The 133,473-nt window shown below is 37.2% G+C and overlaps 8 protein-coding genes across 11 annotated transcripts; 5 read left to right on the top strand and 3 right to left on the bottom strand.

Annotated features, from left to right (window-relative positions):
• Positions 1-2,501: 2,501 nt before the first annotated feature.
• faah2b (fatty acid amide hydrolase 2b) lies at positions 2,502-12,208 on the top strand. The gene is made up of 11 exons (XM_048183915.1): positions 2,502-2,723; positions 3,991-4,073; positions 4,155-4,291; positions 5,518-5,727; positions 5,949-6,068; positions 6,629-6,764; positions 8,374-8,491; positions 8,641-8,760; positions 9,281-9,389; positions 9,558-9,746; positions 11,803-12,208. The coding sequence occupies exons 1-11, from the start codon at positions 2,520-2,522 to the stop codon at positions 11,976-11,978; spliced, it is 1,602 nt and encodes a 533-aa protein (XP_048039872.1). The 5' UTR covers positions 2,502-2,519; the 3' UTR covers positions 11,979-12,208.
• A 464-nt stretch (positions 12,209-12,672) lies between these two features.
• On the bottom strand, positions 12,673-21,510 carry nelfa (negative elongation factor complex member A). Its single transcript, XM_048183916.1, has 11 exons — positions 21,273-21,510; positions 19,172-19,343; positions 18,389-18,550; positions 18,159-18,248; positions 16,919-17,046; positions 16,640-16,709; positions 16,428-16,516; positions 16,225-16,336; positions 15,753-16,060; positions 13,617-13,716; positions 12,673-13,507 (listed from the first exon to the last, which is right to left on the bottom strand). The coding sequence occupies exons 1-11, from the start codon at positions 21,480-21,482 to the stop codon at positions 13,323-13,325; spliced, it is 1,626 nt and encodes a 541-aa protein (XP_048039873.1). The 5' UTR covers positions 21,483-21,510; the 3' UTR covers positions 12,673-13,322.
• Positions 21,511-23,429: 1,919 nt separating this feature from the next.
• On the top strand, positions 23,430-27,893 carry lg3h4orf48 (linkage group 3 C4orf48 homolog). Its single transcript, XM_048183914.1, has 4 exons — positions 23,430-23,589; positions 23,848-23,986; positions 26,128-26,216; positions 26,866-27,893. Exons 2-4 carry the CDS (start codon positions 23,863-23,865, stop codon positions 26,935-26,937), a joined length of 285 nt encoding a protein of 94 aa, XP_048039871.1. The 5' UTR covers positions 23,430-23,589; positions 23,848-23,862; the 3' UTR covers positions 26,938-27,893.
• Positions 27,894-38,956: 11,063 nt separating this feature from the next.
• On the top strand, positions 38,957-54,459 carry nat8l (N-acetyltransferase 8-like). The gene is made up of 3 exons (XM_048183912.1): positions 38,957-40,143; positions 42,338-42,502; positions 48,846-54,459. The coding sequence occupies exons 1-3, from the start codon at positions 39,828-39,830 to the stop codon at positions 49,211-49,213; spliced, it is 849 nt and encodes a 282-aa protein (XP_048039869.1). The 5' UTR covers positions 38,957-39,827; the 3' UTR covers positions 49,214-54,459.
• Positions 54,460-54,607: 148 nt separating this feature from the next.
• poln (polymerase (DNA directed) nu) lies at positions 54,608-110,152 on the bottom strand. The gene is made up of 24 exons (XM_048183903.1): positions 110,011-110,152; positions 109,621-109,714; positions 107,557-107,678; positions 105,960-106,484; positions 105,215-105,378; positions 102,545-102,657; positions 100,347-100,492; positions 100,155-100,223; positions 99,990-100,050; positions 98,645-98,709; positions 98,121-98,204; positions 97,820-97,912; positions 94,873-94,983; positions 92,096-92,161; positions 75,454-75,511; positions 72,894-72,971; positions 67,594-67,705; positions 66,235-66,317; positions 62,892-63,023; positions 58,571-58,681; positions 58,424-58,499; positions 56,505-56,572; positions 56,054-56,115; positions 54,608-55,704 (listed from the first exon to the last, which is right to left on the bottom strand). The coding sequence occupies exons 3-24, from the start codon at positions 107,644-107,646 to the stop codon at positions 55,612-55,614; spliced, it is 2,460 nt and encodes an 819-aa protein (XP_048039860.1). The 5' UTR covers positions 107,647-107,678; positions 109,621-109,714; positions 110,011-110,152; the 3' UTR covers positions 54,608-55,611.
• Positions 110,153-111,385: 1,233 nt separating this feature from the next.
• On the bottom strand, positions 111,386-117,089 carry haus3 (HAUS augmin-like complex, subunit 3). 3 transcript variants are annotated; one of them, XM_048183907.1, is made up of 5 exons: positions 116,944-117,089; positions 114,290-115,305; positions 112,957-113,411; positions 112,623-112,860; positions 111,386-111,949 (listed from the first exon to the last, which is right to left on the bottom strand). In XM_048183907.1, the coding sequence occupies exons 2-5, from the start codon at positions 115,256-115,258 to the stop codon at positions 111,734-111,736; spliced, it is 1,878 nt and encodes a 625-aa protein (XP_048039864.1). In that variant the 5' UTR covers positions 115,259-115,305; positions 116,944-117,089; the 3' UTR covers positions 111,386-111,733. The 3 variants fall into 3 exon arrangements, with proteins under 3 accessions (XP_048039864.1, XP_048039861.1, XP_048039863.1); XM_048183904.1 differs by having other exon boundaries at positions 112,575-112,860; positions 116,944-117,088; XM_048183906.1 differs by lacking the exon at positions 116,944-117,089 and adding an exon at positions 116,014-116,895 and having other exon boundaries at positions 112,575-112,860.
• A 16-nt stretch (positions 117,090-117,105) lies between these two features.
• On the top strand, positions 117,106-125,535 carry LOC125264533 (prostaglandin reductase 1-like). 2 transcript variants are annotated; one of them, XM_048183908.1, is made up of 9 exons: positions 117,106-117,268; positions 118,029-118,150; positions 118,222-118,267; positions 118,424-118,483; positions 118,924-119,091; positions 121,266-121,539; positions 121,672-121,777; positions 125,076-125,194; positions 125,309-125,535. In XM_048183908.1, exons 1-9 carry the CDS (start codon positions 117,237-117,239, stop codon positions 125,417-125,419), a joined length of 1,038 nt encoding a protein of 345 aa, XP_048039865.1. In that variant the 5' UTR covers positions 117,106-117,236; the 3' UTR covers positions 125,420-125,535. The 2 variants fall into 2 exon arrangements, with proteins under 2 accessions (XP_048039865.1, XP_048039866.1); XM_048183909.1 differs by lacking the exon at positions 117,106-117,268 and adding an exon at positions 117,707-117,853.
• A 153-nt stretch (positions 125,536-125,688) lies between these two features.
• On the top strand, positions 125,689-127,855 carry LOC125264537 (prostaglandin reductase 1-like). Its single transcript, XM_048183913.1, has 3 exons — positions 125,689-126,970; positions 127,187-127,460; positions 127,631-127,855. The coding sequence occupies exons 1-3, from the start codon at positions 126,936-126,938 to the stop codon at positions 127,733-127,735; spliced, it is 414 nt and encodes a 137-aa protein (XP_048039870.1). The 5' UTR covers positions 125,689-126,935; the 3' UTR covers positions 127,736-127,855.
• The last annotated feature ends 5,618 nt before the right edge of the window (positions 127,856-133,473 follow it).

The following is a 133,473-nucleotide window of genomic DNA, read 5'->3' as shown; positions in this document are numbered from 1 at the left end:
AAGTCTTTGACAAACATCTGGAAGATATATTATTTTAAAATATACCAGAAAACTATTACAGATATTTTTAAAATATTTTTACTAGTGGGTGCAGGAAATTATAGTTAATTTATGTAAGTGAGGGTAGAAAAATAAACTGTGACATATTATACCCAAAAATTCTTCATACAGTGAGTGGACTACCAGTAAAATTGATAAAAAATTTGGAACCAAAAAATATTCAGACACTTTGACTTTTTCTTAAGTGTTATCTGACATAATTAAGATAATTTTTTTCTGACACAGTTTAACCATTTCTGTTTTATACCATGTGTTAATAGTACTGCCTCTTTTTAACAATCATCACAAATACAAACCCGATTCCAAAAAAGTTGGGACACTGTACAAATTGTGAATAAAAAAGGAATGCAATAATTTACAAATCTCATAAACTTATATTTTATTCACAATAGAATATAGATAACGTATCAAATGTTGAAAGTGAGACATTTTGAAATGTCATGCCAAATATTGGCTCATTTTGGATTTCATGAGAGCTACACATTCCAAAAAAGTTGGGACAGGTAGCAATAAGAGGCCGAAAAGTTAAATGTACATATAAGGAACAGCTGGAGGACCAATTTGCAACTTATTAGGTCAACTGGCAACATGATTGGGTATAAAAAGAGCCTCTCAGAGTGGCAGTGTCTCTCAGAAGTCAAGATGGGCAGAGGATCACCAATTCCCCCAATGCTGTGGCGAAAAATAGTGGAGCAATATCAGAAAGGAGTTACTCAGAGAAAAATTGCAAAGAGTTTGAAGTTATCATCATCTACAGTGCATAATATCATCCAAAGATTCAAAGAATCTGGAACAATCTTTGTGCATAAGGGTCAAGGCCGGAAAACCATACTGGATGCCCGTGATCTTTGGGCCCTTAGACGGCACTGCATCACATACAAGAATACTACTGTAATGGAAAACACAACATGGGCTCAGGATAACTTCTAGAAAACATTGTCGGTGAACACAATCCACCGTGCCATTCGCCGTTGCCGGCTAAAACTCTGTAGGTCAAAAAAGAAGCCATATCTAAACATGATCCAGAAGCGCAGGCATTTTCTCTGGACCAAGGCTCATTTAAAATGGACTGTGGCAAAGTGGAAAACTGTTCTGTGGTCAGACGAATCAAAATTTGAAGTTCTTTTTGGAAAACTAGGACGCCATGTCATCCGGACTAAAGAGGACAAGGACAACCCAAGTTGTTATCAGCGCTCAGTTCAGAAGCCTGCATCTCTGATGGTATGGGGTTGCATGAGTGCGTGTGGCATGGGCAGCTTACACATCTGGAAAGGCACCATCAATGCTGAAAGGTATATCCAAGTTCTAGAACAACATATGCTCCCATCCAGACGTCGTCTCTTCCAGGGAAGACCTTGCATTTTCCAACATGACAATGCCAGACCACATACTGCATCAATTACAACATCATGGCTGCGTAGAAGAAGGATCCGGGTACTGAAATGGCCAGCCTGCAGTCCAGATCTTTCACCCATAGAAAACATTTGGCGCATCATAAAGAGGAAGATGCGACAAAGAAGACCTAAGACAGTTGAGCAACTAGAAGCCTATATTAGACAAGAATGGGACAATATTCCTATTCCTAAACTTGAGCACCTTGTCTCCTCAGTCCCCAGATGTTTGCAGACTGTTATAAAAAGAAGAGGGGATGCCACACAGTGGTAAACATGGCCTTGTCCCAACTTTTTTGAGATGTGTTGATGCCGTGAAATTTAAAATCAACTTATTTTTCCCTTAAAATGATACATTTTCTCAGTTTAAACATTTGATATGTCATCTATGTTGTATTCTGAATAAAATATCGAAATTTGAAACTTCTAAATCATTGCATTCTGTTTTTATTCACAATGTGTACAGTGTCCCAACTTTTTTGGAATCGGGTTTGTATTACAAGAATTAGGAAGGACTTTTTTGTTGTTGTTGTTTGTTTAAATATCAGTTTACAGGACAGTTCTTAATCAATGCGTCATGCTTTATGTCAGAGATGACTTTTTTGGCATAAGTTGATTTGCGTAGGTCGTCTGCCAGAAGCTAGTTATTTTAGTTTATAAAGATTTAAATATGGATATTTTTCTTATAAAAGCTTTAAAGGCCTTTATTAACCCCCTGGAGCCGTGTGGATTACTTTTATGATGGATGAATGCACTTTTTTGGACTTCAAAATCAGGAGTGCCATTCATTACCATTATAAAGCTTGGAAGAGCAAGGAAATTTTATAATATAACTCAGATTGTGTTCGTCTGAAAGAAGATTGAGCGTGAGTAAATCATGGGCTAATTTTCGTTTTTGGGTGAACTATCCCTTTAAGTGTGATGATTCCATAAGTGTTGTGCTGTATCGATATCATAGACTGTAAAAGATCGATATACTGGAGATAAATAAGGTCAAAGTTCAGCGTCTGCAGGGATAAAATGCTAGGGGTGTGGCATGTGTACGCAGCACTTTTCATCTGTTGCTGCATGATCTCTGTTCTCGCCACAATGGCTTTGACAATCGGAGAGCGCGTGCAGCACTGCCTCCTGGTCCTCGTGCCTAGGCTGTTCTTGGCTCTCTTTAGGCTGGTCTCACCCGGCTCAAAGCGACCAAAACATCTCCCTCCAATCAGAAATCCACTGCTTACTCTCTCTGCAGTGCAACTGGCTGAGAAGATTCGCAGAAGAGAGGTTTGGGCTTTCATTTGCATTAGTTCTGTCATGGCTGAGCATGAATGAAATGAATGAAAAGAAGGCTATAATAAATAACTTCACTGTGTCTTACAACTAAAAAAAAAGTATTTTATCTGAAGTTTTCTTGCTGTTTTTTAAAGCTCTGGTTCTATTATGTCAGGCAACAATGGCTGTAGTGTGCACTAAAATAGTGACAGGTCAGCACCAGTAACTTGTTGCTGTTCTAAAGGCTTAAATGAAGCAGGATTTATTGCATATATTTATAGACTACCAGACTTAAATAATCTTGAGTTATCTTGTCGACTTTATCCTAGATAAAAGTTACAAAGGGCTCTGAAGCCAAAATGTTAACAATAAATCTAGATTGTGGCTCACTGCCCTCACCCTTATGGCCTAATGCTCCTACATGTGGAGAAAATATATATTGCTCTGTGCTTTATCTAATCTGTTGCTTACTAAATAACAAGAGATATGGCTTTAAAAAAAAGTCTTAAAATTGTCCTCCTTAAAGGATTAGTTCATTTTCAAATGAAAATTACCCTAAGCTTTACTTACCCTCAAGCCATCCTAGTATATGACTTTCTTCTTTGAAAATTAGCCCAAGCTTGAGGGTGAGTAAAGCTTGGGCTAATTTTCATTTGAAAGTGAACTAATCCTTTAATGGGACTGTTCACCCAAAAAATTGTGTCATAATTTACTCACCCTCAAGTTGTTCCAAACCTGCGTGAATTTCTTTATTCTGTTGAACACAAAAGAAGATATTTTAAAGGATGTTACCGGTTAACGGTAGAAGTTACCATTACCAACATTCTTCAAATATCTTCTTTTGTCTTCATCGGAAAAAAATTCATACATGTTTGGAACAACATGAGGGTAAGTAAATGATGACAGATTTTTATTTTGGGGTGAACTATCCCCTTTAAGTGTCAGTTCACCCAAGAATGACTTTGACTTTCTTTATTGTGTTTTTGTCCATCCAATGAATGTCAGTGGGGTACAAAAGAACATTAAATCCCATTGTCTTAAAAAATAAACCCACTAAGAATTAAAAAATATATACATATTTGTGTTCCACAGAAGAAAGTCATACTGGTTTGGAACGACATATGATATATAAGGTATCAATTGAGAACATATTTAGTAAACTTACTAAAAATTATATTTAGTATCTATAGCCACTAAAAAAAAAAAAAAAAAACATTTTGGACTTCACATTGTACTTTTTGTAATACTGAACATTAAGCTCTTTGATTTGTATATTCAGGTTACTAGTGTGGAGGTTGTGCAGGCCTACATCGACAGGATACAGGAAGTAAACCCACTGCTCAATGCTTTGGTCAAAGACAGGTGAGCACTTGGTTCATTGAAGTAGTAACAACGTTTATGCATGACTGAACAGGACATTTCACTATAAATGACCACTTTCAGGTTCTCATCCGCCCTTCAGGAGGCCGCTCATGCAGATAAAATAATAGAGGAGGAGAATGGAGGAGAGGAAGTTCTGAGGAACCGATTTCCTCTGCTGGGTGTTCCACTGTCTGTCAAAGAGTCATTCGCTCTACAGGGTACACTTCCCATAATGCTCTCCGCCTTGCATCCACGCACACAGTATCACCCTGAGACAAGGTTTATTTGAGATAAAGTCTATTTTGACTGTAATTCTTGCTATTTAAATGGCTATTTGCCAACAAATTTACATGTGAACATAAAATATTGGGTTACACTTTATTTTGATAGTCCACTTTAGACACTCTACTTACTAACTTTGCAACTACATGTCAGCTAACTCATTAATTTACAACAAAGACTATAGAATAACTCAAGACGTGTCATTCGTATTGTTTTGAATGGGAGAAAGTGTAACGCGCAATATGGCGGAATAAGTCCCGCCTTCTAAATAAGAGCCAATCGCCGACTGGTAAAGTCATCGCGTCACTTCAGCGACCGGTTTCTATAGAAACAGTCAGACGCGCGCCTCAGAAGAGACGCGCATTTAGGTCTGTGCGTGCGCATTAGCTTGATCCAGCCTGAAAAATACAGTTTTTTTGTCATGATTCGAGCGTTTAGAAACTAAATTTATGAGCCGGTTGTTGTTAGATTTCATTGGTGATTTCAAATATGAAATTTAATCGTAAGGTTGGCGAACAGTTTTGGAGAATTTGATGTTTCCCCATTCAAAGAGATAGGAGCTGCATGATGCCCAGGATGCCCGAGAGGCGTTTCAAAGATGGCCGCCGAGTGAAATGACTTGTCTTATTGGGACTTGTATAGGCTGACATGTACATGCAGTAGAATGTCTGTTGGGCGACCATCAAAATAAAGTTACTTATAGTTAGAAGAATGTCTAAGTGGACTATCGAAAAAAAGTGTTATTGATTTGAATTGTTACAAACCTACCTGTATATTCTCTTAAAGCATCCGCTAATGTAGTCCATTCATTGCAAAGTACAAAACAATGGACCAGTGATGAGTACTTCAGTATGTACAATGTAGCCTACTGTTTGATGCAATTTGTTTGCAAGCTTCACAATTGGAAAAATTATTAAACAATGTCAACTAAAATCAATATTTCGGTCCATATATTTATTTATTTAAATTGGATAGCTTTGAATAATGTCGAATCACCCGGCCATTGTCACAAGAATCTGGAATGCAACTAATTTTAGTGGGCTGTAACTTGCAAACATTGCCTTTAGATTCAGTAGAGATCAGAGGCTCCTGTATTGTTCATCATTGTATAAATTAAAAGGATACTAGAAATGATTCATTTTCATGTTTTCTGCTCCCACAGGTATGCCCAATTCTGGTGGGTTGAAATCACGGGCTAGAGTACTTGCCAGTGTGGATGCTCCTTCTGTGGCTCTGTTGAAGAGAGCTGGTGCAATTCCTCTAGGTGTCACCAACACCAGTGAGCTTTGCATGTGGATGGAGTCCAGCAACCACCTCTATGGGATCACCAGTAACCCCTATGACCTCGAGAGGATGTGTGGAGGAAGCTCAGGTCTTAAGAAAAAAAAAAAAAAAAAAATCTGAATTTTTTTATAAACCTTATATATAAATATATACTCATATTAAGGGTATACAAAAATTATACTTCATTGGTCACGGTTTCATTTCCATGATTTTGCACAGATGTTCAGCTTAAATTAAAAAGTTGATAATTAGCCATAAACTACATTATTATTACAATATTATATTAAACACAGATTCTTTCTTGGGTAGGTGGAGAAGGAAGCATCATCGGTGGTGGTGCATCTGTGATAGGTATCGGCTCTGACATTGGAGGAAGTATCCGCATGCCATGTTTTTTCAATGGGATTTTTGGCCACAAACCTTCACAGGGTATGTATTTTGCTGTAAGAACCATCAGAAAAACACAATCTTTCTGTTAAACCGTTCCCCACCATTGATGGAAATTTCCGTCATTTATGAGACAATGCTTCCCTGCCATTGACAGAATTTTTCGGCTTACCGTGTTTTCAATGTTATACGGTAGGGGGCGCTATTACACAACTTCTGAAAGAATAAAGAATCTTCGGCTCAAAACACAGGCCAAAAAGAAGCAGACACAAGCGATAAAAGCATTGCTTATGCACGTTATAGTCTTGGAAAAACCGCGACTTTCTCAGCTTTGTTCAAAATGCTGCTTATTTAATGAAACTTACCCATATTCAAGTGTTGATAAAAAAAAAAAAAAAGAGTTCATGAAACTAGAATGTTGTTGTTTAAAACAGGCTCTGTTCTTTCTTTTGATATATTGCATGTTCAGAAATATTCATACAAAATATTCTGGGGGCACCGACATTTTTGAGAAAATAATAAAAAATGCTGGCAAAGAAAGAGTTAATAGGTAAAAATAGATGTATATTATCATAAAAGGAGAGGGTTTTATTTCATTTCAGATGTGGTTTCAAATGACGGTCAGTTTCCCGAAAGTTCTGGTCTCCAAAATGACTATCTGGGTTCTGGTCCAATGTGTCGCTACGCTGAAGACCTGCTCCCTCTCCTGAAGATAATGGCCGGGCCCACTGCAGACAAGTACATCTCACATAGATATACAGGTGCTGGTCATATAATTAGAATAAGTTCATTTTTTTATTGTAAATTATTTTACAAAATGAAACTTGCGTATATTCTAGATTCCCTACATGTAAAGTAAAACATTTCAAAGGTTTTTAAAAAAAAAAAAAAAAAGTTGATTAGAGCGTACAGCTAATGAAAGTCCAAAATCCAGAATCTCAAAATATTAGAATATTTACATTTGAGTTTCATTAAATGACCATCCCTACAGTATAAATTCCAGGTATCTCTTGTTCTTTGAAACCACACTAATGGGGAAGACTGCTGACTTGGCAAAGACAATCATTGACACCCTCCACAAAGAGAGTAAGTCACAGATGGTCATTACTGAATGGGGTGGCTGTTTACAGAGTGATGTATCAAAGCATATTAAATGCAAAGTTGACTAGAAGGAAGAAATTGGGTAGGCAAAGGTGCACAAGCAACAGGGATGACCACAATCTTGAGAATACTGTCAAGTAAAGCCGATTCAAACACTTGGGAGAGCTTCACAATGAGTAGAATGAAGCCGGAGTCAGCGCATCAAGAGTCACCACACTCGGACATCTTCAGGAAAAGGACTACCAAGCCACTTCTGAAACAGACACAATGTCAGAAGCATCTTACCTGGGCTAAGGAGAAAAAGAACTGGACAGTGAACAGTGGTCGAAAGTCCTCTTTTCAGATAAAAGTAAATTTTGCATTTCATGTTGAAATTATGGTCCCAGAGTCTGAAGGAAGACTGGAGAGGCACAGAATCCAAGCTGCTTGAAGTATAGTGGGAAGTTTCTGAAGTTAGTAATGATTTGGGGGGCCGTGACATCTGCTGGTGTTGGTCCATTGGGTTTTATCAAGTGCAAAGTCAATGCAGCCATCTTCCAGGAGATTTTGGAGCACTTTATGCTTCCATCTGCTGACAAGCTTTATGGAGATGCTGATTTCCTTTTCCAGCAGGACTTTAGCACCTGCTCACAGTGCAAAAACCACTTCCAAGTGGTTTGCTGACCATGATATTACTGTGCTTTATTGGCCAGCCAACATGCCTGACCTGAATCTATGGGATATTTTCAAGAGAAAGATGAGAAACAGTCGATCCAACAATATACAGATGATCTGAAGGCTCAATAGTGCCTCAGCAGTGCCACAGGCTGATCACTTCCATGCCACACTTCACTGATGCTGTAATTTGTGCTAGGAGCAAGTCATTTGCTGTAATATGTGCTGCCGACCAAGTATTGAGTGTACAAATGAACATACTTTAAAGAACTTAAACTTTTCTGTTTTGCAAATCCATTTTTTTGATTGATTTTAGGAAATATTCTAATATTTTTAGATACTGGATTTTGGACTTTCATTAGCTGTACGCTCTAATCATCAAAATAAAGAAAAAACACTTTTGAAATGTTTTACTTTACATGTAGAGAATCTAGAACATATGAAAGTTTCATTTTTAAAAATAATTTACAATAAAAAAATTGATGATATTCTAATTATATGACCAGCACCTGTAAACCAGATTAAACCAGACAGTTTTTTTTTTTTTTTTTTTTTTTACAAATTAGTACTGACAACAAGTATTATTTTCCAGGCTCTTCCTCTCAAAAGAGGTGGATCTGAAAAAGTTACGTTTTTTCACTGTAGTAGATGATGGTGGATCTCCACTGACATCTCCAGTAGACAAACAGCTCATTGAAGCTCAAAAGAGGGTGAGGAGCAAACCAAAACAACTACTACAGGGATTTGCATTCAACATACACATACATAATATAAATACTAATGTAATCAGCTGTATTGCTGAATATATGCAAAATACTGTTTTTTGCATTAAATAATTTTTGAAAATGATTTGTTGCAGGTGGCTGCACGTATAGAGGCCGATCTAGGAGTTACAGTTAAAGAAGTTAGCTTTCCTCAGCTCAAATACTCTTTTCAGATTTGGGACACATTCTTGGCTCTACCTGACAAAGATGGCAAGGTGTGTAGTGCATTAAGTTACTTAATATTCATTAATATTATCTATTTGACTGGACTGACACTATTGGATGAGAACAAAACTTGAACAGAACTGATCTGGATGATGACACCGTCTTCTGTAGAGCTGCTTTAAATGAATCGAATTGGTTTCACGATTGGCAAATTTTCGCAAGATTGACAAGATTGATGAATTTTACTCAGTGTACTGAACCAATATTGAACTTGAGCTGAATGACAGTTGTCTTTTTACAGCAAATTTACAGCAGAATTTAAATTTCGCTCAAATTGGACAAAGTTTACATCACTACATATTTTCCTTTTTATTACTGTGACGCTACTTTGAAACAGCTTCATGTATTGTATGAAGCGCTAAAATAAAGTTGACTCAAGTACTTCACAAAAGACTGTTGTTTTATGTCTACATTGTTTACTTGCTTTCAACAAATGATTGTAGCAACCACAAAAAACATGGTACATGTGGAGAATTAGAGCAAGTTTGAGTGTGTGTTTGTTTATTCCAGCCTCCACAAGCTTTTGTTGAGCAAATGGCAGATGGAGGCTCTGTGTGGCCTGTTTGGGAGCTGATAAAGAGGATGTTTGGAAGATCTGAACACACTGTGGCTGCTATTGGTAAACTCTAACACTGAACTTTATACTATAGTAGTTTGGACAAAAAAGTCATATTTTAACTGTGGTTGTTTAGGGTTGTTAGGATTGGGTCTTGTACTGTTTTTCCCCCCAAACACCTTTCAAACTAGCAACTGGGAGGAGATACATGCATTTCCCTTGTGTTTTCAGGTTTGGCTCTAATGGAGAGTTCTCACAGTTCTAAGCCATCTCAGTTCATCCTAAAGCAGAAGGAGGAACTGCAAAGAGAAATGGAGGATCTGCTGGGGACAGATGGAGTGCTGTTCTACCCGTCTCATCCTCTTCTCGCCCCCAAACACCACCACCCCCTATTTACTCCATTCAACGCTGGTTACACAGGTAACAGATGCTTAACATAAGGAATTTAAGAGGGAGATATGAGTGACTTAATCTCAAATATAATCCTTTACTAATGATTTTATTCAGTTAGCAGTCCAGATCTTTACCATTAGAACAAGAGATCTTTGTGCCTTTAGCATATATTAGTACTCAGCGTAAATAAGTACACCGCCTTTGAAAAGTAACATTAAGCAATATCTCAATGAACACAAAAACAATTTCCAAAATGTTGACAAGACTAAGTTTAATATAACATCTGTTTAACTTATAACATAAAAGGTTAATAATATAACTTAGATTATACATTTTTCAGTTTTACTCAAATTAGGGTGATGCAAAAATGAGTACACCCCACAACAAAAACTACTACATCTAATACTTTGAATGGCCTCCATGATTTTTAACGACAGCACCAAGTCTTCTAGGCATAGAATGAACAAGTTGGCGACGTGTTGCAACGTCTATCTTTTTCCATTCTTCAAGAATGACCTCTTTTAGAGACTGGATGCTGGATGGAGAGTGATGCTCAACTCGTCTCTTCAGGATTCCCCATTGGTGTTCGATTGGGTTCAGATCAGGAGCCACTGAATCACTTTCACCCTGTTCTTCTTCAGAAATCCAACAGTGGCCTTAGATGTGTGTTTAGGATCATTGTCATGTTGGAAAAGTGCACGACGACCAAGGGCACGGAGTGATGGTAGCATCTTCTCTTTCAGTATAGAGCAGTACATCTGTGAATTCATGAAGCCATCAATGAAATGCAGCTCCCAGACACCAGCAGCACTCATGCAGCCCCACATAAAGACACTGCCACCACCACGTTTCACTGTAGGCACCATGCATTTTCCTTTGTATTCCTCACCTTTGCGATGCCATACAGTTTTGAAGCCATCAGTTCCAAAAAACGTCTATCTTGGTCTCATCACTCCAGAGTATAGAGTCCCAGTAGTCTTCATCTTTGTCAGCATGGGCCCTGGCAAACTCTAGGCGGGCTTTTTTGTGCCTGGGCTTTAGGAGAGGCTTCTTTTGTGGACGACACCCATGCATGCCATTCCTCTGCAGTGTCCATGGGAAATAGTCACCCCAGTTTGGCTTTCTACTTCTTTAGATAACTGCAGTGAACTTGCATGCCGATTTTCTTCAACCCTTCTCATCAGAAGATGCTCCTGTTGAGGTGTTAACTTCCATGGACGACCTGGATGTCTCTGTGAGATGGTTGCAGTTCCATCTTTTTAAAATTTTTGTACCACTTTTGCTACAGTATTCTGACTGATAAGTAAAGCTTTGCTGATCTTCACCTTTCTGGTGTAAAGAAATGATTTTCTTTCTCAGGTCTTGTGACATTTCTCTTCCATGTGGTGCCATTGCTGACAGCATGAAATGGGAAGGGGTTTTAACACCCTTTTATAGTCAACTGTCTGCTGGACACCTGTGTAATGAATAATTAGACTCACCTGTGGTTGAATTCTTGTTAAATTAGACATTTGTAGTCTAAAATTTAGCTTTGCTCCAGAGACTTTCAGTGGGGTGTACTCATTTTTGCATCACCCTAATTTGAGTAAAACTGAAAATTTTGTTCTCTAAATTATATTATTAACCTTACTTTCATGTTATAAGTTAAACAGATGTTATATTAAACTTTGTCTTGTCAACATTTTGGAAATAGTTTTTGTGTTCATTGAGATATTGCTTAAAATGTTACTTTTCAAAGGGGTGTACTCATTTACGCTGAGCACTGTATTATTACATTTACAATGTCCACTTTTGGGCCATAGATTTGGAGCCCATTAATTATCAATAACCTTACAGTATGTGTGTTTATTAAGGCCAAGAATTACAAAAAGTTACTAAAGAGATTAAGCCATTATTAGTTGGAGGGGTCAGACAGGAACAGACTTCAATATTGAGTTTATCATCAACACAGTTACAGCAAAGCTAATCAATAACATAAGGAGTGTGTAACAGAAGTAGATGGAAACCCTTTAAATATACAGCAAAACAATATACATTAATATAACTGAAAACAGCATTCACTTATGTTTTCACCTATTTCTAGGGATCCTGAACATCCTCGGTCTGCCAGTTACCCAGTGTCCACTGGGTTTGAGTAAGGAGCGATTGCCCTTGGGCGTGCAGGTGGTGGCTGGGAAGTTACAAGACCGTCTGCCCTTGGCTGTGGCGCTCTACCTGGAGAAGACTTTCGGAGGCTGGGTCGATCCTGGAGTGGTTTGAGCACTGAAGACTCCAGAGGAAATGCTGGATCTAAGCATGGCATAGCAAAGCAAGTTTTTCAAAAATAGACAGCCTCAACAAACATTGATTTAAAGGGATAGTTAACCCAAAAATTAAATCTCTCATCATTTAATTGCACTCTTGTTGTTCCAAACCCGTGGGACTTTCTTTCTCCAGTGAAAATATTTTGAAGCACATTGGAAACCAAACAGTTTTGGTGCCTATTTGGACAATGGACAAAAAAAAAAAAAAAAAAACCCATTGAAACATTTCTCAAATCATCATTTTATCAGCTTTCTTCCACAGAAAAAAGTCATACAGGTTTGCAACCACACAAGTGTGGGTAAAATGACTAAAATTTTAATTTTTGGGTAAACCATTCCTTTAAGATAAATCAGTGGTTAGAGAGCTATGGTCTTTTTTTTTTTTTTTTTTAAATAAAACTATTTTGTAAATAGTCATTTGAGTCCTAACTGATTTCACGGTTCCACTTCAGAAACTTCGTACTGTACCAAAGCTTTCTTATTTCAGCATTGCCACCCATTATTAAAATCGGTTAAACATTTGCATCTCAGACTTCTGCATACATATATAAGTATAAAAATAACAACTAGAAAGCGGTAGGTTATTTCAGTTGTGGCTGACATAAACCAGTATCATTTACACCAAGGTTTCAGCAAATGACTCCATCAAATCTGGACACGTTTTCATTTATTTCCTCCTAAAAAAAGTTCTTAAAGTACTGAACAGAAAATAACCTGTTTTACACTGTTTATTGTTTTCATTTTTTTTTGTCCATCCAAGGAGGAACTTGAAAACATTTTTAAACATTCTCAGTGTGAAAACACAAACAGATTCTTTTGTTGTTTCACAGGTGGGACACTGTAATAGCATGTTTGTACCCTTTTAAGATCTCTTAATTATGTGTCAATCAAAGGTAGATTAAGAAACAAACTAACAAGCCCTGCTTCAATTTCGCCTCATTTCCCCTGACACTAAGAAATCTGAAATGGGCCTAAAAACGAGAGACGATACAAACATTAACAAAAAGATAAAGAAAACAGTTGTTTTGTAAGAGGGTCCCTGTCTTTGGCAACGCAGGAACAAAGATAGGACATGAGGTCAACCAAACAGGAAGTCCTTTGCAACTGTCTGAAACCAGCATCCAGAAATTCACTAGCGCATATTCCCAATACCTCAGAATTTGGCCCGTAAATATGTACATTCCAGCGCATGTACAGGATATTTGTTTTAAAGCACTCCTCAGGTGACGTCGAAGAGGGGTGTGTGAATGCATACATATGTGTCTATGTAAACGCGCTGTTTTTTTTAACCCAGTCCTCCTCAGGAGACATTGGTAATGGGTTTGTATTTCTTGAGGCGGGTCCATTGTCCAGTCGAGTAGTTCATCTCAAACACTGTGTCCACCAGCATGGTGGTGCTGCCGGTTCCGTCCGCTTTAGGCAGAACTTCTGTATGCTCACTCAGTTTGATCTGAATGATGTCACCCTGCTCTGGACAGGGGTTTTCTGTTGGGAGGATGCGACAGACGAACATTAGGTAGGTGATTTAGAACAAAGAGGAACAGTAAGACAGTCACTCGATTAACAGAAACGGATGAAAACAAATCCAGAATACCTCGTGATCCTGCCATGAAGCCCAGGATGAGGGCTTTTTCAGGCCGTGTAACTTTGTTTGCAGTCTTGAACATTTCCTGCGCAGCATACATCTGTTCTCTCTGTGGGGAACCGAACGATGCAAAATAAAAATTAAACTTCACAGACTGCACACTACCATTCAAAAGTTTGGGGTCAGTAAGGGTTTCCCCCTCCAAATGTCTCTTATTTTTTTATTTATTTATAAAGAATTTAATACTTTTATTCAGCAAGGATGATTTTTAAAAATTCATCTGCCCTCATAATTGAAAAAATGCCCTTGAGTCCATATAGTTAGCAACGCCCAACTTCCTATGATTCAATCAATTTATAAAAAAATTAAATCAAATCTCGAAATCAAACATTTTTCTCATTCCAGAAGATGTTTACTCTGATATACGCCACAATAAGGAAGATTGCAACTTCCGGTTCATGCCAACTTTAAGTAGCACAACCGTTTTCATCATTGATAATAATGTTTCTAGAGCAGAAAATCAGCATATTAGAATGATTTCTGAAGGATCATGTGACACTGAAGACTGGAGTACTGGTGCTGAAAAATAAACTTTGCCATAACAGGATTAAATGATATTTTTTAAATATCTTTAAATAGAAACCAGTAATTTTAAACAGTATTTAACAATATTACTGAATTTCTGTATTTTTGACCAAATAAATGCAGCACAAAATACTTTTAAACAATTAAACTTTAACAACATCGAGGGAGTTTGGATGGATGAATTTAGTAAGATTCTTTATAACTCCCAAACTAACAGCACTCCACACAGGCACACACAGTCAGGGCTTTTGCTGGAGGCAATGTGGAGCCTCAATGGCTAATCATTTTCATATTTTTTGGGCCTGTCCAAAAATACAACATTTTTGTCAAGAAGTAACAGAAGAGTTTGACTATTTATTCATTACATTATATCTAGGGAGAATACCAAAAATTGTTTTAGACAGGAATAAAGATACTGTATTTTTAGCAAGCAATAGGAAAGCCATAACTCATAAATATATTGTATAGAGAGACATTTATTTAGAAAAAAATGTAACAAGTGTTGGGCAAAATGTATTATGTACATACACCATTAAGGAAAGTGTGATATTGTATATGAAAGGGTTAGTTCACCCAAAAATGAAAATTCTGTCATTTATTACTCACCCTCATGCCGTTCCACACCTGTAAGACCTTCGTTAATCTTTGGAATGCAAATTAAGATATTTTAGTTGAAATCTGATGGCTCCGTGAGGCCTGCATAGGGAGTAATGACACTTCCTCTCTCAAGATCCATTAATGTACTAAAAACATATTTAAATCAGTTCATATGAGTACAGTGGTTCAATATTAATATAAAGTGACGAGAATATTTTTGGTGCGCCAAAAAAAAAAAAAAAAATGACTATATAGTGATGGCCGATTTCAAAACACTGCTTCAGGAAGCATCGAAGCACAAATGAATCAGTGTATCGAATCATGATTCAGATCGCGTGTCAAACTGCCAACGGCTGAAATCACGTGACTTTGGCGCTCTGAACAGCAGATTCAACACACTGATTAATTTATGCTTCGATGCTTCATGAAGCAGTGTTTTGAAATCGGCCACCACTTTATAAGTCATTATTTTGTTTTTTTGGTGCACCAAAAATATTCTCGTCGCTTTATAATATTAATATTGAACCACTGAACTCACATGAACTGATTTAAATATGTTTTTAATATATTTATGGATCTTGAGAGAGGAAATGTCATTGCTCCCTATGCAGGCCTCACGGAGCCATCGGATTTCAACTAAAATATCTTAATTTGTGTTCCGAAGATGAACGAAGGTCTTACGGGTGAGGAACGGCATGAGGGTGAGTAATAAATTACATTATTTTCATTTTTGGGTGAACTAACCCTTTAAGATGTTGGAAATGTACTGTGACTTGACATTGTGATACCCATGATGACCACTTGTTCCCTGTTTTCAAAAAAATACTAAAACTTCTAACAACATTACAATAATTATTTAAATCCTTCAAGTTTAATATAATAAAACTGTACCCTAGTAACATTAAAAGAAGAATAGTCCAGAAAAATATCATTATCGTATCCATGAACCAGAGAAGTTCTTACCGTAAGCGACAGGTTCTTTTTCGGTTGGGTCTGTGGGGGCGCTGGCGTGGGTGCAGGCTGGGCTGCAGTGGTGGGCGGCTGCGTGGGCATGTCAGGCTGTGCTGCTGTGGCGGCAGGAGGCGGGGCATTGTTGGTGGGCGTGCTGGTTGGCGTGGTGGGTGAAGTGGGGGCGGTGGGACTGGCAGTGCTGGCATTATACATGGGCGGCCGCTGTTTAAACTGGCCGGGTAGTGAAGCAGAAGCACTTGGGGCGGACGACTCCTCCGACTGCCGGTTTGTAGGTTCACGCCCTGAACCACCTGCATTCGCTGAATATTAACAAAAAGTGGCAAAAAAAAGGGCATTGAGAAGACTTTAAGCTCACATTTAGCTTAGTTTAGCTTGTTAATATCTGTTGTGTCTAAATCAATAGATTTTCTACTATAGCTAATTTCTTTGCATTCATCCCATCCTGATTCTGTCGATGGCTCACCTGGCTGTGTCTCTGAACTGGGAATATAAGACGAAGAAGGAACCATGCTGGGGGTTGCGGGAAGGTAACTGGTTGACGGAAGAGCACTCTCGTTGTTCAGCGCCCCAAGTTTCTGTCGTGAGGAAAGGAGAAATTGATTTTAGTTTTGTTCTGACCCACATTCAGGGAACTTATCACATAGATAATAAGATTTCCAAAACTACCTGTGTGGACACCAAGCCAGCTGCGTAGTCTGGTGTTGCGTTCTCCACAACCGCCTCTTCTTTGGCCACCTTCTCTCCAGCTTCTGTGTCTAAATAAGACCAGAAAAACAATATAACTAACAGTGGACAGCACAAAGGGGCTTAGGCTAGTCTATGAGTGGTCCATTCACAGGGGCATAGAGTATGCCACTCAATTTACTTCTTGAACTTACCCAAAGTCTTTCTTCTCCTCTTAGCTTCTCTGCCAGCTCCTACCATATCCAACTCAGATATATCCAACAACTGCAAGAAAACACACAATCACATAACCTGACAATATAGAGCATATACAGAGAGGACATCCATACTAACAAGGGAAAATTCAGTTCATGATTCAGAAATCCAGGTGTCACCTGCAAAGTTTGCTTTTAAGCATTTAATAAAGAGTAAAACCTACTAGATATACCGATGTTATGCAGTGACTTCTTAACTAGTCATTGCTAGACAGTTACCTTGACCCCCCTTTCTTTGCGCAGGGGTGTGCGGGCAGGGGCAATAGGGGTTCTGTTACTGGGAGGGCTGAACATGCTTGGGGTGGTAGGGCTCCGGAATGGTGCTTTGGGAATGCCCTTCAGCGGAGCTGAGAAAAGAAAAAAGACAAGCATTAATTATCATTATCATTCTTTTGTGTTGTTTTAAGATTTTGTAATGTTTTTTTAAAAGGTGAAAATCTGAATTTTGTGAAATATTATTACAATTTAAAATAACTTTTGTATTTTAATACATTTCAAAATTTAATTAATTCCTGTGATGGTGAATTTTCAGCATCATTACTACAGTCTTCAGTGTCACATGATCCTTCAGAAATCATTCTAATACACTGATTAAGAAATATTTCCTATTATCGTGTATATGTATATATTTATATATGTATGTATAATATGTATGTACAATGTATATATTTAATATTTTTGTGGAAACCGTGATACATTTTTATCAAGATTCTCAGCATTTGTTTGAAATAGAAATCTTGGTAACACTTTACAATAAGGGCTCATTTATTAACATTAATTAATGCATTAACTAACATAAGCGAACAATGAGCAATAATAGCATTTATTAATCTTTGTTAAATGTTAGTTAATTAAAAAACTGCATGTTCATGTTAGTTCACAGTGCATTAACTAATGTTAACAGATACAACTTTTGTTCTTAATAATGTTAGGTTAACCCTAACCCTAGTAAATGCAGAAATTAATAAATGCTGTAGAAGTATTGAGCATTCTTAGTTCATCTAAACTAATGTTAACAAATGAAACCTTTTGATCAATGTAATGCATTCTTGCTGAATAAATGTTTCTTTCAAAAAAAAAAAAAAAAATTTATGAATGACCCCTAACTTTTGAACAGTGTAAAACACTTCATCCACATTTAAAAAAAATATTACTTTTATCCAACCAGTTCCAAGACATTTTAGCTGATGAATGAAGTCAGTTCTCCTTAAGTTGATCATTTTAACTATGGACATGCTCCACTAATGTTTTACAAAAGATTTGACACACTTTGAACAGTGCATTGTTGTATCATATCAAATCCAAGCGTTGATATGATTGTCATGACAGTAATACATTTTTACCATCCAAATATGTTTGTGAGTCACTGTGTGTGTGTGTGTGTGTGTGTGTGTGTGTGTGTGTGTGTGTGTGTGTGTGTGTGTGTGTGCGTATATATATATACATATAAAAATCTTACTTGTTGTGTCAATCTTCTTTACTAGACCTCTTCCTTTTGAGTGGAATGGCACTCCTGCTGTTTTCTTTAACTGCTGGGCAGTCTCTGTGGCTTTAGAACAAATAAAATGGACAATAAAAATGACAGTCATCACACAAACATATGGTTAAACTCTTATTTTTAAATGACTTTAATGAATCCATACTGACAACATAGTTTTCCTGCCACCAAAAATTCATAAACACACTTACATTTCTGAAGCAGCTCAGCTCTGAGCGTAGCACTCTTGGGTTTCCTCTTGAGCTGGAAGTGCTTGATGGGTGGAGTGAGTGGCCCCACCAGCGTAGTCAAAGCACTCTTGTTCAGATACTGACACTCCAGAGGCAACATGGACGACGCTTCACATTCATTTACTGGGCAGAGGTGCAAACATCAACAGTAAGTCTCAGCAGATGTTTTCTTACCAAATTGCATACTTACCACATGCACTTGAAAGTAACAGGTAAGTGAGAATACTCATCACAAACTAAGAACCCCAACAAACAATCCCAGACAACCACGATAACTGTCACTGTTACTTGAATATAGAGTAATAGAGATGGTCAATGATCGATCATGAAAATAATTTTTTTAAACGTAGTTTAAATATTAATTCTATTAAAATTATTATTGGTTATAGAGGCATTTTGGGTAGCACTTCTTGGGTAGCAGTCAGTTTGCAGTCACAGAGATTTTTAATGCAAGGCAATAATATAGCACTCAAAACCTAATTTTTAACTAGACACACCGTTTTTAAAATGAGACAGTCTGTCAGACACACAAGTACGAAGACCAACAATGAGCTGTCAAACTGACCAACTGAAATATACACTCCTAATATGTAGTCAAAAGTAGTCAAGGATGGAGAAACAAGCAAGAACAAAACCCTTAATTGTGAAGGGATGGAGGAGCTTAGCAAAAACAAGAGACAAATATGAAACTGGAAATTATTTACGACCCTCTCCTAACACTCCAATCATTGATGTCAGACTGACCTTTCTCACGCAGCTCTCCAAGTATGTCCTGTACATTTGGGTTCTGCTCCTCCAGGTCCAGGTTTAGCGAGCCGGTCTCTGGAAATGATTTCAGGATATCAGCCACCATTAACACCCACGGCTCGGAGTCCACTGTGGCCAACTGAATGATCTCTGACAGAGCTTCCTTCATCTGGAATATGAGTGATAAATCAAGACAAAGAGAGAATAAAAGATTTATTTAACTCAGTTTGTCAAATGAATCTGCTACTATTGCACTGTGGTTTGCTTCATATTCTAAATAGATCATTCCACCATTGCTTACATTATTGCTACTGTAGATTTCCTTCCTGTTTAGTGCAAAACACACAAGAATAATGACAGGAATTCAGGCTAATTTAGTGAAACAATTAACTACAATACTGATGAAACACACTTGACGAACTACTATTTTTACTATTAAAGGTGCAATATGTAATATTTTCTGTCCGCTAGAGGCCTATTCAAAACAAAAGCGTAGCTTGATGACGTCAAGTTTGAGAGCGGAATCTTGGGACATGTGGTCTTCACCTCAATGGCTGGTGCAAACAAATAGGGATAGGACTCGGGAAGAAATAATGTTCATGGATGCGATTATTAATGTTACTGTAGTGTGAAGCAGAGCAGGACCGAGTGTTGTTGGAGCTGAACGAGGCCACTGGAGCGACTGCGCAACACACGCCTCACGAGCAGTGGGACTTTTATTATGACACAGTTGCCGGCGCCGCTTCCGCTTTTCCAGTCATGAGTATGAGGTAACACAGCTCTGTTTATCATATTAGATACATTTGAGTGTGTTGAAAATGACGTTATCACGTTACTCTGTGCGTTCACTCTGATTATGCTATGTTAGCTACTTGACAAAATAGAGTTTTTCTCTGAGGCATGGTAAAGCGTGATACTCGCAAAAAAAAAAAAAAAAAAAAAAAAATCAAGAAAATTCGATTTAAACAATAAGACTAAACGTGTTGAGCTATATAACAATAATTAGTTTTCTGTCTATAAATATATCAAAACAGCTGTTCCCTTTGACTATTAAAACATGTAAATATTAAAGCGTCTTTGGCGTTTCCATGGTTTCTACAAAATAAAACCGGAAACCGAGGGTAACGCGGGTATGACACAATTGACAGGCGACTCCTCACACGTCCCGGAGCCTTGGTTATAATTGCAATTTTCTCACGATTTACAAATAGTTGGAAACATTTGGGATATTGTAAGTACTCAAGTGAACAAAATATATAACACTGACTTTTTTTTTGATATTTTACTGCAAAATTATTACATATTACACATATTATATTTAGTACAACACTAAAATGGAAGTATGCTTTTTAAATGTGTCAATAAAACATATATTATTTTCAAGTTTTCTAAGCTGCATATGATTTCAGACTTTATACATTTAGTTTAATAATAAACCACTTGCATGTTATTTTGTTAAAATGACAGCAAGCGGTATGTAAATGAATGCTCGACCGTGTTTTTGAGTGAGTACAGAGACTTTCACTCACACACAAAATACCATGGTAATCAAAGTTCCCGCCAAAATATGTTACTAGTGTATTTTTATGACAGTATAGATTGTGGTTATCATCAAGTTGCCACTGGTTTACTTTACAGTACTGCCAGTGACTGAACTAACTATGGTATTTTGTCGAAAACTATGGATAACAAAGCAAATTTTAAAAGGGGGCGTTTTACTCGTCCAAACATAGAAATAAACTGCATCCTAATAACATGCCAGCAGCAGTCCCAAAGTTGTCTGCATGTTTACATACAGGAGGCTAGCAAGTTAGCTCAAGCCCAGAGGCTGAAGACAGAGAGCAGCCGGAGCTGAGCTCTGCTGGAGACTGACATGATCCAGACAGCAGCTGGAGGGTCTCATGGTGGAAGCCATGTTATTACACATGCAACACATACGTGTCAGCAACTCATGACACAATTACTACTAATAAACAACATGCCACTCCAATAAAGCACGCTACACTCGGAAGTTACGACAGTTTGTGTGTGTGTGTGTGTGTGTGTGTGTGTGCAGCAGCAGCAGCAGCAGCAGGAGGAGTGAGTCCTGCAGTCTCACCTCATCCACGGTCCTGCGCGGGAGGTGCAGCATCCCCAGCAAGAGTTTGAGCTTCACCGGAGGCGACAAACTGGAGAAACACAGCCGTATGTTGTCGATGACCGAGACCGTGAGTAGGGAAGCGATGCTCGAAGGTGTCCACAGCTCGTCTGTCGATCCAAGTTTGTTGTGGAGCCACAGGCCGGTGTCGCTCTCCCTCATCGACGCCATCTTGGAAAAAGACGAATAATGAGATCGGGCATTTTAACAGGCTACCTAAGAAAACACACACACGAGCGCACTAGGACCCGTGTGATCACAACCAGGACAAAACTTTTACAAACATTCAAAGTATTCGGTTTATATTTGATTTAATTATTATAATTGGCCGTTATTATATTCATAAAGTCAAATTTGGAAGAATTTAAAATAGATATTAAAATATATTTAGAGACAATATCCAAAAGCAAAAACTTGAAAGCAATAAAAACTATACAATTTTTTCATGTAAAATGCCTTTTTTCTCTTTTTTTCTTTCTCTTCCTCTGTTGTCTTCTCTCTTGTTTTTTGTATTACCTCTGACATGTACTCTTGTTTGAAAACCATGTTTTTTTTCTTATTAATATTCAATTAAAAAATATATATTTTTTTTACAAGTATTTATCAGTATGTTATCTGAGTTATTAGTGATTTATGCAACAGTGTTAATTTATCTCTTTGTTTTTATTTTTTTATGTTTTTGATTTGGCGCTGTGCTATTTGGCAATTATCACCTGGCATATGTTTTGTTTACAACCCGCGTTTTATATACAGCTGCTGATTAATAATAATACTACATGTTATCAATGCTAATTTGTGTGAATTTAATTCTGAAAATATTTTTTCATCTTTGCTGAACAAAGATTTGCACTTTCAATTGAACTTTATATAAGTATGCAAACAAAAATGAATGAAAAGTGAAAAGTTAGGCAATAAATATTAAAATCTGATTATTGGGAATACAGGCATAAAATATAAAGCTCACCAAAGAGTCTCAAGAGTAATATTGTCAGCAAAACCTGTTTTTTTATTAGTGAACATGCATTTATGAATGTGAAATCTAGCCTATCTATCTATCTATCTAGTAAGGTTGGAACCCATGTGACCAGCAGTAGCCAATCAGAGAGAAAAACGTTGTCTGGGCCAAAGAGTATAGAACCAAAGAGGCGACACTCTGATACTTTTTGTGTAACAGCCACTAGATGGCGCTCCGGTAGCGCGGCCGCCTTTATGGGGTGAAAACACTAACTGGACCATAGAATCCTTCACATCTTACGCACCCAAAATCGGTGAATTTCACTGCCAAATCAGAAGCGCAAAAGAACAGTTTTTTAAATTAAGTCACAAGTAAATTGTATGGCTCCTACAGTAAATGTTATGTTGTCTTATATACGTTTTATTTTAAAAGTTGTGGAATCCAAACATTCATCCATCTGATGTAACGTAGTTAGCCTATTTATTAAGTATTTCCATTTTATCCAACTTTACACATTTATTAATAGTAAATTAATAATTAATAAATTTAAGATCATCATGTTTGCAGCGAACAATATATTTTAGACCCAGTGGAGTGATAGTAATAGTATATCACTATGTCTGATTTAAAAATAGGCTATACTGTAGCTACGTTTTAATGGATCACGCTACAAACATAACGATCTTATAATTCCCACTTTTGGACACTTTTGCTTTAACGGACATTAGACAACACTGCAAAATCAAGCTGTTATATTCATATATTTATTGTCCAACATTCACAATTTTTCTGATGCATGTCCTTAATTACATATGTTGGTAATAATTCAGTGTTTAAGCCTTTTAAAGAATTTTAACCCAAACTGACAGGGTTTCTAGAGAGCGAACAGGTTTTGTGAAAAAAGTGGAAGACTTAAACACAAAGTGTGTAAAATAAACTGTTAAAAGGATTTGATGATCACTGTGATAGTATTTTATTCTGTGTTGTCATCATTCAGGTTGGATTTCAGCTTTAATATATGTTTTTCTTTTTAACAAAGCAGCTGATATATTGCCATAGAAACTAGTGGACTGCCGACTCACTCCAAAATGGCGGAACCGCAGGGCTGCTGCTGGGCGCCGGTGTTGCAATGGAACTTTCTACTGAGTGTCGCTTCTTGTTAGTGTATATTCTTTGTCTGGGCATTAAAGATGTTTTGGACTTCATCCTACGGTGCTCCGTAAAGGACAACAGACCCCAAAAAACGCAACTGACGCTCCGCAACGACACTGCGTCCTGAATAGGAGGGCGGTGGTTTGATTAACGGTACTACAGACACTACAGGTAATACAAATTAGCTCTGCTTTTATTAGCTTTACTAATGCGCCTTACAGGAGTGGGACTGGTGATCGTATTTGTAAATTACCATATTTTACCTTTATAAAGACAAAGCTGAAATAAAGCAAAATATGATGCTCGACAGTCTTTTTTTCGCTTTGTTGTTCTGTATTTTGTAAGGCATTTCTCATTTGTTAGTTGATTTTTATCAAAAAATGTAAATATTAAGATGATTTTGTCTGTGTGTGTGTTGTGATCTGGCAGGTATTGTGTGCGGTGATGCTGCGCGACAGTATGAGGCCAGGCGGAGCACTAGCGACAGTGATGCTGCTGGTACTGATCCAGCTCCTCGGTTTCACACCGATTCACGCCGAGGAATCAGGGACGGTCATCCCCGCTGAGAGTAAGACTGTGCTTTTATAGATGTGTGGCGAACAAGCAATTTATCATTTCATGTCATATGGGGTTTACTGAGCAGGGTTATTTTAGTAATATTTATATACTGTTATAGTTTTGATTCATATTTTGGGTTAACTATTACTTTTTTATTTGCATTTTTCATTTTCATTTTTAAAAATAAAATAAAAAGCATTTTTAAAGGTATTTTTGTTTCAGCTTTATTTCAAATAGCAACAATAGTGGTAATACTTTATATAGAGGCCTTAACTACTATGTACTTACATTTAAATTAATCATTTGATACAATGCACTTATGAGTACAATTTAAAAACGTACATATTTTAAAAAATACCTGCATGTGATTACATCTGTAATTAATTTCTGTAATTACATTTATAATTACACTGTTGACCCATTCCTTACATCTTAAAAGTGCCCTAGAATCAAAAATTGAATTTATCTTGGCATAGTTGAATAACAAGAGTTCAGTACATGGAAATGACATACAGTGAGTTACAAACTCCATTGTTTCCTCCTTCTTATATAAATCTCACTTTTTCAAAAGACCTCCGGAAAACAGGTGAACTGAACTGTTACGTAACAGTCGGGATCATTAACATGTACGCCCCCAATATTTGCATATGCCAGCTCATGTTCAAGGCATTAGACAACGGCAGCCAGTATTAACGTCTGGATCTGTGCACAGCTGAATCATCAGACTAGGTAAGCAAGCAAGAACAATAGCGAAAAATGGCAGATGGAGCAATAATAACTGACATGATCCATGATTACATGATATTTTTAGTGATATTTGTAAATTGTCTTCCTAAATGTTTCGTTAGCATGTTGCTAATGTACTGTTAAATGTATTTAAAGTTACCATCATTTATTACTGTATTCATGGAGACAAGAGCCGTCGCTATTTTCATTTTTAAACACTTGCAATCTGTATAATTCATAAACAACTTCATTCTTTGTAAATCTCTCCAACAGTGTAGCATTAGCCCGTTAGCCACAGAGCACTATCAAACTCATTCAGAATCAAATGTAAACATCCAAATAAATACTATACTCACAGGAATCGATGCATGCATGCATGACAAACATATTGTAAAGATCCATTTGAGGGTTATATTAGCTGTGTGAACTTTGTTTATGCACTGTTTTATAGTCGAGAGCTCAGGAGGGAAGGGAGCGAGAGATTTAAAGGGGCCGCAGCCTGAATCGGTGCATAGTTAATGATGCCCCAAAATAGGCAGTTAAAAAAATCAATAAAAAAAATCTATGGGGTATTTTATGCTGAAACTTCACAGACACATTCAGGGGACACCTTAGACTTATATTACATCTTTTGAAAAGACGTTCTACAGCACCTTTAACCCACCCTTAAAGGTTTAGTTCACCCAAAAATGAAAATAATGTAATTACTCACCCTCATGTCGTTCTAAAACCGTAAGGCCTTCGTTCATCTTCGCAAATTAAGATATTTTTGATTAAATCTGATGGCTCAGTGAGGCCTTCATAGACAGCAATTCCTCTCTCAAGATCCATTAATGTACTAAAAACATATTTAAATCAGTTCATGCGAGTTCATTAGTTCTACATTAATATTAAAAAACGACGAGAATATTTTTGTGCGCCAAAAAAACGAAAATAACAACTTTTTAACAATATCTTGTGATGGCCGATTTTCAAAACACTGCTTCAGAGCTTTACGAATCGAATCAGTGATTCAGAGCGCCAAAGTCACGTGATTTCAGCAGTTTAGCCGTTTGATAGGAGATCCGAGTCACTGATTCGATTCGTAAAGCTCTGAAGCAGTGTTTTGAAATCAGCCCATCACTATATTGTTGAAAAGTCATTATTTTGGATTTTTGGTGCACAAAAAGTATTCTCGTCGCTTTATAATATTAATATCGAACCACTGTACTCACATGAACTGATTTAAATATGTTTTTAGTACCTTAATTACAACACAATAAATACACTGTACATATTTTTCGATGTAAGTACATAGTTAAGGCCACCTAATATTAAGTGAGATCAAAATAGTTAAAAATGAAAAGTTTTAGTTTTATTTAATGATAATCCTGATATGCTGTTCAATGTGAAATCATTACCTACTGCACAATTTTGTTTCAATAGGCCGGCCATGTGTTGATTGTCATGCCTTCGAGTTCATGCAGAGAGCTTTGCAAGACCTGAAGAAAACAGCTTTCAACTTAGACTCACGGGTAAGATCACATTGGGAATCATTTGAGACATAAAACCACTGAATGCAGTCTTTTTCAGACCAAGTGTTGTTATTAGCCCTTATTATACATTTATTGTGGATGTTTTAATGTAGGAGAGAAAATAAAACATTTAGTTGCACTTTACCTTCTCAACTTTAGCTTTTACATTTTCATTTAAATACAAAAATTAGTTTGAGAGCAAACAATAGACCCTCTTCAGTATAGGGACACAGACACCCTGTTGAAAATTTAAAGTCACCATGAAATCAAAACTGACAATTGTTATTTATTTAATGCAATGTTGCAGTATTCATTATACATTATTTATCTATGCACATAATTAATCAGTATAACTTCCCCTCCCACATCTCTTCCCTGATGACGTGTTTACTGGCACAAGAGTTGTCAGTAACAAACCAAAATGATCCAATCAATTATCCTAGATTATTTTTTTTTTTTCTTGTTTGAGAAGCTATTTCACTATGGATATGCATCACAATAGCAAAGAAATTACTATTGCAACTTCTGTAATTCCTGTAAATTTAGCAATTATGAAATCAAGCTATGTCAATGAAGCATCTTTCAGGAATTTTGGAGACAGGCACATTGGGGTTTCACTTTTGCTTTGTTATATCTCATGTGTTTTCAGACGGAGAATTTGGTGCTGAGGGCTGAGAGGAGGGCACTGTGCGACTGCATGCCGGCCAGCAGCCTGCGCTAAAAAGCTACTTGTAAACACTGCACTCAGATATAGAAATCATTATATACCTAAGGATACTACCTGCTCTCATCAGAATACACACTCTTTTATTCTCTGTCAAACATGTTTCCTGTCACGTGTCACATGAAACATTTTTTATCTTTTATCGTAGTATGTGCATAGAGCAGAGGTGTCCAATCCTGCTCCTGGAGGGCCGCTGTCCTGCAGAGTTTAGCTCCAACCCCAATTAACCCCACCTGAACCAGATAATCAAGGTTTTTAGGCATACAGGAAACTTTCAGGCAAATGTGTTGTGGTAAATTGGAGCTGGACAGTGGCCCTCCAGGACCGAGTTTGGACACCCCTGGCATAGAGTATCATAAATACACATTCCTGACTAAAGAAGTCAACACGACATTCCACAGTTTAAACGTCAGTTATGAGAGGCACATATCAGAGCAGCAGCTAATACATTTAATTTGACATAAGTGTGTATAAAGACAGGGGTAAGTGTTTCTTGTCCGGGCACAATGCACTGCAAAATATTCTGCAAACATAAAACACAATACTTATTATAATTATTTGCACAGTAGACTATATGTTTTTTTTTTCCAAATGTTAAATGGCTCTTTATATTTGTGTTCTAGCAATATCTGATTAAGTCACAATAGTTAAGCAGATATTATTTTAGATGAATTAAATATCAGAAGCAGAAGTGAAATGTAGATCTTCAGGAGTTGTCTTAGAGAGTGTGCTGTAAGATTATTAGATGATAGATATATGACTAGAAAAGAATTTGCATGTAAAGTGATAGTCTAGAATTTTATATGAGGATTTATGAAGATGGAGCTTCAAGGGAAGGTTTCTATAGAGATTACTTTGGTACTAATATGTATGTTCACATCTGTAACAATGTCTTTTTGTGTGTAGAAAAAGTGCATTAAAACATATGACGTCATATTTCACATTGTAAATTATATGTTGCAAGTCCATCTTTGACTTTTTATCCCCCCACCCCCCAAAAAAGGTGTCAATGCTCATAAAACTTTGATTATGTGATCTCTCTTTCAGATTAGCTGAAATCAGCAGCTGCACTAAATTATCTGAGGTTTTTTTTTTAATCGAAATCCCCCCTTACCAGCAAAAACTCGAGCTGTTTGCAGCACTCCTGCCTCACACACTCTCGCTTGTAACGCATTGAATAACCAGATGGGGGCGCAAGGATATAAAGGTTCATTATAACTGTCGCAGCAATGCAGCACTTCCCATTGGGGTGTGAAAACAGAAAACACAGCTCTGCAGCGCAAGCAAGTTAAGGAAAAAATACACATAACATCAGTAAACAGGGGAATTCAGAGAATGCCTCGGCCTCCGCTGTTACAGTGTAAAACTGCAGTGTGAAGCCATCCAAACTACTGAGAGAAAAAAAAAAAAAAAAAAACAACCTTTTCCTGATGAAACCACATTCTTCGTTTGAATCAACTGATAACTGGTTTAGTTTAGTTAAAGGAGGGTAAAAAAGGAAACTTTTGGTTTAAAAGGTAATGGTTGATGTGCAGAAAAAAGTTTCTCAAGTGAAAACTACAAAAAAAAAAAAAAAAAACATGCAAAACTTGTAGCCTACAGTCACCTGCAATGAATCAATGCACGTTTCAAAAAATTGAAAAACAATTGGCACTTTTGGGAAGATATAGGAAAACAGAATATTTGTCACTAAATTTAAACGTGTTTTTAAGTCTAATAATAATAAAATAACACAGATTCTGTGTTTTACTTAAAGGCAGGGTAGGCAATTTGTTCCAGAAACATTTTGTGTTACGCTGGTTGAAAGACTCTTCATTCACTTCACTTCATTTGCACTCTTCGTTCCTGATAGCAAAGTGGTCTAAATGTATTTATATCGTCTTTGGGAGGCGTAGGACCATAAAATGTTCGTTCAATCTTTGCATTCGGTCCGAATGCAGCAATGGTATGATGTCCAACCTGTAAACGTCTGTATTTTCATACCTTCGTGCACCCTGCTTGGGCAGATATCACATGGCATCAGTGCGTTTCATGCTATGCAGAGTTAGGTCTGGTTCACCCAGAACGTGTTTTTGCTTTGAAAACTGCGACATGGGCAGTGGAGTGGGGAAAAACCGTAAGGTCTCGAGATGAGTTGGACTTACTTAACTTATTTGAGTAGCGCAGTGGAATGGAAAAACACGTTGTGTTAACGGCCCCTAGACAGATGTCAGTCATCGAGCACCACAACCTAAACAGCAGCCACCTTTTACAGTTCCTCCTGAACTAAAACAAAGAGCTTATGCTGCATTCACACCGTAACTACTATAATTTGAAAGAGATGGAAACCCGTGACATTATACTTGGAGTGGTTTATTGGCAACACTATCAATGCTGAAATAAATCTGCAGCAGTCAGGTGGTGCAGGTCAGTGCCTTTAAGTTGTTTATGTTCCTTATTATTACAATGTTATGTGCTTTGAGACATGAGGTAGCTTAATGCCATCTCTAGCCTCTCCGAAAACTGCCTACCCTACCTTTAAAACACTGATGAGACAAAAAAATGTAATTAAAGATCAAACACTGGACATTATCCATTGATCAATCAGGTCAAAATGTTGTAGCTTTTATTATGATGGATGAGGAAGGCAGAAGCTGGAGTTGGTGCAGAATTATCGTTAAACATTAGCTTCACTCATGATGTCCTGCAAATAAGTGAAAATAGTCAGTCCCAAACAAACAACTAGAGTTCAAAATGTGCATCTAAAGTAAAAATAAATGGCAATACTTATCTCGGACCAGCCACAAGGGCCTTGGAGGTTGTTGTACCCATGTAGTAAGGGGCTCATGAATACTTAAAGTTCATAATCCATTAATTATGCATTCATATTTTTGCAGAAGTCTCAAATGAATTACTCATTAGGAGGCTGAACTATGAATAGGACTGAGTATGGCCATTTCTGATAATAAAATATTCACTTTCCCCATTCTAGGCAAGAAAGAGAGAAAGTGAGAAAGATACTAACGCACCATTCTGGTGTAGAGTTTCTGAGCAGGGGGTCTGCAGAGAAAACGATAGATTGTGTCTGCAGAAAAAAAAAAGACCGCCCCATTACACACACTGTAAATGTGTGTGTGTGGTACTTAATTGATGATCCGCTACGAGGTGACGCCCTGTTGCATTATGCATCTGCTGACACCTCCACATCTCCTGCTGATTTCGAAAAAATACAAACAGAGTTGCTGTCTGTTTTTTCGAGGAGAGCAAACCTCCAGCCTCCCTCCCAGACTCGTCTGTCTGTCTGTCTCCTACAGGATGGAGAATCCGGTTTGTTCCTGTTTCGCTCTCCTCCTCCTGCCCCCCCTCTTAAACACACACTCTCTCTCTAATTCTCCTCGTCTCCCTCTCTCTGACCCCGTGTCCTGATGCTGACAGTAGTGTCTGGGTGGTTGATGCCCCTGGCAGTAGGCATGAGTCCCAGAGGAAAGTGGACACAGTGTGCGGATGGTGGGCATCCTGGGACACACCCACATGCAGATGGATTATTTTTAGAATCAGAAAATCCTGGAACAAAACACAGACACACAGTGATACTGATTACAATGGAATTCATGCACTCAGAATAAATAAATAAATAATAACTCTAGTTTTGATCATCACATTAACATATAACAGGAAGAATGGAATTAAAGAAATAATGAACCTCTAAGGGTTTTCAAACTTCTTGATGCTATGGATTTTGCAAGGACCCCCTTCCTAAAATATAAAGGAAGCTACATATTTTCATGCAGTTTCATACTGTGAAAAATGTAAATATTATAGACGTGTAAAATATTTGTTTCTGGAATGATTAGTTCTATTAAGCCTCTTTTTCTACCAACCATTTCTTTAGACATAAAACTATGGCTGTCAATAGAACAAAATAATGATTTACCTCATGATTTCATTATTATGACTATTATTTAGAAAGCAGAATGAAATTCTGTAAATGTGTATTATTATATTTTTACACAATTTTTCTTGTAACTTTTTTGCAGAACGTCTAGCACTTCTTTGCGCCCCCTTGGGGGTCTCAGGACCCCAGTTTGAAAACCCCTGCTCTAAAGCATTAAAACAAGCCATTTCACTATTCATTAGCCATGATCATTTTGCTTTCTGGCAATCTCTACGGCCCCAAAATCTCAGGCTGCATCATTTATTCTCTCCACTTTTTTATATTTCTGCTCTAGCTTTTGCACTACTCTGATTTACTCTTGACATTCATTATTACACTGCTGCTTTTTGTTGGCTACTGTATGATAAACAGCTTGTGCTTTTTCACCATTTTAAGTTGCTTTGGATAAAGTCTGCTAGCTAAATGATTACATGTAAACCACCCAAAACTGTCCCTTGCCCCCAAATAATGATTAAGACTATTAGCATTACTGGATTTAGTAGAAACACTTAATATTTTCATGCTTCTTTTGCTTTTCTCTTTTTCTAACCTTATAAAACCCCTCAGAAAAAAAATCTGATATTTACAGCAAGCGACACAAAAATGTCACATTGATTCAGTTATGGGGATAGGAGGACCTCACCTGACCCATGCGGTTCTGGGTGAACACCATTCATGGTGATGTGTGTGCAGCTGACAGATCAGAGGACACGGCATCGCATTCAACCCATTAACACATGCTGGTTTCCTGCCAGTTCTCTCCCTCATTCTGCCACTTCCTCTCGCTCTGTTTTTATGAGTTACTAGTAAAGCTGTGTGAGGAATATTAGTCCCCTTCTGTATCCTCTCTAATCTGCAGTACTTTTAATCATGTCACACTAATCACATTATTAGTGTGACATGATTACAAATTATATACATCACTATACACTATATAACTATGAATTCATATAATTATTCAGATCTTCATATAATTATGAAAAGAAAGTGCAAGTCTGTATTATTATTCATAATTGAAACTTTTATACCAAAATGCAGTAGTGTTTTTGTTTAATGTTTCCATTACCAGTAAATCCACTGCTTGCTAATAGAACTTTGGTAGAATTGATTATTGTTAGTGATCAGGATTTAATTGGTAAAAATCACTCTCAGTCCCTTTACTTTGGACAGGTATTTCAAAATGTCATTTAGAAACAAACAGCTAAACAGTCTTGTCTCTCTCCATGTCAGTCAACACTTCGTGAGGAATGACATTTAAAACAGGACAAACACATCTTAAATGACTAACATACCACATCAAACACACCTTGACCAACTACATGTTATGTAAAACAGAAATATAGGAATCAGAAAACCTAGAACATTCTTTTTCCGTTCGGTATATATATATATATATATATATATATATATATATATATATATATATATATATATATATATATATAGAAATCTTATATCACAATATGGGTCATTTTATATTTTATAATATAAAATTTTTAGGGCTGTCAAAATAACTAATATAATAACTAAATAATTTCGATTAATTAATCTGAGAAAAAATAACGCGTTAAAAAAATTTACAAAGATTAATCCGTATTGACCTTTGAACCTGGAGCCGTTCTCGTGCGCGCGAGCTCTCTCTGTCTTCAAAGTAAGCACCGTCTTTGCACTCTCTCTACCTCACACATTATAATCTAAATCAACTGACACAATGCTAAAAGTTCGTAAGACCGAATCCATGTTTCACGAGGCGCAGTCGGAGAATGTTTTTCCTGAATAACCGCTGGGTGTGAATAGTGCTCAAAAGAACGTCACCTCATCTTCTCTGACAGGCGCCCTGCACCTGCAGCTGACATAAATCACACTTTCAGTAAACAAAAAGAAAATCCTATCCAGTGGTGAAGTGTTTTCTGTGTTGACAAATCTTTTGCGATGTCCTAATAACAGTAGCGATTCGCACGCAACGCGTCGTCAGATAATGTCCAATTCGCGACCTAATGACTCATTTGAACAGATTCATTTTAATGAATCATGACAACAACTGATTCTTCCACACGGTCTATAATGAATAATTTACTCAAACAACTCTGAAGTGAGAACATAAGTGTGCTTACCCCATTTAGCAAGAGTGGTTAGTAAAATTAGCCTTAATAATCCACAGTATTTTCAGGTTATTTAAATGACAATGTGTAGTATATTAGGCCTACCTATAAAATCAGTTAGTTTAGACTGGAATGAGGTGAAACCAGAACAAAGCAAGTTGTTGTTAGCTAGGTGCATTCAATTGTATATGGTAGAAAATTATATTATTAGTTAAGTTATTGGAGTTATTGAGCAGCAAATCAGCATATTAGAATGATTTCTGAAGGATCATGTGACACTGAAGACTGGAGTAACGATGCTGAAAATTCAGCTTTGCATCACAGGAATAAATTACTTTGTCAAATATATTTAAATAGTACACAGTTATTTTAAATTGTAATAATATTTCACAATATTACTGTTTTTTACTGTATTTTTAATTAAATAAATGTAGCCTTGGTGAGCAGACGAAACTTCTTTTAAAAACATTAAAAATCTTAGTGGTTCCAAACTTTTGGACTGTACTGTATATAAAGTCATTTTATATTTTATGTATTTTATTTCATAAATTAACAATTACAGTTGCACACCTGTAGGTAATGGACAGGTGCATTGGAGATAAGACCAAAAAAATCAAAAATCTGAAAAACAAAGAAAATCTCTGCCTAACAGATATATATATATATATATATATATATATATATATATATATATATAATTAGAGAGAGAGAGAGAGAGAGAGAGAGATAGATAGATAGATAGATAGATAGATAGAACTAAAAAGTTCTATAAAATGGAACTAGCTGAAGTAAAAGAAAACTTACAAGCTTACTGAAGACAACTAACTAAACAGTGATAAAATAAGAACAAAGAAACTAATCAAGCAATAGGACAAAAATACAATAGAGCAAAGACACGAATGAAATAGACCTACATGAAAAACTTCAATCACTAGAAATAAGAACTACATAAATACTAAATATATTACATAAATTATATAAAGTAATTAAATGTACAAAAACACGGCATAGTCTTCACTGTGTAAATTAAATATACATTTATTCTTATTAAAGTTACAAAAGGGATTCAGTCAAGAGCAATTTTCTCTGTCTTTTGTTGTTTGATTAACATTAATGACACAGATGATGGCAGGTTTTTAGGTTGCCGTCACTTTAAGATAAGTTGCACTGATCTAATATACTGATGCACATGCGCTTTCACGATATTACTGTTTTTACTGTATATTTTTGAATAAATGCAGCCATCTTACCCAACCCCAAAGCGAGAAACATTAGGTGTACAGTATGTACTGCATACACCTACTACTGTTGAAAGCAAAACAAAAGATTGTGATGACAGCCTTTATCAAAATGTCCAATCTTTTAGACTAGAGCTCTTTTGTAGTTTCTATCAAAATCAAGGTTATGAATACTCTAGTTTAAAGCTGTTTTTGCTCATTCTCACTGGCTATTATCCCACAGTATATGAAATGCAAAACTCATTTCTTACGTGAAAGTAAAAAAAGCTCTAGAACTACTTCACCATTGACCTATGACTTGTTTTTGCTGAAACGGGTAAAGTTGAGCAATGCTAATCCTTTACACCCAGTAGAAAATGAGGAGTGTTAATCATAGACCCACTGACCCACTCGCATAGCCAATTCTGGATCACAAACTAATGCACGTGCACAAGCGCACGCACACACGCCCATTCATGGGGGGCCCTGGCCATCAGTCATTATAACAATCACTGGGAACAAAGCAGCAAGATTACTCACTCATGCATGAGGATAGCTCTCTAATATTTTTGTTATTTTAAAGTCACAAATTTCACAAAGTCACACACTACAACTTTTAGAAGAATTGGCAATCAGTTCATTGGTTAATTATTAGTTAAATATATTTAAAGAAATAAAAAATAAATAAATAAAAAGGACTTTGTTAAATGCAGGCATAAATAGTGAATTTACAATACACAGACTAGGCTTATAATAATAATAATAAACTTTATTTTCTATAGCACCTTTAAAAAGTAGCATATCAAAGCGCTTCACAGAAGAAAAAAAAAAGAAAACATACAATTATACAAACAATACTTTAAAATAAGTGAGATATAAAAAAACCCACACCATATAAGAACATACTATCAAAAACAAGTAAATGAGAATTTTAACAATTTCAATATAATCAAGTAAAAGCTACCCTAAAGAAATAATCTTTAAGTGAAGATTTAAAGGTGCCCTAGAATTAAAAATTGAATTTACCTTGGCATAGTTAAATAACAAGTGTTCAGTACATGGAAATGACATACAGCGAGTCTCAAACCCCATTGTTTCCTCCTTCTTATATAAATCTCATTTGTTTAAAAGACCTCTGGAAAACAGGTGAATCTCAACATAACACCGACTGTTACGTAACAGTCGGGATCATTAATATGTACGCCCCCAATATTTGCATATGCCAGCCCATGTTCAAGGCATTACACAAGGGCAGCCAGTATTAATGTCTGGATCTGTGCACAGCTGAATCATCAGACTAGTTAAGCAAGCAAGGACAATAGCGAAAAATGGCAGATGGAGCAATAATAACTGACATGATCCGTGATTACATGATATTTTTAGTGATATTTGTAAATTGTCTTTCTAAATGTTTTTTTAGCATGTTGCTAATGTACTGTTAAATGTGGTTAAAGTTACCATCGTTTATAACTGTATTCGCTGAGACAAGAGCGGTCGTTATTTTCATTATTAAACACTTGCAGTCTGTATAATGCATAAACACAACTTATATATATAGCCTATATAGCACATAGCCTCAAACTCATTCAGAATCAAATGTAAACATCAAATAAATACTGTACTCACATAATCCGATGTATGCATGCAGCATGCATGACGAACACTTTGTAAAGATCCATTTTGAGGGTTATATTAGCTGTGTGAACTTTGTTTATGCAGTGATAGAGTCAAGAGCTTGGGAGGGGGCGGAGAGCGCGAGCAATTAAAGGGGCCGCAGCCTGAATCGGCGCATTTCTAATGATGCCTCAAAATAGGCAGTTAAAAAAATTTATTAAAAACAATCTATGGGGTATTTTGAGCTGAAACTTCACAGACACATTCAGGGAACACCTTAGACTTATATTACATCTTGTAAAAAAACTTTCGATGGCACCTTTAAAAACACTAAACGATTCTGCTTGCCTAATTCGAGCAGGTAAGAAATTCCAAAGTCTTGGAGCAACTGAAGGAAACGCCCCATCACCCACAGATTTTAAACGGGTATGTGGAACGATTAAAAGGACAGTTTCCGAGGAGCGGAGAGCTCGCACAGGTGTGTAGGGGGCTAAAAGCTCAGAGAGATGGTGAGGAGCCAAACCATTCAAAGCTTTATAAGTAAACACGAGAACTTTAAAATCCACATGAAATCTGACAGGGAGCCAATGTAAAGACTCCAAGACTGGAGTGATGTGATCCCTTATCCTGGTTCCGGACAGGATTCGGGAGGCTGAATTTTGAACAAGCTGTAATTTGCTGAATAGGGTCTCAAATGCTACCCTAAACAAAGCATTACAATAATCAATGTGAGAAAACACAAAGATACTGATCAACTTTTCAGCCACTGGAAGTGACAGCATAGGACACAATCTGGCAATATTTTTTAGATGAAAAAATGATGTCTTTAGAGTGTTCTGAACATGGGGAACATTAAACGTGCATCAAATATCACCCCTAAATTTTTACATTTTGTTTGAAATTCCAGTGTAGAGCCATCATCATCTAGGCTTAAAGAGAACTGACCTCAGCTCAGTTCTCTAATGAGTCTCAAATCTAAGAATATTGATTAGCAAATCGCATGGGATATTCCCAGAGTTTAAAGTAGCACCCTCATCAGGTTCTATAGTAGTAAGAGAGCAACAAATTTATTAGATAAAGAAACTAAATTAACAAAATGATCTGCTGTGACCAGTAACCTTGCCACACAAACACACGTGCTAGTAATCACGTATTCTGAGCATCTGAAAGGTCAAGGGTTAATGCAAAATGGAGGACACACTATAAGCAGGTTTTGTGCTGTCTGACATTTAGGGTCACCACTTCCCTCTGGGCTGCTGAGGTCAAAGGTCAAGTTAAATAATAAGGACAATAGATTCAATTCAACCACTTTTTAGAAGTAGATTTGTTGAGTTAGTCAATTAAAGGGTTAGTTCACCCAAAAATGAAAATTCTCTCATTAATTACACACTCTCATGTTGTTCTACACCCCTAAGACCTTCGTTCATCTTCAAAACACAAATTAAGATATTTTTCATGAAATCCGAGAGGTATATGACTCGTCTAGACAGCAATAAAAGGTCCAGAAAGGTACTAAAGACATTGTTAAAACAGTTGACGTGATTGCATTGGTTCAACCTTAATTTTTTTGTGCGCAAAAACTAAATAACAACTAAATAACAATATCTACTCTTCTGTGTCATTCTCATACTTTGTTTACGTCCAGCACTTCCAGGTTCTACGTCAGAAAGCAGACTCATTATTGGCCGGCTCCTGCGTCAGCATCACACGCTTGAGTCGTGCTGGTCATGTGATCAGCTTTGGCCAATACTGAGCCGGCATTCGGATGTAAACACGGAAGCCTTCACTGTGCTTACTGCATCAACTGCGTAAGGATAATGACAAGGAAGAGAAGATATTGTTGAATAAAGTCGTTATTTTTCTTTTGTTTTTGCGCGCAAAAAGTATTCTCATCATAAAAATTAAGGTTGAACCACTGCAGTCACGTTGACTGTTTTAACAATGTCTTTTGTACCTTTCTGGACCTTTTATTGCTGTCTAGACGAGTCATACACCTCTTGGATTTAATCAAAAATATCTTAAATTGTGTTCTGAAGATGAACGAATGTGGGTGTGGAACGACATGAAGGTGAGTAATTAATGACAGAAATTTCATCTTTGAGTGAACTGACCCTTTAAGATTAATTTTCAATGATGGTCTTTTCTATAAGGAGACACATTACTAAAAGATGCTAATTCATTCTCACTGAAGATGAGGTAAGTGAGCTGTAGCCTACTGTAAAATATTGTGAAAAGATATTGTGATGAGAGAGTTTTTGTTCAAGTTCAGAACACATATTTCTTCTGCACAAACATTCTTTCTAACAAATATTATACCATATACTTTATTTATAAATATTATGATATTTATTACGATAATACATCTTCAAACTGACAAGAATGCTGCTCATGGCTCGAGACTCACTAGTTACTTTCTGCATGACGTGCGCATGCCCGTTGGGGTCTGCCCGCGTGCACGCAGATGCTGATGCTGAGCAGACCGCATCTTCACTAGAGCTATACTCGCGCTTTCTAATTTTTTTTTTTTAATTGTCGAGGAACGTCGCTTTCGTATTAGTGCGCATGTAAGACATACCTGTTCAAACATTTAGAAAAAAAGAAGGCTCTTTTCGTTTGGGGGGAGGGGAGGGGCTGGGGAAGAAGAAGAAGAAGAAGAAGAAGAAAGGGCGGGGGACGATCCAGTCTAAACTAGTTCTGTACAATACGGCTGGAATGCGACCTTATTCAAATCGATGCGATTTCTTCAGGGCATCAGATACTAGTGCATATATACTTTTACAACCAGATACTGACGTAAACCGGACGTAGCTGGAGTTTTTATGTTTATTGTTGTGATAGAAATTAGGAAGAGGATAAAGAAGTAGCTAAATGAGGGAATCCGAAAAAAAATAAATAAAAAAGTGTTCTCATAGGCTACTACTTCGACAACTGAGGAGCAACTGGATCTTTATTTCATTATGTGATTTGATTTAACGTAACACAAACTTATCATATATTAAACAGACTTTATGCCGAACGTCAAACTGACTATGGACTAATTAGTATCTAACTAGTTAATTTATTTGTTAGCGTTTTATTCCATTTTAATACCCAAACGTTAGTGAGAAGAAGCTAAATAAAAACCTTTTATATATCAATCTGTATTTGCAATGGCTCATCTTCAGAAGCTTTTATTAAGGTATCTTGATTAAAACAGCGCAGTACTTGGACAAAAAGCACAAAAGACCAGGACCGCGGAAGCGATGCGACTTGTTTTACGCAATACGGAAGTTTGTTGCGCGCACTGATGAATATAAATCTAGAACTCTACTGTAAATAAGCGCAAACACACTACAGCTCATATTCATGAGACTTTGAGAAAACATGCCCAATAAGCGGACACTAGTCACGACCACACTTATCTTGGGTCCCAAGAAGAAAGGGGTGGGCTGGATGAACGTAAACCAAAGCGCAGCATTGCAGTGCAGTAAAAGTGTCACTCTCACACACTCGTAAGCTGTCCAGCGCGCGTTAGTAAAATGCCAGTGGATGAAACCCGTCAACATCTGCACACGCAGTGTTAAATGTATCGTTGATGCATGCAGACTGATGTTGCGCAGCATCGTCGTGACGCTGCTGGTACTGCAGTCACACGCGGGGTTCATGGCGCGCCAGAGCGCATCACATGAAGCCATCGGTTCACTCCCCCCCCAAAACACAAACATGTGAGGAATTTCGCCGGTGTACTGACGGGGGCAAAAATATGGTGTTTCAAAAAGACACGTTACGTTGTGTCTTTTGTGCTTTCACCTCCCACCGCCGTGATGTGGCACCGCGCCGCATCCAATCAGCGAGATGAGGAGAACACCCACACCCCAGAATCTGAATGCGGCTTTGGCGCATTATAAATACCACTTGTGATGCACCGGCAAGTCTTGGTCGCGAGGAAGCTCAGGGTTGCAGTAGTACATCAGTCTTTTTTCTTTCCATAACAAAGAAGACCATCATCCATCTTTTATTTTTTTGCTTCTCCCCAATTTCAGTTCATTTCAGGCCAGTTGCATGCATTGTTCGTCTCCCAAAATGGTTTGCGAGACTAAAATCGTTGCAGACGAACACGAGGCCATAGCTGGGACCAAAAAAGATTCAATTATAGTTTCCTCCTCGCAAATGTGGACGTCTTCTTCGCCTTCTCCCAGTGCGCTCGAGAGTAAGGTCGAAAAACGGAACCAGGTTTTTATTCGCGAATTTGAACGCTCGGACCATGAGGAGGTGCGCCGGATCTTCAACGAGGGAATCATGGAGCGGATACCTAATTCGGCATTTCGGGGTCTAAAACAGCAAACTAGAACCCAAATTATCTATGCCTTTCTCACAGGTATGTGACCAAAATTGGGGAATACGATGAGCGTATCGCTTTCTTCATTGTTCCTCTGCAACATGTGAAAATAAGCTCTGAGCTGTTTGAGTTCATATGTAAGTATAATAATTATGTTAAAATGAAAAGAATCTAAGTAAAATCATGAGCCCATTTATGTTCAAAACGATGAATCTAACGGTTTTTTTCCCAACGCACGTGATCCTAAAATCTTTTTTCGTTCAAAAAAAAAAAAAAAAAAAAAAAAAGCCCAGTTAATAGCAGTAAAGGAGTCACAAAGACAGCAGCAGTTCAGAGCATGCGGCATGCGTTACCGGTGAATGTGTGCGCGCGTGCCGAATGAATGAATGAATGAATCCCGCGCGAGCTCACTACGTTCTCCACACACGTCTCATGTTAGTGCACGAAGTTGTGTTTGTTACCTGTTTAGGTCTGTGACGTTTTATTTACAGATAATTGGTAACTATTAATAATACGTATAATATTTAAATGGTTTATTTGCTTTTCTTGTTTACTAATGATTTTCAATGGTTTTCAACTACAGGCGGTGTAAGTGAGCATCGTGGTGATCTGGCTAAACATCAACCTTTTTTGTACCTTTATGCTACATTGAAAAATTATTCACAACCCTACAGCTGAAATTAATGTTTTTTTTTTGCTTTTTTTCTTTGGGTCTTTGGGCTCTCCAGAGACCCCAGGCAACAAAATGTAATTTTGTAACAAAATAATAATAATAATAATAATAAATATATATATATATATATTTTTTTTTTTACAAATGTAGTTTTACTCTGTTTATTAATGTTTTTACTACACATTTGTGCTGTTTTTGGAGGATTTATTTTTAAATTGATTTTTATACAAAAACATCTTATGTAAAATTCACGTTACAAAAGACCCACATTTCTAACTTTACTTCATGTAACATTATGATGAGACTCCACTTAGAAAATGGACAAAATTCATCCTCAAAATCAACATTATTGAAAATATTTGAAAAAAAAAAAAAAAAAAGGCTAAACTTTGACAAAAAGTAATTTTTATTGTCATAATTGTGATTTCATGATATGTAGATATGAATCCAACTGAAAAATACTTGTGAAAAGATATCTTTCAGTTAGTAAAATAGCACATAGCAAATAGTGGAGCTCTGCAGCCATCTACTGGTAAAAGTGTTTTTTTTAAAACCATGTCAAATTATCAGTTATCCCCATGAATGAAAGTTAGAAATGTGGGTCTTTTATAAAGTGAATTTTACATAAGATGTTTTTGTATAAAAACCTATTCAACAAAATATTTATTTATTTATTTATATAAACTTAAAAGATATGATAAAGCCTCCGAAAACTGCACAAATATGAAGTAAAAACATTAATAAACAGAGTAAAATTACATTTGTTTTTTAAAAAACAATTATTTTGTTACAAAATTACATTTTGTTGCCTGGGGTCTCTGGAGACCCCAAAGACCCTGAGTGTGACTTTGTTTTTACATTAACATAAAAACAAGATAGCGCTATTTTTTATTATTTGTAGATCTAGAAAGTATTAACCACTGTACAAAGTTTCATGTCATTTGGACAAAGAGAACTTTTTTATTTTTATTTTAGCGAACGTCGTTTGGGGTCCAAAAAGACTCCAAAGACCCTATAAGGGTTAAACGAGGTCCATACACTTGCATACTAAATATGCAATATAAGAGAATATGCTGCATCACGGTACACCTACTGCAACGGTTCCCTCGGATAAATTCACCATAATGGCTAATTTGAAGTGTTCTTTAGAATCGCAAAAACTTTGTAAATGCATTTTATAGTTTGTTAAGTGTTGAAAACATGTTGATCTGTGTTGATGGTAAACAGTGCGGAGTTGTACTCAAGGGCGCCATCCTGTGCCAGCAACCTCAACATACTCAGATTTTCTTGAGTTTAATTACATTCCTGAAGACCCTGTTATTGTGCCTCCCATTGACCATTAAAATTCCAAGCCGTACATATGGGTAAAATTAACTTAATACTTTTTTTTTTTTTTTTACATTTACAGGACACTGTATAATTAGTCCGTTTTCAGGATTTCTCTGCACACTCCTAAATGTGTATACATTTGATGTCTGTTTGTCTCTCCTCTGCCAAAAATCAAACATTTGATTCTCTTTTCTGACAGGTGTCGTTTATTTTTCTTCCATTTCTCCATAGTAATGTGCTATGTTATGACCAAATCCTTCACACTGACCTTCTGCGCACCGTTTATTCTAATGGGTGCACGTTATTACTACAGCAGAAAAGTCATTCTCTACTACCTGGACTGCGCTCTGCACACTGATATGGCTGACATTGAGGCATATTACATGAAACCCACAGGTAAGGGGTAATTTCACGCACATACACATTGACACAAAATTAGCATCACAAGTAGGTTTTCAATGTTTTGCAATATTTGTGAGGACATTTTGAAAGATTTGGCTTTCATGAGTATAGCCAAACCTGTACACACACACATACTGTTCAAAAGTTTGGGGTCAGTAAGATTTTTTTTAATGTTTTTGAAAATGTCTCTTATTTTTAATATGGCTGTATTTATTCTTTATTTTCTAAAGCATGATTAAAACAGCCACTGCTGACCAAAGCTGTACAATCTAGGCCTAACAAAATTATTTGATCAATATTCAGTAAAAAAATATTAATATTGTGAAAAATTACATTTAATTATCCTACAGAAATCATTCTTATATGCTGATTTGGAGCTAAAGTAATACTTTCTTATAATTATTGTCAGTGCTGAAAACAGATGTGCTGCTACATTTTTTGTTCAAACTGTGATATATATATATTTTTTAAGGATTTTTTGATGAATAGAAAGTACAAAAGAGCAGCATTTATATGAAATAGTTTTTGGTAACACGTAAAATCTTGCTGATAAACTTTTGAATGTTACTGTTTGCACTTAATGTTTGTCTGGAGATTTTGTGGCTTATAAGCAGTTCATTATATCGATGAAGTCAATGATGTCTAATATATAAAAAAAGCACTATATATTTATATGTAAAATATGATATAAATATGTCTACATAAAATAGCATCTAGGAAAAAATAATTATGCTGATGTAATACCGTGCTTAGGCACAAATTCTTGTATTAAATATATTAAATATTTTACAAGAGAAAAAAAATAGTTTAATGTATGGACATCAACAAATACTCTCAGGATCAGTACCTGTGAAACAGAGTAAATACTGCGCTTTAAAAGTCCATGATGGGCTGAATATCTAATGTGTAGCTTTACTGTTGAAGACTCATGAAATATGCAGAAAGTCTCTCTCAGTACTTCTCTTGAGGATAACTGTTCTGAGTCATGCCTATTGATTGAAGGCAGGAAAAACGCTGATACAAATTGTATTGCGGCAAACTCAGATTTATAGCTATAATCTTTAAAGCCCCCCCCCCCCCCCGCCTCCCAAAAGCAAACAAAAACAAAACAAAAATACTTTCCTCTTATGAACCAATTTTATGCACAGAGAGAACAAACCTAGAGTTTAGTGATAAACACAACAAACCCTTTCAGGTGGATAAATTTGCAGTAGAACCAGTACAGTTAAAGAACCTGATTGTGCATATAACTGTGATACTGTAGTAAAATTACCAATAAATACTGCTGTTAATAATAAAAGTACAGTAGCTAGTGGCTCTTGCAGGCAGAAACTGTTCGTTCAAATGCCATACCAAACAGCCAGATGCTGGCAATCAGAATGCTCTCTGCAATGCATCGCTTGAAGTTTGCCAGGGTCTCTTTTACATGGCTAATGCGCATCTAGACCTGCGTATGGTGTCTGTTTTCACACACTACTGACTTCGAATGAGTCAAGCAGATGTGCTCGGTCACCGGACACTATTAGCAATATTACCAATACATGACAAGTATACAAAAAATTGCTCACAAATAGAGACCTGTTAGAGATAAAGATAAAGAACACAAAGATATTAAGCAGCAAAACTGTTTACAACATTGACAATGATAAGAAATGAAAATCAGGATCATGTGACTTAAGACTTGATGAAAATTCAGATTTGCCATCATAGGATCAAATTACATTTTAAAATATATTAAAATAGAAAAGAGATATTTTAAATTGTAATAATATTTCATAATATTAAGTTTTTTTTTTCTTGTATACATCTAATCAATTTTTTTCAGGATTCTTTGCTTAATAGAAAGTTTAAAATAACATTTATTTAAAATAGAAATCTTTTTTAAACTTTAAGAATGTCTTTACTGTTACTTTATCAATTTAATGCATCCTTGCTGAATTAAAGTGTTCATTTCTTTACATATATAATTAGTTGTCAGTCCTTAGTGCAGACAGTTTCTGTGCGCACAGGCTTCTTATTTAGTCCTGCATCAAGTGAAAGAGAGGATTGAAAACTAGGGTCAGGAAATGGGGGAAGGTGTGAATCAAAGCCCCGCTGTGGGTATGTGTGGTAGTTTTGTTTAGTGGCAGCATGCAGACAAAGGATTCTCCCAAGGGATTTTCTCTCTTGCTATGCTAATGTGGAATCCTGCATCTGAGGAGGGAATGGTAAAGAATATATGGGTTATCTGCCAGGGTGATGTTTCTTTAATGCACTCAACATCTATTCGGAGTGGCTTTTATTATTAAAGGGACAGGGTTTTTGTCAGAAACTTAAAACATAAGAAATACCCTATAATATACAGAACAATAGTGATATACATAAAAAAACAAAGACTAATTTGGACAGGAAGACACCTCTTTAATATGTGGAAAAAACACAAACAGATCTGTTAGGCTCCCCACTAGTCATTAATGATGACATGGAATGGCATTTGTGACATTTAATTTCCTTAATGTGATGTAAAATTGCATATTCAGCAGGAAATAATGTAAAACGGGACTTGATTTTATCCAGCAGGATTTGATTGGATCATAAAAAGTTGTTCAGTATTATTTGCTAATGTTATTTTTCTCCATTTGAATGGTAAATAGATGCACACACACACACACACACGAAGCAGTTATCAGACAGCTGGGGGGGGGGGGGTGCAAATGTGTGTGTGTGTATAGTAAAACTAATGAGTGTACAGCAGGACGTTCAAGTCCCAGTGATTAATAGCGCTCCTCAGCCCTGAAGCTAACGCTGCCATGACACACACACACCGCTCTGTGTGATACAGCAATATGTCGCAACATGACACAATGAATAGACAATATCCTAAGTCTTTCTGTTGAAAGATTACAACTACTTCTACATAAATTTTACACTTGCAGTATTTGATATAATGTTTTGATTCTATTTAACGCTCAACTGATACTCTTTATGACTCTTTTCTGCAGAGTATGGCGAGAGATTTCTGTTTTTAGAAGAAGATATAATTGACTAGATGCTTAAGAACGTGTTGTGTTGAACAGGGAAAGGTTAAACTTGTGAGACATATGAGAGTGTGTCAGAGAGGTTAATAGACTTCATGCCATAAACATGATTCTTAACAAAAACAAAACTGAATCAATTATTAGTATGCATGATAAAAGAAAACATCAAGTCATTTAAAACGCATCCATTCAGACTTACCTTTTCCTGCTATACTTCTTATGTATTGGAGAATCCAGAGCTCAGTCGCGTCCTTGTGTATTTGTAGTCTTTGCAGCTTCTATGGCACAGATGTGACAGTCCTGCCCCTCACCGTATTTATCTCCTTTCTCACTGCAACTCAGTAAGTAATTTAGTTATTTATAACAGAGGTGAGCCTCACAAGCATGACATAAAATACAATGTTTAAGATTAGAAAATACCATAATCTGTGCTCCTCTGCTGTTTAAACAAGAATCTGACCTACAGCTGACAGTTGACTTACCCAACAGAAAAAAATGTGCATTTCATCCTGTAACTCCCAAAACACTTCCCAACCTTCCAAAGTGGTGGAATTCTGAGCATTACTGACCAGTGTTGGGGGTAACGCATTACAAGTAATTTGAGTTATGTAATCAGATTACTTTTCCCTAGTAACTAGTAAAGTAACGCATTACTTTTAAATGTACAAAATATCTGAGTTACTTAAAAAAAAAAAAAAAAAAAAAAACAGAAACAGAAACGCAAGTTACTTTGTTTTCCCATGTATTGACTGATAGCTCTCTTGTTCCCATGTAGAGAGAAATCGAGAGTAAGTACAGATGCGTTGTGTGTAAACATGACGGATATTGCAGTTCTGGACTAAATGTGAGCATTTACTCATCTCACTTGCACAAAAACAGTCAGTATTCCTCAAAATGAATAAAAACAGTAAAACGCATTCTTAGAATATTGCGTAAACCTGCAATAATTAAATTAAACAAATATACTTTATTTAATCTCACTTTATTAACCAATGTCTTTGCTGCTGACCTTTGATGATCCAATTCAACCATACAAATAAGCAAAAATGACATCACATAAACATCATATTTGTGATCAGCCTGAAGCTTATTCATTTCACTTTTGGTGTGAAAGTAAATTTGCCAAAAATCTAACTTTTTTGTTGTTATTAAAAAACAAGCAAGCAAGCAAGCCCAGCCTAGGTGAGAAAAAGTAACACAAAAGTATTGTAATGCATTACTTTCCATAAAAAGTAACTAAGTAATGCATTCACTAAATTCACAAAGCAATTAGTTACTTTTTTAAAGGGTTAGTTCACCCAAAAATGAACATTATGTCATTAATGACTCACCCTCATGTCGTTCCAAACCCGTAAGACCTCCGTTCATCTTCGGAACACAGTTTAAGATATTTTAGATTTAGTCCGAGAGCTTTCTGTCCCTCCATTGAAAATGTATGTACGGTATACTGTCCATGTCCAGAAAGGTAATAAAAACATCATCAAAGTAGTCCATGTGACATCAGTGGGTCAGTTAGAATTTGTTGAAGCATCGAAAATACATTTTGGTCCAAAAATAACAAAAACTACGACTTTATTCAGCATCGTATTCTCTTCCGGAATCCTTTCCATTGAATTGATTCCATTGAACAGATTCCATTGAATCCTTTCATCTGTCGGCGTTGGTAATGCACTTTTATGTCGCCCTGGTTGTTTTTGGCGATTAGCACATCTGCGACATTTTGAAGCATCGAAAATACATTTTGGTCCAAAAATAACAAAAACTACAACTTTATTCAGCATTGTCTTCTCTTCCGGGTCTGTTGTCAATTCGTGTTCACGACTCCGCTTCTTCTTCTTCTTTCCTGTTTTACGGCGGTTGGCATCCAGCTTATTGGTGCATTACCGCCCCCTTCTGCTCCGGAGTGTAGTTCACGACTCCTCAGTGACGCTGCTGACGTGTTATCCGGTGCGCCAGAGCTTCGTTTACAGTCTGAGGGAGACGCACGCTGTATTCAAGCTATTCTACATTGTTTGTATTTTGGTATTGCTATATTTTTTAAAATGGTGCGTAAGTGTGCATGTCGCGGATGTCCTAATCGCCAAAAACAGCCACGGCGATGTAAAAGTGCATTACCAACGCCGACAGATGAAAGGATTCAATGGAATCAGTTCAATGGAATCAAATATAATGGAAAGGATTCCGGAAGAGAATACAATGCTGAATAAAGTCGTAGTTTTTGTTATTTTTGGACCAAAATGTATTTTCGATGCTTCTACAAATTCTAAATAACCCACTGATGTCACATGGACTACTTTGATGATGTTTTTATTACCTTTCTGGACATGGGCAGTCTACCGTACATACATTTTCAATGGAGGGACAGAAAGCTCTCGGACTAAATCTAAAATATCTTAAACTGTGTTCCGAAGATTAACGAAGGTCTTACGGGTTTGGAACGACATGAGGGTGAGTCATTAATGACATAATTTTCATTTTTGGGTGAACTAACCCTTTAAGGAGTAACGCAATACCGTAATGCATTACTTTTAAAAGTAACTCTCCCCAACACTGTTACCGACACAAGTCATCAGTAGTGGCGTAATCAGCACTTGAGCATGTAAAAACAGGTTAATTACGTCAATCATGGGTCTCACAAATAGCTTTTAAACACATTTGACGGTGCACATTTTCATGACTTTTCCTTTGAAAAAACATTTTAAACAAATGACAACAGGCTTTCCAGTGCATAATTATTAAAAGATTAGTAAGATATGTCAAAATTACAATGCATCAATCATAAATATGTCTCCCATGTTCATATTCTATGAATAGCACACTTAAACATGTAATTCCGGGCAATTGGAAATGAAATCCATAAATACAGACACGGTGTGCTTAAATGTGGTTTCACATTTCAGAACACAACCTGTTCGTAAGCTGCACTTTCACTAATGCACATTGCTATACATCTCCAGGTGAACATAATTTTATTTTCAGAGCATATCATGATCATGTGGGAAAAGTGTGCCAACCAAAAGCATAAAATATATATTTAAAGAGTTTAATTCTGCTTTGCCATTCCAATGCAGCACATTTGTTGAACATAAGCATGGTCGCTGCCTTATTCAAAGACAACTGAATCATTTTCAACTATATATAATGTGAGATAAATAGATAGTCTAGAACTGAAAGATTTGATTGGCTTGATGGTCTAACGATGAGAGGTGTTGAAGAGCTGCACATACCATGATGAATACTAGATGCAGATTTTTACAAATAGCTGGCAAGGTTTACTCTAACGACAAAACTGAATAACTTCTTTGTTTTGATTCCCACAGGCTCTTGTTTCTGGGTGGCAGTTTTGCAAGGCCAGGTGGTGGGCATCGTGGCAGCGCAAGGTCGAGAAGACGACAACACCCTGGAACTCCGTCGCATGTCTGTGGACTCTCGCTTCCGTGGAAAAGGCATCGCTAAGGCTCTGGGTCGACGCGTTATAGAATTTGCCATGTTAAACAACTACTCAGCTGTGGTTCTGGGAACAACTGCAGTCAAGATGGCCGCCCACAAGCTGTACGAGTCTTTGGGTTTCCGGCGAGTGGGAGACACTGAAGACTACACGCTGCCAGGAATGACCCGTTCACCGCTGGAGAGGCTCTTCTTCCAAATTCGCTACAGCCGGTACCGATTGCAGCTTCACGAAGAGTGAGCGACAGAGTTAACATGAGCGCAGAAGATAGAATATATAAACGACAATGCCGGCAATGACCCTGAACCACCCACTGACCCGGTCCTCTTCTTCAACCTATTTATTTATGTTTTTTTTTTGTTTTTTTTTAAGTCATATCTGTTCCTACGACCTTTATTTTCATTCATCTTTATGCTTGTTGTTTTTGAGGGGGTTTAGTGGAAAATTTCATTCCTTTGACCTTCATTTGACGTTTCTGCTCTTAGACTTTCTTTTCATGGTCATCTTGCCCTGAAACACCATGAACATATGAAAAGCCCCAAATGATTTGATCTCATTTGGATATAAATGTGAATTTGTCTCCCTTAAAACATAAATCAACCAAGGCAGCTTAATTCTGCCTCTGACTTTTTTCCAATCCATCCTATAGGCCGATCCACAGTAGCACAGACCACTATAAACACAGTTCAGTAAGCAGTGGATGTAGGAACTTCAGGGAAGGAGGCAGTAAAGTCTGATACACCTTGTCTGATGCCACCTTCCTCTTGACGAAGTATGTTTGAACCTTGCAACAGCGGCAGTCTGGTGGAGTCAAACAGTCCATCCAATTGTAGCTTTTAGTCCAAAGCAAAGCACTAACCGACAAACAGTCGGAAAACAGCTAAAAATGTGGAATATTATAAAGCCAGTAATTTTTATCCTTAAGCACCCCTCGTTTAATAGGTTAAAATAACACCTTTGCAATATAATCTTTATTTCCTAGTGCTGAGCCACAGTATCAGCATTTACAAATGACCAGAAAAACATCAATGCTCTTTCATGTTAAAGAAAACTAAAGAAAAAATGTTTCTCTGCACTTCATTTGGCTGACACTAAAGTTGCAGTCAGGGAAATTCACGTTTACAAAAATCTAAATTCACTTGAAATCTGATTATATACTGTGATAATCTGAAATATCACACATACTAATTTTAGCACATATCTATTTGTGTAATGATTTGATGAAGCTTTAATAATGACTTGATTAAACTTTTGTATACTTTGTGGATAATTTCACCATTCAGGTTTGGGGAAAAATACCTACTACAAAATTGCTGAAATGTGGTCATGCTTCCCAGTCTGATATTGCTCCTCCGATGCAAAATCTAAAACACCAAAAAAAAAAAAAAAAAAAAAAAAAAAAAGGGAAAAAAACAAACAAAACAAATGCCATTAGACTCCAGGTGTATTTAAATTAAACTTGGGTGGCATAAAAGCAGCAATATAATGATTTAAAAAATTAAACTGAGCACAAATATAAATTTGGATAAATATATAAAAAAGGACTGTATAAGTATACAATATCTAAGGCTTTATATTCTGCAACTATTCAATATGTATATGTAAAATGTTTGAAAACATACATAAGACATACCCATAATCTCTATCCGTCTCTATCCTCCTACCACAGTACCAGCAGAGGGAGAGATACAAACCACAACGAGCCTCATCTGTGACATAATGTTGTATAAAGTTAAGAAACTAAATGTGATTTAAAAATACATAGAAGTAACATGTAGTGCAAAAAACAAACATGAACATTGCCAGTTTTCCTTGACTTTAACCCCACCCCCATCCAAAAATCTGACTGCAACCCTGGGCCAGACCTCTCCCTCCTTTCTGTCCCCACCCCCCTCTCTGCATGCGCCACGGAGTCTTGTTGCGCTGCCCTTTTTCCCCATTCTAGCTTGTACTATCCCCATACTTCTGTGATGTCACAGTAGCGGTGTGGAGAGTTGTGGGCATGGCTTAGAATGTGAGATGGGCGGGGTCAACCAAACAAAAGGACTACCCACCAGCTTGCTGCTTTAATGACATCACAGCTGCCAATAGTAGAATGCAAGAGCAATGCAAGTATGTGGCATGCCTCTGTACCTGGTTTGTGCGTACGGTGCCTGCCCTGGAAAATATATTTAAAAATATGTAAAACAAGCTTCTTTTTTTAACTGAACATATAACAAATATGTGTGTTTCATTGTTCAAAGAAATTGTTGTTGCATGAAACGTCTTTGAATGAAAAACGAGCAAGAAAATACCATCTTTCACATGGCAAGTCTTAAAAGTGGAGCCGTTTCTTTTTTTTTTCTTTCTTTTTTTTCCAATGGAATTTCAGTTTATTCTAAAATTCTTAAGAGTTGTTGTCATCTTTAAGGATATCGTGAGATGTCCTTTTTCATCATTAAGAAGGCCTTGACAATTATTTAACTGAATGCGCTGTTTTGATTACAGATAAGTTACGTGAAAGCAATTCTCTAGACACAACTTTGCCAGTTGTGCCACACCTGTGCCAGTCAAATTAGACATAGCATTCACCTGTTTCCCTTAAAATGGACTCATTAAATGGCCAGTTAAGCTGTATTTGAATGCACCAACATCCTTAAGAAGAAAGGTTCGGCTGATCAGATCTGTGATGGGATATTTAAACTATCAACATGAATTCCTGTGTAAACCCAAAGCAAACAGATCACACTTACCTGAAATCTTGAGAAACGTTAGCTCTAAACTGTGAAAAGGCAAAACAATCAAACACATAAATGTAATGCAGTATGAAAATATTTAAGGAGCATGAAGTTCAATCCCACATTAAGGATTTACCACAGCGCTGGCAGATGTGAATGTACACGGCAATCAGCAATGTATTATGAATGTTGAAGATCAAGATTTGAACAGTGTTTGATGTACTTAAGGACTTTTGCTATGAGTGTTATTCTTCTGTAGTGCCACTGCCTTGAAAATCCTTAGCTTATTATTCTGAATGCAGTTAGCATGGGATTGAGAATTTCATGTATGAGGTGCATGTATTGTTGCCATATTGAAGAGAGCATTATTGTAAAGCTAAAATTGCAAGAAAGTGCAAGAACACCATGATCACTGCTTGTGTTTAACTAACCTGTTGAACAGTTCCTGATCATGCCACTAGTTTTGCACATGCTAAAACTTTTGCACATGCTAAAGGCTCAATTAAATTGGATTTATGTATACAGTGCAGTTAGTGTCATATGTGGGTTTAGACTGGTGACTTGATTGGCTAGTGAATGTCTCTGAAAGTGGGAGCAGTGCTCAAGACAGCGGTCAACAAGATGTTACAAAAGAAAAAAGCTGGGGTTTTACCCAAGTCTCAAGAAAAAGAAAAGAAAAAGAAAAAAATTAGAAAGAACCCCCCCCCCCCAAATAAAAAAAAAAAAAAACACCAACAACACAGAAATAAAGTGCATTCTTATACATTTCTAATGTTAGTTCGAAAGAACAGTTGATAAGGCATTCAGATTGATCTTGGTAACCTGCATGAAAAAGATGAATGTTTCACCTAACAGAGGAGAAGGGAGTCACTGAAGATCCACGATGGTAGATGGTCTTGCTTCATCAACGTCACCTTTCGGGTGATGCATGGAACAAGCCAAGACACCAAAATGTGGAGCTGCTTCCTTCTCCTTTATTTTATTTATTTATTTTTTTTTGGTTGAAAGCACTCCCTTATTGTGGCTTGAAGTGCTAAGGAGGTAGTGACACTTGTAGCACAATTGTATGATTTGTTTTGTTTTGTTTTGTTAATAAGGGTTTGACTCGTGTGCTTATCTATGATCCACTACAATGTATCAACAGTATTTTTTTAAGTTAAATTTGCCAAAGTTAAAGATGTTTGCTGCATTTCATTATTTTGCCATTTGTCTTTAAGATGTTGCCACAAGTCATCTTTGTAGAATTCATTTGGAAACCAAGCCTATGTGCCATTTTATCAAGCAATAATGCAAAGTGTCACAGTTGGGAAAAAAAAAAAAAAAAAAAAAAACATAACCAGAACATGATCCATGAGATTATAAAAATGTTCAAATGCTGCATTGATGTTCAATCCCTCATACTTTACTGGTGACAGTCGCTAAGATGTTATTAGTATTGGCACAGCAACATCACCATGGGCAAGCCAAGGCCTGACAAAGTGTGAATGTGAATTTTCTTTTTTTTGTATATTCTCATTTTTTATATTTCCTTAATTCTAATTACAACTAACATGTTTACTTGCATCTTGAATCCTTCAAGTTTACAAATGGATTTTTATGTTGTACTGATACGAAGCCCACAAAAATAAGCAAGAAACCTTTGTGACTGGGTGATGTTTTGGGACTCTGAAAGTTGCGTTAAGCTCTGAAACACAATTGTTTGGTCTTAAATATCCACTGTCTCCTGATTCACAGGGAGTGCAGTCTCCAACAATCTGTGACAGCAATCAAAGCAGAGAAATCAGCACCACACAACCAATTTTACTAGTACGCACAGGTTCATATTAACGAAGCTCTATGATTTTTTTCTTGAAAACAATTAACCTTTTTTATTAACATTTTAATATGTGTAAAGTTGTAAAGTGTAATTTACTGTAAATAGCATTTGGGGACATTTTGTGATCATTTTGTAACAGAAACTATATGAATATAATTAAGATGTTTACAAAAAATAAACAACAACAATACACTTTGGGAAACAACTGCAAACTGAGACAATTCTAACTATACAATCTGCTCACATTTGTGCCAGTCAGAGCAGCAAAAGCAACTTTCAGAGTCCCTGCATCCTCTTAACACTTATTAGGGGCTCTTAGAAGCTTTGCAAAGTGCCAGCGGGTTACTAATTATTGTAAATTATGGTTAATTTACGGGTAAATCCCAGGAACTACTTTGGAAATGTATGGCACTAAAACAATTTCTCAAGTTAGCAGTAACACTTTAGAAATGCTCATGTTTACATCTGGTATAAGTTGACATTAGTTGCCCCATTTTGTCAGTGTGTTAAACACATTTCAGTCATTGGCATTGCCTGTTACTATAGAAACAAGCCCATGCAAAGCACAGCAGGGAAATGATATGCAGCCATTCATGGGGGCGGGTCAGTAGCAACAAAATGGGACTGGTTTTTAGTATGGCATGATAATGAGGGCTGGGCAGAATGGAGTTTGGGGAAAGAAAAGGGAGGTTTGAGGTTTTCAGCATGGTAAATCTGGCCTTGCTTTACCTGTTTGGTCGCAGTGATCACCTGGTTCTTTGAGTCTGAAATAACTGTACTGCCTGGGTTTCCTTTGGATTTTGTTTTATTCTGCTGTTTACGTTCCTACCTTTTCTCTTTTTCTTTCATTTTCTCGATACACAGGAACTTTGTAAAGATGTAAAGAAACGTTTTCCTGATTTATGAAAGAAAAGGTTGTACATACTGTATCAATTAAAGGAATGATGCATAAAGCTTGTGCACGTGTGTCTGAAGTTTTAAAAGCCATGCGTACACATCAACGTACAAAGCCTGGTTAAATAAAGGAAACATTATTTATTATGCCATTAATGTTGGAGATGTCATTGACAGCAGTGGCCTTTGAAGAGACCTTTGATTTTAGCAAATGAAAAAGACATAAATCAGTTCCTAGTCATAAGTGACATGGAAGGCTCAAATTATTTGTTCAAAACATTATCTTATTATTGACCCCTAATTACACATCCTAAAGGATCTTCTACACCAAAGCTCAGTGAGTACTGAGCATTAATTATTGAGAGAGAGAGAACAAACAGATCGTGACCTAGCATGGTAAAATGTATCTACTCTCAGTGCCAGACCTTTAAGAATAGGCTTTCAGTGATATCATGACATTCAGAGAGGGTTACAGCCATCTGCGCTGTTACAGCCTTTGAAAACACAACAGCAACAAGCACAGAGACTGGAACATTTTTCAAGGGCGTGTTTGTATTGATAGGGGCATTACGAGGGGGCACAAGATCTGACGCCACAGACGGACACTGAAAATCTGGGTCAGTGTGTGTGTGGACTGTGTACCCATGAGACAGAGATTTAGAGAAAAGCCAGTGGGTACTGCTAAACGAGTTGTGAGGTGCCGTGGAAACGGAAGAGATAAGATTAACGGGTTTATAATGGAGTGAGCGAGACTCACTAAATGAGGACCGAGTTTATTAATATTCATCAGGAGACAGACGTTCCATCACAGCAGCTGAGAAACAGATAGCAGCACCAGTAATACAGCTGAAATTAAGCCCATCCATGACGGAGGCTCATATTTATTTACCGAATATGTGAGTAGACAGATATATTGAAAAGTATATGGCAATATAACATGCATAAACATTGTAAATGAAAAAAAAAAAACCTTACAGATTTATTAACTACTTCTATTCTCATGCAAAGAGATACTAGCGTCTGAACAGAGAGAAGAACAGAACAACAGTGAAAGGATAAAAATGAATTAAGGGAAGCTCCCCCAAAATAGAAACTGGTACGATCCAGCCTGCTCCTACCGTTGCCCTCGGATACATCAGTGAGAAACAAGAATTGGGAACTGCAGCTGCCCGGTTACCATAGTAACGGGATGGCGAGGAAGAGCGGGAGACTCAGAAAGAAGTAGCTGTAGTGGTGCAGGGGAGGTTCATTTCGCACATTGAGCCCCATGACCGTCCAGTGGACAGTGAGACTTTGAGAGGCACCTGAGAATAGAAAGAAATCATCTTTTGACCTACGTCTGCTGCATTGTTTAGTTTTATAGTAATTTAAAGCCAGGCTGTAGGAGGGAAGGCCATCTGGAAATACAATTCAGCTTAATTAGGTAACCAATCAAACGCTGTGACACAGCGAATCGCCTTTATAGTGGACAAATCTGTTTGATAGTCTGCCTGATATGATTAAGGCTTCTATTAGAGCTATAAAATGTTTCTGAAGCAAAAAGGAAGACATTGAATAGATCATAGCATGTTACTTTCTCTACATCCAAACGCTCTTCTTCATACTAAGATAAATGATTGTCATTTGAGTGAAGCTGTGTGGGTGTTCACTTACAGAGAGATTCATTCCCAAATTTGCAATGTGCTGAAGAGATTCCATGGACTTCTTCACCAGCACTGTTCACCAACATAAGATTCAAAATATTTGAACGGCAATTTCTTTTTGTCTCTAAACTAATTGATCTAGTTTAGTCCCATGTTATGCCACAAAAGATTTATTGATGGAATTTTCTGGGTAACATTCAGTTATGTTCTGACAGCATTTGCAGCTTAATGTCAATTACAACCAGGGTTATAAGAGTTAAGTTTAAGTTGAAATATGTTTAAGTACTAAAATTACTAAAAGTATATGTAAAAATGGAAAATAAAAACAAAAACTGAACTAAAACTAAAAAAAAAATTAACCTAAATAGTAATATAACAAAATAAATAGTTGCAATAGTTAAATGAACTTGTATTTCACCCAGAATATTCCTTTCATGTTCATATAAAAGGACATCCCTCACCAGCAATCTGGTCTAATTGTGAGATCTCCACTTCAAACAGTAGCTCATCATGGATTTGAGCCACCAGCCTAAAAAGATCAACACACACAGAAACTAGAACAAAACTATCAATCTTATCGTGTAATTCAGTAATCTTATTGCTCTACATTGGTCTGGAAGCCATCTACTGTAGTCATACCATCTTCTAATACTCACAGAGAGGAATAGAAAGAGACTTGGAGGGAGGGGCGAGGAGATAGAATGAAGAGGGAGGGATAGAGAGATGCTAACAAAGATAAATGACTGTAATAAATAGAGATGCACTGCAAGTTGAGTGATTCACACAGACTAAGAGAGAAAAAGAGTAAATAATCGAGGGATATGTAGAAAGAGAAAGTAAAGATATCCATGGAGAAGAAGAAAAAAAAAAGTACTATGTAGAAATGCTGCAAATTTGTTGTTCATTGTTAGTAAATGATGCCTAATTAGGGTTGCAAAATTCCCGGGAATTTTCAAAGCTGGAAACTTTCCATGGGAATTGACGGGAATATATGGGAAATAACGGGAATTAATGGGAATAAACAGGGAATTTGCAGGTTAACCTATAACAGGGTACTTAAATGTAGTTGAAAAGAACATCTTGAAGAACATCCTCAATCACATTCACACAGCACACTACTTAGCGCAGGGATATTGAGGCCACACCACCTGCATACACTGTGCATTCCCCTAGACCAGGGGTGTCCAATCCTGCTCCTGGAGGGCCACTGTCCAGCAGAGTTTAGCTCCAACCCCAATTAAACACACCTGAACCAGCTAATCAAGGTTTTTAGGCATACAGGAAACTTCCAGGCAGGTGTGTTTTGGTAAGTTGGAGCTAAACTCTGCAGGACAGTGGCCCTCCAGGACCGAGTTTGGACACCCCTGCCTTAGACCATAACATGCACATTTGATCAAAAATACAGAAAAAAACTGTAATATTGTGAAACATAACTACAATTTAAAATAATGGTATAATAACTGATGTACATAAAAATATAATTTACTCTATAATTTGCTGAATTTTCAGCATCATTACTCCAGTCTTCAGTGTCACGTGATCCTTCAGATATCATTCTAACATGCTAACACAACTGTTTCCAACAATGATAATAAAAAATAGGTATCAAATCAGCAAAATTAGACTGATTTCTGAAGGATCATGTGACACTGAAATAAATAACACATAACAATTGCTGCAATAAAAATATATTTAATTTACATATTTACTAAATTAGAATTATTGAATGCGAAAAATAAATAACTGTTATTTTATGTTATGACCAAACAAAATGTTTATATTTGTTTTATATGATACATTTTATATAATTATTATAAATCTGTATAAATTTCCCAAAATTTTCAATTAATTCCCATAAATTCCCGTAAAATCCTGTTAAGTTTCCAAATTGGAATATTTCCAAAATTCCCCAGGTTAAGTTCCCATGGAAAGTTTCCGGAAATTTACCGGAAACTTTCCGCCCCTTTGCAACCCTATGCCTAATGCCTAGGGATAGTTTGCAAAAAAGAGAAAATTTTGCCATTATTTATAAACCCTTATGTCGTTCTAAACCTGTATGACTTTCCGTCTTCTGTGGAACATAAATGATACAGCATTTCTTAGTGTTTGTTTCATTCACACAATGAAGGTCATTGGTCACCAGAGTGCTTTGGTTACCAAACATTCTTCAAAGTATCTTTTTTTATGTTCCACAGAAGAAAGTCATACAGGTCTGGAACAACTTGATGGTGAGTAAATGACTGCAGTTTTTAGGGGGAACAATCCTATTAACTAATTCAACCTTGATGTAAAATGTTTCCCACAAACAAAATGTAAAGATACATGGGATTATAAAACAGGGAGGGAGTGGAAAACTGTATGGATGAACGGATAGATGTACCTGGCAGTGTAAGAGGCAGAGGACACTTGGGAGCAGATTTTGATCATAGCCATTTTGACTAGGTCTGCAGCTGAGCCTGAAGGGTCACAACACAGTCATTGTGGTGATCACAAATGTGACAAACACAAGTAGAAACACACACAATACCCTGTAGTACAAAGTTGACGGCCTGTCTCTCTGCTTGGTTTCGAAGGCTCCAGTCAGCAGAGTGAATGTGAGGGAGGGGACGGCGCCTTCCCATTATGGACTTCACAAAACCTAAGGCATCAATAAGAAAGAACATACACAGCAACTTATACACTCTTTCAGCCTTATTATACTCAGTCACTCATTCACACACAGACTCTTTACGAATCACTCATGCCAGTGCATTCCGGGGTAAGGCAGACAATAGGTAAAGCTTTACACATAAACCCCTGTTGGAAAAGAGTGAGGTCAGCCGGTGGACTCATTTGGAAAATCTTTTTCCCAGAAGCACAGAGACGCCAGGAGTTATGGGGCACAAAGAGAGACCACTGCATGTATATGTGTAACAGTATTCAGGAATGTGTGTGGCTCGGTGTGGGCGTGTCATATGTACAGACAACACTAATGACACATCACTGGAATGTGCTACTGTGTTTCTCCGCTATTGAGGATTATGAGCATGTGTGTTGTTTCTGGGTATTCGGCTTTACTCACCCTCACATCATTCCAAACCTGCTTGACTTTCTTCTCTCTACTTAACAAAAAAGACAGTATTTTGAAGAATGTTTTTGTCCATACAAAGAAAATTAAGAAGGGTCCAAAACAAAAAAAAAAGAAATACAAAATAAAATTAAAAATAAATAAAATATTTTGTGTTTCTTAAAAGAAAGTCAGTCGTACAGGCTTTGAAAACTATCCCTTTAAGACACTTAAAAAAAGTATTTTTAAAATTGAAATGAAATCAATTTCCTTGCATTAAATAAAATATAAACCAATAACAAAAACAATATTTGCAGTTTTAAAGGTGCAGTGTGTAAATTTTAGCGGCATCTAGCGGTGAGGTTGCGAACTGCAATTAACGGCGCACAACCCTCGCAACCCTCCCTTTCGGAGAAGCTACGGTGGCCGTCTGGCTGACATGTCCTTGTCAGAGAGCAGAGAGTAGCTTGTGTGAAGCAATGAGGTTTCTTCTTCTAACAAAGTATGGTATCTGCTTCTAATAAATCATTCAACTACTACTACTTTGTGCGTATTCAACTTAGTGACGATGCAAGCTGCCTCTAAAAACACCAACAATTTAGAAGAACAACAACATAGTGATGAAACGCGCTCTGTAGAGTGTTTGTCCGTTTAAGGCTGCTGTAGAAACATGCCACGCATAATGGCGACTTAACATGGAGGGGGGACCTGCAGTGTATGTAAATATAAATGAAACATTATATGTAGATATAAATGAATCATTCTAAGGTAATAAAAACATAACAGTTCATTATGTAAGGTCTTTACGTACCGCTGAAAACAGTTATGTATATTATATTGCATTTCTGTCAATAGATCCTCCCAAATTTTACACATTGCACCTTTTTAAAGGATAGTTCACCCAAAAATGAAAATAATGTCATTAATTACTCACCCTCATGTCGTTCCACACCAGTAAGACCTTCGTTAATCTTCGGAACACAAATTAAGATATTTTTGTTGAAATCCAATGGCTCAGTGAGGCCTGCAATGACATTTCCTTTAAATCAGTTCATGCGAGTACAGTGGTTCAATATTAATATTATAAAGCGACGAGAATATTTTTGGTGCGCCAAAAAACAAAATAACGACTTATATAGTGATGGCCGATTTCAAAACACTGCTTCACAAAGCTTCGGAGCGTTATGAATCTTTTGTGTCGAATCATGATTCGGATCGCGTGTCAAACCGCCAAACTGCTGAAATCACGTGACTCTGGCGCTCTGAACCACTGATTCGACACCCTGAATCATAACGCTCTGAAGCAATGTTTTGAAATCGGCCATCACTATATAAGTCGTAATTTAGTTTTTTTTGGCGCACCAAAAATATTCGTCAACCGCTGTACTCACATGAACTGATTTAAATATGTTTTTAGTACCTTTATGGATCTTGAGAGAGGAAATGTCATTGCTGGCTATGCAGGCCTCACTGAGCCATCGGATTTCATCAAAAATATCATAATTTGTGTTCTGAAGAATAACGAAGGTCTTACGGGTGTGGAATGACATGAGGGTGAGTAATAGATTACAGAATTTTCATTTTTGGGTGAACTAACCCTTTAACTAACTGGTGACCATTTTAGAGGATGTATGACATCAACTACTCTCAAATTCAGATGGGCATCCTATCAGGTCAGATTAACTACCATACTATTTAACAAGCAGAAAGTGCCCAAACTTTTTATTTGTAAAAGTTTTTGCATTATAAATGAGTTTGTGTTACATTTCTTTGAAAATAAATGTCATTTGGTTTGATATTTTGTTCATGCAATGACACACATACATTTTTGTGTAGCTTAAAGGGACAATTCACCCAAAATTAAAATTCTGTCATCATGCTAAACACACACACACAAAAAAGATATTTTGAATAATGTTGGTAACCAAACTATTTTGGTGACGACTGACTTCCATTACATGGACAAATATTTAGTCCTTTCTCAAAATGTCTTCTTTCATGTTCGACAGAAGAAAGATACAGGTTTGGAACAACATGGGTGTGAGTAAATGATGACATAATAAGTTTCCAAATACTTTTTGGGGACACTGTAGTTCAGGCCCTCAAAGCATGCATCAGCATTGTAATATGTAATTCTACTTTTCACCTCTGAGAAAGGTCCTGTATCAGTCTCGTCTCTCTGACATTAAGCTACATAAAAGCAACTCTCTAAATCAAAAGACAGCACAGAACGTCTCCCTGAACAGAAGATTAGACGCTATCACACTCCTACTGGAACACCCTGTTCTAGAACAGATTACTTAGAACAGAGAGAATGCTCAGTCTTTAAAGCCTTTCTCAGTTTCATTTTCTTGAATCTCTTTCCTCTCTCTCAAAACCTGATAAATTCCCCAGCAAAATGATAGCAGGTGTTTTGTTGCTGTGCAGGCTTGTCAATACTTCCAGTATTGATCGTGTAATGAGTGCACTGGCTTGAACTTTCAGTCCTGGAACTTCAGTTTCACATTCTGAGGTGCCTGTTTGATGAGTAAAGGTCCGTTTCACGCCAAGAAAGATAACTATAACAATAACTATATTACTGTGCACACTAATACACGATATCGTTCTGTTTGTTATAAGCGTGCTGCAGTTTTGTCATCTGCCGCTTTAAATGCTCAAGTTCTTTAATAAGTAGGATGGATTCTGATTGGCTGTCAATATTTTAAATGCTCATTAGCTGGAAAAAATCGTTATGAAAGTTATTCCAAATACATCATTTTTCTGTGCCGTTATCATTATAGTTGTGGTGTGAACTCTATTCCTTTATATTTAGATCGATTTTTTAGAACTATATCTTTATCGTTCTTGGTGTGAACAGGCCTTAACTCTGAACAATGAATGCTTCACTCATTTTCTAACCTATTTATGAATCTACAGCATGCACTAAATGAGATCATGAGCCATTAGAACAGGAACACTAACAATAAATATATTTTTTGAATGATTCTGACTGATTTTCTGATTGAAGACAATACAGTGAAATCTATGAAATGTTCGATGGCAAAGGTACTGTCAGAAAGTCTCGGTAATTTTTCATTGGTAAGAGGGAATGCTTTATCTTCTAGTTCAAGGACAAGATGCGAAAGCAATCATTTTTTACTCCATTGCCAGTTAAAAGACACCCATTGGTTGTTACTAGTAACCAGTTCACACAAAGTAAACACAAAAGCACTGTTTCACTGTACATCACAGTAGTAAGATAACTCTGTATATCATAATCAATCTGATAATGCCTGACGAAGATGTAGTTACAAATCTAACACTGTCTTTCTCTTACCAAGTTGTATGCCATGACTACTGTATCGTTATTTTTAGCTTTTAATCATTCATACTTAATATTATGTTACCTCCTATTTAACTGCCTTGCATTTTTCTCTATTCTGCATTGGCATACAATGTATTATCATTTCTCATGCCAATACAGCATACCAAATTATATTTAAATTTCATATTTTATAATAATTGTAAATATGGCCAGTAAACTGCCTACTGTATTTTTTTAACACAGATGAACATAGATAGAATATAATGGCAGCAGCAAACATAACTGTGAGACACATTAAGAGAAGTGGAAGAATGAGTGTGAGTGACTTTGTGTGAAGTTCACACAGTGTTGTAAAAACCATGATGTGTGTAATATCTGTAAACGTGTGTCCTAACGGCAGCTCTAACCACACTGATCTGTGAGTTCTGTAAGTGAGTGTCAGATGCTGTGCTGCTCTGTCTATTTTTTTCAACTCTAATCTCCGTTTATCTCACGCACCGTGTTTGTGGCAGTGCTGGATGGTGTGCTGGATGAAGGCCGGCACCTCTTTGTACGTCTGTAGGAAAGAGTCCTGAAAACGGCTGGCCTCCTCTGCACTCACACCCAGAATACCAGATAACCGCTCTCTTCCTGTGTGCGATGATGCATGCAAGAAAGAGGGAGAGTGAGTCAGTGGACAATAGTATGAGAGCAGAAATATTCCAAGCTTAAAACAGTTCAAGGTGAGACAAAAAAAGACAAAATGAGGTGAGAACAGGCACAGAATGATTGCTGAGAAAAAAGGTTAAACTCATTCTCCTGATGTTGCTATGACGACAACTACCTTGACAACAAATGTAACACAAAAACATGAGAGCACTGACTTTTACCTCTACTGATATTGTGTAATATATGATATAACATGTACACTAAGTTTGGGGTCAATAAGATTTTTTTTTTTTTTAAATAAATAAATACTTTTATTTAGCAAGGACGCATTAAATTGACCAAAAATATTTCTGTTTCAAATAAATGTTGTTCTTTTAAACTTTCTATGATTTCTGAAGGGTCATGTGACACTGAAGACTGGAGTAATGATGCTGAAAATTCAGCAGAGTTATAAATTAATTTTCAAAACATTAAAATAGACAACAGTTATTTAAAATTGTATTCATATTTTCCAATATTACTGTTTTTTTTTTATCAAACATATTGTAATATTGCAGCATTGGTGAGGATAATTGACTTCTTTCAAAACCACTAAAAAAATCTTACTGACCCCAAACTTTTGTACAGCAGTGTAAGTCTATGAGATTTTATTATCCACCAGGCAATCATTGTAAGCCTGATGATCCACAGAATTTAAGGTATCATCATGTCCACAGCACAAATAAGTGCATGTGCCATAGTTCAATACTCAGGTCTAATAGTTGGTTCAGATCTCTAACCCTAATTATAGTGTTAATAATAACAGTGATGCTTAGCAAGCAGCACTAATAAACACCTAAGAAACACTGTAGTATCAGAAGTAGGGTAGCTACTTGCATCACTCCAACCAATCAAAAGGCAAAGAATTTGTCATCAGTCCAACTATAGTAACAACTAGCCGAATGACTGAATTTAAAATCCATACTACTTGCTTTACGCACAATGACCTGTTGAATAAAGTAGGACAGAGTTCATATACAAGCGAGACTCAGGCTCATTTTCATCTGACCTTCTGTCTGCCTGTAATTGAGATTATTTCTAGACAGAAATGAATATCAAGCATGTGAGCAGGGAGATGAAGATGGCAAGAGGCACAAAGAAGTGATGAAGAGTGTGTGTCGCTGTGCATTCTCACTAGTTGAGATCATTTGCTCTCTGGTGCCCCTCCTTATGCCTAATTACTGCAACCTCTCCACCTCCAAATCATCCTTCTTCTCTAGGATACTCAATAGTTAGCCTCTTATATTCTGACCCAGTTGAGTGTGTGTGTCCACCCCTCCCCCTCGCCTTTGAGTGTGTGTGTTTGATTGTCTTCTGTGCTACACCTCCTTTTAGTATTCGGTAACCATGGCAATCCGTCGCTTTCTGCAAGATTATCAACATATGCTGACACTGTGGCGCTCTCACCCCCTCTTCTCTCACTCACTTTCTACAAGCACTCAGTCACTCAATATTTCCGTCCTCAAGCTGTCTCTATTTCTCGTTTTTCCTGAGATGACAGTATGGTAGAAATGACTATGTTTAACTCTGTCTCATCATGCCTTGTGTCTTTATCAGAGTGTAATAAGAGCTTTTTTCTGTATTCAGCAACTTAACACTCACAAACACTTTTTGGTGAGGCATTGTGAGACGCTGGACAAAAAAATATAAACGAGAGAAAAAAAACAGAGATAGGTTCAAGCTGACCCAGTTAAAGTAAAGTGGAACAGTGACACCTCTTTCAGTCCCTCTCTCCCCTCCATACACACATAATAAGATTCTTCTCTAGGTTGTAGTCATGGAAGCCACATTCTGGAAGATCTCTCTAGGCAACCACTATGAACAATAAGCTCTCTGCACTTGACTTCTAGAGCAAAGCACTTCAGTCTGGGTCACAACTTTTCTCTATATTTCTTCCTATCTGTATCAATGTCTATCTTTTTCATTCTAAAAAAAAAAAAAAAATCAATTTATGTACCTCTGCTTTGCCTATGCCACAATCGTACAGATAAGCTTTTTTTTTAAGTGAACAGTGTTTTACTCCATTAAATCCCCCCACCCACCAAATTTTTCATGCTATTTCTCATTTAATGTTTCAAGCTTTCAAGTTTCAAGTTTTTTTTTTTTTGTTTTTTTTTAAAGGTACACTACCATTCAAAAGTCAATAAGATTTTGTATTTAATTTTTTTAAAAGAAACTTTAGTTTGCAAAGATGCATGCATTTAAGGGTTAGTTCACCCAAAAATAGATATTGTTGAATGAAGTCGTTATTTTTGTTTTGTTTTTGCACACGAAATGTATTCTCATCGCTGTCTATGGACGAGTCATATACCTCTCGGATTTCATAAAAAATATCATAATTTGTGTTCCGAAGATGAATGAAGGTCTTACGGGTGTAGAATGACACGAAGGTGAGTAATTAATGAGAGAATTTGGATTTTTGGGTTTAAACTGAACAAAAGTGACAGTAAAGAAAAAATTACAAAAGATTTCTATTTCAAATAAATGTGTTCTTCGATGTTCGTTCAAACTTTCTACTCATCAAAGAATCCTGAAAAAAAAATTCTAAAGTAGAAGAGTTATTTTTTACTGTAATAATATTTCACAATATTACTGTTTTACTGTATTTTTGATCAAATAAATGCAGCCCTGGTGAGCATAAGAGAGTTATTTCGAAAACATTTTAAAAATTACAGATCCCAAACCATGAACGTTTGAATAATTCATTCAAAAATGAAATTTCTGTCATCATCTATTCATCTTCACATTGCTCGAAATGTAAATATTTCCTTGTCTGCTGCTTTTGAATTTACATCTTATGCACCCAGAGAAGTGTTGCTAGTAATGAGCTTGAGACTGTGCACGTTCTTTGCTGCTATCATTGCTGTCAGGGTGTGATTTTCTTGCAGCTCAATAGTAATTAGTAACATGGTATTTATGGCTCAAGGGAGTGCCCATGAGCAAAGATGGCAGCACGCAGGACTTCACAAGACTGCTTGCAACAGCCACTGAAGAGAAGGTGTGTGGTCAATGTTAGCAAAAAAGCATAAATTGCAAACAGCACTTATAAAGACAAGAGGTGCAATGTAAAATAAATTATGAATACTGAACCGTTCTGTACTTCCTATAGATTGAAGTAATGGTGTGCATGCATTGTGGGTAACATAGTTCTCACCAGCTCCATAAACCACAGAGTAGACGATACGTTTGGCATGCTCTCTGTCCTCCAAACTCACTCTGTCCTCACTCACACCCTTCCTAAAGACAGAAACATAGACGAAGACATTTATGTAATGAAAGTGCCAGCAGTGCTGGTATGCTGGAGGCATCAGTGTTTGTGACAGGGAATCAGAGGCTGCCAGCAGATGTCTTACTGCATTAGAGCAGCAGCTAGTGTTGGGTCAGCACTCAGACTTTATAATATCAAAATCTCAGCTCTTTGTAGTAGTAAGCAACACACATACATAAAAGAACGAATTTACAATCTGGCATCATTAGAAAGTGAGTTACACACACACACACACACACACACACACACACACACACACACACACACACACACACACACACACACACACACACACACACACAGGGATCATGTCAGCAATCACATGACACTTTGTCTGGACAGGCCTGTCACTGTGTGCTACGGTAACCGTGGAGATATGAGCATCAGACTGATCGGTTCTCATCTCTCTCAATTTCTTCTCTGTCTTGCTCTCTGTCTGGTTCACTGCACACAGCCGCAGGGTGAAACACACAGACTGGTACTTCAGGACTCTTTGCCCTCTTGTCAGCCTGTTTATTACCCTTCATGTGTGAGACAAATGGAACATCTAGCATTCTTTAAACACTTTTTGCTTGACTCTCTGTGACCTCCTAAACCTATTACGTATGCAAAGTATGCACATTATACATTGTTGAACATGTTTTTCAGAATACCACACATAAAATGTCCCTACTAACTACTAATATCTTTTAATTGTTCAGCATCCACACAATTAAAAAAAATGACCAGGCACTTTCATTAGAATATAAAATAAAGCAGAAAAAATTAAAGAGACAGCAGTATAATATAGATTGCTTCAAAAAAAAAGTAACATTGTAAGATATTATTACAATTTAAAATATAATGGTTTTCTATTTTAATATATTTTAAAATGTATGGCAAAGCTTAATTTTCAGCAGCCATTACTCCAGTCTTCAGTGTCACATGATCCTTCAGATTTGGTGCTTAAGAAACATTTCTTATAATTATCGTCAATGTTGAAAATGGCTTAATATTTATGTTTTATTTGATGCTGATACATTTTTTTTTTCAGGATTCTGTGATGAATAGAAAGTTCTTGATGAGTAAAAGTATTAATTTTTACTCTACTGTAACATTTTAGTGTATATGTGTCCCTGAAAACAAATATGTACAGATCAAAATGAGAGGGAAAAAAGAAGCAAATATGTGTTCTGTATATGTGTTGGGATAGTGACAGTCATACTGTGTGTATATGGTTGACACTCTTATGGTGTGTGTACCCACCACTGGGCCGCCAGCATGGTGAAAGCGTCTGCTTCAGGGTTCTGAAAGATTCTCAGTAGCTGTGGGTCAGCTGACAGATGAGCTAAGAGACGCAACTCCACCTGACAGAAATCTAAAAACACATAGAGACATATAATAATGACCTCCTTCAAATTGAATCTTCAACCACGCCATATTTTCATAACTCTCCTTCCTAATAACAAGATAAAGGGGGAGAAGATGGCAGTAAATGGTGTGTGCTGGCATCTCTCCCATCAGTATCAGTAGGAACAGTAATGCACCCATCAGCTTCTCTGTCAGATAAAAGAGAATATTAGGGAGGATAATTTCACACTGCAATACAGACTGTGTGTGTGTGTGTGTATGAGAGAGAGAGAGATAGAGAGAGAGAGAGAGAGAGAGAGAGAGAAAGAACAAGAAGTTAACAAGAAATAAAGAAACAGAATGACGAGGTACAGACAGAGCAGTCACATGCTGACTGTAGAGATGTGCAGATACAGACAGAACTGTCTGCCCAGAGAGAGCCGCATCTGCCCAAACTGTGACCAGGGAGAAGTAGAGACAAAGCAACACTTCCTCACCAGCTTCCCTAACTATGAGGAAATCAGAAAGACATTTTATCTAAAATTTAAAATACTTTGCCCTTACTTCATAAAATTAAACAATAAAACACAAATTCAACATTTATTAGGTGAAAAAAGAGATTGCATCCTACTAGCAGCAAGATACATTGATGCCTGTCACAAAAAGATGGATTCAACTATTCAGTAATGCACTCTCACACACACACACACACAAACACACACACACAGAGACTCATGCGCACACACCGAATTCTAAATTGTTCATAGAATTCTAAAATGTTGATTGATTGTTCTACTTTTTATGTGTGTATATGTACATGTATTTTGATTCACTGTAAAAATTAGAAATGCTTTGGCAATACATTGTAACAATTGTCATGCAAATAAAGCACACTTTGAATTTGAATTTGAGAGAGAGAGAGGGAAAGTGAGAGAGAGAGAGTGTGTGTGTGTGAGTGAGTGTGTACTGAAGTGACTGCCAGAGTAGCACTGACTCACCCTCACACACACCAACACTGGCACCCAACACGGTCCCATATCCTGTTTTTGGACTGAAATAACTATGTGCCCTGTATTAGTATTTGATTGTTGTATGAGAGTCATATGGCATTATATAAGGTCAGCTCATATTCTATAGTCCTTTCTTTATAAATTGAGACTAATAAGGCCTCGATAATTAAACCTGAAATCCTTTTTTTTTTTTTCCTAAACCAGCTAAATAAGACCAGTGTTTGATGCTTCAATGAGTATCAGATGGCAACTTAAATGAGCCATGGTCAACCTTTTCCAGTGGCACAATGTCGAAAAACAAAATAACAGCGATTTAAGTAAAGATTAATCTAATATGCCTTAAGTACAGATGCATATCACAATAATTTAATTCCATTTAAAGCTACTTAGGGAAGTTTGTCAGATTAGGTCAATTCCTGTACCAACTTCCCATTTTTATTAACAGTTTATTAAATGCTAATGTCCTTGTATCGGGATATCTTTTAATTTCTATTCCCAGATGATGACAATGAAGGTAGCAGATTAGAATGTGCATGTACTGTAACTCATGAAATCAACACATGAAACTCCATGCGCACAGAACAGTTAAAAGCAACAATATATATATATACTTATAAGCAAATGTCGACTTATTGATTTAGAATTATTGTTATATCTTGTGCATTTCTAATTAAAACCTCACTTATCAACCATGGAACAAACTAGAATTTTACATTTTACAAAATAAAACGTGAGTGGATCTGTGCAAAACTCGGCATCATGATGTTAAGATCGTGTTAAGGTAGTTTCATCCATACCAGTTTTGTGTGAGGGTGAAAAAGTTCCCCGTGCAGATTTTGCATGCAAAATTTATACAAAATTTTGATAATGTGACTGGACCTTTAAGATGTTCTGGGTGGTTACTTACTGGTCTCAAGTCTCTATGATATTCTGGTCTCTACATATAGCTAGCTCTTGTTTTTATGCATTTTTCCACCAGATCGACTGACAAAAAAAAATAATAAAAAAAATAAAAATCAATAAGTGGTGCAAGATGAGTTATGTGTTAAGGTTTAAAATTAAAGAAAAAATAAGTATAAATAAGTTTTATTTTTTAGTTTAAAGGTGCCCTAGAATTAAAAATTGAATTTATATTGGCATAGTGAAATAACAAGTGTTCAGTACATGGAAAAGACATACAGTGAGTTTCAAACTCCATTGTTTCCTCCTTCTTATATAAATCTCATTTGTTTAAAAGACCTCCGAAGAACAGGCGAATCTCAACATAACACCGACTGTTACGTAACAGTCGGGGTGTACGCCCCCAATATTTGCATATGCCAGCCCATGATTGAGGCATAACACAAGGGCAGTTAGTATTACACAAGGGCAGAACATCTGGATGTGCACAGCTGAATCATCAGACTAGGTAAGCAAGCAAGGACAACAGCGAAAAATGGTGAAACATGATCCATGATAACATGATATTTTTAGTGATATTTGTAAACTGTCTTTCTAAATGTTTCGTTAGCATGTTGCTAATGTACTGTTAAATGTGGTTAAAGTTACCGTCGTTTCTTACTGTATTCACGGAGAACCGTCGTTATTTTCATTATTAAACACTTGCAGTCTGTATAACTCATAAAAACTTCATTCTTTATAAATCTCTCCAACAGTGTAGTGTTAGCCAGTTAGCCACAGAGCACTATCAAACTCATTCAATATCAAATGTAAACACCCAAATAAATACAATACTCACACAATCCGACGCATGCATTCAGTATGCATGACGAACACTTTGTAAAGATCCATTTTGAGGGTTATATTAGCTGTGTAAACTTTGTTTATGCTGTGATAGAGTCGAGAGCTCGGGAGGGGGCGGAGAGCGCGCAATTTAAAGGGGCCACAACCTTTAATCGGCTCGTTTCTAATTATGCCCCAAAATAGGCAGTTAAAAAAATTAATTAAAAAAAATCTATGGGGTATTTTGAGCTGAAACTTCACAGACACATTCAGGGGACACCTTAGACTTATATTACATCTTTTAAAAAAAAGTTATAGGGCACCTTTAAAATAAGATTTAAAATGATCACAATTTTCGAAAAGCCCTAACCTTAAATATGAGCAAAAGGCATCGCTATAAGCAATCACCTATATTCTTAGTTTTCTTATGCCCTTTTAGTGCCAGATTGTCATCTGTGGTCCAAAACTAAATATCTAGGCATAAGAGCAGGTTTCTTTTACTCTGAGCCAGCTAAATTAAGATCTAACACAGAACATATTGAAGAGCAGTGGCTCTATTAATACGAGTCTGGTCGTAATGCAAAAATAGTCCCACATTGATTTATAAATGAAAAGATGGTCTAAAGATAGACATACAAAATCAATAGCTTCATAAGCAGTGTGCTCAGATACCAGATAGATGTTTCCCTGTTCACACAGATACAAGCTCATTGTATGATCGACTTGACTAGTCATGCAATTGATCTGAACTAAACAAAATACAACCAGTTTTTTTTTTTTTTTTTTTATATATACTATTATAGTATATATTTATATACTATTTATTTATTATTTTAATTAGCATTCATTTTTCAAAGTTTAGTAATTTTGTTTTGTTTTTGTCATTTTTGTGTTATTGTTTTTTTAATATTTATTTTATTTTTTATTTCAGTTTTAGCTTTAGTAATTTTAGCACTTCAACTTCAAACTTAGTTTATTTCATTACTTGCCAAGGCATCATTTCTAATTGTCATTTAAATTTTAGTTTTTCATCTAATATTTATTTAATTTTATTTCAATTCATGAACACAAGTTAATAGTTTCAGTTAACAATAAAAACACTGAATATAACCAACAAATATATGAATCTATAAAAACAAGTCTAAGCTACCCTTTATTTCTATATTACACAGGCTAAAATGTAAAAATTAAATGTAAAAATGCTCCATGCACAATGCTATATGGGAGATTCAGCTGCACATGCGCATTGGCTCATCAAGCCTGAAAAATAAGATTTCTAATGTTATTTGAGCATAAAAACATTTATGGGACAGTTCGTGTCAGATTTTGTTGTGATTTGAAATATTATTTAATTGTGAGTTCGTCAAGCGGTTTTTGAGATTTTAGGATTCCCCCATTCAAATAGATAGGACTTGGTCTTGAATGCCCGAAATAGCTGCCCAGAGGCGTTGCAAATATGGCCGCCAAGTGAACAGACTTTCCTTGAAAGGGACTTTACTGTCTTTATTCTAAAAAAAAAAAAGGGGAAAAAACCCTTCAAAAATGTTGTGGCACTATCTAGTTCATTGTTTGATGTACCTCTCTCCTCAGGAAGCGGAAAGAGGGCTTCCAAGAAAACATATTTATTGAAAGGTGATATTGACTGATGAAGCTGTTAAGGAAAAGGTTGCAAGGCCTTTTGGGAATGATGGTTTTAGTTAAAAAAGGACCCGATATGACAGGATAAAGTGAAGTATTATTATCTGATCTGAAGGCTCAGTGGAGAGTTCAGGAGAGATGTAGGGGATAAAATAGAGGGAGTTCAGTCTGTGCTATAGAGGCCACCAGACAAACAGGGAACGAGGGATGACTTTGTCCTCATTCTAGCCTCTCTCTCTGTTCTCCTTCTGGAAACAGCCGGCACAATGTACGATTGGATGTGACAAGGCCACCATAGGGACAGGAACTCACACTGCTACTGAACCAGCCCCCCATACGCACACGCACACACATACATACACCAAATATGCATATGTCAGCAAACATAAAATAAAATGAACGAGTCCTCCTGAAGCTTAAAAAATATCAAAGAGACAAAAGCCAATTAAGTGATCTCACATCACTCCCCTGTGTCCATATCTCCCTCTCATACACACGCAGTGTTTAAGGGGTTTTGTGTAACTTTGTTGTCCAGCCAACAGATGAGATTGTGGGCCAGAACAGGCTGTTTCCAAGGTTGTGAGTATGATATTGCCATGGGGTCTGAAGGCTGGCCTCTTCTGCTGCAGGTTACACTGTCCTTGCTGTGACACCGTTATGTAACAACACACTGACACACCTCACACACACTCAGTGCTGTCAGAACAAACAAACACATACCCAGACGTACAAGTACATGTCCTAAAAACACAATTGTTGCGGTGCACATCACAGCACAAACATTTACAAAGAAAATAACACAACTACTAGAGGCTTTGAAAAGCTTTGCTTTTTAGAGACACTCACCTGCAGAGAGGAATGTCCAACCTTCTCGTGGAATGAACATGGCACGCGGGTGCACAGTCACTACGTCAGGGTTCTTTCCTATACACACAAACACATCAGTTAAAACACATAATAATACAAATGAGTCAGAATTCTAAACACAATATATAATATAGTATCGCAGCATTTCTGTTTAAAACCTTGTGACTGAAACATTATAAATACAAATTAAGCTCCAAAATCACAAAGCAATGTAATCAGGGATGCTTGATATAGTACATGGATATAATTATCAGGTGATATAACTTGTCCTATATTTACATTTAGATTACCTTTTCCATCATCTAACACTGACTTAACATTAATTATTAAAAACACTACTAAATCAATAACACTGTTAAATGTAGTCTTTAGCAAATCCCAAAATGAATATCTTTTCTCATACTGTGCATTATAATGCTGTGATGCCTAAATTCACATGTAGCAATTAAAATTATTGATTTTAGTTTGTATTTTACTTTTTAATTTACGTAAATCAAATAGGAAAGAATTTGAATGTAATATCGTCCATTAATCCGAGTCACTGATGAGTGCTGAAAAGGTCAATATAAAGGACATGAACAGAGTGAAGCAGTGCAGACGAAGGTGATGGTGCTAAAAAGGAGAAGTGAGGAGCAAAGGAAAGATGAATGAAGCTCTAGCTTTTACAGTATATATGTAAAAGACATTGTTCATGGCAATAACTAGAAATAATAACTGACAGAAAAAAAGAATAACTGACAGAAAAAAAGAAAGGCAGTTGGGTGAAATACGATGTGTGAAGGGTTATGCGGACTGTACAGTGGCATGAAAAAGTATGTGAACCCCTTGCAGAACCTGTGAAAATGAGAATTATTTTAATAAAATAAGCATGTTATTTTTGTTTAGTACTGTCCTGAGTAAGATATAAGATGTTTGCATTTAGTTCACAAGACAAAACAATAGCTGAATTTATTAAAATAACCCCATTCATAAGTATGTGAACCATTGATTCTCAATACTGTGTGTGGTTACCTGATGATCTACGACTGTTTTTATGTTTTGTGATGGTTGTTCATGAGTCTCTTGTTTGTCCTGAGCAGTTAAACTGAGCTCTGTTCTTCAGAAAATTACTCCAGCTCCTGCAGATTCATCAGTTTTCAAGCATTTTTGCATATTTGAACCTTTTCCAGCAGTGACTGTATGATTTTGAGATTCATCTTTTCACACCGAGGACGACTGAGGGACTCAAACTCAACTATTAAAAAAGGTTCAAACATTCACTGATGCTCCAGAAGGAAACACAATGCATTAAGAGCCGAGGGGTGAAAACTTTTGAATTCAAATATCAAGGTAAATTGAACTTAATTTTTCTGCCGGGAAACATGCAAGTATCTTCTGTTGGTTCCGAAGGGCAGTACTAAATGAAAAACTACGATATTTAAACAAAATAAGAAAAATTTGTGACATCTTCATCCTGTTCAAAAGTTTTCACACCCCGACTCTTAATGCATCGTGTTTCCTTCTGGAGCATCAGTGAATGTTTGAACCTTTTTTAATAGTTGAGTTTGAGTCCCTCAGTCGTCCTCGGTGTGAAAAGATGAATCTCAAAATCATACAGTCACTGCTGGAAAAGGTTCAAATATGCAAAAATGCTTGAAAACTGATGAATCTGCAGGAGCTGGAGTAATTTTCTGAAGAACAGAGCTCAGTTTAACTGCTCAGGACAAACAAGAGACTCATGAACAACCATCACAAAACATAAAAACAGTCGTGGATCATCAGGTAACCACACACAGTATTGAGAATCAATGGTTCACATACTTATGAATGGGGTTATTTTAATAAATTCAGCTATTGTTTTGTCTTGTGAAATAAATGCAAACATCTTTTATGTAAAATGTCTTACTCAGGACAGTTTTTTTTATCCCTCTTATTTTATTAAAATAATTCTCATTTTCACAGATTCTGCAAGGGGTTCACATACTTTTTCATGCCACTGTATATAAGACTCAGTCTGTGTATATACTGTAACAAAGAAAGCTCTAGGCATATATGTGTGTAAAATGGGAGCATAAGATTAAAATAATGTTTTTTATTCATATTTTATCAACAGAATACCCTTTCTCTCACTAAAGCCAAGTGTAGACCCTAACTGGGGTGATTTTAAGTGACAACTGTCAACACAGTCATGAAAAATAGTGACTCGCAGTTGAAATTAGATTACAATGCCCAAATTTTACTCCAGATCAAGACTTAAGTAGCACATGACAGATATACAGATATTATTTAAAATGCTTTAATATGGTGCTCAATAAACATTTCTTATTATTATCAATGCTGGAAATAGTTGTTCTGCTTAATATTTTTGTAGAGACCATGAAACATTTTTTTCAGGATTCTCTGATGAATAAAAAGTCCAAAAGAATAGCATCTATTTAAAATATATATTTTTTGTAACAATGTAAAAGTTTTTACTGTCACTTTTGAACAATCTAATGCATCCTTGAATAAAAGTATTTATTTCTAAAAATTAATTTTTGCCTGATTACACATACTTTACCTTGGATGTACTGTTTCTTAGAGATCTGCAGTGACTGCTTCGGAAGAGCTTGGAAATTCTGTAGGAGGAGGAAAGAACCAGTTATTATTCATTTGAAAGCGTCTGATTCAGTCACCCTGAAAAGCACAGCACAGTGCCTCTCACTTCCAATACCACAACACAAAGACTAGGTTAAATTTAGCCCTGGCTTTAACAGATATGCAGACTTCACAGCGCTTACAAAATGCCAAACGGGGCCGCTATGGCACGATGCAGCATAGTCTTTCCAATCAGTAAATGAATGAGATTGGCCTCTAACTTGGGTTTTAAATTAATTTTAAACTGTCTCTGGGAAGGAATGTTAAATATGCTTTGCCCTCTTATCAGTCTACTGAGGGATAAAAGACACTAATGAGATGAGGAAATTAAAGTATTAATCTGGTAAAGTTATGATAGCTTTTTGAACATGAGATCTAAACTGTTTGGCTGACAGATGGTCTCCAGTCTCTGGATCTGAAACCGACCCCCGGCCTCATGCTCTTAAAACAGAGGGGTGGCATGAGTAGTCAGTAGTAAAACCATCATTAGTCCCACTTTTCCTCTGGAGGACAGAACTAGTGTAGACAATTTTCATCTTTCATCAAGAACAAATTAAGCTTTCAGGATCTAGGAAAAGAGCTGCTCGGCACTTATAATACAGTATGTGCTTGTGTGTGTGAGGCAGAGACAATGATGCACAGAGAAAGAACATGCCAAAGGGAAATGATGGAATGCACAAATGTGTGTGAGAGAGTCTGCAGGTAAAAGGTTTCAGTCTGTATTTATCTGAATGAAAGGAAAGTGCTGATAGGAAGGTCAGTTCTTCGTTCCTCCCATTGCTTTATTTCAGTGGTAAATCTACAAATGCTGAGAGGGAAGAGATATACAGCTTCAAGGCCAGTCACACACACACACACACACACACTCACATCTTTCTCCTACAAACACAAAGTGGCTCCGTCTCAGTTTAACCATGCAGTCATGTGTGTCTTGAATTTGAAGTATATGAATTACTGAAAGACGTTTAAAATGCTTCCTGCATCAAACACCTTTTGATTGTCTTAACTCTGAAATGTGAACAGGAACATAATGCTAGATCAGCGTTCTTGTCTACATCTCTATTAGAACTGGAGTATTCATGACACGATCCCGTCCTAAGATCAGCATCGTGCTGTGGTTTTAGCATGTGTGTAGGAACGATATGAGCTGATCTCAGGTTATAGTGTGCAGTAAATCTGTTGTCTGGGTGTGATAGATGCTGGTAGTCTGGGAGAGAGGAAGAGCTTTTAATAGCAGCTGAGGCTCTCTGCTTCTGTTTGAATAGCTCTATTGATCTACAGTAATTTAATACAGATAGAAGGTGGAGAGAGAGAGAGATAGATAGAGAGGTAGAGAGTCTCTGTGCATGAGAGAGAGGGAGGAGAGATGATTCCTTTCTTGTTTATACAGTAATTATTCGTAATATTACTACTACATGGCTCTCTGGAATACCTGATTCTGATTGGACAACTGCAGCGTTGCAGATTCAAATGCTTAAGATTTATAATTAAGCAGTCAATTCAATATTTTTGTCCATTTGTTTATTTGGTATGTAGCCATGTAATAAGATGGATTATCAAATAGTTCATCGTTCATTTGCATAAACTAAACCAATGCTTTGCAATACCAGACTTTATCTATACAAATCTATTTGTTGATATTTTCAATTATTAGATGTTATTTATTTGAGACAATTCAACATAACTATAGTCTGATCATATAGACAATGAAACATTGAGAAACACTGATTGGATGCATAAACTCAAAGATTGGGAGAAACAGAGAACGAGTAAAAGACGCAGAGGATGGAGCACAGTGGTATTGATCTGAGGATCAGGCTGGACTCAGCTCTTCACTCTGACTCTAATCCGGCTTAATCTGGACAAGAAAATGCCGCTTACCATGCTTTTCTCACACAAACACACACAAGGGCACATTAACACTCATACACACACACTGGCACTGAAGACACATTTTTGAAAGTCAAGGCTTTAGAGCGATCTTCTTTGTATACTTTGTACTCTCTGTAACTCATTCTTTCTTCCCACTTTCTCTCTCTCTCTGTTCAGTTCTCTCGCTCCCTTACACACATTCTTGACTCTCGTGGCAGGTGATTTTGCTAAGGTAGTGGAATTAAGACTGAAGCACACACCACTGCTCATCCATAGCTCAGCTAATCAATTATTCAACAGAGAGAGAGGGCAAACAGAAGTGGAGAACAAGAAAGAGGGAGGGGATGGGGGTTAAATGAAGAGTAAAAAAAGGTTTGCAGTTGTCACTTCAAACTGCAAAATTCATGACTGCTCAACAGCAAACATTAAAGTCACTGTGAAATTAAAATGGACAATTCCTATTTTTTATGGAATACGAGTAAAAATTGTTTTAGTATATTTGATAAAAAATATTTCAGGTCAGGTCGTGGTTCATGTATCTTTTTGCGGTAAAATCTTTACTGATTTTGATGAAGTAAATGTATTTTGTTAGTAATATTTCAAGATAATATTTCACTTACTGGACTGAAGCAACTCAGGTTTACTTAATAACCTATATATATATATATATATATATATATCACAGTTTAGAATGTGAGTTTCAAGCTACATCAGGCTTTTGAGGAAGATTAATTTGTACTCTCAATCATCATTGTATTGCACTGCATTATTTTGCCCCCCACAATAAAAACTAAAGAGCTTTGATCATAATACTAAGCAGTTACATACCTTAAGACATTATTGGGTGATATAGAGTGACAACTAATAGTTATATGCATTATATTCAAGTAGTCTGCTATAGTGCTATAAAGATCTCATTGATTTACAATACGAGCTATCAGAATTTCATCTTACTTTTTGGTCAAATTAATATCTGCAACAATCAAATTGCATTTTTTTTGCTCATTTTGGGCTTTTTTTCTGCTTGATTATAATTATAATCCACTATCTCTATATGAACCATGAAAACATTAAACATATCAATCATATATGATACTTTTTTATCTAAATGTTCAATAAACGTCTCCATTCAAAAAACAGATTTTTCTTATATGTCAGGCTTTACAGGGTTAAAATTGGCTAAAAGTGACCTCTTGATAGACGAAAAGAATGATCAAATTAGCAAAAAAAAAAAGGAAAAAGGAGAAACAAGATTACAACATTATGTGCAGAACTTTGTGAATGACAGTGGTTCAAAATACAGTATGTTTAAGCAGGGTCCATCTCTGAGAAAGTTTGAGCTAAGGGTTGGTTGAGCTGTCAGATCTGCCTGCTCAGCTGGATGAACAAGCATCACTGGGGGCGTGATACTAATAGTTCTGACAGCAGGGAGCAATCGGCCCAACCCTCAGAGTCAATACCCTACACGATATGAGCAACCTGCAGAGCGCACTGCAATACGCATAGCCTCAGTGGTGCAACAAACCCACCCACTGCTCTTCTCTGTTTCAATATCACCCCCAGCATAGGACTTCCCTTCATTTAAATCCTCATCTCTCACACACACAGAGTGCTGGCACTGCAGGACCGTTGCCAGGGTGACAGAAGGCTGGTCTCCACCCTGCAGGCCTCTCCCCTCCTCAACATATGCTGCACCAGTATTAACACACACACACATACAGTGATAGTCAATAAGATGTGGACTCTCGCTTTCTCACGGTAACAGAGGTGGTAATAGTCTATTGCTCACTGCAAACACACACACATACACACACTGTCTCTTGCATCTGCCTGTTTAGACAGATTTTACATATTTTCATTCTTTCTCTCTGTCAGTCATCACATTGGCTTTGGATTACAGTGCGCCATACTGAGTCCAGTCCCAGTGTGGGGTTGGGTGACGACGTTGGCATCACCCTGGTTACAAAGACAGATGACAAGGCAAAAACACACACACACACACACACACACACACACAAAAAAAAAAAAAAAAACATGCAGCTTGGGTCAGCTCCTTCTGTTACTGCTGACACACACACACACAATCAATATGCATCACTCACACGGACACCGCCCTTCAGTTTCAAGGAGTTGTTGAGTCAGGGTCTCTTTAATTATGAGAGCAGTTGAGGAAGCATGAGAAAGTGTGCGTTTGACTGTAACTATCACATGGGCCTGAATTTATGCATGTTGAGTGTGCATGAAAATTTGTAACTGTACTCTGAATGTGTTTGATGAGTGGAAGTAACAGTCTCACACATCTTCCCTGATACAACGTTCAATCAAAACAGTAATTTCCCTCAGGACAGTTGATTGGTTTAAATGCAAAATGTTGCAATGAGTTTTGAAACGCAGTAATACGTTCTAAATATAAATATTAGCTAATGTATTATGCATCATTAACTAATATTGAGCAATCATTTTTATACCATTTATTAATTAGGTTAATTTATAAATATACTGTACCATTCAAAAGTTTGGGCTGCATTTATTTGATCAAAAATAGAGTAAAACAGTAATATTGTGAAATATTAATACAATTGAAATTAACTGTTGTCTATTTTAATATATTTACTCCCGATTTCAGTGTCACGTGATCCTTCTGATATGCTTATTTGCAAGAAACATTTATTATTATTATCAATAATGAAAACAATTGTGCTGCTTAATATTTTTGTGGAAATCATGATACTTTTTCAGGAATCTTTGATGAATATAACTTTTGAACTCTAGCGTAGATGTGCATAATACCAACTGAATAATTAACCTGTAATGTTAAAAATGTATATGTAGAAATTATCACTACCCAAGATGAATAAATGCTGTAAAAGTATTGTTCATTAAGAATTCATTTAATTTTTGCTGCTGCAGTAATCAAAAACATTAGCCTACAGTATATGCATTTTAAAAGCACTAGACAAATGTGGTCAGTCTCACAGCATCACAATCCAAAAACATGATGATGAGAATGCCACATTGTACAAATGCTTTTATTGAAAGTGACTTGAAAGAATGAAAAATAAAACACAAGCAATTCATCCCAACGAGGCAATAACATGAGAAGTCCTGCAATACAAGGCCCAGGAACTGCTCCGAAGTGTACAGGCTAGAGCAAAGATGAAAGTTAGAGAGAATGACAAGAAAAAGAGTAGAATTTGTACATCTAAGCTACTCTGGTGGGAATTCAGCTGCTGACATTGTAAGGAAGAAGAAGAAACAGTTTACATTCCCAATAATGGTTCTTTAGCTCAGGGCTGCTGCCATCTGCTGGAGGGTTTGCATCACTGCAACTACCTCATCTTTACCGCAGTACACACCAACGCCCACACAGAAGATCATTATTACACACAGGGGTGTTGGATGCTCATTAACCGACACAACAGGGGGTTAAAGCTGAAAGAAAAGATATGCAGTGAGAGTCTGTGTGCGTGTGCACATATTTGCTGTTTGAGGTGTGAGGTGGGGCAGTAGCAGCGGGCCAGTAACGGCTGGAGAATCTGCTATATTGATTCAGAGGTTAAAGAGGTTTGGATGATTAATTAATTGAGCAATGTAAGCACAGAATTCATCAACCAGACCCTCAAAGACCTTCACAGAGTATAAAACTCTCTCTCTCTCACACACACACACACACACATTTCATATACATATATTTGAAATTACCCTATGTTTCTGCACAGTTTCCGTGGCAACAAACCCTTCAATCACCCAGGCGATGGGCAAGATCCATTGCTATCCCACAGCGGCACCCTGTCGGCATGACAACACCGAAACATGCTGCCTCTGCTGTTTCTGAGGCTGAGTAAGAGATACAGTAGAGGCCTCGAACACACACACTCATGCACTGTACAATATTCACACGCCGTAAGCTACTGCAAAAGAAGAAAATAATTCACTAACCTGCCCGTGAAACACCACAGACAGGGACTAAATTATTCTCAAAGCCTTACATATCCAAGTCATCATTTTGAGGTCTTCAAAGTGATTTTCCGCAGTCTTTGGTAAATTACTAAAATAGAACTATTCCTCCCTGTGGCCCAGCTTTAGAAAAACCGCAGCAAGATGAATGTGTTAATGCTTTGAGGCACAGATGTTTCTAAAGCCTGTGAGACAACAGAAAGCACAGTAAGATGCCCCTCACTCTCTCTCTCTCTCTCTCATTAGCACACTGTTGCCGTATGTATGCCCTCTCCTCTCACTGTTGTTACTCATCTGCTACTGTTTGTGTTGTGTGGCAAAAGCTTAATAAACACAGAAACTGAGCTCCATGCACAAAAACAATTAACAGTGGCGCTTGTTGTTTTAGAGCTCATCAAACCAGGCACTGTGAAAATAATAACATAGACGTACATCTCATTGACTCTTAATGGGATACTTTGGTTTGTAGAGCCTGGTTTGCTATATGATGTTTTTGTTTCAGCTCGATGCTCAGTGAATGTGCACTTGTTTGTAGTGAATAAACAGTATAAGTACTTTGTTAGGGCAGTCAGTCAGGCTTTGTTGAGGATTCCCTTTTGCACACTCCCCTGGAAAACAAAGGTGGAAAGATGATCAAATGCGTTGGTGTTCGAGCAAAAAAGTACAAACATGCATAAACACACCTGCGACGTGTGACCCATTTTCCACTGATGTCTTTCTTTGTAAAGTGACTCATCAAATATAGCATATAGACAGATCTGGCTGCAGATTTCAGAGTGTGAAAATCACTTTCTACAGAGGACCTTCAGGTCTGTCAAATTGAAGTGGGTGGATTTTTCAGCTAAAGTTTTTAAAGCTAAATAAATGATTATGTAACTTAGCAGCTGCTCAATATGCAACTGGTATTTGGTCCAGGGTTACCAGGTTTGCATAACAAAACCAGCCCAATTGCTATTCAAAACCTGCCCAATCACAGCCAAAACTAGCCCAATCGCGGTCCGGTGGCGGAGTCGCTTTAACCCACGGACACGGTGTAAAAGTAGCCCAATTGGCAACACTAATTTGGTCTTAGAGCTACACAAATGAAAAGAATAATTATTTGGGGAAGGAAACAGATGTATAAAGCCGCAGTCACACTAGACTTTCAACATGCAAAATTTCTTCGGATGCTGTAACGGTCGTGATATGACGTCACGGTCTACCGCGTCTTTTTTATAAACATGAATTCAACACATAACTTAAAGTAATTCATTCAAAATGTAAAAATATACAACCTACTCGACTTTACTACAAAAATATCATTCTTTTAATTTAGCCAAGAGGTCATGCCGTGACGAATCGATCTACTGGTCGCACGTCTTCACGTGATGTGAATTCGCAGGTCAGAGTTCACTAAACTTGAACTTTGGAGCGCAGCGAAATGCAGAATTTTTTTGCACATTCGCATACGTTTGAATGGAAGTCAATGGAACAAAAAGTGCAGTGTGACCGCACCTTAATACCTACCATTTAGACTGGAGATATTTGAGAGTAATTAATGTTGAGTAATTAATGACAGAATAATAATATTATTATTACTGTTATTCCAGCGATCCAATGACCTCATGTAATTGTGTTAGTAGAGTTAGGTGCTGTTAATTGTTTCTGGACTTTCATATAGCTAAAGATCAATGAAGTACTAATTAGCATTACATATTCATTTAGTACTCAAACATCTCCAGTCTAAATGGTAGGTATTAAGGTGCGGTCACACTGCACTTTTCGTTCCATTGACTTCCATTCTTAATGAATTGCCTGCCTGTCAATTAATCTTGGTTCTCTAATCAACATGTTTTACGCTACTTTTTTTGGAATCCACAAGAAACTGATTAACGTAAACTGTAACTGACTGTCATAAAACTCTGATGTCACTGATATTTTGAAAGGCTAAAGTGCCTCACGTAATCCAAGTTAGCCGTTATGCTTTCTACAATGGTAGGAGATACAGACCTTCTATCTCCCCAATAATAAGACAATCTCTGGTTTAGTTCTAACCCTAATCAAACACAGAAACTTTGTTTCACTGGAAAATCAAGAAATATTTTGTTTATAAACGAAAAGTTAAAAAAATATTAAAAATAAAACATGCATGGATGAAACGGTCACAATAAGATCAATAACATGCATTTAGAAAATAGATAGGGTGAAATTTTATTTTATGCCAACTTAAACAGAAAGATCTGTATATTATAAACTTTCTATCTCCATTTAAAGGCCACAGCTCATTGACTGAGTGGTTTGGTATTCCATGAATTAAAGGGTTAGTTCACCCAAAAAATGAAAATTCTGTCATTAATTTCTCACCCTCATGTCGTTCCACACCCGTAAGACCTTCGTTCATCTTCGTAACACAAAATAAGATATTTTTGATAAAATCCGATGGCTTAATGAGGCCTGCATTGACAGCAAGTTAATTTACACTTTCAAACGCCCAGAAAGGTACTAAAGTTACATTCAAAACAGTTCATGTGACTACCGTGGTTCAACCTTAATGTTATGAAGTGATGATGATAATTTTTGTGCGCCAAAAAAACAATAATGGCCGATTTCAAAACACTGCTTCATGAAGCTTCGAAGCTTTACGTTTTGAATCAGTGGTTCGGAGCGCACAACAAACTGCCAGTCACGTAAACCATTGAGATTTCGAAACACTTATGACATAACAAAGCCTCGTTTACTGAAATCATGTGACTTTGGCGCTCCACTGATTCGAAACAAAAGATTCACGAAGCTTCGAAGCTTCATGACACAGTGTTTTGAAATCGGCCATCACTAGATATCGTTGAATAAAGTCGTTATTTTATTTTTTGGCGCACAAAAAGTATTCTTGTCACTTCATAACATTAAGGTTGAACCACTGTAGTCACATGAACTGTTTTAAATATATCTTTAGTACCTTTCTGGGTGTTTGAAAATGTAAATTAACTTGCTGGCAAAGCAGGCCTCAACTCATTTTATCGAAAATATCTTAATTTGTGTTCCGAAGATGAACAAAGGTCTTAGTGGTGTGGAACGACATGAGAGTACTTTTTTGGGTGAACTAACCCTTTAATGAAGGCAGGACATTTATCAAAATTGATGCCAAGTGTTGATGAAATGTTGACAGAGCACTTCAGAAAGATCTCCCTGATGCATAGTGCAGTCAGTGAAGAGAGATGACAGTATTGTGCTGAATACAGAATATTCTCAAGGTGCGTGTGTGTGTGTGGGGAGGGGGATGTAAACATGGCACACATCTTTATCTAACGCACAAAGGTAATCCTGCCTGCTCTCTGTTTCAGAGGAAAATTTAATCAGCTCACAAACATACACAGTGAGTCACACACCCTGAAGCAGTGTTATTATACACATCCCTGTGATGCTTTGGTACAGTCAACTTCAAATGACTAGAGGAAAGCCATACATCACTCAGATGCAACACCCACCACAACATTGACTCACCCAATGGAAACTCTTCACATATGGAGAGAATTAGTTCTCATGTTTTTTTTGTCTAATTGAACTTTGAAAACACCCTGAGAGAGTGTTTAAATGGTAAGCAATGAATAATGAAAAAAGCAAAGCTATTCTGAACATCACATGATATATATATATATATATATATATATATATATATATATATATATATATATATATGGTCCTGAAAATCATGTGATACGAACAGTAAAAAGACAGAAAGAAGAAACAAAGAAATCAAGATGAAGAGAAAGACTTCTGTCTTTATTCTACTGTTCTTTGCTGTGATTGTCCAAGGAGTCCGTGTTTGTCTCTGGATGGAATAGAAATATCTGGCCATCTGTTCAAGAACACTTGCGGGATTCTGATCCAAAGGCAGCTAATTTTTTGTTATGACTCTAAAGCCTGCAAAAGCTTTGCCTTAAGCAAATCTGTATTAAAGTTGAAAAGAGTTGCCTAGGCAGATTTGTGTGCGTGTTCATAGACAAAGGGGATGTGAGAAGAAAAAGAAAGCGAGAAAGAAAGCGCGAGTGTGTGTTACAGAAAGATACCAGCACAAGGCAGCCGCCCCCTCTGCAGCATAGCAGAGACAGCATTCAAGTTTCACCAAAAGCAGGAGGAGAATCACAAAACATTGAATATGCATCCCAAAAATGCCTAATGGACAAATAAAATCCAGAGAATACTGGTTGTGAGATTTAGACATGCCACAAAAAATGCACAACCTATTGACTGGACATGACTTTGGCTATCCCTAACAGTCCTAGATTCAAATGGTAGTTAAAAAAAAGAAAAAAAAAAAAAAGAAAAAGAAAAAGCCAAATAATACAGCGAAAAAATACCACACACACTACCATTCAAAAGTATGGGGTCAGTAATATTTTTGTTTTGTTTTTGAAAGTCTCTTATGCTCACCGAGGATGCATTTCCTTGATCAAAAATACAGTAAAAACAGTAAAATTGTAAAATATTATTATAATTTAATACATTTTAAAATGAAATTTATTCCAGTAATGGCAAAGCAACAGTCATTCAAGCAGTCATTACTCCAGTCTTCAGTGTCACATGATTCTTCAAATTTGCTGACTTGGTGCTCAAGAAACATTTCATTCTTATTCATTTCATTCTTATAATAATAATAATAATAATAATAATAATAATAATAATTTGTTACATTTATATAGTGCTTTTCTCTGCACTTAAAGTACTTTACTTATGGAAGGGGAGAATCTCCTCAACCACCGCCAATGTGCAGCATCCACCTGGATGATGCGATGGGAGCCATACTGCACCAGAACACCCACCACACACCAGCTTATTGGTGGAGAAGAGATGGAGTGATGAAGCCAACCAGTATATATATGGGGATGATTAGGAGGCCATGATGAAGGACAGAATCCACGGGCAAATATGACCAGGATGCCGGGGTTATACCCCTACTATTTTCGAAGGACATCCTGGGAATTTTAATGACCACAGAGAGTCAGGACCTTGGTTTTACATCTCATCCAAAGGATGGTGCTTATTGACAGTGTCCCCATCACTATACTGGGGCGTTAGGACACATACGGACCACAGGGTGAGCACCTCCTGCTGTCAGTAACACCTCTTCCAGCAGCAACCTAGTTTTCCCAGGAGGTCTCTCATCCAGGTACTGACCAGGCTCAGCCATGCTTAGCTTCAGTGGGCAATCAGTCTTGGGCTACAGGGTGAGGCTGCTGGCTCTTCTATGTTAAAACAGTGGTGCTGCGTAAAATTTTTTTGGATTTTTTTTTTTAGGACTCTTTGATGAATAGAAAGCATTTATGTGAAATCTAAATACATACAAAGCTTTACTAAGATTTAGCATTTGAAGAAGCGCTCACAAGATACACAGACATGGACTACAACACAAAAATCAGCTATGAAAAAATGTGATTCTAATCCTCCTTAAATCCAGATTGTCTGAAAGCTTCTGACTTAGACTTGCTTATGAAGGATTTTGAAAGAGTAAGAGCAGAAAAAGAAGTAAAGATAAATATGAAAGGTAAAAGTGTAGGGGCAGGGTCAAAAATGGTGTTCAGGGGTGGTGGACGAACACGGTCATCCACACACAATGTACCCAACTGCGAGCCCAGTTAGGACATCCTTGGTGTATGACTTTCTTCTTTCAGACGAATACAATCTGAGTTATATTAATAATCACCCTGAAGCTGCCAAGCTTTATAATTGCAGTGCATGGAAACCACATGTTTGAAGCTCAAAAATGTGCATCCATCCATCATAAACGTACTCCACACAGCTGCGGGGGGTTAATAAAGGCCTTTTTTGAAGCAATGTGTTTGTGTAAAAAAAACTCCATATTTAACACGTTATAAAGTAAAATAACTAGCTTCCGCCAGACCGCCTTCCATATTCAGCTTACGAAGAAAGTGTAACGCCTCTCACAGTTCAACACGCTTATGCGACGTCAGTTATGCTTTTTTTTGTAAGTTGAATACAGAAGGTGGTCTTTTGGAAGCTAGTTATTTTACTTTATAATGTGTTAAATATGGATATTTTATATGGATAACACTAAATATGAATAACACAAACGCATCGCTTCACTTCAAAAGGCCTTTATTTTCATCGCGTAAACGATTGGCCCTCCGGCTTGTCAATCACTGCCATGACGTTCCTTGTGAGAGACGAGCGCGGCTGCGCGCTCCAGTAACATTCCACACTCCACAGGCGCCGCATGCAGTGTTTTTGTCAGGAGACAGGAGTAACAACTGCAGATTATGAGTTACCTGCGGTGAGTCCGACATAATGAATCTACTAACACAATACAGAGAATGCCGGTGGTAAACACTCGTGTTCCAATACTCGTGCACGAGTTTTGGGAGGCGTTCCCTTGAAATGAGCTGTGAAGGAGGGGGGTTGTTCTTACGCATGCGCTCATTTCAAAAACTCAGTAACAGTCTTTGGTTTCTCAGTCGATGAAAAGATCCTCTTTTGCACCTTTAAGTCCAGTAAGTTGCAAGGTGGGGCCTCCATGGATCGGAATTGTTTGTTCAGCACATCCCACAGATGCTCGATTGGATTGAGATCTGGGGAATTTGGAGGCCAAGTCAACATTTAAAACTCTTTGTTGTGCTCCTCAAACCATTCCTGAACCATTTTTGCTATGTGGCAGGGCGCATTATCCTGCTGAAAGAGGCCACAGCCACCAGGGAATACCGTTTCCATGAAAGGGTGTACATGGTCTGCAACAATGCTTAGGTAGGTGGTACGTGTCAAAGTAATATCCACATGGATGGCAGGACCCAAGGTTTCCCAGCAGAACATTGCTCAAAGCATCACACTGCCTCTGCCGGCTTGCCTTCTTCCCATAGTGCATCCTGGTACCATGTGTTTCCCAGGTAAGCAAAGCATACGCACCCGGCCATCCATGTGATGTAAAAAAAAAACAAAAAAAAAAACATGATTCATCAGACCAGGCCACCTTCTTCAATTGCTCTGTGGTCCAGTTCTGATGCTCGCATGCCCACTGTTGGCACTTTCAGTGGTGGACAGGGGTCAGCATGGGCGCCCTGACTGATCTGTGGCTATGCAGCCCAATAAGCAACAAACTGCGATGCACTGTGTATTCTGATACCTTTCTATCAGAACCAGAATGAACTTCTTGAGCAATTTGAGCTACAGTTGCTCATCTGTTGGATCGGGCCACACGGGCCAGCCTTCGCTCCCCACGTGCATCAATGAGCCTTGGCCACCCATGACCTTGTTGCCGGTTCACCACTGTTCCTTTCTTGGACCATGTTTGATAAATACTGACCACTGCAGACAGGGAACACCTCACATGAACTGCAGTTTTGGAGATGCTCTGACCCAGTCATCTAGCCATCACAATTTGGCCCTTGTCAAATTCGCTCAAATCCTTACGCTTGCCCATTTTTCCTGCTTCTAACACATCAACTGTGAGGATAAAATGTGCACTTGCTGCCTAATATAACCCACCAAGAGGTGCTGAGATGAAGAGATAATCAGTGTTATTCACTTCATCTGTCAGTTGTCAAAATGTTATGTCTGACTGGTGTGTGTGTGTGTGTGTGTATATTATATATTATATTACAAACCCGATTCCAAAAAAGTTGGGACACTGTAAATAAATTGTGAATAAAAACAGAATTCAATGATGTGGAAGTTTCAAATTTCAATATTTTATTCAGAATACAACATAGATGACATATCAAATGTTTAAACTGAGAAAATATATAATTTTAAGGGAAAAATAAGTTGATTTTAAATTTCATGGCATCAACACATCTCAAAAAAGTTGGGACAAGGCCATGTTTACCACTGTGTGGCATCCCCTCTTCTTTTTAGAACAGTCCGCAAACGTTTGGGGACTGAGGAGTTGCTCAAGTTTAGGAATAGGAATGTTGTCCCATTCTTGTCTAATATAGGCTTCTAGTTGCTCAACTGTCTTAGGTCTTCTTTGTTGCATCTTCCTCTTTATGATGCGGCAAATGTTTTCTATGGGTGAAAGATCTGGACTGCAGGCTGGCCATTTCAGTACCCGGATCCTTCTTCTACACAGCCATGATGTTGTAATTGATGCAGTATGTGGTCTGGCATTGTCATGTTGGAAAATGCAAGGTCTTCCCTGAAAGAGACGACGTCTGGATGGGAGCATATGTTGTTCTAGAACTTGGATATACCTTTCAGCATTGATGGTGCCTTTCCAGATGTGTAAGCTGCCCATGCCACACGCACTCATGCAACCCCATACCATCCGAGATGCAGGCTTCTGAACTGAGCGCTGATAACAAGTTGGGTTGTCCTTGTCCTCTTTAGTCCGCATGACATGGCGTCCCAGTTTTCCAAAAAGAACTTCAAATTTTGATTCGTCTGACCACAGACCAGTTTTTCACTTTGCCACAGTCCATTTTAAATGAGCCTTGGCCCAGAGAAAACGCCTGTGCTTCTGGATCATGTTTAGATATGGCTTCTTTTTTGACCTATAGAGTTTTAGCCGGCAACGGCGAATGGCACGGTGGATTGTGTTCACCGACAATGTTTTCTGGAAGTATTCCTGAGCCCATGTTGTGATTTCCATTACAGTAGCATTGTACCCTTGACCCTTACGCACAGAGATTGTTCCAGATTCTCTGAATCTTTGGATGATATTATGCACTGTAGATGATGATAACTTCAAACTCTTTGCAATTTTTCTCTGAGAAACTCCTTTCTGATATTGCTACACTATTTTTCGCAGCAGCATTGGGGGAATTGGTGATCCTCTGCCCATCTTGACTTCTGAGAGACACTGCCACTCTGAGAGGCTCTTTTTATACCCAATCATGTTGCCAATTGACCTAATAAGTTGCAAATTGGTCCTCCAGCTGTTCCTTATATGTACATTTAACTTTTCCTGTCTCCTGTCCCAACTTTTTTGGAATGTGTAGCTCTCATGAAACCCAAAATGAGCCAATATTTGGCAAGACATTTCAAAATGTCTCACTTTCAACATTTGATATGTTATCTATATACTATTGTGAATAAAATAAAATAAAAATATTTTTTAAACAATTATTATTATTTTTATTTTTTTTATTTAATTTATTTTTTTGTATGTTTGCTTATTTCTCCAGTTGAACAGGAACGGTTTCAGGAATGACAAAGTTGACATAATGTTGTGATATTTTAAAGTATATTAAAATAGAAAACCACTATTTTAAATTATAATAATATTTCACAGTATTGCTGTTTTTCTGTATGTTTGATAGCATGATGAACATGACACTTCTTTTAAAAACATTATAATAGTAATGCGTCCAATCTTTTGACTGGTACTGTAATTTAAACTATAATAGGCCTATACAAAATTTTCTTCACATGATGTGCAATTATACGTGCATGCATGAGATCACAAAAATCATGTTTTCTGTCAAGAATGAACATTATATTAACGTTAATACTGTTATCAGCATGATCACAGAGGGTTTTTTTCACAAAGCCTACCTGACTGAAAGGGCTCATTATGCAGGTCATTTTGCGGGTCTTTGTCTTCTCAGGTGTGAATCACAGCATTATTCATGAAGATTCACACCTCCATGCATACTGTGTCTTGACAAAAATGTCTTACAAAATTTAAATCAATATATTGTTTTATATGAACAAGTAGGCATGATAATTTTTACATCATTTTGAAGCAAAAATTCTAGTCTACAACCTCCAATACCCAGAAGTCTTGTGAACACATATTTTGTACTTATTTTGTAGCCTTATTTCAGTGACTTAAGTTTTTAGTTTTTTCAATAACCACGCATACACGTTATTCCATCAAAAATACAAACATGTACATACATGTTGCTCACATATTATGGTAGCCTAGTTCGTGCTGAATACAGTGTAATCACACATTTTCTATTAATATGTTTATGAACAACAGAAAAAAGCACAAATGTCAGGGCATGTCAAATCAGCCTCAGACTCCAGAGGGTTAATATCACAGTCATTCAGCATCATACTGTATGAACGAGTACCCTCTCAGGATGCTCTCAATCTTCCCTAGACTGCAATTAAAGGCCGATGATTTTTCTTAATTCGTCTTGGCAACTAATGAAGCTCATTTATATGCTAGCTCTTCGACAGAATTAATTTTTTAAATGCACTGGTTACAGTACAATACTCAGATGAATAAACCTTCAGAGGTGACTTGACTGAGTTTAGTGTGAGGGAGACAGATCATTTATAAAAATGTGACAAGCGTATGGTTTGAGGGATTTATTGAAGTCGAAAATAATGACAAGCACAATTATTCTAAAGAAAGAATGAATGGCTTGATTGATGGATCGAAAATGCACCTGGAGGAAGCAGATATTGTTAAAGGACAATGTTCTCTTTGCGTGTGTATTGTTGCAACTTGCAACAGTGTAAATTCTACATCAAGTGCACATTGGATCCTGAGACAAATCTAGAGATGAGCTATCGATCTGTCACAACAGTGAGAGAGAAGAAAGAGAGAGAGAATGGTACAATATAATGGGGCATCAAAGGGTTGTGTCAGATCTTATTTTGTTCAAAATGTGACCCAGACCGAGAGTTGTATTTTTTAAAATACAAACAGTGGGCAGTGGATGTGTGCATGTGTGTGAAAGAGAAACAGAGCATGAAAAAATACCTAGAAAAGTAAAGGAGAGGAAAAAAAAGAGGACGGCTCAATAGTAAACCAGGCAAATGATAGAGAGTTGAAAGGTAAAAGGAGAAGCACTCACAGGATGTTTAGCAGATAGCCTGCCACTCACTGTACTTGTCTGATTCCATGTGGAAGAAATGAACGTCTAAGAAGCAGAGAAATAAAGAAAGTAAATGATTAACAATTACACTATTAGCTGTGTCAGGTCAAGTCATTTATTTATAAACAACATTCACAAAACAGAGGCTGAAAAAGAAAGAAACAAAAAAATACTATAGCGATAAATAAATGGAAAACATTGGATAAAACCAGTAAAATAAATAATATAAAAAATAAAATAAAAACAAAATTAATATAATAAAAATATATACACTATAGGATGGAGATAAGAAATACAACAGTACAATAAAAAGGCATGTTTTAGGGTGTTTTCACACTTGGTCCTTTTCAGGGGTCTGAGCGCGGTTCGCATGATTTTTGGCCCAAATGTGAACGCTCCAAACAATTTCAGACCCCTTAAAAATAAACCGAACCAAGACCAACTCGGGAGGTCGTCTGAGTACGGTTCACTAAAAACGCAATCTGAACACAAACTGCTCTGGGCTCGCTTGATTTTTCCGTTCACGAATTCCAACGTAGTTTGGTTATCAGATGCCTCCATACAAATCAGCCGTTCATCATGGCTGCATCTTCTCTCAGGTCTCTACAAATTATTTGTTCACAACATACACTTGTTTGTTGCGATTTTAACTGCTTTCCAACTGTTTAAGAGAGATGCACCTGCATGCCTTGCCAGTTTAATTTTTTATATATATATATATATATATATATATATATATATATATATATATATATATATATATATATATATGGTTTTACAAGCGTGTACACCTAGCTCATGCACAGAAAACCAGCTGTCACAGTGCTTGTTCTAAACTGAATAATCGGTAGTGTCTTATTGCGTTTAAAGTGTCAAAACACTCTAGGTTCACATAAACAGGCTTTGTCTTAAGTGAATGTATCTGGGAAAGAAATCGTGTATGTTTATCAGTATACTGGATCCATGCATTACTGTAAGCCTAATAAAACAATCAGTAGAATCACATTTTATTCATAAAGTGAATATGCATTTTTATTTTTTCATTTGATTATTCAATTTCTTACTTGAATGCTGCTTTTAGGTATATCTACTGTACATGGACAATTTAAAGCAATTTATTTCATTTGCATGTTTCTTTTATTGTATTTGTCCTTTGATTGTATATGCTGATGTTATCATTGCCTTCTGCAATTAAAAAACATGATTCAAGGAAAACAATTAAAATAAATCTTATTTACAAAGATGGATGTAATATTGCAACAAAATTTATATTTTTGTGCAAAAGATAAACAATTTAAGCTCAGTCAAGAGCATTTGTAGCAATGTTGTTTTACAAAATAATAAATAATAATCTTTACAAACAAATTTCTTGGTTAGTGAGGCACATACAATGTAAGTGAATGGGATCAAATTTTGAAGGCCATAGGGTCAAGCCATCAAACACTAAACTGGACAAGATTCAAAAAGCAACATTATGAACCGGGTGTGCCTTATACGTCTTGAAATGTGAAGCTGCGGGCTCTTTGATCGCCCCCTGGAGGCTGGATGCAGTACAGGTCATAAACCCCGCCCGCTCAATGCAGGTGAATGAGACTTAAGTTAAAACAAAAATAAATTATGCTTCAAATAAAATTTTCCGAAAGATGGTTTTGGTCATTTAAGGTAGTTGTTATCACGCTGATTCATATTCAATTGTTCATTTTTGTGCTAAGTTTGATTTTAGCTAGCAATTTGGTGCTATAGAAACGGGGCATGTCTTCGTGATTCACAGTTGATTGACAGCTTCTCTGAGGACTGTCGGGGCTTCGAGGGGAGATTCAAGATATATAACTAACTATTAATTTTCAATTTCTGTGTTATTTCACACCAACAAAATGACCTGTTCAGCAGTAAACTGTACTAACTGACCTACAGGATCTGACGGATATCTGAGCTTTTCTCGGTAACGTTAAATGTGGGTTTCATAAGCTAATTAATAAACGTTATTAGTTAAGATAACACACCTAACGTTAGCCATGAAATAATAATTAGCAGGATAAAACTAATGATAGCCTACTCTAATTAATTATAGAGCACTGTCTACAGCAATCGATCTCCTGTAACGTTAGTTTAACCCTTTATTTAAAATGGCAGGACCGTTTCTGACATTTTAGAGTTGTTTCTAGTGGCATATTATAGAGTTTATCTACTGAATTTGCCGTTTCAAAAATATTATTGCTCTAGAAACAGAATAGCCTGTTATTTTATAGGTAGAATTTTAAATTGTGTATAATTTATATAGCCTATTTAAATACAATCAATGATGACGCAGTCGTCTGGGCAGAAGTTTGATACCGCGACTCCGCCTCCGGGCTCCACTGACGATTCCTTCTGCGCATGCCCAGGCTCCAAACTTCTTTTTTGACATTTTTGTGTAACGTGTCAGTGCCCATCGGCGTCCGTTTTGGCTTCAGTTCAATACATTAGAAGGAAGCGGCGTTGCGTCGTCCATCTTTTTTTTAACAGTCTATGGTATGAACACAAAGAGGTCTGAGACCACATTCCTACTAAAGTGGACCAAAAAAGGATCCGAGTCCTCTTTCAGGGACAGCGTGTGAACGTAAAGAGAACTGGGTCCTTTTTCACTTGGATCACCTCTTGGTCCACATATAGGGGCCTGAGTTTGTTTGTTTTTTAAAGAGGACTCAAGTGTGAAAACTCCCTTAAAATCAAATTTTATATGGTTTGATTTCTAGTCTACATGTGAAATGTTTCACCTTGCTCGTACAAGACAAAATGCCATCCACAAATGCAGTCTTGATTTTGTGAATCTGTCTGTATTCCAGTATGATTTTGGGCAGTGGATGCAGCTTCTGTAGTTGTAATAGCTATAACAGAGTGCAGAAAAATCAATGAAAAGGGTCAATTAAAGGCACACTATGTAAATTTTCATCGCTAGAGGTTGCTTATTCAAAACAAAAGAGTAGCTTGAAGACGCCTTGATTTTGCAGAATCATGGGAGGTGTTGTCTTCACGTCTAACAGCCGGTGGAAAAGAATCGGCACGAGACTCGGGCAGAAATCATGTTCACAGATGAGATTATTAACGTTACTGTAGTATGAAGCAGAGCAGGAGTGATTGCTAATGAGTAGTGCTACTCTGCGTTCACTCGGTGGCCGCTATGAGACACTTAATGCACACTGCAGTAAGCTAGATCGATATTAGGAATGGTAAAACATGGTACTCACTGTAAATCAAGAAAACAAGATTTAAACAATAAGACTTACTGTGTTGAACTATATAACATGATTAGTTTTCTGTCGATGAATGTATCCATCCAAACAATTTTGCTCACTTGTCTAATAAGGCATAATATATGAAAGCGTCTTTGGTTTTTTCATGCTTTCTACAAAATAAAACCGGAAACCAAAAGTAACGCAGGTATGTCATTGGTAAGTGACGCATGGACACAGTCCGTGCCCTGGTTATAATTGGGTATTTCTCTGGATTTAAACAATCTTGGAAACATTTGGGATAATGTAAATACACAAGTTATCAAAATATATAACACTGTTCTATCGGTTTGTTGGATATTCTAATCCAAAAAATCTTACATATTGTGCCTTTAAGCTGAATTATACAGTGCACAGCATAAATGAGTACACCCACTCTGAACAAATACAAAAGATGTATTTTCCTTATGATCACTAATACAATTCATTGAAAGATGGCAAAACTAAATTGTATTAAAACTAAAATGTATTAAACGTATACATAATAAAAACTGAGACATTTTTGTCATTAATAGCCATAAAATAAGTAAATTAGCCAATTTTGTTTAAATTAAGGATTGCAGAAATGAGTACACCCCAGACTGAATTCAACAAATGTATAATATTCTAGTACTTTGTATGCTCTCCATAATTTTGAATATACTGCTCTGACCCTTCTTGGCACGGAGTGTACAAGTTCATGACAAATTGTCACATCTGTCCAAATTGTCCACAGAAGGTTTTTCACCTTGGGAGAATGCATATCCTCTCATTGTCATGTTGAAAAAAATGCCCAACAATACAGGGAATGAGGAAAAAGTAACATCTTCTGTTTCAAGTTTGTGTATTAAATTACACAGTGGTGTGATAATTCATGACAGCAATGATAAAGCACAACTCCCTCACACCTTCAGCACTCATACATCCCTATATAAGAGCTTTACTACCACTGAACTTTACTGTGGGAACCAGGCACTTCTCACAGTACTCCTCCTCTAGCAACACCATAACATTTTGGATGCCGTTATCATCCAAAATTACTGATTTGGTCTCATGAGACCAGAGTTTTGATTCCAGAATCTATATTTTGTAAATATGGGCTTTGGAAATGGTTAACTGACTTTATTGTGTTTTGGCAACAGTAGGTAGTTCCAGTGAGAACAACAACCATGCATGTCATTTCTGCAGGCTGCATCTTTCTCTGTGAGATAAACAGTCACTGTTTTTGCTGGCTCTGAGACACTCACTTGGTATTTCTCTTGCTCTTTGTCTAGACAAAAAAAATCCCTCATTACTAAATGAAAGCTTAAAACGAAGGCCTGATTATTTCAGGGGCCTTGTCACAAGTCCATTGTTTTTGAATTTCTGTGTTACTTTTGCTATATTTTCACACTTAAAACAATGATTTGGTAATCCTCTTGTACCACTGTCATCTTTTGTGCTAAGAAATAAGTTCTCTCCCAAGTGGTTCCATTGTTGTCAGCATTAAGTCTGAGAATGATTCAGTTGGCTATATAACACTTATAATTGTCAAGAAATTACTTGTCTTTAAATGTTTTGGTTCAACATACTTACCTGTTGATCAAACATTACCTTAAACTTACACCAGAATTTTTTTATTTCATTTAATTTAGTAACTTTTAGGAGGGTGTACTCATTTTTGCTACACAACATTTTATCACCTTGATAAGAAAATCTTATTTTCCTGAATAATTTTGACATGCTTCTTTGGTAATTGATTAGGCAAGACTTGCTGGAACATTATATCTCTAAAGAACCCTAACATGTCTTCTAAGTAATTGAGTAATTGCTGACTTTCAGAAGTTTCAGAGGGGGTGTACTCATTTATGCTGTGCACTGTACAAAATAGATACACTCCTCTTAATTTTGTGAGAGAATCAGACATCATGTGTCAAAAGAAAATTATCTAAAACATTTAAAGAATTAGATTTAAGGAAAAAAAAAAAAAAAAAACTTCTATAGCCTATGAGCAATTTGATATGCACTGTTAATCATTAAAAATTGCAAACTAAGCATTAAGATTGGTGTGGACAACAGTTAAAGGGTTGGCGTTTGGATGTAAACATGGAAGCCGGCACTGAGTTCACTACATATGACAACGGTTCAAATTGTTGAATAAAGTCGATGTTTTGGCGCACAAAAAGTACTCTCGTCGCTTCATAACATTAAGGTTCAACAACCTTTCTGGTCATCAAAAGGTGCAATGACGTTGCTGCCTATGTGCGGATCAGATACCCTCGGATTTCATCAAAAATATCTTAATTTGTGTTCCGAAGATGAACAAAGGCCTTACAGGTGTGGAACATGAGGGTGAGTACTTAATGACAGAAATTTCATTTTTGGGTGAACTAACCCTTTAAATAACAATGATATCCATGAGACCATCACTCATGTTTATCTGCATATACAAGGACATTAAATGTGTGCTCACAGCTGTTTCTGATGTAGACCGCTGTTGTTTGATTGTTTTGGGAAGCTTCTTGTTCCCACAAAGTTCATGTAAACGCAGCTTCTCGAACAGGATCTGAAAAGAGGAGAGGTTTGTAATCCACATTTACACTATACTCTTATCTGTCAACAGACCAAAAGTCAGAACAAGATGAACTGATTGTGCACAAGAGCTTGATTCAAAACCTAGTGACCTACCTAATAGACAACATTTTGGGAAAAATGAAAAAAAAAAAATAATAATAATTCTATCAGGTTTTGCAAAGCCATTCAAAAACACTGACCAGTCTGAGCTGAGCACTGCTGGACACCAAGAACTTTTGACCTGCAGCCTGGTGAGCCTCCTGCTCTAACTGCTTCAGCTTAGACTGAGAGAGAACACAAGGGAGACCCTAATTAGAAGTGAGAAGCTGTACATTCTGACACTTTCAAATACAGAAGACACAGTAAAACCCCCACAAAGAATAATCCAGTAGTGTTTTATTCAGCCCTTCCTTTCTTCTGAGAGAACTGGAGAAGGATGGGAAAGATTTAGAAAAACTATAGAAGAGGAGGAAGTGTGAAAAGTGTAAAAGTTTATGAAATTAATATAGACAAAGCACTAGAGAAAACAATATATGTACACTCATGAGAGAGAATGAGAAGGAAAGTGAGTTTAAGAGAAAGTAATGTTCTTTTTGTGCAGTGATAGATCTACTCATTAATATTAACTACACATAACAGACCCTCCATTCCCCCTCAGGCCAGATAGGCTTGAGAAAATCACTTTTTATAGTTGTTTATAAAAATCACAAACACAAACTCTTACCCCCAAAATCTGTGAAGTCATTTTCAAGGCCTCCTTGTCCACATTAATTTTATAGCTCTCCATTGCTGAGAGAGAGCGAGAACAACGTTAAAGCAACACCTCAAAGTTATTGGCTTCATTGTAAATCCAAAAGACCTCCTGAGGTGAAAATCAAGTTTTTAATGTTGTTTATATAGTGTTTTTTTTAAATACGCTTTAAGACAAAGCATGAGCAAACCATCAGTCAACTATTGCTGAGTAAAACTGCAGTGTGCCAAAGACAGTTTCAAAACTGGTGTTTGAAACTGGCCCTGTTTCCTATCATCACAATCTCTTAAGCATTTCTAAGTATGCTGATGTTTAGTGTAAATGAGTGGAGGCAGGGACTACTTTGCATATTAATGTAACAGCATACTAAATGAAGCAAGGGCGTAGAGTTACATTCAAGCTATTTTAAGGCATAAAAAAAATTATTTTCACATGAAAAAAAGCATTTACATATGTCATTTTGATGATCAAAGATAGGTTTTAAGGGATAAAATTATTGACTGCAGGGGTACTTTAAAGCAGTGATGTATAGCTCCCTTCTCAAATAGTGTTTTGTTTCAGACAGTGAAATGAAAATTTAAAGATAGAAAAGAAATGAATGCGCTGGACTAAAGGTTTAACTGAACACTGCAAATAAAAAAAACGAAGTAGCTGAAAAATTAGAGAATTAAAGAAGGATTAGTTCCTCTCACATATTACTTGATTAAATACAAAACTGCATTCAAAAACAGGATCTGAAACAACTCAATTCAAATATGTGGCAATTACAAGATTTCACAAAAACATATTTGATTGTGAACACACTGATGAAAAAAAAAAAACGTCTGTGACATACAGTAAAAAACAAGTTTGGAACTGTTTCAAGCATAGGTGTAATTTGCTGGTGTAACGGGAAGGACATGTCCCCACTACTTTTTGAAACATCTCACGGTACAGATGTATCTAATACAAATTAAACATCTCTAGTTGACTAGCAGAGTTAAATAAGAGTCAATCTGGTGCTGGAATGTGTTTTTATGTCATTAAATTAAACTCTGTACTACTGAAATTGATTTCTGGACATCATAATGTTATTTTCTCTCTCTCTCTCTCTCACACACACACACACACACACACACACACACACACACACACACACACACACACTCCTGTCCCACCTACTTTTTAAAACAAAGTTACACCACTGCTTTCAAGTAAAAGTGGAAACAAAATCATTATGATTATATCATGAAATGGATAGATCATGAATATGCAGTATGATGAGATTCTGTAAGCCAAGTCATTCAATTTGCTATCTCTAGAATCTGTTTGCTCAGACCTGCCAGAACTGGAATCATCTTTTGTTCTATGCCAGAATAGAGCTGCCACAGCCCCTGAGTCTACAGAGAAACAGACAGACGGGTGGAAAGTTGAGAGAGGACGAGAGACAACTGAGAAATTGTGTAAATTATGCTTTATTTAGAAAAGATTCATGTTAAATTACCTGAAGCTTGTTTTGTAGTTCCCCCATTAGCTTGTGTAGGAGAGACAAATTTGAGATTGCTTGAGTCACCTGATAAGGCAGTAAGGAGAGGCACAACGTCACTGTGAAAGTGTCATTTCCAAGTCAAAATTAAAATAAACCTGGCGGGGCGTTTTCTGACCACAATTTATTGAATCAAGTGTGTATCCTGACCTTGGCTTGCCCAAGCACAGGTTGTAGTGTCGGCATAACTGGATGTCTGTAGTGTTTGGAAAGCAGGGTCTGAAAGCAGGAAGCAGAGTCACCAGGATCCAACAACCACGCAGCAATCTGAGGATCCATGAATTGACTCCCCAACACTGCACAGAATCAGATGTCCAAGTCAAAAATCACTTAAATATTACCAACAATACCATTGTTCTCAAATTCTTTTAAAACATTAGATTTATTAAAAGTCTATATTTAATGGTAATGTCATTTAAACAATTTCTCACTTTTCCCACTTGTGTGAATACACAGTGGGGTTCAAAAGTCCATTAGTGAGAGCACTGTTGAAAAATTTCTGTTAAGCACAGAACACACCAAGCCGATGTCAAAGAAACAGTGGCTACGAAAGCTGACTGTGTTGTCACCTCGCGGCGACTGCATCTCGGCCAAACTGCTTAAAGGGATAGTTCACCCAAAAATGAAAATTTGATGTTTATCTGCTTACCCCCAGCGCATCCAAGATGTAGGTGACTTTGTTTCTTCAGTAGAACACAAATGATAATTTTTAACTCCAACCGTTGCCGTCTGTCAGTCAAATAATGCTAGTGGATGGGAACTTCTACTATAAGAGTAAATAAAACTTGCATAGACAAGTCCAAATTAAACCCTGCGGCTCGTGACAACACATTGATGTCCTAAGACACGAAACGATCGGTTTGTGCGATAAACCAAACAGTATTTATATCATTTTTTAACTCTAATACACCACTATGTCCAACCGTGTGCAGCACTCGTTAGTAAGGTCTGATCGCGGCAGCGGCAGTGATGTCTCGCTCTCATTGAAGTATATGCGCGAGACATCACTGCCGCTGTCAGAGCGTGATCAGACCGAACGAATCGAGTGATGAATGCAGTTGGACATAGTGGTGTATTAGAGGTAAAAAAATGATATAAATACTGTTCGGTTTCTCGCACAAACTGATCGTTTCGTGTCTTAGGACATCAATGTGTCGTGACGAGCCGCAGGGTTTAATTTGGACTTGTCTATGCAAGTTTTATTTACTTTTACAGTAGAAGTTCCCATCCACTAGCATTATTTGACTGACAGACGGCAACGGTTGGAGTTAAAAATCATCATTTGTGTTCTACTGAAGAAACAAAGTCACCGACACCTTGGATGCGCTGGGGGTAAGCAGTTAAACATCAAATTTTCATTTTTGGGTGAACTATCCCTTTAAACACACCAAAAGGACTACAGGCTACAGCACGTGCATTCTGTGCCTGCGTGTAAGGAAATAACTGTATATCAGCAGGTATCAATGGTCTATTTTCATCATTCAAAAAAGGAAACCGAAACTAGGACTGCAGTTATACAAACTGTAAACAAAGCAGCACTTGCTTAACATTTTAAATATAAATCACGCTAATCACTTTCTTCATACCACTCGGCTCATATTATTATGAAAATATTTGCGCGTTTGAATGCTCAGGTAAGATGACGTCAAATTGTAACAAACTTCTGTCTGTGCCGTCTTGACCTCTTTGCGTGTTTTCATCACTTTAGCTTTTATTCTTGTGCACAGCCAGAGTTCTCTCTCTCACAATGGCCCGACGCCGATTCAACATGCTGAATGTGTACAGCCAATCAAAAAAAAAAAAAAAAAAAAAAAGGCATCCGAGTAGACCAAATGGTGTGGAACACAGAAAAAACTAAGCCGACCGATGCTCAAAAAAGGCCCAACTGTCGGCCAACTTTTCAAAATCAAATCACTCAAACTTTAATACTAGTATAAAAATATGAATTTGATATAAATTTCAGAATTTTCTTGTATCTGGAATGTCTGCCTGTTGCCTTAATGACAGCAGCACTCAAGCTGACACAAGCATGATTTTAAGAGCATCTTGAATGTTTCAAAAACATATGCGTTAACAAGATAAAAGTCACAAATTTGCTTGCTTAATTATTGACTTAGAAACAGTGAATAGAATATATTTATGTTAGAATATAATAGAGAATTATAGAATATAATATTAGAACAATATTTACATCTTTCATTCAACTTTTTGAAATTCTAACCCACCCAGTTTAAAAAAAAACATTTAAATGTGATGACTTTGAATCTTGTAGACTTTGAATCCTATTCTACATAACATGGTAACTGTTTAAATAGTCAAAAGATAAAGGACATTCATGTATGTCACACCTTGTTTCCAGCTCAGGTCTCTGCTGAAGTGTTTCAATGCTGTGCGAAGCAGGTCTTTAGCTTTAAAGCACACAAACAGCTTTGTGCCACACATCATCTGCAGCAGCAGCTCTCTAAGGACAGACAGACAAACAGATACAGAAAAACACACACTCAACATCACCTACTATCTACAGAATCTCTAAATAACATACACACAAGTGCTTACCTACACAGAGGGCACATTACACATGTAACAGTATCCCTTTAACCCCTCAAACCCGAAGTGTACCACCGGTGATACAAATTCTTTTCAATTTTTTTGTACTGTACTGCAATGTCAAAAATATCATACAGCTCATATAGTCATGTGTCATACATCATTTGAAAGGTCTCACAGAGTACAATACAACAAGCATAATTGTTCTGGGCATTGAATGAACTTGAGTAAGTTTTTGTACATAGCCGCCCCCCCAGACCCAAATGTAAATAATATAAGGATGTGGCATTTATGTCACGTGTTTGCTTGCAACTTCATAAATCATGCTCAGATCATGGAAAACTTACCATAATCCGTCACTTAGATCTAAAGATAATCCTCATGGAGTTATAACACTTATTCTCACGATTAAAACGAGTAGGAGAACTTTACCAAAAAATAATTTTCCTCCTATCTTATTTCCTTCCTGAGATATTGCATGTCAAATAAGAAAGATACAGTATGTGAAATTTCCCTTGAGCAAACCTTTATTTTTTTTGTCTTTTATCAGTAGTTTCTCAGCATGTCCAAATGTAATGCACGTTTATTTTCTAAAAATTTAAAAGGTTTTCTCTTAAATGATACCTACTACCATTTTGTGTATGTTACTCAGAAAAAAACAACTCTAAATATTCCTTCAGGGCTTAAAGGGTTAAAGAAAAACTAATAATGAATGCTACTTACCATCTGCGACAGAAAAAGCAGGGATAGTTAGTTAGTTAGTTAGTTATTTATTTATAAAGCACATTTAAAAACAGCCACAAGGCTGACCAAAGTGCTGTACATTAGAAACAATACATAAAAGAAGAACTTCAAATACAGTAAAAATACACACAATCAAATTCAACTGTTGTTAAACACTGTAGATAAAAAATAAGATTTTAGCTTTGATTTAAACATGGAAAGAGATGGTACCGTTCTAATTGACATTGGTAAGCCATTCCATAGTTTGGGGCCAGCCTTTGCAAAGGCTCTGTCCCCTCTATGTTTTAGCTTAGTCCTGCACACAGAGAGTAATCCTAAATCCCCCGACCTAAGTGACCTAATTGGGTTGTGAGTGGATAGCAAAACAGAAAGGTAGTCTGGAGCTAAGCCATGTAAACATTTATAAACGAAAACCAAGATTTTGAACTCTATTCTAGATTTAACCGGAAGCCAGCGCAGAGATGTCAAGATTGGAGTAATGCGATCAAATTTTTTGCTGCCAGTCAACAGCCTAGCAGCAGCATTCTGAACCAGTTGTAGACGCCCAATTGATGAGCTATTAACTCCATAATAAAGTGAGTTACAGTAGTCAAGACGTGTGGTAATGAATGCGTGGATAACAGTTTCAAAATTCTTGAGGGAAAGAAATGATTTAACCTTTGCAAGGCGCCGTAGATGGAAAAAACACGATTTGACAACAGAATTAATCTGTTTATCAAACCGAAGTCCTGAGTCAATTAAAACGCCAAGGTTTTTAGCACACGGAATAATATAAGAACTTAAAGGGCCTAGATCCAGATCACCACGGTCATAAAAGTCACTTGGACCAAAAATTAAAACCTCAGTTTTTTCCTCATTTAAGGCCAAAAAATTTTGCGATAGCCATGATTTCAGATCTTGTAGGCATGCTATCAGAACCTCAATAGAACAGGAATCATTGCGTTTAAGTGGGAGATACAGCTGGGTGTCATCGGCATATAAATGAAATGATATTCCATATTTAGAAAACAGGGATCCCAATGGTAACATGTATAAAGAGAACAGTGTGGGAGCAAGGATCGATCCCTGGGGAACACCACAGGAGAGGTGTGCAACTGAAGAAGTGTGTTTTCCAATACATACAGAAAACTTCCTATTGGTTAAATATGATCGAAACCATTTTAAAACAACACCCTGAATGCCTACATAACTTTCCAGTCTAGAAATTAAAATGTTATGATCAACCATATCAAATGCTGAACTGAGATCTAAAAGAACCAAAGCTACAGCATTCCCGTTGTCAGTAGACATCATAATGTCATTTGTAACTTTCAATAATGCAGATTCAGTACTGTGTAATTTTCTATAACCTGACTGAAATGTTTCATATATTGAATTTGAACTTAGAAAAGACTGTAGTTGAATGAGTACCACCTTTTCTAAAATTTTTGAAACAAACGGAAGATTAGAAATCGGTCTAAAATTACTTAACACAGAAACATCAAGATTGGGTTTCTTCAAAAAAGGGGTGAGGGAAGCATGTTTTAGACAGTCAGGAACAGTACCAGTAAGCAGAGAGCTATTAATAAAATACAAAAGATCAGACCCAACAATGTCTATAATTTGCTTTAAAAAATGTGAAGGAATAAAATAAGGAGAGGAGAGTAAGAGTAAGAGTAAGGAGAGTAGACAAACGCAAACACCTCTCTGCCTCTTTCTCATTTCCTCTCCAATAAACACCAGCACACCTGGTAAAGGCATCCTGCTTTTGTGTTAAGTCTTGTTGGGCCCAGGCTGGTGTCTGCTCTAGTCTGAGGTACAGCACCCTCTCTGGTGGTCTGTCCTGTAGTCCCTCTGAGTCCAAATCAGTCTTCAGCAAAACCAGCAGGCCACACACTGCAGGGTACAGCTTCTTCAGAAGAGACATTGAACACATCAAGCCATTAATGCTAACATACATTACCACTCGTACAACAGTTGAAAGAATTTTAGCGTGCCTTGTATGAGTTGTCTAAAACTAAGGCTGCATTTATTTGACAAATACAGTGAACGGTAAATATTTTGAAATATTACTACAATTTAAAATTATTGACATTATAATTTATTTCTGTAGTAGCAAAGCTGAATTTTCAACACCCATTACTCCAGTATTAATATGCTAATTTGGTGCTTAAGAAACATTTCTTATTATTATAAATGTTGAAAACAGTTGTAATGCTTAATTTGTTTATGGAAACCATGATACATTTTTTTCAGGATTTGAAAAAGAAAAATTATTTGAAATAGAAATGTTTTGTAAAATTAAAAATTAATATACCATAACTTTAATGCATCCTTGCTGAAATAAAGCAATTTCTTTTTTAAGAACAACAATAGTGTATATTCACCAAAATTTGTAGTACAACCTAACAGTTTACCAACTAAAGCCCACAATCAATGCCTTTCTTCTCCAAACTAATCGATGAATATCATCTAGTGAATCTGTAAACACACCTGTTCTGGGTCCAGTTGTATTGTGCCGTCTTGGTATACCATGGTAACAACTAACGCTTTCGCTTTTCCAACCTCCTCTAACATAAATTCTCTATCCTCTTGTGAGAGACGCCCTGTGTCGCACACCCTGGGATCAGAGATCAGACTAAAAGCCCCTCTAGAGATTGTTGTGTTTCCATCTTCTTTTCTATCTGTTTCTGAAGACATTTGATAGCTTATTTTGGATCCTGACAGACTTGGATTGGAGGACTTGAGGGGTTTGAAATTATTCGGTTTATTGCATCCTTGACTCTTAAATTCTTTCTGGCGTCTGAGGGGATGTCTCTGCCTCTTGACACCAGGCCGTGGAGCTTTTGGTCGTTTTAAGAGCTGCACCGAGCCCTTTACTTTAGCATGGAGGAACGTTGGGTTTCTAAGTGTATTTTCACACAACTCCTGGGATGAAGTGATCTTAGGAGCTTCCTGTAAGGTTCCAGAGGGTTCCCATTTTCCAATATGCTTTAGAAATGATTTCACCTCACCAGCCTGTATATGTCAAAAAAAACAAAACGCAAGTAGAGTTTAAGAAGAGGACATTTGAGTTCACACTCTCTCTTATTCATATGTGAAGGGAATATTTCACAAAAGCAATGCAAATAAAGTCAATTTCATAACACCAAAAAGCTTAACTCGGAAGCAGACAGCCATCCACATGCAACCCTCCATTTTAGTGTCTGGATGTCAGTGCCAGACAAATCAGCTTAAAAAAAGCTTCAAAAAGAGAGGGAACTGTTCACAGTTCCCAGGCTGTCATTAATAAAGCTCTCTAAAGCAGTTTTCAGGCTGATGCACCCACACTTTTATCGCTGCAAGGACAAGTCTTTGTCTGGTACTTCTCAACCCCTAAACGACCCCTGTTATTCTTTATGTAACAGACATCTGCAGTAAGAGATTTCCATTATTCATTAGTAGGCTGTTTCACCTTGAAAGGAGTAAAAAAAACAACTACAAGCACTCAGGGTCAAAACATTCTTACACACTAGATAATTGGTCCACAGATAATAGTGGCTTTTAATGTTTATGCTATTTATAGAACATCTAGAATTTAGTGTTCTTTGTCTAGATAACTCTGCGAGCAGGTGAGAGAATGCTGTCCTTTGGATTGTATGTGTGTGCATGCTTAATTCATTGTCAGTACTTGTTCTCTTCATCACTCTGATGCTCTGTACTTCAGAACCCCAGGGACGTTTTCTGTTTTTTCTTCTCTGTACAAAGGAAACTTACAATATATATTTTGATGCTTTATCTTCATTCTTACAATTTAATGCAGCACTGCTAATGGACCACTTTGAGCCATCTGAGTACAGACAGACCCTCATGCTCAAACATTTACACATTAATTCAATTGATCCCTTATAGACCACATTTTACCAGTGCTACATTTTCTTATCACTTTAGAGTGACAGAATACACCTTAGAAAGGTCAGGACAAAAAAAAGGTGAACTAGTGGGAAAAAAATAAGATCATCCAGAAAACTACACTAAAATGACCTCTCTGATGACATAATACAGCCAATACTGCCTTTTCTCTGCTCTGAAGTGAGCACATATACATTACCTGAGAGTGGGGCTGGATGCTGTGCTGCACTCCACCACTTGTGTGATGTACTGTGGACTCCATCTTTCCAGTGCTCTCTTCAACAGGCATCAGTATTGTATTCTCATCTGGCTGGGGAGAACCTGCATGTACAATAAAAAGAGTGAATAGTCTCTCAGCATTGTCAGTGGATGAAATGAATGGAAGCTCATTTCTGTCCAAGCTGATATGTCCTGTGGTGTAATGTGCTATACACCATCTAAAACCATTTTAAACATACAGTGGGTACGGAAAGTATTCAGACCCCCTTAAATTTTTCACTCTTTGTTATATTGCAGCCATTTGCTAAAATCATTTAAGTTTTTTTTTTTTTCTCATTAATGTACACACAGCACCCCATATTGACAGAAAAACACAGAATTGTTGACATTTCTGCAGATTTATTAAAAAAGAAAAACTGAAATATCACATGGTCCTAAGTATTCAGACCCTTTGCTGTGACACTCATATATTTAACTCAGGTACTGTCCATTTCTTCTGATCATCCTTGAGATGGTTCTACACCTTCATTTGAGTCCAGCTGTGTTTGATTATACTGATTGGACTTGATTAGGAAAGCCACACACCTGTCTATATAAGACCTTACAGCTCACAGTGCATGTCAGAGCAAATGAGAATCATGAGGTCAAAGGAACTGCCTGAAGAGCTCAGAGACAGAATTGTGGCAAGGCACAGATCTGGCCAAGGTTACAAAAAAATTTCTGCTGCACTTAAGGTTCCTACAGTGGCCTCCATAATCCTTAAATGGAAGACGTTTGGGACAACCAGAACCCTTCCTAGAGCTGGTCGTCCGGCCAAACTGAGCTATCGGGGGAGAAGAGCCTTGGTGAGAGAGGTAAAGAAGAACCCAAAGATCACTGTGGCTGAGCTCCAGAGATGCAGTCGGGAGATGGGAGAAAGTTGTAGAAAGTCAACCATCACTGCAGCCCTCCACCAGTCGGGGCTTTATGGCAGAGTGGCCCGACGGAAGCCTCTCCTCAGTGCAAGACACATGAAAGCCCGCATGGAGTTTGCTAAAAAAACACCTGAAGGACTCCAAGATGGTGAGAAATAAGATTCTCTGGTATGATGAAACCAAGATAGAACTTTTTGGCCTTAATTCTAAGCGGTATGTGTGGAGAAAACCAGGCACTGCTCATCACCTGTCCAATACAGTCCCAACAGTGAAGCATGGTGGTGGCAGCATCATGCTGTGAGGGTGTTTTTCAGCTGCAGGGACAGGACGACTGGTTGCAATCGAGGGAAAGATGAATGCGGCCAAGTACAGGGATATCCTGGACGAAAACCTTTTCCAGAGTGCTCAGGACCTCAGACTGGGCTGAAGGTTTACCTTCCAACAAGACAATGACCCTAAGCCCACAGCTAAAATAACGAAGGAGTGGCTTCACAACAACTCCGTGACTGTTCTTGAATGGCCCAGCCAGAGCCCTGACTTAAACCCAATTGAGCATCTCTGGAGAGAGAATCTGCAAGGAGGAATGGCAGAAGATCCCCAAATCCAGGTGTGAAAAACTTGTTGCATCTTTCCCAAAAAGACTCATGGCTGTATTAGATCAAAAGGGTGCTTCTACTAAATACTGAGCAAAGGGTCTGAATACTTAGGACCATGTGATATTTCAGTTTTTCTTTTTTAATAAATCTGCAAAAATGTCAACAATTCTGTGTTTTTCTGTCAATATGGGGTGCTGTGTGTACATTAATGAGGAAAAAAAATGAACTTAAATGATTTTAGCAAATGGCTGCAATATAACAAAGAGTGAAAAATTTAAGGGGGTCTGGATACTTTCCGTACCCACTGTATATCTGCAAATTATTAATAATTATCTTGATAAAACTCTGAAATTGGTTTGACAAAGAACTGGTTCACAAGATCAATTTGTTTGCAGATCAGACATTTTCAGCCTAGTTAAAGCAGAAACACTGGAAGTATATCTTACTTGTTAAGTCATGTGACATAAGGACTGCAATATAAAGAATATGTAATGTATTTGTATTGTCTAGTAGCCCATCAAGCACTGCACTTACTAGTTCTGCTCTTGATAATATCGCGTCTTTCAGAGTCGCTGTCTTCTTTCTCCCTTACTGTGTCCAGTATTTCACCTGACCTAACAGGTGTGTCCTGCACACGTTCAAGGAGAGAGATGCTCCCACATCTTTTGGCATGTGCACAACTTTCCACTGGAGCTGACAATTCAGAGTTTCTACTATCTTGCCAGCAATGGCTGGTCTCCAGATCCTTATATTTAGATGTTGGTTTCTCTGCATTAGATATAAAACTATTATACTGCACTTGTTTGAACACAGCTTTGGCAGCTCTGGCCTCTTTTGAGATTTCCTCACAAACAGAATCACCATTATCTTTCTCCGTCAACCCTGATTGACAGCTCCAAAATTGGTTTATCTGTCCATTCTTACCCTGATTGTCCACAATATCAATCCTTTTGCACTCTTCTTCGGATGCTGGATGACAGTTGTTAGTAAGCAACGTAAGCTGGCTAAAGCTGATCTTCTTCACTGGGGGAGCCTCATGTTGATTACAACCTACTGGGCCTTTTTCAGTGGGGCTTGCTGGTTGAATCCATCTCCTCTTACTGAAGGTCAGTTTATGGATCTCTGCTTCTGTCATAACATCTGGTTTAGTCTGAGGGCTCTCCACACTAGTAAAGTGGAACAAGCATAAACCGTTTTCTCCCTGTGCTACCGGTATATGAAGGACATTATATTTATGATATCACCAGCATAGTAGAGTGCAAACCTCTCATTACTGGTCACATCCCTTAGCTTAAAGTGGTTTGAATCTTCTGCCAGACTATTTAAGTCCAAGTCTCTAAAGAGAGAAAGAACACATGAATCAGACGATTACATGATCAGAGAATAAATACTATCAACGTAAATTTGTTCAAAATAAAGACAATCAGCAAATCAGTCAAATTATTTTATTTGCGGTTATGAAAATAATGTATAAATTACTGTTGGCTCAGTATGTGCAGAACATTTCTAAAACACATATTACTCACCCACTTTTCCCTGTGTACAACTCTTGATTTCTGTCATCTCTGCCTTGATGCTGAGACAGTCTGAACCCTCTACAAGTCAAGGCTGTAATTTTGAATGATTTAACAGATTGCCTCAGACAGAAAAATATTTAACTCATTTTTAAAACCTGTTTGTGAAGCAAATCATTCTTTCGAAGGCATCAAGCTTAGCATAAAAATTAGAATTTACCAGTTGAATGTGAACAAAACCAGCAACATTCAACCTCCTAATAGCCATAACAAGCCTCAAGTTAATAATATTGTTAGAATGTTCTGTTTCTAACTCACTAGCTCTGCTTCTTTCTCCTCTGTGCACATACTGGACCTGAAGGGCTGCTATGATGCTCTGTGCAGCTGCAGAGAGAGGAGTTGTGTTCAGACTGCTGCAGAGGTAGCTCTCCATCTTATTTCCTGCTCTTCTAGTCTGTCTTAATCCTGTAGATACATATGAAGAAAAATAGCAGTGCGATCTAAGAGGTGCTGGATTGAAATCTGACAGTAAAGGGATCAAATGTGCACAAGCAACACTGCTGTCATACTCTTCTACTACAAAATGTATGAGTGGAAATCTATTGTTCGAATGTCTGTCAGTCAACTCAGATCTATTAAAAGATAATACACCTAGTCGGCTGTTGTTTTTCTGGTGGTCTTTTAATGAAATGAAAGTCTTAAATGCGTTGAAGCAAAAAAAAAAAAAAAAAAAAAAAAAAAAAAATCGCATTGAAACACACACACAAAAATATTTGCTCAAACACTGAAATTACAAATGATATTTATTCACAAAGACATAACTGTTAATCACCAAAAATATATAAGCACCATGATTTATACAAAGTGTGGCACATTTGCAAAAGTACAAATGCAAATTAATGTGCAACTGTAAGCACTGAACACAAATTTGACAACTAAAGAACATTAACTTTTAGCAGATAGCAGAAATAAAGAATAATACATAAGAATATAAGATCTATGGAGTTCCACAACACAGAAGCAACAATGGTCCATGTCCTAATCTGCATTTAACATTAATTTCTCAGTCATCCATATTTTTTATTTTTGCAGCAGGGACCTCTGTATATGTTGGCTGGTGTAGAGATCTGATTCTACATAAGCCCTGCTTGAGCCTCTATATCTCTCACTGCTCTATTGAGCAGTCTTGGGTCCAGATGGAAATAAACATACAGTTCCCTCTCCCTCCTCAGGGAGGCACTGCGTTCAAGTCTCCCTCGTTTGGCCTTCAAGTCCCCAACTATGTCCTGAAGAAGTGTGTACAAGGTCCTCTGCTTGACCTCCAGCTCATCTAGAACAATTGTGAGCTCCTAAACAGAGAGAGTTGGTTGGAACAAGTCAGACGGAGAGGGTTTAAACTCCTAATGAACACTGATTACTTTCTGTGCATGCAAGGTTTTAATTCACTGCTAATAAGGTAATCTTTTCAATTAAATTTCCTTCTCATTTTAATTTAGTATTAAAATGGGAAGTTAAAAGGAGAAATCATGCAAGCTTCCACAACTATTTTCATGGCCAATCTAGGTTCAAATATAAAAATGATAAAACAACTAAAGTCTAAGATCCATTTTTTAATTAAACTCTAAAAGTGTTTCTGGACTAACTTTGTTAAAAAGCTTTTCAAGGGTGTCAGCAGAACAGAACTGTTCTTAGAGAACTAGAACAATCACAGTCCAATAAAATGTGTTTCACAGACACAGACAGTGAGGTGTTGCAGTGACAGGAAAGAAAGCAGAAGCCATTGACAATTTTCAAGTCTTAAAACAACAACAAAACAAAATTATTGTGCAGAAAAATCCACCACCAAACAATGATGAGAGGTGCATGCTTTTTACAAGCCATGAATACTGACAAATAAATCTGCTCACGTTTCTTGGGATTCACAACGAATGATGTAGAAAATGGCGGCGAGGTTGAGAAAAAAGAAAGACATACCTGTGCATGAGGGCAGAGCTCCAGTGCAGGTGTGGCTGTAGCACATACCTGCGGCCTCAGGAGAGGCTGCACAATGTCAGAGTAAGCCACTTGGTCGAGCGCATCTCGGTCATGTTCTAACCGAGCTCCAGTAAAGGCTTGCTCTCGTCTGGCCCCATCCAAAGCCTCTTGTACAGTGATCAGATGCTCCTGTAGGTTGGAGGCTGCTGTTTCCAGCCTACCGTAGGTTTGGAATGGATCCTCTCTTTCCATGGAGGCCTTACCCATCTCGAGCATCTGCAGCAACCTGAAGGATGAACACAGCATATAGTCTTACAAACTCAACCTGCAATACACGGTACAAAATTGTAAATTAAAACTCTCGCCACTTATGGTGGGCTACCTGCTAAAGGCTGTGTCCTTGGAGCTCATGATCTGTTGTTTAGCATTAGGACCAAGATAGGGGACTTGGGTCAAGTGAGGTTGTGTCAAAGTGTTTTCTCTTTGAGTAGCAGCTTCTGCTGCCCCCTCCAGCCGCTTCACTATTTCATCAAGCTGCCCCATCACCCTCTTCCCCCTAAGGAGCTCTGCATCCTGGGCCAGACGCACAAGTTCGAAGAAGGTCTTCTGACGGAGAAGCTGGTCACGAATTTCACTTTGCCTGGAGGTGTAGTAATTTTGCCTGGCTACTTGAAGAGCGAGGTCACCACGCACCACGGGGATGTTAAGGAGGCGGGCACAGTCTCGTAATGCAGAGCGGACTGGGTCTAACATAAGAGACTGAATTTCAGACTGAATTGAGATGATCTCAGAGCGTAGATCAGGCTCAGGCCTGCTCACCTTTGAGTAGCACAGAGACTACGAGAGGGAGAAAATGAGAAACATTTATAGGTATACTCAATTCAAGGGACACAAATGTCTCATTAAACGTCACATGCACAAGTTTCTTCTCCTAGCACAGTGCGTTTATCTACAGCCAAATTTGCTTGAGCATGTTACAATAGCGGTTAAAATGTTGTTTCACACATCTACTTGCAGTCACACATCCATCACAAATGGATGTCAGCTATGATCTAAATATAATTACAAATTATTTAACTAAGTTTTTAAATTTAATAAAATAAATTAGTACTACTCTCAAAAGATTGAGGTTGGTAAGATTTTTTTTACATCTTTGAAAGAAGTCTTCTTATTCATCAAGGATGCTTTCATTTGACCAAAAATAAAGTAATTTTGCAAAATATTACAACTTAAAATAACATTTTTCTAATTAAATATATATATATTATTCCTGTGATTGTAAATCTGAATTTTCAGCATCACTACTCTAGTCTCCGGTGTCACATGATCTGGTCCTCAAAAAACATTTATTATTTATTTACAATGTTGAAAACAGTTGTGTTACTTAATATTTTTATTGAAACCATGATTAATTGTTTTTCAGGACACTTTTATGAATAGAAAGTTCAAAAGAACACCATTTATTTAAAACGGAAATCTTTTGTAATATTATGAATGTATCTACTGTCACAATTGAATGCATCCATGCTGAAAAGCATTCATTTCTTAAAAGTAAAAAAAATAAATAAAACAAATTTACTGACCCCAAACTTTCGCATAGTGTATATGTACAGTCTTTGCTTCTGGTCAACTTTACTTGGTCTTGAAAAAATTAAGGACCAAACAAGGAAATGCATAGCTGCCAGAAGTATCAACATAAGTAAAATGTTTTTTACCTCTGTGCTGCTGTTCATTCGCTGGATGAGCCACTCTTTTGCTGCCTTGTCACCATGCTCCTCTGCCCTCTCTTTCACCAGCTGGTACTGGGCCACTATATATGCCCACTGCAGTCGTGCCATCTCTTTCTTCCTGAGCTCCACTAGTCCCTCACCCTCTTCTTCCTCATTCTCACTGCAGCAGCTCAAATTTGTCAGCTGCCAGCGATTGAAAGTGGAGGTCTCCATCATGTCTGAGATGCCCTGAAAGAATTGACGCTGAGTGTAGGCAGCCAGCACTTTGGTGAATTGCTCTTGTTGCTGGAGGAACGACTCTAGAGACAACTGAGAGAGGAGTACAGGGATCCCAGGTTGAGGAACTAAAGGTGGAGCTGCTCCATCTTTACTCCTTAGGCTGGTTTGGAAAAAGCCAGCCAGTTTGGTGGTCTCCTTTGACAAGTTCTCTACTGCTGAGTTGGTGTATGCATTTTCAGCTGCCAAGGCAGAGTTGGCATCTTTTACCACATTGCCTCCTTCCTGCAGCAGTGATTGGGATGCAGAGGAGTTTGCACCCCAGTTGGTAGCTAGCATCTGCAGCTTGTTGAGTCTCCGTTGTTTTAGCTGCTTTTCCTTGCGGAGAGCTTGAAGTTCTGTCTCAAGGTCCTCAATTGTTACATTTCCCTCACCACCCAGCACAGAACAGCCCTGTGACCCTACACCTCCATCCACAGGCAAACAGGTTTTAAGCAACTCAGCTAGTGTCGCCTCATCCAAGATAGGCTTCCTGGTCTCCTGGAGTGCCTTGTACGCTTGCAATTCTTCTGGCGTTAGAACATTGCTGCGGTTCAGGCGGTTGCAGACGACACGTAAAAGGTGCAGGTTATCCGGTGCGGTGTCAAATAACCAGTCAAACTCAGAACCTTTCAGAATAGACGCCCGTGGGTAACCCAAACGTGACAATGCCTCAACGAACTGAGCCCCATCCAGCATGTCTGCTTATGCAAACTCGGCTCACACTTCAGATATATTCAGTTATCCTAAGGCAGATAGTCAAAGGACATTATTGCAAGCCTGACTTATTATATGCATTCACAAAAGGAGGCCCAACTCAGTGTTCCTCCTTGGCAAAATTCAATTCAACCATCAGTTTTCACACTTTCGTGTATATATATATATATATATATATATATATATATATATATATATATATATAAAAAAAAGGGGTCAACACACTCTAAATTAAAGATTTATTGTACACTTTTGTTAGATTAATTGAATAAAATGTGTTTTCACAAGTGTGGCAAAATCATTAAGCTTGCGCTGCACTGACTGACAGCTTCTGTGGTTATAAAGGGAGAGCGTTGTGCTCACTTTCTGTTTAATTCATTTCACAAGAAAAGTTGCTTTTCCTTTTGTGAGTACTTCATACATCACCTTGACAAAAATGTATTTTTAAACTTAGTGATTTTATAATGTTTAATATTTATTCAAAAGTGAAAAAATAGCTATTACAGAAGCTGGCTATTATGAGACAATAAATGCTCCTCTGCTGCCATCTGTTGGTTATAGTGGTAATTCATGTCTTTTTTATTTTTAAATAAAAGTGATTTCTATCAAATGTTGGATTTCCTACATCTTGAAACATTCAGTTTTACAAATGGTGACAATCTCAGAAGGATGAACAAAAAACCTACCATACTTGATATGAGCAGTTTTTAACCAGTATTTGAGAGAGATGTACAAACCTTTTCACTCGGCCACAAGGATCAGTTGGAGTCCTCTAGAATAGGTGATGCATTATCATGTTTACTGTTATTACCTTGTCAATTCATAATAGAAGTGTCAAATTTGCAGTTGTGCCACCCTGGCATTCAAACTGCTGGACAAAAGCTTTTCAATTATGTCAACAGCTTTATAAAAAATAAAAAGACACTGATATTTATAAAATTTGTTTATATGAAAGGTTTCAAACATAAAATATTGCCATAGTCTTTAGTTTTTAACTTTTTTATTATTAAGACACTATTTTAAATAGTCTTCTCATCTGTTCATTTGTTTGGACAGTTGCACCACTTAACATTTTGGGGGTTTAAGATAGCAACACATAAAATAATACGCATTTAAACGTACTAATGTGAATTCAAACTAAATAGGTTTTATAGAATAAAGTGATATATGTCATGAATTTATCAAATTATTAAAAATGAAATTATGCACTTGGACACAAAAATATGCACGTCATGTCATTGACCCATAAACAGTTACACATATTGTGGTGATTTAGCCTGATATGTTCTGTGAAAAACAGATTTGGAAAAAGCAGTTTCCACAAAACGCCTGTGACCAACACACTAACTGATAACAAAACACACTTAAAAAGATGAATATATATTCAAATGATAATACCCATCAACGATCTGTCACTTAACCAGAAGTTTCAGACACGACTCGGTCATTATACCTCAAAGACAGCTAAAGTTGCTTTAGCTTTAACCTCAGAATAACAGATGAATAACGTACAATATTTTGAATCTCAAGAGCCGTTAAAAACGAGCTATTTGTGTCAAGATAATTTACCATGCTTGCAGATTAGCTGAGGTAATACATTTGCCACAATTCAGTTAAAACCGACTTTGACATGTATGTCATAAATCAGTATTTAAAAATATCCTTACCTCGAAAACAGGACCGTTTTGATGTATCGCAGTCTGTCTCGCGTTACTTCCGAATTACCCGCGCTTGCTTTCGTCACATGACGTGGGGGTGGGGGGTCGTTTCTCTTCTTCTTCTTTAAATTTATTGGCGGTTGGCATAACAATTTGGTGCATTACCGCCACCAACTGTTTAGGGTGTGGCGCTTCAATGCGGATTTAGACGTTTATATATAGATATTTCATAAATCAAGTCAGGCCTACAGACATATTTGCAATTTGCAATACTTATTAACGATGCCATTGAGTCCGAACAGATGATATATTGGTTAGGCCCAACCTCCTCCACGTGAGTGCTAGTAAAATAGCTAAAAGTTCCACAGTGTAAACTGCTAAATGATCTAATGTTCTTTTTAATATTGATTTCTGAAAATGTAATATATATAGTGCTGCTCCCGTCTTTCCTGCATTTGGATCTTTTGAGCCGTCTGTAATCTGAATACTATTATACAATATTGTTTTTACCAGATCGTTCATCCCACCATATCCCTTGCATTGTTTTGATATCTTTGCGATTTCAAGATCCACAACGGGGTGGTTTCTTGAATTACATTATTTCAAAAGCTTATTTATAGCCACAGAAGTTAAAAATATATTATAAATTTATAAAATAAATTTATAAAAAAATTAAATTATAAAATTATAATGCAGCGTAAAACTGTATAAAAATGTATAGATTTGGAATTACTGGGAAAAAATCAGAAGCCTCTTCATTGAAAATGATTGAAAAAGCTAGTCGGCCAATCAGATAAATGCAAAATGTCACCTGATCGAGATTCAGCCAAGAATGTAGCTGTGTGTGACTGGGCTGTGGGATAGATCTCTACTGTGTGCGCAACACCAGCGAGTATATTCGTCTACATAGCATTAAAGGGTATGAATACTAGGAGATACTTTTCTTTATTGCTGATGCGATGTGTGAGCAAATCAACTGCGTTTCGTTGAACACAATCTGTTGTTTTGAAAATTAACTTTACAATACTTTATGTTTACAGTTTGCATGTGTTAACTTATGTATGTAATATTATTGTCGTTTACTTCTACTACAGTCCCCAACAAAGAACAATGGCTCAAGCCAAATCCTGGGTTCTGAAGAAGCACTTTGAGGGCTTTCCCAAAGACTCTGACTTTGAGCTTAAACTAGAGCAGCTCTCTGAGCCCAAAGATGGAGGTTTGTGCTCTTTAAAATTAATATTATATTTTTCCATATTTGTTCTACTGAATCCCATTCTTGTTCTTCAGAGGTTCTTTTGGAGGCACTGTTCCTTAGTGTGGACCCTTACATGCGGTGAGTGAGAAAGCTGTAATAAGTGCACTAATATCTGCATTTAAGGGCCTGATGACATGCAGTAAAGTCATACTGATCCTCGTTTGATTTGTGTAAAAATGGCATTCATTTTCATTTCCTCTAAATATGCAATTTTATCTTCTTAATTTCTTCTAGACCATACAGTCGTGTTCGAATGCAAGAAGGAGACGTGATGATCGGAACTCAAGTTGCCAAGTAAAATAAAGATACCTTTCATCAAGATAACAAAATAAACCATGATTATTAAGTCAGTGTGAAATGGAAAAGAAATGCATTTACCATCACTGACTGTTAGTCAGTTAGTTAGATCAAGATGTCAAGATGTTAAAAATTAAAGTGTGCATACTTAAAGAGACCAGTTAAAACCAGTTTATGTTTATACAGTGTTTCTTTTAAATGGGACAACACCTCTCTTTTTTAAGTCAGTTCCTGATGGATAAAATCAAGTCCCACCCTAGTTTTTTTTTTTTGTCTTGTTCAACAAGTTGTTTCACTTAATTATATGTCATAGTAGGGAAGAAAAGATGATCACAACTTTAGTTTCATACCGACTATAAATTATATTGGAGTTGGTGGTTTATAAACCACTTTCAAATAAAAAAAAAAAAACATTACTTCTTCTATTTTGACTATAGGGTGATTAAAAGTAATAATCATTCATTTCCTGTGGGCTGCCATGTGGTTGGTCGATGTGGTTGGAGAACACATACTGTGTCAGATGGGAGTGATCTCACCAAAGTCTGGGATGACTGGCCTCAAGATGTCCCCCTCTCCCATGCCATCGGAGCCATGGGCATGCCAGGGTAAAACCCACTGCTTCTTTCAAACTTACAATTGTTTCTTTTCCAAATGGCCTTGTAAAGGTAGGTCAAAGGCTTAATCCACTGTGATATACTAGTCGTTATCTGATGTGTTTCGTAATTCACGTCTGGTTTTACGCAACAAACATTTGTTGCCAACATAATTTGCATAGTGTGATTTGTTTTGGATCACTTTTAAACATGTTCTCAGAAGTGTTTTTGGTCAATAGCAAATGGATTGTGTTCATTTCTGACTGTTAATAAAAAGAAAGCATAACTTAAACAGGAGGCATTCGACAATGCAGGATGTAAGATTTTCAAGCAGAAAAAATTACACGGCTACTTGCCACATAAGTAAATAATTATACATGAAATATTGATCTGAGTCTAAATATTTTATTAGCTCTTTAAACACGAAGCTTCTGCTGAGAAAGAAGTTGCTAGCAGGCGGCAAGTTTAAACTAGACAGACATTTAACTGTGAGAAGGGTATAGATGCAGCCTGGAAATCTCCAAATGGGGGTGGGAACTCTAAAATGGGCTGGGAGCTCCAAAATAGGGCATGGCTTCCTCCCATAGACCGACAGGCACATGACACACGTTTGAATTTTCCCCCCAATCCAGGGGCATGTTCAAGCTCAAACCGGTGCACACGTTTTCCGGGTTGAATGACATGTTTCCTGGAAATGATGTGCAACAGGTTTGAGATACGTTTTCTCTTGTTTGGTGGGTGTGTCAGAGATGTCAGCCCAATCAGCGGCAAGATGTATATAAACCATGCGGCATTAAAGAGACAGCTCGCACAATGGGTATTAATGTAACATAAAAATACTATACTTATATATTTTGCTATTGTATTGTGAAGTGACACTTTAATAAACTTTTCTATTTTCCTCTGATTATATAATGGTAAATATTACAATCATAACACAACAACAGTGATCAGCAATAATGATAAGCCTAATAATCACTATAAAAATAATATAGATCAGCACAGTCTCGGAGGTAAGAAGTGGATTATCCTTCACCTGAAATGTTTGTCTCATAGGCAAATGTTGTATCATAATTAGAGGTTTCCACAAATCCCTTCACTCGATGTTGGGATGTTCTCTTTTATTCTGGTCGGCAAGGGCAGTGACCATAACATCAAGCGTTTTTTTTAAACACGTATTTATACCGATTTCATCAGGCTCTGAAAATTCTTCAAAAAGAACACAAAGAATGGCCTTCTCAACTGCCATAGTCAACACTTGCGTCATCAGAACAGGGTGTTCAACGCACCACCGTTTCCATTTAAAAAACGTTTTGCAACGTTTTGTCAGGGCTGAACGCAGCCCTGTTCAGCGCAAACTCCACCCCACAGCCGTTTCTAAAGATTTTATTGGTCATGTCAATCACAGTGCTGATTTCAAATTCTAACCCCTAACCCTACCCTACATCCTAACCTTAACCAGTGAAATTGACTGTAAGGCGGAGTTTGCGCTGTATATCGTGCTAAAGAAAATGTCAGTTCAGGAGATAAGCAGTTAATAAGTCGAGCTGTCTGTAACTATTTTATTAGCTCACCAAACGCAAAACTTTCCTAGCAAGCGTAAAGTGCTGGCTTCAGTGTTCAGTTACCCGGATGAACCTGTGTTATCAGTTTTTACCGGTTGTTATCAGGGGATAACATACCGCTGGATGGTGCGAATGACCAATTAGAATCAAGTGTTCAACAGAGCCACGTAATAAAAAGTTTTAATAATCGTTCTGATTCTATAAGAATAGGGAAGTCCACACCACAACTATAATGAAAGCGACATAGAGGAACGATATTTTAGGAATCACTTTCAGATTTTTTTGCAATTTATTTTTTCTTTTTTTTAGTTGATGAAGGATAGAAACATTGACAGCCAATCAGAACTTATCCAGTGTCAAAATGCTCAAGCATTTGAAGCGGCAGACTTTACCACAGCACACACTTATAAAAACCAGAATGTTATTGTGTGCTTTTGTGGTTTCTTATATAGTTATCTTTATAGTTATCATTCCTGGTCTGAACGGACCTCAATTTTGATGCAATCCTGTTTCAACTCATTTACAAATTGTACTTGATCTTTTATTTGAGGCACCACAAAGAAATCAAATTGTATATGATAAAAGGATACATTACTGATAATAAATAACTGTGCACCACAGGCTGACTGCACTCTACGGTTTGGAGGAGGTCTGTGCCATCAAATCAGGAGAAACCTTACTGGTGAATGCAGCCGCAGGGGCGGTGGGCTCTGTAGCCGGTCAAATTGCCAAACTTAAAGGCTGCAAGGTTGTGGGTTCCGCAGGAAGTGATAACAAGGTGGCATACCTGAAGGAGCTGGGCTTTGATGAGGCCTTTAACTATAAGACTGTCCCCTCACTGGAGGAAGCGCTGAAGAAAGCTTCACCTGAAGGATACGACTGCTACTTTGAGAATGTAAGAACTGATTGATACTAGTAGGTTAATACATTTTCTGATACTAACTCACAAATAACAATACCTTTTTGAGGACCTTTTTCATTTTAAAAAGACAACTTTGATTATTCATTGTTTTGGTTTGGTTTCTAGGTGGGTGGCCCTTTTTCGAGTGTTGCTATTCCACAGATGAAGGCTTTTGGGCGCATTGCTGTTTGTGGAGGAATATCACTGTACAATGACACCACCCCACAAACAGGTTTGTGTCTCTTTGGCCCAGTTTCACAGACAGGGCTTAGGCTAAGCCAGGATTAGGTCTTGGTTCAATTAGGATATTTAAGTAACTTTTATAAATGTACAGTCTAGTATAAATGTACTAGAAACACCATTTCTGGTGTGCATCTTGAGACAAAACAATGGCAGTGACATATTTTAAGATATATCAGTACAAGTTTCTTTCAGTTAAAACAGCTCAAACATGCATTTTAGTCTAGGACTAGTTTAAGCCTTGTCTGTGAAACCGGGGATTAATGTGTTTGATTCTCATGATGTTGTTAACCTGGGCTGTGTCCGAAATCGCTCCCTATTGACTTAAAGGGATAGTTCACCCAAAAATGAAAAATTGCTGGTAATTTACTTGCCCTCAGTCCATCCAAGAACAGTTAAGACAATTTTTAGCTGAAACCATGGTCCTTGTGATTCATATAATGGAAATCAATGGGTGCCGTCACTTTGAGATAAAAAAAAAACATATGCAGACAAAACAAAATTAATACCCGTGGCTCCTGACAATACATTGAGGTCTTAAGAAGCTAAACGATCGATCTATGCTGAACATTATTTCCAACATTTTTCCCTTTAATTCACAGCCCTGGCAAATGACCCTGACCGCGTTCACAACAGTCTGGAGCACAAGCTTCCTGTCGCATAATGAAGTATGCATGGGAGCGACCTCACACGTGAGCTTGCGCTGTTTGTATACTACAGAGAGGTAGGGTGTGTGTTCACCAGCATTACGAACATCGAAAGCTGTGTAACACTGCGTTCCATTCGGAAGGGCTCATCCCTATGCCCTAATCCCTTCAAAGGGTTTACCCTCCAGAGTGAGCGCTTCGAAGGGATGAAGGGTGTAGGGGTCAAAAAAACTATTCTTTTGGAATGCACTTCTGCGTCATCTTAACGAGACAATCAAGGAGGCGCCGTTGTCACATATTTTGTATGCTGGTTAACCCCCAAAAAACACGCATTTTGTTTAACGATAGATTATTTATTTATTTGCATTAAATATAATGTATATTGTGTCTATTTATTTGAAACATTTGAATGGACTGATAAAGGGAGCTGTTAAGTATTGTTGAAGTACAATATCATTTTGACCATAATAATGTACCAAATCTACCTCGTATAAATATTACAGTAGTATAGAAAAATACCATACATACATTTACTCCGAGCCTCCTGTACCCATTCTTTGATGCCAAACAACTTCTCTGTGCAAAGGATCATGGGGGCCCGAAGTGTCCATCAGTTGTACTCTTCGAAATCCTTCATTCCGAAGGGCCCTTTGAAGTGGCCAGTTTTGAGCACTTCGGTTTGGAACGACCCTTCAATATGGCGGCCATGATTATTTTCACTCCGAAGTGCCCTTCGGAGGGTAATATATCCCGTTTGGAATGCACAGTACTGATCATTTTGCTTCTTAAGACCTCAATGTATCGTCAATGAATCTCAAAGTGATGGCACCCATTGACTTCCATTTATATGAATCATTGAGGACCATGGCTAAAAATCTTCTTTACTATTCTACTGAAGCTAAAAGGTCACCTTCATCTTGGCCTGAAGGTGAGTTAATTAACAGCAAATTTTTATTTTTGGGTAAACTAGGGCTCTATTTGAGAGGACAGCCATTTGTAGTGGTGTCTGAAACCATAGTGGACGTTATCGAGTGCACTCATTCAATCCCATAATGCATTGCAATAACAAATGCACAACTGATGTAAACTCAACGGCCATAGAATAACCATAATGCACTGTGAGGGTTGTGCCGAATGAATTCCCGCGTCCCGCAAGAAGATGGCCCTAGTTAATTGACCCTTCACCAGGAGTTTGATTGACAAGCGATCTAACCAATCTAAACGCCGAATCCGCCATTTTGTCCGACAAAGCAGTCAGGAGTTACAAGATTAACCTCGGTGGACTTAAACTTGAAAAATGGTGTGTATTTACGTCTATCCACATCTGAAACAACATTCCTTCTCATGTTCATTCATGTTTATTTGATGCTATAAGTTAACTAGCAAGAAGAGATGATTTGAGCTGAGGCGGTACAGCATTCGCGACACATTAAAGAGCCACAAAACGTTTTTTATTGTTCGAATTTATTAAAAGATTACACAATTTGAAAGCTGGGACTTTGTTTAATATAATAAGTAACCTGCTCTGTCTTGTCTGTCGACGTGTTGTCAGTGTCCTCTTTGCTCCACAATGTATTTTTCCCTCTGTGTGGCGTGACAGCGCCATGGCTTGTCGGACAAAGCAACAGTAACTAAGGGGGACGGGTCTTTGCGAAGGGTCAATTTGGTTAATCATCCATCCATCCATCCATTTTCCAAATCCCTGGTCCAATGTGGGAACAGTGTAATATCCTACAGGTATAAATTCCTTTTTAACTGATTATTAAATTGTTTAATTAAGGCGTATACATGCTAGTTTTTATGATTGAGTTCAAGATAATTCTTTTCATTATTACTGGAGCTTCCAGTTTGCTAAGTTTCAAATGATTATTAAACAGCGAGCAGAAACTATGCAAAAGTGGCAGCCGTTCCAGTGCACTCAGTGTCTGAATTCACTCTTTTTTGTTCACTCCTTCAAGTGGACTATATTAGTGGAATAATGTAGGGAATAGTGATTTCGAACACCGTTCAGGAGAGGGTGCTTTGAATGACCTTTACACTAGAGTCAATACCTCAATGTGAATCATGCAAAACCTGTATGGTCACCATTATTGACGCATAAAATTAGACATGAAGAATTTATTTTTAAGCAGCTGAAAATGGATGGATTCTTGATGACCAGGTGGGAACATAAAAATGAGGAGTCTCTAAAGCGAATGTTGACCTGGATGCAAGAGGTAAATCAGAATCTTTGGTTAATACTATAAAATCTAAATCTGCATTAGGCCCCCTGGAATTGAGGCCCATCAACCACGTTGAGGTCATCTTTCCTATATCTAAAACACCCGATTACATCCAAAATGTGCAGTTCTGGGGTAGCCTACCTGGGGTGATACCTTATCTCCTGGAATATTTTTTACAATGTTAAGGACAAAAAACTATTTCAATATTGAAAGCCCATGGTAGATGATATTTGGTGTATTCAGAGACAGGTGAGACATACAGTACCTCACCCATTAATAACAGTATAAAGGTTACAAGAATTTGCAAAGTCAGGTCAATTTATTTATGTCAATAAAGACATTTTATGTAAGAGTGCTGAATTGGGTAGACATAGACACTTGTTCATTTACAGCTGTGATAATGTGTATGTCTTTTTTTTAGGTCCTTATCCACACATGCACATGATTTTTAAGCAGCTGAAAATGGAAGGTTTCTTGGTGGGCAGGTGGGAACATAAAAATGAGGAGTCTCTAAAGCGAATGTTGACCTGGATGCAAGAGGTAAATCAGAATGTTTGGTTAATGCTATAAAATCTAAATATGTCTAATACTAACTTTATCTTAATATTCATATATGGATAATGATGCAGTTTCTCTTGATTTGGTGATTTACAGGGAAAACTGAAGTGTAAGGAACATGTCACTGTTGGGTTTGAAAACATGCCCGCTGCATTCATGGGGATGCTCCAGGGGGAAAACATTGGGAAGGCCGTCGTTAAAGTCTGATGTCAAATGCTTCAGTGATTTACTCCTATAACAACAATGTTATTTTTGGCATAGATTTTGCATTAATAATGTTGTCCTTTTTTTGGGTTTACAAATAAAAAAATGATTTTTGTAAATTAGTGTCACATATTCCTTCTCCGCTAGGACAAATATGATTTTTTTTTTTCTAATATAAACATATAAAAGATTTTTATGCCAAGATTAAAATATGTCTATTAAGTCTTAAATGACTGTGGCTCAGAATTATTCAGCATTTCTAAATGCTGTCATAAAAAGAAAAACAAATATGCTGAGTCATGAACAGCGTATAAATCATTAATGTACTGAGTGAGTAAGATTTTTTTTTTTATGACACTTATGCAATTCGGTAAGCAAAGTTTTATGGTTTCTTTGCAATAAAAGTAATATTTTCAACTAACCATTATCTTTTGAATCTGATTAGGCTTCCCTTTTAACTGTTTATAAGAGTCTTAAGTTTCCAACAACAATATGAGAGTAAGAGACTGATGCTACAAACTTTTTAGAAGTTTCTAAAGAGACAAGTTCTCTAAGAAAGTTATTTTGATATAAACGCAGAGGATTTACATGAGCTTAAAAAATTAAAGCTAAAAATAAGTATTTTTACGACCTGCACTGAGGATTGGGCAGTGACGTATGTTGACAACACAAATGTATGTCTCCTTTAATATCTTAGTGAACACTGACATCTTGTGGCTCTATGAAATAGTCGAGAGTCGAGAGCATCTCCTGGGAAAGGAAAGATTCATGTATTTCATCCAGGACAAAATTTTAGTAGCTTTTGTGTTGCATGTATGTTGATTAAGAATGCATTTTTAAATACATTTTAGAATGACAGACTTCATTTTAATGGTAAATATGGAATAACATTGATTTGATGATTTGATATGCAGTGTCATAGTTATGAGCTAATTTCAAAGTTATACACAATAGATTTATTCCAGCTATACAGAATGTTTACAGAAAATAAAGCATGTTCCTTGGTGAAAAGGGAAAGAAAACCTATCTAATTAATTGTAAAATGCTGAATAATATATTGTAATATTCTTCAGAAAACATCTAGGCATCTGGATCTGTTGCTCAGGTTGTTCAGCCACTCATCAAGGTGGTTTCAGTTGCATCAACTGATGAAGACACCTCCACTTATATGAGTGGGAAAAACATACTGAGCAACAAAGAAACTCACATTTACTAGAAAATTTGAGCCTTTAGGCTATGTTGCATTACTAAGTCAAACCGTAAAGCATTCAAGTGAGGAAACAGGTCTGTTCATGAACAAAAACAACAATTCATATCATCAAATAAATATCTTAACTCTTGTTTGATTGGCAGATCAAACTGCCAATCAAAAATACTGAAGAGCAAGGACCCAGCATTTCCTGAGGGATGTTACGTGGTTGCTGATTGTGGGTGGAGGACACACACTGTAACCATAGCGAAGGGTCCAGCCGGGCCCATCTTGACCCGGATAGTATCTGAATGGCCCAGTGACATCCCAATGTCCCTGGCCCTTGGTTCCTTAGGGATGCCTGGGTAACGTAATCACAACTGAAATGAAGGCAGCGACACATAGACTGAAAGAAAATAAGGTTTCATGATCATGCTGTCTTTTATAATTATTTGAGTCTCAATAGCAGTAAGCACACAAACACAAAACTAACACTTCATTCAGAATCATTAGGCACTTCTTTTGTTCTTTTAATTAAAATATTAGTTATTTGTCTCAATCCCATCCCTTTTATCTTCTAGTTTAACAGCTCTGTATGGCCTGGAAGAGGTGTGTAAGATACAGCCTGGTGAGACGGTTCTGGTGAGTGCAGCAGCAGGTGCTGTAGGTGCAATGGTGGGTCAAATCTGCAAGATCAAAGGCTGCAAGGTGGTGGGATCAGCAGGAGGTGATGACAAGGTGGCATACCTGAAGGAGCTGGGCTTTGACCAGGCCTTTAACTATAAGACTGTCCCCTCACTGGAGGAAGCGCTGAAGAAAGCTTCACCTGAAGGATACGACTGCTACTTTGAGAATGTAATTATCATTATATGTGTATTTTTTAAAATCTGCTGCAAATATTCTTATGATTTTTATAAGTTCTCAGATAAAATATCACAATTGTTCACATTTCAAATGAAGGAAATCTGTGTGTGTGTGTCTGTGTGTGTGTGTGTGTGTGTGTGTGTGTGTGTGATGTTCTCCAGGTAGGAGGGCCCTTCTTTACGGCAGCACTGAAAAACATGAAGCCAGGTGGTCGAATCGCTGTCTGCGGTGAAATAGCCACATACAGGTGCTGGCCATATAATTAGAATAACATCAAAAAGTTGATTTATTTCACTAATTCCATTCAAAAAGTGAAACTTGTATATTATATTCATTCTTTACACACAGACTGATATATTTCAAATGTTTATTTCTTTAAATTTTGATGATTATAACTGACAACTAAGGAAAATCCCAAATTCAGTATCTCAGAAAATTAGAATATTACTTAAGACCAATACAAAGAAAGGATTTTTAGAAATCTTGGCCAACTGAAAAGTATGAACATGAAAAGTATGAACATGTACAGCACTCAATACTTAGTTGGGGCTCCTTTTGCCTGAATTACTGCAGCAATGCGGCGTGGCATGGAGTCGATCAGTCTGTGGCACTGCTCAGGTGTTATGAGAGCCCAGGTTGCTCCGACAGTGGCCTTCAGCTCTTCTGCATTGTTGGGTCTGGCATATCGCATCTTCCTCTTCACTATGGGGTTAAGGTCAGGCGAGTTTGCTGGCCAATTAAGAACAGGGATACCATGGTCCTTAAACTAGGTACTGGTAGATTTGGCACTGTGTGCAGGTGCCAAGTCCTGTTGGAAAATGAAATCTGCATCTCCATAAAGTTGGTCAGTAGCAGGAAGTGCTCTAAAACTTCCTGGTATATGGCTGCGTTGACCTTGGACCTCAGAAAACACAGTGGACCAACACCAGCAGATGACATGGCACCCCAAACCATCACTGACTGTGGAAACTTTACATTGGACCTCAAGCAACGTGGATTGTGTGCCTCTCCTCTCTTCCTCCAGACTCTGGGACCCTGATTTCCAAAGGAAATGCAAAATTTACTTTCATCAGAGAACATAACTTAGTCCAGGGATAGTCCAGTCCTTTTTGTCTTTAGCCCAGGCGAGATGCTTCTGACGCCGTCTGTTGTTCAAGAGTGGCTTGACACAAGGAATGCGACAGCTGAAACCCATGTCTTGCATATGTCTGTTCGTAGTGGTTCTTGAAGCACTGACTCCAGCTGCAGTCCACTCTTTGTGAATCTCCCCCACATTTTTGAATGGGTTTTGTTTCACAATCCTCTCCAGGGTGCGGTTATCCCTATTACTTGTACACTTTTTTCTACCACATCTTTTCCTTCCCTTTGCCTCTCTATTAATGTGCTTGGACACAGAGCTCTGTGAACAGCCAGCCTCTTTTGCATTCACCTTTTGTGTCTTGCCCTCCTTGTGCAAGGTGTCAGTGGTCGTCTTTTGGACAACTGTCAAGTCAGCAGTCTTCCCCATGATTGTGTAGCCTACAGAACTAGACTGAAAGACCATTTAAAGGCCTTTGCAGGTGTTTTGAGTTAATTAGCTGATTAGAGTGAAGCACCAGGTGTCTTCAATATTGAACCTTTTCACAATATTCTAATTTTCTGAGATACTGAATTTGGGATTTTCCTTAGTTGTCAGTTATAATCATCAAAATTAAAAGAAATAACATTTGAAATATATCAGTCTGTGTGTAATGAATGAATATAATGTGCAAGTTTCACTTTTTGAATGGAATTAGTGAAATAAATCAACTTTTTGATGATATTCTAATTATATGACCAGCACCTGTATAAACTATGCGAGCAAAAAAAAAAAAAAAAAAAAACTAGGCTAACATACCGTTGTTTTTGTCATTGTACTTTTCAGTTCTGAAGTAACAATAAATAAAACTATGTAATGATATTTGTAGGATATAGTGTAATACGGGCTACTTTACCTGGTAAATTTATTTAAAAAACAACTTTATTTAGAAACATGCTCGCTGATTATGATCTGCGCTGTTTATGAATACTTATCCACTTTTTCATGAGAGATGCTGTCCAAATGTCCTGTTTGTCATGATGACGTCTAATGTCCCCACCAAAGGAAGTAGTCCCTTTTAGCAACTTGTTAGCAACTGCCGTTTTTAAGACACAATCAAGGTTTAAAAAATCACAAGCGGGTTATAACTGGTGTGTTTTATGTCATAGATCAAAACATGAAAATATTTAGGGGTTTTGTTAACCACAGACCTTATTTCAGGCGATTTAGCAAAAACCCATTCAAAAAACTCATAGACTTTAGTGCTAATGTACCCAGCCGAGAGCTAGTCCTTCTGATATTTGCCGCTGGCTGAGATGTCTCTGTAGTGGTCAAAAACAAGATATCATTCATCTTATATATAACGGACAATCTTTGGTCTCATGAATTTATAATTTGTTCCTGGGCAAATCGTTTCAGCTGAGGGCAAAGTGAAGTTTCATAACTTTATTTATTTAACTTTACCATTGTACTCAGTCCGCTGTACGTTTGACTGAATTGTTTGCTTGTCTTTATTTTTTATTGTATAGCTTCTCATACTTTATACTTATACTTTTATAATGGTTATTATTGATAATTAAAACTGACTTTTAACAAAAAGAGAAGGTTGTTTTGTCTTATTTCATTTTATTATAAGCTACATACAGTGAAGATAATCAGAGTACATGCACATATTGCCTGAACCACACATTAATAGGTTTAATATTTTTTAAATGAAAACGAAAAGAGGCAGGGTTGTTTTTTTCTGCGTTGTTTTGTTTTGTTATATATCCTACATGAAGTGAAGATAATCAATGCACTAAACCACATTTGTGTGGCGTCTCTTGTGTTGTCTTTTTAAAAAAAAAATGTTTTTATTATACTTTAAAACATAACATATAACTTACATTTTAACATGACATCCAAAAAGATACTGCATTTAAAGAAATGGGTTTACATTGCACAAGGAAGTGTCTTGTGTTGTCATTCCCCTTGTAGCAGGCGCAAGTGACGATTCTCTGTCAACCAATCAACGTTCTACAGAGTGTAGCTCCACCCTTTTGGTACGGTACTATTGTGCTTGCCTGGTACCCTAACGAAAGGGTCCTAAAAAGTGGTACGGTACGGTTCGGAATTAGGGTACCATCAGGGCCGGCCCTAGCTTTGATGGGGCCCTAAGCAGAATTTAATTTGGGGGCCCTTCGGTTCAAATAACTTATCTTTTTATATAAATGTAAATGTATAGAATGGACAATGTTTAAATAAATACTTAAATAATTACATAAAATGAACAGTTTAGATGGACCTATAAGAACTGAAGATAACAATAATAAATATATTATTAACATTAAAGGGATAGTTCACCCAAAAATGAAAATTCTGTCATCATTGTCACTCACTCTCATATTGTTACAAACCTGTATGAGTTTCTTTCTTCTGTTGAACACAAAATAAAAGATATTTTGAAAAAGCCACCAACTGTTTGGTTATGCCCACATTCTTCAAAATATCTTATTTTATTTTGTGTTCAGCAGAAGAAATTAATACAGGTTTGGAACAATATGAGAGTGAGTAAAATTAATGATGACAGAATTTTCATTTTTGGGTGAACTATCCCTTTAAGGACAAGGGCAGCATGTTTACTATTACTCAGAAGCATGCCTTCGCCATCGTTTTTGTTTCTTGTTCTCTTGGTGTATATTCTGAACTATTTTGCAATGGTGGATGCATTATTTTTCTGCTCCGATCCTGCTTAGTGAATAAAAAGCAGTTGCAAATGATGTACAAAATACACATCCCACACATCTTTGCATCAATAAAATGCGTAACACTTTATATTTTACTACCAAACTATATGTATTAATTAATTTAACTTGCAGTCGTATGTTTTCCTTGACATCTCACGATTTCGGGGCATGTGAGGTTCCAAACATAATGCATGATGGGATACACTTGGCCTCGAATACAGCTCAGAAGCGGTATTCAAGGTAGTGTGGGTTTAGTGTGCACTAAAGGCACTACAATTGGGCATTTTTACATATGGGACAGTCTTGCGCACTTACTCGCGTGCGCGAGCTCTCAAGTGTGATTATTTGGACAAGGCATTTGAAGGACGCGCGGACGCGACTGCGCGCGAGACGCGTCCAAGCGCGGAAAGTGAAGTATACCCGGGGCTTTAGGCTTCTGTTTCTTTAAGACCGGAACGCATCCGATTTTCTCTCAACTGATTACTTTCACTTTAGACATAACCAACTCTGTGTATATGACAGTATTAGTATGCAAAAGATAAAGTCCACTAATCGGAGGCTGTTTGACAGGCTTTTAGTGTGCGCGCGTGCTTCTGGTTTAGAACAAAACGCGAATGAAATGTTTAACCATGCTTTAAACTTTAAAGCACATGAAAATAATGAACTTTTGTGATTGCGAATAAGTGCAGTGTCCTGTGAGTGTAACATATGTTGCAAATGAACGTCAAGTTTTACAGTATTGAGACGGATGCGTCAGAACTGCAACTGATAGAACGCGCAATGTCAAAATCAAGCTGTCATTTAATTCGCTCTTGGGGGCCCCCTGGTGGCGGCGGGGCCCTAAGCAGCTGCTTAGTTCGCTTATAGGGAGGGCCGGCTGTGGGTACCATTCACAACTTTTGACAATGGAAACGGCAAAAATTGCGTACTGTACCGAACCGAACCGAACCGTACCGCTCAGTGGAAACAAGCGAACGCCTGTTTTACACTGCAAGCGTGAGCGTAACTACACCGTCATTGCAGCTGCAGAGACGCGCGAGTATTGCAAGAGACGCTGCAAGCGTTTGTACAGCAGCAGCGGCTCGAAGCTGCATATAAAGTGAGCATTTCTTTACAAAGACAGCTATAAATTTGTTTTTATAAGTTGGTCATTCATAAACTTGAGAGTCTTGAAAGTTTGTTAACATGGGGAGGCAACATTCTCATACAAAACGTAATAAATAAATAAATAAATATAAATAAATAAATAAAAGCTTCTTGTCATCCATTGCTGCACACGAATGAGGTAAGCTTTGTGTCATATCTGTGTAATAACTATATATATATATCATATTTTCTGGCTGGTTTACTTTAGTTTTTTTTATAATACACCATACTTTAACCCAAACTGAATAATTAAAAACAAGTTTATACGGGTAAGTCTTATATAGTTATTTTTGGTTCTTAATTTTCTTTTCTGTCATACTCAAAATCTTCTTAAAACACATTAGGCATGCGTATTCTATGCATTTTGAACACTTTGTGTGTGAAATTATATTTATTTTGTCCATCAAATGTGTGCTTTCACTTTAATTGAGCGTCAGCGTCAACAGTGCAGCAAAAATAGACTCGGCGCCGAAACCCCCGCTTCGATCACTGCTGCTTACGCGCTGCTCCTGCTGCCTCTGTGAATGCATCCGTTGGTTAAAATGGGCGCCAAAAAATACGCGCTGCTTACGCTTGCAGTGTGCAACAGGCCTAGATTCAACTCATTCACCCCATATTTCTTTAACTCGTCCTTAAACCTTATTCTTGTGTCTTATATTTAATGCATTGACATATGCTTTGCTTACGTAATCGGCAAAAGGTGAAATAATTCTTTGACATGGTTAAAAATAATGAATGGTTTGTTTTTGTTTATTTGTTTAGCATATGTTGTCGCCGATTACGTTCCCCTCAAGTGTATTTCTTATAGTAATATGGGTCATATTACTTGCGCTCTGTTTCACTGCCTGCCTCCACTTTTGTGTCCTTAAACATTCGTTTTTTGGGGTCGACAGCTTATAAAAACTTAGTTCTGGATTTTTTAGCTTGTTTGCTGTACACCTTGTCACACAGCAGCTTTTATGCATTGTTCTGCTTTTTGTAATAAGTCAGAAAAGACAAGAAGGCTGCCTCACGCAATACAAAGTCAATGGAGAGGTTTGGATTGTTTTTCCCCCGGTGGGCGTGGTTTTCAGAT

The sequence above is a fragment of the Megalobrama amblycephala genome, linkage group LG3 (assembly GCF_018812025.1).
Source record: "Megalobrama amblycephala isolate DHTTF-2021 linkage group LG3, ASM1881202v1, whole genome shotgun sequence".
Taxonomy (NCBI): Eukaryota; Metazoa; Chordata; class Actinopteri; order Cypriniformes; family Xenocyprididae; genus Megalobrama; species Megalobrama amblycephala.
This window is presented reverse-complemented; position numbering and strand designations above follow the sequence as displayed.

What these genes read in the sequence shown, in the direction of transcription:
- faah2b (XM_048183915.1), top strand. Translation starts at nt 2,520, where the DNA reads ATGATCTCTGTTCTCGCCACAATGGCTTTGACAATCGGAGAGCGCGTG. An exon ending in TGGCCACAAACCTTCACAGG is followed by an intron (nt 6,069 to 6,628) that starts GTATGTATTTTG and finishes ATTTCATTTCAG; the next exon opens with ATGTGGTTTCAAATGACGGT. An exon ending in TACCTGACAAAGATGGCAAG is followed by an intron (nt 8,761 to 9,280) that starts GTGTGTAGTGCA and finishes TGTTTATTCCAG; the next exon opens with CCTCCACAAGCTTTTGTTGA.
- nelfa (XM_048183916.1), bottom strand. Translation starts at nt 21,482, where the DNA reads ATGGCGTCGATGAGGGAGAGCGACACCGGCCTGTGGCTCCACAACAAA. An exon ending in GCAAAGAAAGGGGGGTCAAG is followed by an intron (nt 16,710 to 16,918) that starts GTAACTGTCTAG and finishes GTTTTCTTGCAG; the next exon opens with TTGTTGGATATATCTGAGTT. An exon ending in CAGTTCAGAGACACAGCCAG is followed by an intron (nt 16,061 to 16,224) that starts GTGAGCCATCGA and finishes GTTAATATTCAG; the next exon opens with CGAATGCAGGTGGTTCAGGG.
- lg3h4orf48 (XM_048183914.1), top strand. Translation starts at nt 23,863, where the DNA reads ATGCTGCGCGACAGTATGAGGCCAGGCGGAGCACTAGCGACAGTGATG. An exon ending in GACGGTCATCCCCGCTGAGA is followed by an intron (nt 23,987 to 26,127) that starts GTAAGACTGTGC and finishes TTGTTTCAATAG; the next exon opens with GCCGGCCATGTGTTGATTGT. An exon ending in CTTTCAACTTAGACTCACGG is followed by an intron (nt 26,217 to 26,865) that starts GTAAGATCACAT and finishes ATGTGTTTTCAG; the next exon opens with ACGGAGAATTTGGTGCTGAG.
- nat8l (XM_048183912.1), top strand. Translation starts at nt 39,828, where the DNA reads ATGCATTGTTCGTCTCCCAAAATGGTTTGCGAGACTAAAATCGTTGCA. An exon ending in TATCTATGCCTTTCTCACAG is followed by an intron (nt 40,144 to 42,337) that starts GTATGTGACCAA and finishes ATTTCTCCATAG; the next exon opens with TAATGTGCTATGTTATGACC. An exon ending in ATATTACATGAAACCCACAG is followed by an intron (nt 42,503 to 48,845) that starts GTAAGGGGTAAT and finishes TGATTCCCACAG; the next exon opens with GCTCTTGTTTCTGGGTGGCA.
- poln (XM_048183903.1), bottom strand. Translation starts at nt 107,646, where the DNA reads ATGCCTGTTGAAGAGAGCACTGGAAAGATGGAGTCCACAGTACATCAC. An exon ending in TGACTTCACAGATTTTGGGG is followed by an intron (nt 98,205 to 98,644) that starts GTAAGAGTTTGT and finishes GTTCTCTCTCAG; the next exon opens with TCTAAGCTGAAGCAGTTAGA. An exon ending in CGTCAACTTTGTACTACAGG is followed by an intron (nt 58,500 to 58,570) that starts GTATTGTGTGTG and finishes GTGACCCTTCAG; the next exon opens with GCTCAGCTGCAGACCTAGTC.
- haus3 (XM_048183904.1), bottom strand. Translation starts at nt 115,258, where the DNA reads ATGCTGGATGGGGCTCAGTTCGTTGAGGCATTGTCACGTTTGGGTTAC. An exon ending in AAGGACACAGCCTTTAGCAG is followed by an intron (nt 112,861 to 112,956) that starts GTAGCCCACCAT and finishes TTCATCCTTCAG; the next exon opens with GTTGCTGCAGATGCTCGAGA. An exon ending in AGCTCTGCCCTCATGCACAG is followed by an intron (nt 111,950 to 112,574) that starts GTATGTCTTTCT and finishes CTCTCTGTTTAG; the next exon opens with GAGCTCACAATTGTTCTAGA.
- LOC125264533 (XM_048183908.1), top strand. Translation starts at nt 117,237, where the DNA reads ATGATATATTGGTTAGGCCCAACCTCCTCCAC. An exon ending in ACGACTGCTACTTTGAGAAT is followed by an intron (nt 121,540 to 121,671) that starts GTAAGAACTGAT and finishes TTTGGTTTCTAG; the next exon opens with GTGGGTGGCCCTTTTTCGAG. An exon ending in TGACACCACCCCACAAACAG is followed by an intron (nt 121,778 to 125,075) that starts GTTTGTGTCTCT and finishes TCTTTTTTTTAG; the next exon opens with GTCCTTATCCACACATGCAC.
- LOC125264537 (XM_048183913.1), top strand. Translation starts at nt 126,936, where the DNA reads ATGTCCCTGGCCCTTGGTTCCTTAGGGATGCCTGG. An exon ending in GGTTCCTTAGGGATGCCTGG is followed by an intron (nt 126,971 to 127,186) that starts GTAACGTAATCA and finishes TTTATCTTCTAG; the next exon opens with TTTAACAGCTCTGTATGGCC. An exon ending in ACGACTGCTACTTTGAGAAT is followed by an intron (nt 127,461 to 127,630) that starts GTAATTATCATT and finishes GATGTTCTCCAG; the next exon opens with GTAGGAGGGCCCTTCTTTAC.